This window comes from Amphibalanus amphitrite, unplaced genomic scaffold (assembly GCF_019059575.1).
Source record: "Amphibalanus amphitrite isolate SeventyFive unplaced genomic scaffold, NRLGWU_Aamphi_draft 001002F_arrow, whole genome shotgun sequence".
Lineage (NCBI taxonomy): Eukaryota > Metazoa > Arthropoda > Thecostraca > Balanomorpha > Balanidae > Amphibalanus > Amphibalanus amphitrite.
This window is the reverse complement of record NW_024882496.1, coordinates 166,561-270,492: the sequence shown is the minus strand read 5'-3', so window position 1 is coordinate 270,492 and position 103,932 is coordinate 166,561. Positions and strand designations below refer to the sequence as shown.

At 50.5% G+C, this 103,932-nt stretch overlaps 2 protein-coding genes and 1 long non-coding RNA gene across 5 annotated transcripts; 2 read left to right on the top strand and 1 right to left on the bottom strand.

Moving 5' to 3' along the window:
- Window positions 1-4,927: 4,927 nt before the first annotated feature.
- LOC122369060 lies at window positions 4,928-11,722 on the bottom strand. 3 transcript variants are annotated; one of them, XR_006254345.1, is made up of 6 exons: window positions 11,417-11,434; window positions 11,118-11,304; window positions 8,655-8,717; window positions 6,703-6,759; window positions 5,946-6,028; window positions 4,928-4,970 (listed from the first exon to the last, which is right to left on the bottom strand). It is a non-coding gene; the product is annotated as an uncharacterized LOC122369060 (long non-coding RNA). The 3 variants fall into 3 exon arrangements; XR_006254343.1 differs by having other exon boundaries at window positions 11,118-11,722; XR_006254344.1 differs by lacking the exon at window positions 4,928-4,970 and adding an exon at window positions 5,033-5,135 and having other exon boundaries at window positions 11,118-11,722.
- Window positions 11,723-40,257: 28,535 nt separating this feature from the next.
- On the top strand, window positions 40,258-71,222 carry LOC122369052 (cadherin EGF LAG seven-pass G-type receptor 3-like). The gene is made up of 10 exons (XM_043343430.1): window positions 40,258-40,278; window positions 41,075-41,241; window positions 41,581-42,050; window positions 43,431-43,566; window positions 63,758-63,874; window positions 64,796-64,945; window positions 65,362-65,548; window positions 65,943-66,578; window positions 66,645-66,841; window positions 71,036-71,222. Exons 1-10 carry the CDS (start codon window positions 40,258-40,260, stop codon window positions 71,220-71,222), a joined length of 2,268 nt encoding a protein of 755 aa, XP_043199365.1.
- A 426-nt stretch (window positions 71,223-71,648) lies between these two features.
- LOC122369058 (gametogenetin-like) lies at window positions 71,649-102,170 on the top strand. Its single transcript, XM_043343439.1, has 2 exons — window positions 71,649-72,044; window positions 99,178-102,170. The coding sequence occupies exons 1-2, from the start codon at window positions 72,031-72,033 to the stop codon at window positions 100,775-100,777; spliced, it is 1,614 nt and encodes a 537-aa protein (XP_043199374.1). The 5' UTR covers window positions 71,649-72,030; the 3' UTR covers window positions 100,778-102,170.
- The last annotated feature ends 1,762 nt before the right edge of the window (window positions 102,171-103,932 follow it).

Genomic DNA, 103,932 nt, shown 5'->3' with positions numbered 1-103,932 from the left:
GGCGTTGCATGGAAAGAATGGACCAAAAGTCGGCAGTGCCCTCCCTTAATTGAAGGTGTTCCGCCGCTACTGTCCTGGGTTCACAATAAAAGTGTCGTGTGATACATGTTTTATGTCCATTTTACATGGCAAATGCGATTATGTGTTAGGCGACATTTGGGGCCAGTTTAGGTTACGTTCTGGTGAAGGCCAGGTCAAGGTCAGGTCAATTAGGTGAAAGTTGATATTTTTTTAGTTTTTACATAAAATGGTATCGATTCTTGCACTTGTCACGGGGAGTCTAATGGTGGTCTTGTTTTTGCGAGACCATATCCCACCTTAACATTATATTTGAGAGATAGAAGTTAACCCCACAGGCGGTGGGCCTCCAGGCCACCTTCCACGCGTGGTGGGACTTTATTGCCCCCTTAACGTTTTTCCCAAAAATCTTCTAAATGTCTGTGTATCAAAACAAAACTTTTGCACACAACAGGATGCAAAGTTTGCACACAACAGAAACTTTTGCAAACACCTAGGGTAATGTGTACACAATTTTGGAATATCAAATGTCAGTTAGATCACGGCCATGTCAGAAGTCAGATTTAAGGATCGTGATTTACCATAAGTTGTAATGGGTTGCCAGATAAAGCTTAGATGTTCCTTGGCAAAAAGTAGAGACATTGTACTAACAATACAGTTAGCAAGATATATAGTAATAATACGTGTTGACTTGACCTGACCTGACCTGGCTGCCCTCCTACAGTAACTTTTTAAATAGTCGTCATGGGATCGTTGGAACGAAGGAAAACTGAAGGAATACGATGATGGCTTAGGGATTTTATTCATTCAGCCATCTTATCATATAATGGTTGACTTGACCTGACCTTATCTGGCCTTAAGGATACATTTGGTATTATACTTAAGTATACACCAGTCAAAACTAAAAAACTCTTTGAAAAAAAACATCAACTTAGTAGGTTAGCGTCCTATGTACACAATATTAACCCGCGACCTGGTGGGGGGGGGGCTATTTTTTTGCCCCCTCCAGACTTTTCTGATATATCTCCAGAACCGCTGCGCCGAATCGTCACCAAACTTTCAGTACCCTCCCGACATCAATTTACACATTGTGACCAAAATTTTCCAAAGGCTATGATAGGTTGCCGAATGACGTCAAGTAACATCATGTTTCGCCGTTTTCGAACCCAAAAAGGTTTCGCGGAAGAGCTGTCCGGCCTATAGCTTTGCAAATACAGAAAAATGATAAACATAAAAAAGCTAAAACATAAACACATAAATGACATAAAAGCTGTAGAATTGACAGGGCTACAAAACTGCTATCTCGGATTTTAAAATTCTTGGATTTTGATCCCAAAAATCAAAAAATAGATTTTTTGGATTTAATAGTCGAAAAATCCAAAACGTTTTTTTTGAATTTCGCAAAACCGGAATATATGTGGTAGTCCTTACCGCCTTCTATCCACATACCAAATTTGAGATTGATACCTCTTTTTTTTGGCGAAGTTAAGCGAAAAAACTGTTCAAATTGATGATGTCAAATTTTCAAACTCAATTTTTTAGCAATTCTAGACCCCTAGCGCAAAACAAAGACCACCATTAGACTCCCCCTGACGAGCTGCTCGAATCAATAACCCATTTTATGCAAAACATCAACTTTAAAATTTGACCTTTTTTGGCCTGACCTTGACCTGACCTTCACCAGAAAGTGACCTAAGCCGTACCTGATAGTCTTATAACCACCATTGAGTTTGAAATGAAAAATTGGCCATAAAACATGCATCACACAACCTTAGTAAAGTTGGGTTCATGTGACCTGACCTGTGACCCTTGATGACCTGACCTGTATTGTCAGTGACCTCTAATAGTAACATATCTACACAACTGACGCCCTATCGCTGATTCTCGACAAAATGCGTTTTCCTTGGTGTTATAGCGCATTCCCTAGAAGACCCGTGAACGGTGAAACATTTCATCTTTGACCTGACCTGTGACGTCATCGGTGACCCCGAGGTCAATGAAATTTGATTTCCGTAGACAAATTTGACAGCCTTTCGAACGCCGTTTGAGTTTTTGCGGATCCGTCCAGTAGTTTTCGGAGATACGAGGGGGAATAGTTCCCCCCCCCCCAACCAGGTCGCGTTATAAACAGACCCCACCAGGCGCGGTTAAAGCTGAATGCTCCCAGTGACGTCACTAGGATGCAGTAAGTAGTGGGCGCCATTCCGGCTACGCCCGCTTTAAAATCCAAAGGGTAGGGTGATGGCTCATGCAAATCTTCTGGCACGGGACCCTACAGGAGGGCACTAGCAGGACGCGGGCCCCTGATCCTGACCGGCTGGCCCTACGTAATTGATGGCTGGTCCCCCTCTGTATTCTGATCCCCCGGCAGCTCGGTCCTTAACAGTCCGTGCCCCGGGTATCACAGACCGACGAGCCCCCGAAAGGCCCGTACCCCAGAAGCGCTTGGCACTTGGCTCCGCCTATCGGGCACCTTGATCAGGGCTCCGACAACGCCGGAGCACGGCCTTCGAGGACGGGCCCCAGCAGCACAGGTCGATTCCTTTACTATACCTTTACATTTGACCGATTTACTGTTAACCATTATGCATATAGGAGGCGACACTGGTTATGGAGGTATAGACGATGAATGACTTTTACCGAACTGATACTGTATAGTATCCAAGATCTGTCAAAGGCAAATGCAAACAGGTGTGTAATACATATGTAGACCATCTGGCTGCCCGGGTCCCTGGAAGAACGAGCCACTGCAGGCCTAGTTCCCCGCCAACATGGCCCTTTGAAGGTCAAAGCCCCTCCCCCGAAGACGGGTGGGTCTCTGGTACTTGGGCACTCAACGGCACGGGTCCCCTGATTGGCCGGCTCCCCGAAAGGACCCAGTTCGGGTAACCAGAAGGGTGGGCCCCATGTAGCTAGGACCCCTTTCAGCCCAGGCCTCTAGCAGCACATGGCCCAGAAGCCAGGCGCCCGGTCATCCGGGACCCCTAACCTCGCCTGCAGGTCCTCTTGAGCCACTACTAACTCCTAGAAATACAGGGTCCTTGGTATATCAAGGACCCCCTTCACGTGGTCCCTCACTGTTTGGTCCCAATGGAAAACGGGTCCCTGGCACGAGCACAGGTGACAGGTCCCCTGGACGCCCTGGCCATAGACAAAAACAGATGTCGATCACGTCCCCTGAATTCCGTCCACTGCCCTAACCTGGAGGTCAAGCCCCCCCCCCCCCCCAACCTCTGGAGGTCAAGCCCCCCGGACCTCTGGAGGTCAAGCCCCTCCCCTGAAGGTCAAGCCCCCCCTTGGAAATCGTGTCCTTCCTAAGGAAAATCCTGTATCCGCGCCTAGCTCCTTTAACCAGCGCCCCGCTGGGGATCCTGGATTTCTACGCCCTGCTGGGGGGGGGGGGGGTTGAACACCCCCATTCTAACTCGGCTCCTGGACCACGTAGTGATACGCGGAAGGCGGCGTTCGAAAGCGCGCCAAAAATAATGAGAAAATCACTTCAGTCACTTTTTGGTCAGGTCAAAGGTCAGGTCAAAGGTCAGGTCACCAGAGGTCATTGAAGTCAAAATTTCGCCGATTTTCAGGTCGAATGTCGACAATTTCCAAAATGCCAAAGCATAACTCGGGAAGCAATAGAGCGCCGCGGAAAAGCGCATTCGATAGCCCTATTAGCGCCATTTCTGAGTAATTCTCTCAGATTTGACCTAGCGTCAACGGTTTTGCCTGCAGGGGGCAAAAACTGCCAAAATAGCCTATTTTTTTTTCGGAAACAGTTTTTCTGTAATAACTTTTGACCCAAGCTTTGCACTAGCTTACTTTTACCGGCATCGTGTTCCTCTCGTCAAGCGCATCGAATGAACCATAATTTGACCTTGGAAGGTCAACTTGAAAATTTGACCTCAGGTCAAGGTCATGACCTGACCGGAAAGGGTCATGTTGCATATCAGTCGATCCGTATCGTCGAGCTGAACACATCTAAGGCGTTTTCATCGCCCTATCATGCTTCTATCAAAAGTTATTCGCGAAAAACTGTTAGATACCATTCGTGACCTGAGATGACCTCAAGGGCATAAACAGGGGTCATGGATACCATTTTAATGCTCAGTGTGTCTAAGTTCCTTGTAATTCAGTGTTCGGTAGTGTTTATAATGGCTTTCGTCCAAAAGAGGCGCCTTTCAATTTTCTCCCATTGACTTATGATGGGGAGGTCGCAAAATTGACCTGACCTTAGGTCACCGATATCAAAATTCCGAGATATACATTTTATACATACTACTGATCTTAGGAATCGCTGAAAGTTTCAAAGCGATGGGTCACTCGGTGTAGCTGTGGCAGACATTGAAACTTTTTATGAGGTGAGGTCACTTCAAGTGATTTGGTGACCTGACCTTGAACGACCTTGGTCTGAAATTTTTACATGTGTAGAATTGATGTATGATAAGGTGTGCCAAAAACGGCGGCGATATTCGCGAAAAACCACAGGGGGGAGGGGTGTTCAAACACCCCCCTTGTACATACACAATCACAAGGCACAAATATAGGTACACAGTACACACACGGCAATTAATGATTTTGGTTTTAGGGGCACCCGACTGCCACAATCATTTGGCTCATATGACACGCAATGGGCAGACCAGTCACACGCCCTGGGGAAACCACCCACTGACTTTCGCAGCGTTCAAGAAAACAAAATCGCATCATAAATTGATGTAGAAAGCTCTTATAAAGGATGGAGTCCATCAAAAACCAAACATGGGATAAAGCACAACAAAACAAGCAACGACTGAAAAATTAAACGCTCTTTTAAGTCACAATTGCATGCACCTAAACCCAATAAAAAACACAAGCCGTAGATTTGTTTAGCTAACTGGAATGCATAATGTATGGCTCTTACCGTGGTACTTTGAAGGATCACAGGATTCAGGTTCTGCGCTGGCTCCCACGTAGGCATCCTTTGGAAAAGGAAAGGATGTCAGAAGGCCAGCTTAACAAAAAAAACAAAAAAAAACAATCAAGTAGAAGTGGATTATCTTTGGAAGCTAGATGGCTTCTTTCTCGCGGCGTCGCACCGTAAATGTTCCATGTCACCGGTATCTCGGGATCTTTAGCCCCATTCCCTGCGAGTGGGGAAAGATTCCGTCATCCTCAGGTTTTCAATGGAATCCTCCATGGCAAGACCCCTAGCACAAATGCAAAACACAACCTTCGGCCCGCGACACCCAAACAAGGCGTCGCCCTTAGGTAGTTGAATTATGTCGCGAGTGTGTGCGTGAAATAAAATAATGTGAGTGAATTATTTCAATTCTAAACCCATAAATTTCGACCAGTTAACATGCTAAAGAATGTCTTTTATTCACTACTGGTTAGGCAGAATGCAGTTTCTGTAGTTTTAAAAGGAACCTAATCAATAAAAATAACTGATTTAACGTAAAAGCATATCAATGTCCTTTTCACAATGACGTTTCCAACGGGTTCAGAGGCCTATTCGGTGATTCCCAAACCAAGGAATGAATGACCCTAGCCATCAGACCGATCAATGAATCGTTTTCTTTTTAACCCTAGTGCACACAAAGTGTCGAGGCTACCCGCATCGACACAATATACTGCATATGTTGAAACAGGGGCCAAGAAAGACCATGCTATTACTGCGATAACCACCAGGACATTCCAGCAGGATGACGCAACCAAACGCCCACTTTGAACAACCATGGAAAGAACCAGAAGGCCTGGTCCCTTTATCTCAAGAGCCAGCGGTCCCACCGCATTCCCGGGAATAGATACAAGTACATGATACGATGAAGTCTGCACACCAACGGAATTCATGAGAAAATATGCAAAAACAAAATTGTTTGTCCAATCGGTCACTAAGATATTGAAGGTGTCCCACTTCTCCCGCGTCCCAGTTATCCCCACTCTCCAACGCTTACCTGAAACCTTGCCACTTGATGAGGTACATCATGTTGCCGTCTTTCCACTGGTGGGCTAATATTCTTTCCACAAAATAGAGATCCTGAAAAAATCGATTCCGTCAATTACCTTTTCTTCAATTTAGCTTAACTAATTGGTAAGTTCGCCCCCCCCCCCTCCACGTGTTCCTAATGCACTGTTAGCTTTAGTGTTCAGCCTGCAAAAAGAGGCTGATGATAGGTAATAGTGGCGCGTCGTCTTATCGATATCAGCTATATAAAAGAGAAGTTAAAAACTAATCTTTCAAAATCCGAAATTAAATCGTAATTGTTGATGAAACATTTTGCCTTATTTTGCTCAAGGCAACATTTGGCCATCAATCATAACTTGGCCGTTTTATCTGTAACTTGGCTCATTACTAATTGCTTAGATTATAACCGATTAAGAGCAAGTACGCAGGAGAAATTAAACATTACGTTCAATACAATTTTAGCGTCTCTTTAAATTAATACCACAAGAGATAGTCCCGACCAGACACACAAGTAGGTGCAAGTGAGGCGCCATTGCATATTGTGTAGGCGCTACCTGGCTGCTTCCGCGGGACTTATCCCTTTAATAATGCCCTCAGTAAAAGTTGTATCAGCAAACCAGGTTTGACCCACAGTAAACCTTCATGAAATTGTCTGCTAGCTAAGCATTAACAAAATGAGAAACAATTGTGGTGCTTACGAAATATGAATAATGTCTTTCGCATATGGATACTGAACGAACACTTACCTGAACAGTTTTCGCCACTTTCCTCCTTCGTCCAGAAGTAACAGCTGCTGGTCGCTTCTAAAAAAAAAAGAAATATTACCTCACTTCAATTGACACACCATGATTTAAAAAAAAAATAGAAGGGTTATCATGGTAACACGCAATTCATCATTCATAATTCGGGTAGAAAGGAATGATTAATTCATTTACATGCGCCCCCTTAACCTGCGCCCTGCTGGGGGGGGGGGGGTGTTTGAACACCCCCCTTATGGTTTTTCGCAAATATCTCAAAAACGGCGCTCGTTTTTTGTACGCCTTATCACACATCAATTCTACACATGTTGTGAAAATTTCAGACCAAGGTCATTCAAGGTCAGGTCACCAGGTCACTTGAAGTGACCTCACCTCATAGTTTCAATGTCTGTCATAGCTACACCGAGTGACCGATCGCTTTGAAACTTTCAGAGATTGCTAAGAGCAATAGCATGTACAAAATGCATATTTCAGAATTTTGATATCGATGACCTAAGGTCAGGTCAATTTTGCGACCTCCCCATTATAAGTCAATGGGAGAAAATTGAAATGCGCCTCTTTTGGACGAAAGACATTATAAACACTCCCAAACACTGAATTACAAGTAATTTATACACACTGAACATGAAAATGGTGTCCATGACCCCTGTTTATGCCCTGAGGTCATCTTAGGTCACGAATGGCATCAACAGTTTTTCGCAAATTACTTTTGATAGAGGCATGCTAGAGCGATAAAAACGCCTTAGATGTGTTCAGCTCGACGATACGGATCAACTGATATGCAACATGACACTTTCCGGTCAGGTCATGACCTTGACCTGATGTCAAATTTTCAAGTTGACCTTTCAAGGTCAAGTTATAGTTCATTCGATGCGTCTTGACGAGAGGAACACGATGTCGGTAAAAGTAAGCTCGTACAAGGCTTGGGTAAAAAATCATTGCAGAAAAACTGTTTCCGAAAAAATCGGCTATTTTGCAGTTTTTGCCCCCTGCATGCAAAACCGTTGACGTTAGGTCAAATCTGAGAGAATTATTCAGAAAGGGCGTTAATAGGGCTATCGAATGCGCTTTTCCGCGGCGCTTTACCTCTATTGGTTCCCGAGTTATGCGTTGGCTTCATGGAAATTGTCGACATTCGACCTGGAAATCGGCGAAATTTTGCCTTCAATGACCTCTGGTGACCTGACCTTTGATTTGACCAAAAAATTGACCGTAGTGATTTCGTCATTATTTTTGGCGCTCTTTCGAACGCCGCCTTCCGCGTATCGCTACGTGGCCCAGGAGCCGAGTTAGAAGGGGAGGGGTGTTCAAACACCCCCCCCCCCCCAGCAGGGCGTGGAAATCCAGGACCCCCAGCCGGGCGCGGGTTAATGTAACTCACTCACTCACTCACTCACTCATTCACTCCCACTAATCCGCGCCGAGCCGGGAAGGGGCGTCTGGACCAGTCTGGACGGCCAACCCGTATTTTTTCTGAGCTGAGCGGAAAATTACCGTGCGTAGCGCCGCCAAACTTTGCCTACGTTTTCGGCCGTTCCTCTCAACAAAAGTTAGTTTTACTATCCTGTGTTAGTTAGTTTGTTAGTGTTGGTTACCCTGTGATGATCTACTCGCATCACCTTGAATTTAAAAATCAATTTTCTGTCCTTCACATACGTCTCGAAAGGGAAGGGAAATAATTAACAGCTCAAAGAACAATGGGTCTTTTATACGCGCAACGAAGGAGAATGATGGTTAACCCTACTTCCCCATTCCCACTTTAATTTAAGGACATATTTCTAACTTTTGAGGCAGTGAAACTGCCTCTCACGATTCACAGGCACGGCAGAAGTAACTCAATACAGAATGGTTCTTTCGAAATAAATATTACTTTATTTATTTGGATATGGAGATTGTTAAATGCAGACACATAAAACAGATTGGATGACCCCACATCTTACCTTGCGTACATTAGTACCAGACAGCATCTTGGACTATCAAAGTGGCCTGAACATCCAAGCTACCTGAAAAGAAAGCCTGCATGTAAGATAGCTAACAAGTCACCTGGAAAGAAAGCCTGTATGGTGAGATTTTTCTGTAAGCATTTATCTTTCTTTAGCCGCTTTTAGTAACTAAGGCAGAAAGAAGACAATCTGTATGGCCAACGGGCATGCAGCAGGTGACTCATAATTTTTGTTGCCACTGCAATTTTCCAACAACGAATTGAATTAAAAGGTCAAGAAAAATAGACTTTCAAACAAGGTATTAACGGTTCCTAGTACAATGCACTCTAGAGCTGGCCTTTACTCCTCACTTGAAAACCTTACATTGTTGACCTTCTCAACAACACACTTAGGTATATAGGTACCATTATATTTTATGAGGCAACTGGCATTATGCCTTCAATCGCTACATTTAAATGGCTGAGATGTGTGCAATTTGCAGTGTTATACACAAATGATGCTAAAAGGTCAGTTGTATGGTTGAGTACGGCATGTTGGGCAACTTAAAAAATAAAAAAAACTGGGCAAAGGACACCGCTGTATACAGTATACACCCTTAAACCATATTCCGGGCGGGCTCTGAAAGGTAAGATTCCGGGCAGGCAGGGCAGGCTTATCAGCCCCCCGTTATTTCTCGAAAACCACGCATCGACGCAGCAAACGGCGTTTGATAGGTCGGTCAAAGAGCTACAACTTTTAAATAAAAATGCGTCAGGTCAATATTGAGGTCACCAGAGGTCATAAAAATAAAATGTTATTGAAATAGTAACCTAAGTATAGTAGATAAAACTTTTGAATAAAGACATAAAATTGACACCATTGTGCTTCTCTTGTCGAGGCGATTCGAAACAAATACTTGATGACCTTCATTAAGGCCAATTTAAAACTTGACCTCTGGTGGGGGAGAGGTCATGACCCAATAGGGGCGGGGTTGATACGTCACGTTGTATAGCAAACGACGCGTGACTTGGCAAGGCAAGCAGTTTGGTGCCACTTACATGTCTTTAGCGCCAATTTATCATGGTTTATTGACAAGCAACTATTGATGACCTCGCACGAACTCAGATGACCTTTTCCTGTCTCTGTCAGTAAATGATACCTGGATCGTCATAGATGATTCAATATGTCAAAATCCTGAAAGACTTGAGTGGTTTTGACTCGTTTCCACAAAGCGGTGCGCATTTCAAATTTATCCATAGGCTTGTAATGTAAAGATAATGAATCTGACCTGACCTTACCTCAGGTCATAGATATACAAATTCTGAGATATACAAAATGGACATAACGGTAGGTCATTGGGGGACCCACCCATAAGTTAAGGTCATAAGGCCAAAGTGGGTCTTAATTTCATTAAAGGTGACCCATAAGATAACAAAATGCTAAAACTGAGCTGAAAACCATTTGGGATTGAGAGACTCTTCAAGCTTTGGCCTATTGACAATACACTAAGAGGTCATGACCATAAAATGTCTTTGAATGACCTAGTTAGGCGCGGGAACCGGGGGGGCTAGCGGGGGCTGAGCCCCTCCAACTTTTCGGCTGGGGGGCTCATTATGTATTTGAGCCCCCCCCCCTCCTCACAGCTGGAGGAATCAAAATCGGAAATCTACCAACATAATTTCATAGATTCATACAGAGGCACAGGAACCGGGGGAGGGGGCAGTGAGGGAAGCTTGCCCCCACAACTCTGGGGCCGTGGGAGCAGTGCCCCACAACTTTTCATGAGACCAGGAACTATTAGGGCAGCTTGTCCTCCCCAAATTAGGGGTAAAGTTAGAAGGGCTCAGCCCCCGCTAGCCCCCGGTTCCCGCGCCCGGCGCCACTGCCCAAAACCTACACTTATAAACATGGTGTTTTCCCCTAAACTGGATTCAGATTGGGATCCTGAACACAAGTACATACTTCAAACAGGTTAGTGCACAATGTAGGGCAGCCCTGCATTTTGTTGAATTGATCCGGAGCCAGAGTACCTACATCATTAATTGACCCCGAGGCCTGAGATCTTGTAAAGAAATAGCAAGTAGCGGCTAGCCACATTTCAAGGGTAGTCGTAAAGCAGGCGTAACACTTCTTTTAGCAACCAAGGAGAGGTGCTGTAGGTTAGGTTGTAGGTTGTAGGTTTTAGGTGGTAGGTTTTAGGTTTTAGGTTGTAGGTTTTAGGTTGTAGGTTTTAGGTTGTAGGTTTTAGGTTGTAGGTTGTACTGGTTAGGTCAGGTTTGGTTAGGTTTGGTTAGGTCTATTTTGGTTTGGTTTGATTAGAAAGCATCTCTGGGTATAGTGACCATCCGGCCCCGCTCCTTGGTTGCAAAAAGAAGTTGAAGTGTGACGCCTGCAAGTCCGGCCCAAACAATCGCATGGCAAATCGGTACTCTGCAATACCAGTATCCAACAAATAGATGTCTACAAATAATTTCCACTTACCTCACAGACTTCAAAAAGCTCCCAGCACAAAAAAAAACACAAATTAGTACCACCCAAAGCTTTATCTCTTCCAAATCCCAACACTGACACCGCCACGTGGTGAGCCGTGCCGCGCCGATAACACCGCAACAAAAAACAGTGTTGTTGCAACTACACAAAACTTCATCATACTCTAATTCACGGGTTTCTAAGATACATAATATAATTAATTTATTTTTACACTTTTTTAAAAATAAAACAAACGTCTATTTTGATCGCTTCACATTCCACAGACCACACTATAAATCATATCATGTTACGTTTTTGCTGCATGCCCGCGCTAGCCCGCGCTGATCAAGGCGTGCGTTTCCGAGCTTCAACACAGAGCCAGCCGATGGTGGCGCCGTCTGTGGCAGATATTGGAACTACGAACCATCAAATTTTTTAGTTTAGAGATAGATGGCGCCTAAGGTGGACAATTTTTGAGTCCACCGAAACAGACTTGTTCTTTCGGATACGTTTACGTCCAGCTAAAAGGTGTTCTGTGCGTTTATTTTTACGTGGACTTTTTGGGTCCACCAAAACAGAATGTCCACAGTAAATCAGAAAAAAATCTTGAAAAGTCCACCTAAACCAGAATTTGGAAAGCTACCGCGCTATGTTCTGCGTTGTTTCGCATGTCCCGCTTATGTTCCTTTAATCTAACGTCTAAGCCCCTCCCGGTTTCCCCTATATATGATTTGTCACAAGAACCACAAGGAATCTTATACACTAAACTTTTTTCTTCTCCATTTCTTTTTGTGTGGTTTTTCAGTATATCCCCTACCTTTGTTCCCGAAGAGAAAGCTATTTTAAATCCAGTCCATTTATTTTAAATCCAGGGGCGGAAATTATAGCATTATGTAAAAACAAAGACAATCGGAAGGCGACAGAGGCGGCATTTATAGCAATGAACGAAACGATTAATATTAGGGTGGGTTCGATGAAATGGGCTAAACCAGCGGCGATGTATAGTTTAAAGAAGACGCGTCATTAGTTTGTATAAGTACCTACTTGTTCATGATCGTACTGTATAAATTTGTTGTTATCCATGTGTCATATGTATGTCAGTGATCTATTTTGCTATCATTTTTCGTGGATATTCTCCTACAGGTGGATTAGTAGTGAATATGTCATATGCAAGAAATTTTTAAAATCAAGACGATTGCACTGTGACGAGCTTGAATGTTTGTGTGCTATATCTTGTTTTCTCTGTGATTATGTCATGCTGATGAAGATTTAATAATCGAAACGCGTCCATGCACTATTTGTTCCGTGTTTTTCTACTTGTCTATATCAATATACATTTGTCTGACATGAACACCGGAACAAATAACGCAGAAAAGCATGAATATCTCACAAAAAGAAAGCTCTCAAGCAGTTTCAATCGTCTTAAATTTCTGAATGATTGCATTCTAGAGCAAGTATTGCCGAAATCGGCTCCTCAACAACTTAAGAGTAAAGATCATCCATTTAGCACAACTGCCCGTAGCTTTTTAGAAGAAGCGTGCTCAGAGATAAGGGACAAGATATACATTCTACGAGATGAATTGAAAGGAGTGCCGATATCGACTGAGCTACGAACGAAACTGAAGAACTTCAACGACAAACAGCAGACGAAACTCAAACGAAAACTGAAGACTTTGTGCGACAACAGCCCATGGAAGGAAGCTGGCAATGTAGAAATCGTCACGAACCTATCATCACGAGCACTGAATGACAACGAAAAAGAAGCACTAGCCCTCGGAGTAAAGTTTGATACGGGGAAGGACAAAAATCAATATGTGGATCACGTTCGTCGCAACACTAGATGGAACGATGAAGATGTAGAAAAGGGTTTTATTCAAGGCGTGCTGTTATGCTGTAAAGCTCTAGCTGATAAGGAGGCTGATAAGTTGCCAAGGAGATACATGGAAGCGTTGAGAAGATTAGCCAAGGATTCGTCCGTGATTGTCACCCAGGCAGATAAGGGAGGTGGATTGGTGATTATGGACATCGATGACTACACAAACAAAATGAATGACCTACTCCAAGACACTGAAACATACGAAAAGAAACCTTCGGGATACACGGACAAAATTAGTAAGAAGTTCAATCAAGAAGCAAGACAGGTACTCAAGAAATCCGAAAAAGGGAAAAATCTTCTCCATCTACTAGAAGAGGCGCCTGCTGCACCACGAATGCGCGGTCTCCCGAAGCTACACAAAACGAATGTTCCGATGCGACCGATAACGTCAGGGATCGGCAGTGCTCCACACCGACTCGCGAAGGTCTTGGCCAGGCCTCTTTCAAGCACGTTGGGCACGATCAGTGACGCACATCTCCGCAACACTGAGGATCTCATGGACAAGATCAAGGACATGGACTTATCAGATAAGTTCCTGGCTAGTTTCGATGTGAAGTCTTTGTTTACCAACGTTTCGGTAGACGGTGCGTTAGAGGCAATCAAATCTGTAGTAGCGAATATGGACTCCGAACAGTTACCTGTGCCAAAAGATGACTATTTGAAATTACTTGCAATATGCCTTAACTTTGGGGGATTTCAATTTCAGTCTGATGAGTATAGTCAACATAGGGGACTAGCCATGGGGTCACCACTGAGCCCGGTGGCGGCATGTTTGTACATGGAGTGGCTCGAAAAGCACCATTATCAGGGCATCATGGGCAGTAACGTAATTTGGTTGCGTTATGTTGACGATATTCTCGTAGTAGTGCCAAAAGAAACGAACTTAGAGGACAAACTTGATAGACTTAACTCGGTAGAGGAAAAGATTCAGTTTACACTTGAGAAAGAAAGCAACGGGACGATTGCTTTTCTTGATACTGTGATCATACGTGGGAGTCAGCCAAAATTTAAAGTGTATCGAAAGCCTACAAACAAAGAGTCGTACGTACATTTCTATTCTGGACACAATGATCGGGTTAAAAGTGGGATAGTGTTGGGGTTTTTCCTTAGAGCGTATCGCATTTGTAGTGAAGAGTTTATAGATGAAGAGATTCAGCACATCATGGCATCGTTCACGAAATTAAAGTACCCCAAAGGATTTCTAGTCAACTTGAAAAGAAAAGCTATCAATATTCGAAAGCGAAGCGCGACAACAAAGACGAAGAAAACCGAACGATATATAACACTTCCCAATTCGAAACCAGCCGAGATGATAGCGAAACAGATTGAAATGACTGGATTTAAAATAGCTTTCTCTTCGGGAACAAAGGTAGGGGATATACTGAAAAACCACACAAAAAGAAATGGAGAAGAAAAAAGTTTAGTGTATAAGATTCCTTGTGGTTCTTGTGACAAATCATATATAGGGGAAACCGGGAGGGGCTTAGACGTTAGATTAAAGGAACATAAGCGGGACATGCGAAACAACGCAGAACATAGCGCGGTAGTAATTCATGCTCAGAAAACACATCATTTACCAAGATGGGGCGGGGCGGAAATTATAGCATTATGTAAAAACAAAGACAATCGGAAGGCGACAGAGGCGGCATTTATAGCAATGAACGAAACGATTAATATTAGGGTGGGTTCGATGAAATGGGCTAAACCAGCGGCGATGTATAGTTTAAAGAAGACGCGTCATTAGTTTGTATAAGTACCTACTTGTTCATGATCGTACTGTATAAATTTGTTGTTATCCATGTGTCATATGTATGTCAGTGATCTATTTTGCTATCATTTTTCGTGGATATTCTCCTACAGGTGGATTAGTAGTGAATATGTCATATGCAAGAAATTTTTAAAATCAAGACGATTGCACTGTGACGAGCTTGAATGTTTGTGTGCTATATCTTGTTTTCTCTGTGATTATGTCATGCTGATGAAGATTTAATAATCGAAACGCGTCCATGCACTATTTGTTCCGTGTTTTTCAGACATGTCTTTAGACGCCCAAAGTACACCTACACATCTTACACCAAGAACAGGTGACACATAACCTCACCGTTACCTTCGTTCACGGCACTAACTATGGTCAGGTGACAAAGTGACCAATAGCCGCACAGGCCGACCTTTTACGGCCAGGTCATTGTGTCCGCGCTGCGCGCCGGTTTCATTAGTTTAGGGCCCAACAATGGTCTCATTGTCGGGCTGGGCCGGCGGCCCGTACCGCAGAGCGTCCACTGTGCGGCGCGCGCGCAGAGCGCGATCTTGGAGCAATCGCCGAATTAAATGACGGCGTGCTAATTGTTGTCTGTTATCACGGCTGTTATAACTTTTCATAAGTTTGTGGGCAGGTGCACATCGTGACAGATATATGACAGCGAAACGGCCCAACAAGTTTATATAGCCATTGTGTGCCGCGGACCGATGGTGGAACTGCACCCACAGTTTTACAATACACAACCATATCCCGCGCCCGGCTGGGGGTCCTGGATTTCCACGCCCTGCTGGGGGGGGGGGGGGTGTTTGAACACCCCCCCCCTTCTAACTCGGCTCCTGGGCCACGTAGCGATACGCGGAAGACGGCGTTCGAAAGAGCCTCAAAAATAATGACGAAATCACTTCGGTCAATCTTTTGGTCAAGTCAAAGGTCAGGTCACCAGAGGTCATTGAAGGCAAAATTTCGCCGATTTCCAGGTCGAATGTCGAAAATTTCCAAGAAGCCAACGCATAACTCGGGAACCAATAGAGCTACAGCGCCGCGGAAAAGCGCATTCGATAGCCCTATTAACGCCCTCTCTGAGTAATTCTCTCAGATTTGACCTAACGTCAACGGTTTTGCCTGCAGGGGGCAAAAACTGCAAAAATAGCCGATTTTTTCGGAAACAGTTTTTCTGCAATAACTTTTGACCCAAGCCTTGTACGAGCTTACTTTTACCGGCATCGTGTTCCTCTCGTCAAGACGCATCGAATGAACTATAACTTGACCTTGAAAGGTCAACTTGAAAATTTGACCTCAGGTCAAGGTCATGACCTGACCGGAAAGGGTCATGTTGCATATCAGTCGATCCGTATCGTCGAGCTGAACACAGCTAAGGTGTTTTCATCGCTCTAGCATGCCTCTATCAAAAGTTATTTGCGAAAAACTGTTAGATACCATTCGTGACCTAAGATGACCTCAGGGCATAAACAGGGGTCACGGACATTATTTTCATGTTCAGTGTGTCTAAACCACTTGTAATTCAGTGTTTAGGAGTGTTTATAATGTCTTCCGTCCAAAAGAGACGCATTTCAATTTTCTCCCATTGACTTATAATGGGGAGGTCGCAAAATTGACCTGACCTTAGGTTATCGATATCAAAATTCTGAGATATACATTTTGTACATGCTATTGCTCTTAGCAATCGCTGAAAGTTTCAAAGCGATCGGTCACTCGGTGTAGCTATGACAGACATTGAAACTTTTTATGAGGTGAGGTCACTTCAAGTGACCTGGTGACCTGACCTTGAATGACCTTGGTCTGAAATTTTCACAACATGTGTAGGATTGATGCATGATAAGGTGTATTAAAAACGGAGGCGTTCCGCGCCGCCGTTTTTGAGATATTTGCGAAAAACCACAAGGGGGGGGGGGTGTTCAAACACCCCCCAGCAGGGCGCGGGTTAATACAGTTAAACAGGTAGTTAATGAATTCACTAACTCTATGACGCTTTCACAACTTTGCTTACATTCTGTCATGGGATGTTTTTACTTCGTGCCCGAACCGCGGACGTCAAAGAGCATGGGATAGGCAACCGTTCCTTGATAAAGCCTTCCGGTGAGTTGAATGGTGACGCAGAGCATGTGCTATGCAGGCTAGCTAGTAGCTAGTGATGTCAATAACAGAAAATTGGGATACCGGACCGGTTCCAAACCAATACCAGCCAAAACCATGGGAAAATGCCAAAGCCGAACCGACTATGGAATATTAGCGGAATACCAACTATTTACCAAATTGGCAGCCTGATATACGCACTACAGGGTGCCCCAGATTGACAGCCTGATATAGGCACTACAGGGTGTCCCAGAGTGACGCGAACATTGGTACTTATCGTATAAGATAAGGCAAAAATGATTTCACTTTTCTATTCTTATCGTCCGGTGTAAGCTCTAGGAAATGGCACATGCAATGGACAAGCCAGTTACAAGATTTGCCGAAAATATGGGAAAATGCCAGCCGATGTTAGTTTCAGTTGTTTCTGGCCCCCCTTAACCCGCGCCCTGGTGGGGTCTGTTTATAACGCGACCTGGTGGTGGGGGGGGCTATTTTTTGCCCCCCCCCCCATCATATCTCCAAAACTACTGGAAGTGATCCACAAAATTAAAACGGCGTTCGAAAGGCCTGTCAAATTTGTCGAAGGAAACCAAATTTCATTGACCTCGGGGTCACTGATGACGTCACAGGTCAGGTCAAAGATGAAATGTTTCACCGTTCACGGGTCTTCTAGGGAATGCGCTATAACACCGAGGAAAACGCATTTTGTCGAGAATCGGCGATATGGCGTCAGTTGCCTAGTACATATGTTTCTATTAGAGGTCACTGACAATACCAGGTCAGGTCACCAAGGGTCAGCACATGAACCCAACTTTACTAAGGTTGTGCGATGCATGTTTTATGGCCAATTTTTCATTTCAAACTCAATGGTGTTGGTTATAAGACCATCAGGTACGGCTTAGGTCACTTTCTGGTGAAGGTCAGGTCAAGGTCATGTCAAAAAGGCGACCTTTGGCTTCCAAAAGATTTGGTTTCCAAAACAAACCCGTTCATGGCCATTTGGTTAAAGGCATCTAGCTTTTGCAGTGCTAGAATATTACCGCGGCAGTACTTTGTGCTAACGGTCGTCTTTGTAGCATCATACGAAGCTGAATAAGGGCACTGTGGCTCGAAATTAATTTTCGACGGGTGCCTGGCCGTCTCCGTTATAGGGGCGTTGTCGCCATCTGACGTCCACACACGCCTTTTTCTGGCGGTTCAAAGGACAGCATACCTACGTTAGACGACAAAGTGTGATTCAGTTTACCTTTTGTGTTGTTTAAGTTATGATTTTTGGCTGAATTGTAGTGACTTGCGCTGCTTTTTCGTTATTATTGCCATATTGTTTTTAGGCCAGAGACCCCAAAGTCCAGAAATGTTCTCGAGGATTAGCAGTGAAAAGTAGAATGATGTTTTGTAGCTAGCCCTGCTCTGTCGTTAAGCTAATTTTTTTATAGTTCAGTGACGTTTGTTGACCATGCCATGGCAACCGCCCGCTTGACGACTGGTGCATGCTCCATTTTGCCCGCCCCGAGCTTGTCGATCAGGTTATCTCTTGCTCTCTCTGGCTTCGCTCGCCAATAAAACTGCGCTTTGCACACTCCTACCTGTTTGCAGATGAGCTGCTAGAGCTCTCCAGCAAGAACCATGTCGAAAGTCCGTTTACGAAGTTGAGAACGGCACTTGATTCACCACGATTGCCTTCTGGCGGCTTAGGCAAAAAAAAAAAAAACGGAAAGAAACCACTCTTTGCTGACTCTAAATAAAAATTGACTCGAGTCTAGACCGCTTAAAGGGACCCTCCCACCTTCAAAAAAGTTAATGAATTGGCACGAAAGTGATGTCGCTCGGTTCAGAAAGAGCGAAAACGAATATCTACCAAATTTCATCGAAAAATATTCACCGGTTTTCAAGATATTAGACTTTTACTTTTGTTTACTTTTTGGGATCTCCGCTGTTCCTAGCGACTTTATTTGAAAGTGCGGCATTTGTTGCGCGCAAAGCAGCATACACCACCGCGTGCTACCAAACGTTTTAGTAAAAGATTTAAAAATCGTTAGATCTCCGCTGACGTCACAAATTCTAAGGGGGCATACCAATGCACTAGCCCCTTAGAATCCGAAAACTGCAAGTTTGAAATTCCATATCTCCGAATTAAAGCATTTGTCGATGTTGTGAGTGCCCAAACCGGTATTTGCAGGCCACGGCCACCAATTTGGCTATCTCAACTCAAAACTAATGTTAAGGTGGGAGTGTCCCTTTAACCCGGCAGTTGCTGGGGTATTTCGCCACCCACCGTTTGCTGGGGGGGGGGGGGGCGTTAAACGCCCCCAGCCGATAACTCGAGAACCAATAGGCGCAGCGAAACGCACGAGGCGACAAACGAAAGAACGCGACGAGACGCTTCAGATGAGTACTTTAAAGTTGAATTTTGAGGTCACAGGTCGGGTCAAGGTCAGGTCAAACACCTGAAATCGGGCTTTCAGTAGCATGGACTTCAGGACTTTGCAATGGGCGCCTCTCGTCACAAACTCTGTCAAAACCGTGCACAATCCATCATATAAAGCCTACAAGAGTGTCAGCTCCATGTAGGGGTCAGTCAAGCATAGGTCAGGGTCAAGGTCAGGTCAACCGGGTAGGCACATATCCCCGAAAATCAAAACTGATATTCGCAGCCTGTGACACGTGTCTTATGGGTAATTTGGGGCGTAGAACACGATGGTGACATTCATTTTATCATATGTGTACGTGTTTGGCTCAAAAAGTTCAATTTAAGAAATGCATGTATCATGGTCGTGAAGTAGTCACGAGAAATTGCCAAGATTCAGTTCAAGATTTTGGAAAATGCGGAACGATAATCAATAATCGAAGATAGCCATTTGATTGTTCATGGTATTGGCAGCCTAATGGCGTTTACGGCATGTCTGTATGTCTATTCTGTGATTTTATATGATTTTTTGAACATAAGCCGTTTTTGGTAAAAAACTCAGAAATCATGACGTCACTAAAACCTCGATATTTCAAAAAATTTCCGACCGATTTTTTTGAAACTTTGGCACAATAAACTTCAATCAATTCCCTACAGGTACCCAAAATTTGGCGCGCCTGCGGCGCGCCGTTTTTATGCTATGGCCCGGCGAAAAAAGTGGGGGCGTTTAACGCCCCCCCCCAGCAACTCGCGGGTTAAAAAGCTGAAACTCTGCTTGAGGCTCATGATGAATAAAATTGATATAAGAATAACCAGTAACCTCATAATATCCCTCGCCGGCCGAGGGGGGGGGGGGCGGGTGCCGCCCCCCCATAGGGTTTTTTCGCGATAGCTCCGAACACGCTGGCGATAGAGAGCTAAAACTTGGCATACCTGACCTTTGATCCCAGCTACATCTTTTGACACCAACCGCATTTTTGGGTCAGGTCAGGTCACTGACCTATGACGTCATAAGTGAACCTCTGCACGGTCTTCAGAAGTCGCAAATTCGCAACGCCCTCACTGCCAGAGGAGATGTCACAGGGAAATGAAACTTGCAGGATCTAGTATCCATTATGAGCCCCACAACTTGTATATCTCGGATTTTTCTTTAAGGTCATATGAGGTCAGGTCATTTTCGTGACCTCACCATTATAAGTCAATGGGGAAAAATGAAAACTACTATTCTGGCGCCGGGAACGATCTCCAACTATCTCAAGCACACAGAATCGTGATTTGATGCACTCCTTGCAAGGTTAGATGCGTCACTTTTGCAATGTTGACCTTGCGTGACGTCATTTATGACGTCATCAAGGTCATATTAGTTTTTCGTCAATAGTTCTCTTGATCAAATTGAGCTAGCGAGTCGGGAAAGTCACCAATGGACTCAGGAAGACCTGCCGAATCGAATGATATGCAACATGACCTCTTTCGACCAACTTCGTGACCTGGGGGTGCTGACCTGACCTTGACCTGAGGTCAACACCCCAAGTTGACCTGACCCGGACAAAAAGTATATCATTCGACGCGCCTGAGCGAGACGAACACGATGCTACCAAAATCGGCGCTCTGCGGCCGTTTTTTGCGAAGTTATTCACCAAAATCTGAACCGTACCTTGGGGCACTTGACCTGACCTCAGAGGTCACCGGTTGACATACGACCTTAAAATCGGGTACCAATCTCTGCGTCTCGTAACGGCGCACACGCTCGTTTTTTCCGCGACGCGCTAGCTCCACCAGGGGCGAAACGGCGAGGGGGGGTCGTACCCGCCCCCCCCCCCCCTCCCCTTGGCCGGCGCGTATGTAGAAAACCAATAGGTCCGGCGAGGGATATAAATCAGAAATAGGAGCCAAAAAGTTATGTTTAAAATTATCGAATATTTCGCTCCTGGAGCTTCGTCAGCGATAATTACAGAAAAACATCAATATGTTTTTCTGTAATTATCGCTGACGAAGCTCCAGGAGCGAAATATTCGATAATTTTAAATATAGCTTTTTGGCTCCTATTTCTGATTTATATTATGAGGTTACTGGTTATTCTTATATCAATATTATTCTTATATCAATTTCGAGTCGTGACCGGTCACCTAAAGCAATCAGCCTCCAAGCTCGATAGCTATGGAATGTCTGATAAAATTATGGTGCTTGCATATCGTTAGAATCGAGCGATACCCATACTTCTAGCCAGAAAATAAATGTTCGTGTAATTCTGGGACACCCTGTAGTGAGGAGTCATAATAAAAAAAACGAAATTCATTAGAATCGTCACACCAAATATCAAGTTGGTATCGGTTTGATATCGGTATTCCAAAAAGGTGGTATCCGATTGACATCTGTAATGCAGGCAACAAGCAGCAGAGACGATTTAGGATGGTGAAAACGAGCATGTTGACTTACGGTTGACTTACTTGCAACACATCGCGATGAGAGGCAGTCCCCAGTGGCTCATGTGCGTTCGTGCGCATGCCGAAGTCGACAGCGCACCGGCGCTTATTGACCCAGTGCCCATTTCAAAGGTAAATGGCCCACCACTCTTAGTGCGTTGTCACGTGCACACTCCTACACGGGGAGTCAGCTCAGCGTCCACGCGCTGGGACTCGTGTCTCGAGCAATCTAAACTGAAATGTCACGGCGGCAGGTGGCGATGGACGTGTCGTTGACACGAGAACGGGTCATCAGCGCCATATGACCTGAGCTCTACTGGGTGCGGGACCGTGGCGAGAGAAAGATCCTGCCAGCGTCACTGCTTCTACAGCCGTGCTCTGATCAATAGCGTCACAAAATCGAAGCATTATTGTATTATTATTATTCAGCTACCAATCGTTTTTAGAGGCTCACTACATTTGTCTGAAAGGCATGCTACAGGTCGCTACAAGAAAAAAAAAAAAACGTTCAAAGGCAGAGTTCATATACCGTGCGTCTAGGCTTCCACATGCGCTGTACCAATAAGAAACACTATCAAATACTCACGCTCCCCCAGCTTGCCACCCGTGCGGAACATGTTGCTGCTGGAACTGTATACTCGTATAGGCTATGGAGGCGAATGAAGTGGTGTAAAACCAGACGAATTTTACGCTTGTAAAGCAAAAAAAAAAAACGAAAAATGTACACTCACCACGGTGTTCAGGAAAGTACTGGGAACAATATGGATATAATTTAAAGCTAGTACGATGCGAACTGTTGGTTCCCTAGAGCAGTATTTACATACTTTTCGGAGATAGGACTTTAACATTACTGGAGCTTCTAAACTGCGCTCGCAAAGTACTTGATTGTAAATATTTCCATTTAGAGGCAAAAATCTAAAAATTTACAGTCAGAGCGTTGTTCCCAATACTTCTAGGTAGGGGAGAGTGGGGCAAAGCGGCCACCCTAACGCTTGTCACGATGCCAACGCTTGATTTTTAAACTTGGAAAGATTCTTTCTATACCAATGTGATCCCCATTAAGTTGCCTTTTATTTCAACTGCGTTTTATTTCCAAAAGCGTTCACATATGGAAGATATTAACAAAACTTTAAACCTATGCATATTGGCCACTTTGCCCCATACCCTGGGGCAAAGCGGCCACCAGCGTCTTCTTAAGTCCCGATATGAGAAACAAAATAGTTGCCTCATGTACGGCTAGGGTATTTGATGGTGACAAGGTTTAAGTGAGAATGGATGTTTACTTTTATCATCTTCCACCTGTAGGTAAACAAAGAAAGGATTTTCATGAAAAAACATTTAATTGCATTATTTGGTAACTCATGCAACTGAAAAGTGGCCAAGATGAATGCATGACGACACATTTGAATATAAATAATGTTTTTTATCCAGATGGAAACAACTTATGGCCAATTGGGGGGTGGCCATTTTGCCCCGGCCACTTTGCCCCTCGCGTACCGTCCGAGACAAAAATATTCCAGCTTAGCTATTAGTGGGGTAAAAAACATTAAAACTGGTAGAATATATGTACGATAACCATGCAATGCATGGACAAGAACGGTTATAAAAATTCCAAACGGTTATGGAATAACATAATATTCAAAATTTGTAAACATAGTTGGTAACCTGGCAAGAAATGCTTTTCCGTGTTTCACAGAACAATGGTGATGGGCCTGAAACCCCGGTCTGGCTCATTCGAACGACCGTGAAGAGAAGTATAACTGGAAACCATAAATTGGAACCGACGCCAGCTATGAAGGGCTAAAACGATGGGTGGCCGCTTTGCCCCGGGTGGCCGCTTTGCCCCACTCTCCCCTACATAATGAACATAAATTTAGCTTGAAGTCTCATCACACATTGGTTCCCAGTCCAGTTTAAAACGACACTTTGTGCCGCAGAGCCTATCTCTTCCAATGGATGGCGGCTGGGTGGCGGTTGTAGTGGGGGACAAGACAATGCTTGAGTGAAACGAAATCATTTTCTTTCATAGAAGAATTTTGAAGAACTTGTAATAATTGACAAATGATCGTTAATTACAGCGTATAATTTAAAGTTCATGGCAAATGAAAAGATTTTAAACAATGATTGTGAACCCCAGTACCGCCGCGCGAGTAAGCAAGTACTCGACGCACGGTCTGCCCGCCACTTCTGAAAATGGTCCGCGGCCGGCGGGCCGCGACCCGACACGGCATCTCAAATCTAATTCACAAATCACACATACAGTCAGAATATGGATAGCTACCTTTACAGCGTAAATAGGACTCCCCCCCCCCCGGTCAGGTCGCCGACCCCCTCCCCCTCCGGCCGGCAGCGGAGCAATCAGTGCTATCAGCGCAGCGGTCGGCGACGGAAGCCACCAGTGTGCCCGCAGGCGATCAGACAAGGTCTGCCCGCGGCGGTCTGCAGATTCCGTGCCCACCCTCCGCCGCCCACTGCCGGGTCCCACTGCCCGGCCCGGTTCGGCCCTGATCGGCGGCAGGCTGCAGTGGGTGTCGGGTGTCGGATCCCACCGCCCACTGCCGACACTGTCACTCCCTCTCGGAACTGGCCCCGACGCGATGGCCGCCGGCCGGCGGGTCAAACAGCCCACTGCAGAGCGGTGTCCGGTGGCGGAGCGGCTCCTCCACCGCTCTGTTCTTCGGATTTATGGTAACCCATACCGTGGTGGTGGTGGGGGGGGGGGGCGGGGGAGTTTTTACACCCCTGTTTTTTCGCAAATATCTAAAAAACGACAGCGCGCAGCGCCACCGTTCTTTGGCACATCTGTTCATACGTCTTTTCTGCACATGATGTGAAAATTTCAGACCCGGGTCGTTCAAGGTCAGGTCACCAGATCACGTCAAGTGACCTTGCTTCAGAAAAAAAACTCAACGTTCGCTATAGCTACACCGACTGAATGATCACTTTTAAACATTCAGCGATTGATAAAAGTAATAGTATGTACAAAATGTATGTCTCATAATTTTGATATCTGTGACATAAGGTCACCTCAATTTTGCGACCTCCCCATTAGGAGCCAATGGGAGAAAACTGAAATCCACCTCTTTTGGACAAATGCCTAGTTCTAAACGCTCTCAAACATCGTTTCATACCTCTAAAAATGACATTGAATCGAAAAATTGTACCCGTGACCCCTTTTTGTGGCCCTGAGGTCATCTTAGGTGATAGGAGGTCCTCAGCATTTTTTTTTTTTACAATTTTTTGATATAACTACATGCTAGAGCGGTGAAAACATCTCAGCTGTGTTCAGCTCGACGATACGGATAGACTGATATGCATCATGTCCTTTTCCGGTCAGGTCATGACGTTGACCTGAGATCAAATTTTCAAAATGAACTTTCAAGGTCATCTTATATTTCATTCAACGCGTCTCGACGAGAGGAACACGATGCTGGCAAAAGTAATGTCGTCGCTCTCTGAAGTAAAAAAATTTACGTAAAAAAACATTTCTTTTTCGTAAAAACGGCTTTTCCTAAAGTTTTTGCACTTGGAGGCTATAACGTTAATCTGAGGTCAAATATAATGAGGATATAAATCAGAAAGAGCGTTAGAAGGGCCATTGAATGCGCCTTTCCGCGGTGCTGTAGCTCTATTGCAGTTCCCGATTTATGCGCTGTTAATTGAATTGTTGAAATAGGTAAAATTTGACTTTTGATGACCTCTGGCAGTCTGGCCTCTGGCCTCTCGCAATCAATCTGATTTTTGAGTTGACCTTAAAAATGACAAGATCTATACTCCTCATGATTTTTGACGCTCTTTCTAATGCCCCTTACTGCGTGTCGCTACGTGGTCCAGGAGTTGAGTTAGGTGGCGGGGGGGGGGGTAACTCCCATCCCCCAACACGACACGGAAATCTCCACCAGCACGGCGCGCGCGGGTTAAATGGCAAACCCAAAGGACAAGGTTGCTATATAAAACTACACAACAATTCTCTCAGGTGTATGTGGGGGAGGGGGAGGCGCGTGCGTGTGTCTGCGCGCCCGTTGCTGTCTGCCGCTGTGTCTGCGTCAGTCAACATCCCTCCTCCCCCGGTATCAACAGGGCCTGGGGGCCTGGGACCGGGGGGAACGTTTATTCTGCGGCCAATATTGGCGGCTCGATTTCACAGCCACGCCGGTCACGTGACCTCGGCGGCGGCGCCACCCACTGCTCAGCCGGCTGGGCGATGCACCTGTGGACATAAGTCACGTGACTGCGCTGCGCGCTGGGGCTTAGCGGCTCGTTGGGGTGAGATATGAGGCCGTGGCCAGCCATGTTATCGTCACTGATGGGCCGGCTGATGAAGCGCAGAGCAGGTAGTAGGGAACACAGCGGCATACTGTTGTCTTTGTGACAGACCTACCTACCTGCAATATACACGCATGGCATACGCTTCAGATGCCTATTTGTGCTGCAGCCGCTCCTCAATAAACTTCGTCGATTCAAATGATGCGAGTTTCATTGCGCATGAAAGGTGGATCTGTAAGAACACAAGACGTTCTGTGAAAAGCGATATTTTTTTTCTGCGAAAGTGTTTCGGTGAGGAACGTTCGCTTCAAACCAACAACTCTTTGTCAATGCGACACAAATTAATTACGCGGGCTTCAGCAGCGCTGGGCACATTCGTTAGGTGTCGGTGGAGTCACCACTGCAGAAAATTGGTGAGGTAAATTCGGCCGAGTAATCTACTAAATGAGGCGGGGTGGGTCTCAGTACCTACCGGCCCCGTACAGTAGCATTTGGCGATGCCTTATATAACATTGCGCTTCTTTTACCATATGGCAACACCATTGTCGATTTAGAGCGACGAACATTGACAGTACCGATAGGTGCAAAAAATACGGCAGGGGAAGGGACGGCAAGGGTAGTGCAAAACAGACCGATGGAGCGCTGTTCTTTTTCCAGACGGGCGCCATCACTCCTCTCCTGGATCACCGAGTCTCCAAACAGCATCATGAACAGCTGAACCTGCGAGCTAGCCGAATCACTGGACGCCGGAGCCCCTCAGCAAGGACATCCAATAGGACGGATTGTCACAGCTCCTCCAGCAACACTTCCAGGATCGCCAATTCCAGCAGCCCTCTGGTTTCTCACCTGCCCTCGGCTGTGCTCACTCGCGGGAGTCCCAGCTCGTGTCCCGCTCCCGGCTGAGACACGCCAGCCATGCCGCCGCTGCTGCCGCTCCTGCTGGCGGTCCTGTCCCCGCTGCTGCCGGCCGTCTCCGCCCAGCAGGAGGTGCCGGTGCTGGACTGGGCGCAGGTGAACCGGACCGCCTACCAGTCGGTCTACCTCGGCAGGGGCTGCAGCCGCATGGAGCGCTGCCGCAGCTTCGTCGACCTCCGACAGCTCAACTTCATACAGTGAGTGGACGCGTAGCACTTTCGGCTATAGATAAGGGCTTCAGCGACCAATAGTTTGGATTCGGCCTGAATATTCCCAGACCCACAGCAGTCAGTTGTCAGACCGACAGCTGTCAGCTGTCAGACCGACAGCTGTCAGCTGTCAGACCGACAGCTGTCAGCTGTCAGACCGACTCAGCTGTCCACTGTCAGACCGACCCAGCTGTCAGTTGTCAGACCGACAGCTGTCCACTGTCAGACCGACCCAGCTGTCCATTGTAAGACTGACTCAGCTGTCCACTGTCAGACCGACAGCTGTCCACTGTCAGAGCGACTCAGCTGTCCACTGTCAGACCGACCCAGCTGTCCACTGTCAGACCGACCCAGCTGTTCACTGTCAGACCGACCCAGCTGTTCACTGTCAGACCGACCCAGCTGTCAGTTGTCAGACCGACAGCTGTCCACTGTCAGACTGACTCAGCTGTCAGACCGACTCAGCTGTCCACTGTCAGACCGACCCAACTGTCCACTGTCAGACTGACTCAGTTGTCATACCGACCCAGCTGTCAGCTGTCAGAGCGGCTCTGCGGTCAGCTGTCAGACCGACCCAGCGGTCAGACTTGTACTGAAGGCACCCAACCCCACTCAAATGTGGACAAGAGTTCAGGGTATTAATCACATCCAGACTACTGGTCGCTGGAATCCTTACCCTGAGATCAATAATACCTAAGCGTTGTTGAAGGATTAACATCGTAAATACGCTTCCGTATCAGCAGTGTTGGATCATCCTCTACAGCGCGTTGCGTCATCCTCACACTCCCCCGTGACTCCCTCTCTCCCTTCACGGCCCTCTTGTCAGCACCGCGCAGTCCCTGGCGCCGTACCGGTCTCCCATTCACCGGTCCATTTGCCCTGATTGACGGATAGATCCGGCGGTACCTGCCCCCGGGCGACGCCGTCCTTTGTGGCACAGTGCGCCGCTAACGACCTACATTGACCTGTGGCGGAGCGACCGTGGCGCAGCAACACTCTGTGATGACGTCATCACAGCGGCACCGAACGGGAGTGAATACAATGTATATCGGACTGGGGAGGACGCGTCAGCTGGTCAGCGATTGGCCTCAGTGTCAGTTGATTTGTCTGGAACCCTCACCTGTGTGATGGTATGGGAGCTCAAAGATGTGCATGCTTTGAAGCGCCCGCTGCAGTAAGTCATCGCATTTCTCAGTTACCATTTTCCATTCAATATTTTCAATGACTCCGTCATCGTGTACCTATAAAAGTTTTCTTTCTATACTCATGGTAATTTGCATAGGCATTGCACATGAGACACTTGTGACTTGTGAATAAGGCAGATGACAGCTTTCAAACGAAGGTGTCGGATTTCACAGGGTGCATGTAACTACATTGTTCACACAAAATCACCTCCTCAATATCATCTAGCTACCAATCACGGGAATGCCAAGATGTGTTATATACAGGCCTACAGAGATATTGTAATGACTTTCCCGTGATACGAGAAAGTCGCGATACAGTTCACCAATCTCCATGTCAGTTGTCATAACTCTGCAGAGTTATTGCTCAGAAGCATTGTTATGGCGCACCTGAGCTATTTCAAAGGTCATGGTGGATGAAAATGTCAGATAAATCGAGCGTTGTTTGACGCCAAGCTGCGATAAATTGGTGCTGTTTGTCATTTGGCCCCAGGGAAAGCAAAGAATCGCGATAGAGCGCGATAAGAAATAAACTTCTCTTATTAGCTACACCAACAGTCCTAAAAAGTAAAAACACACGTCCTGTATTGCCTTTAATAAAGAAAGATGTTTAAAGAAAAAAGAAATGGCTTCAATACATCCGAACACACGTGAAGTCATTGAGCGGGCAGCTTCTGAGAGCATACCTATAAAACACCCGTTCTATATCAGTCACAAAGTCACGCTATCACGTCACCCCGCACAGCCGGGCCGGGGCCGGCCACTGCGCAGTCGCCGGCCGCCTTCCGTAAAACTGGGTGGTGCCAGGTCCTCCCGGGAACATGGTCCACCTGGCCTGGCTCCGGCGTCACCCCCCTCCCCGCCCACGTCCTTCCGTCCTCTGAGGTCAACAAAGCGGCCGCCGGCGCCCCCGGGAGAGGCTGTCCGTCAGCACCCGCGGGCTGTTTACCTCGTGACCTGACCCGGGCACCGGGGGGGGGGGGGGGCGGAGGGTGGCAGAGCTGCTGGTGACGGAGAGCGGGACCGGGGAGCAGGCTGCCTCACACAGAGCTGGCCCGACTTCCACCGCAACTGGCCTCTCATTACACTGATGTAAACATATCAACGATGAATAGCTTACTTGATAAATGAGCCAAGATCTTCAATATTCATGCCAGAGCGGCGCGTTATGCTGTCTGACCCTGGTTCCGGCCGGCTGCAGCTGTCTGACCCTGGTCCCGGCCGGCTGTAGCTGTCTGACCCTGGTCCCGGCCGGCTGCAGCTGTCTGACCCTGGTCCCGGCCGGCTGCAGGTTCTTCATGAGCCACTGTTTCTGTGATGACGAGTGTATCAAGTACGGCGACTGCTGCCTGGAGGTGGCCGCAGAGCGCTGGGGATCCGGAGAGGAGGCCGGCAGCGAGAGATGGAGCTGCGAGTCTCTCCAGGAGCCGGTACAGAGGGAGAGGGAGAGGGAGAGGGAGAGGGAGAGGGAGAGGGAGAGGGAGAGGGAGAGGGAGAGGGAGAGGGAGAGGGAGAGGGAGAGGGAGAGGGAGAGGGAGAGGGAGAGGGAGAGGGAGAGGGAGAGGGAGAGGGAGAGGGAGAGGGAGAGGAGAGGAAGGGGAGGGGGAGGTAGGAGGGAGAGGGAGAGGGAGAGAGATAGGAAAGGGTAGGGAAGAACGGCTATGTTTATCACGCCCCGAGGCATGATGCTATATAAGCGTGTTACTCCCGCTGTTATATGTAGTTAACCGCAGGTTGTTTGAAATGGACAAACACTATTCGTTAGAATTGTGTTTTTCTATTGAAGTACCTCAGATACCTGTCTGTCGGTCCGTTCGGCAGGTCAGTGTCTACATGGTGGCCGAGTGCCCGGCCCGCTACCCGGACCCGGGCACCGTCCACCGCTGCCGGAAAACGGTGCCCGACGAGCAGTACAACCACCTGCTGGACCTGCCCGTCTACAGCCGAAACTCCAGCACCATGTACAGGTGGGAACTGCCCGTCTACAGCCGAAACTCCAGCACAATGTACAGGTGAGCAGCTCCAGCACCATGAACAGGTGAACAGCTCCAGCATCATGTACAGGTGACCAACTCCAGCACCATGTACAGGTGAGGAGCTCCGGCACCATGTACTTGTACAGGTGAGCAGCTCCAGCACGATGTACATGTGAGGCCTTATGTCTCCCACCATGTACTACACATATACCCTGTTATACGCTGTATGCCGCCCGGTCAGGGCGTCAGGCCCTGCCGGCTGCCGCTGTCAGTCATTCAGTGACTGACAGTCACCCACCCCGTCCAATGCCGAGACTGTGGAGTCATGGACGCTCACATGCTCTGTAACGCCAAGATCTCTCTCCTCAGTAACGTGCACTGCGCGCTCTGTAACCATTATGATCCACCCTCTCTCCCTCAGAGTCAGTAACGTGCACTGTGCGCTCTGTAACCGTTATGATCCGCCCCCTCTCCCTCAGTAACGTGCACTGCGCGCTCTGTAACCGTTATGATCCGCCCCTCTCCCTCAGTAACGTGCACTGCGCGCTCTGTAAGCGTTATGATCCGCCTCCTCTCCCCTCAGTAACGTACACTGCGCGCTCTGTAACCGTTATGATCCGCCCCCTCTCCCTCAGTAACGTGCACTGCGCGCTCTGTAACCGTTATGATACGCCCCCTCTCCCTCAGTAACATGCACTGCGCGCTCTGTAACCATTATGATCCGCCCTCTCTCCCTCAGTAACGTGCACTGCGCGTTCTGTAACCGTTATGATCCGCCCCCTCTCCCTCAGTAACGTGCACTGCGCGCTCTGTAACCGTTATGATCCGCCCCCTCTCCCTCAGTAACCTGCACTGCGCGCTCTGTAACCATTATTATCCGCCTCCTCTCCCTCAGTAACGTGCACTGCGCGTTCTGTAACCGTTATGATCCGCCCCCTCTCCCTCAGTAACCTGCACTGCGCGCTCTGTAACCGTTATGATCCGCCCCCTCTCCCTCAGTAACCTGCACTGCGCGCTCTGTAACCATTATTATCCGCCTCCTCTCCCTCAGTAACGTGCACTGCGCGTTCTGTAACCGTTATGATCCGCCCCCTCTCCCTCAGTAACCTGCACTGCGCGCTCTGTAACCGTTATGATCCGCCCCCTCTCCCTCAGTAACGTGCACTGCGCGCTCTGTAGCCGTTATGATCCACCCCCTCTCCCTCAGTAACTTGCACTGCGCGCTCTGTAACCGCTATGATCCGTCCCCTCTCCCTCAATAACGTGCAGTGCGCGCTCAGTGTAACCGTTATGATCCGCCCCCTCTCCCTCAGTAACGTGCACTGCGCGCTCTGTAACCGTTATGATCCGCCCCCTCTCCCTCAGTAACGTGCACTGCGCGCTCTGTAACCGTTATGATCCGTCCCCTCTCCCTCAGTAACGTGCACTGCGCGCTCTGTAACCGTTATGATCCGTCCCCTCTCCCTCAGTAACGTGCACTGCGCGCTCTGTAACCGTTATGATCCGCCCCCTCTCCCTCAGTAACGTGCACTGCGCGCTCTGTAACCGTTATGATCCGTCCCCTCTCCCTCAGTAACGTGCACTGCGCGCTCAGTGTAACCGTTATGATCCACCCCCTCTCCCTCAGTAACGTGCACTGCGCGCTCTGTAACCGTTATGATCCGTCCCCTCTCCCTCAGTAACGTGCACTGCGCGCTCAGTGTAACCGTTATGATCCGCCCCCTCTCCCTCAGTAACGTGCACTGCGCGCTCTGTAACCGTTATGATCCGCCCCCTCTCCCTCAGTAACGTGCACTGCGCGCTCTGTAACCGTTATGATCCGCCCCTCTCCCTCAGTAACGTGCACTGCGCGCTCTGTAACCGTTATGATCCGCCCCTCTCCCTCAGTAACGTGCACTGCGCGCTCTGTAACTGTTATGATCCGCCCCCTCTCCCTCAGTAACGTGCACTGCACGCTCTGTAACCGTTATGATCCGCCCCTCTCCCTCAGTAACGTGCACTGCGCGCTCTGTAACCATTATGATCCGCCCCTCTCCCTCAGTAACGTGCACTGCGCGCTCTGTAACCGTTATGATACGCCCCCTCTCCCTCAGTAACGTGCACTGCGCGCTCTGTAACCGTTATGATACGCCCCCTCTCCCTCAGTAACGTGCACTGCGCGCTCTGTGACCGTTATGATCCGCCCCCTCTCCCCCAGTAACGTGCACTGCGCGCTCAGTAGCCGTTATGATCCGCCCGCTCTCCCTCAGTAACGTGCACTGCGCGCTCAGTAGCCGTTATGATCCGCCCGCTCTCCCTCAGTAACGTGCACTGCGCGCTCTGCCACGGCGACCACCGGCAGCTGGTCTCCTGGAACATGACCATCAACTGCTCCACCTCGCTGGAGGGCTACCAGTCGACCAGCGAGTTCCTGAGGACGGCCAGGTGGGACAGAGACGTGGAACCACAGGGGGGTGGGGACCACAGGGGGATATACCAGTCGACCACCGAGTTCCTGAGGACGGCCAGGTGGGACAGAGTCAGAGAGGGGGACCACAGGGGGATGGGGAGTGGGGACCACAGGGGGATGGGGAGTGGGGACCACAGGGGGATGGGGAGTGGGGACCACAGAGGGATATACCAGTCGACCACCGAGTTCCTGAGGACGGCCAGGTGGGATTACAGGGGGGGGGGGGGGGGGTAGGAGAGGTCGGTCTTGTGAGGTCGCTCCTCTGGTCGGGTCGGTCTTGTAGCCTCACCAAAATATGAAAAGTGTAATTCTGGCGCCGATAATGACCTAAAGATATCTCAACCATGTGAAAACGCGATTCCATACGCTCTTTGTGAGTTCCGATGCTTAAGTGCGACATCGTCGACCATGTGCGACGTCATATATGACGTCATGAGGGTCCTAGGAGCCTTTCTGTCAATTACTCTCGCCCCAATCGAGCTAGCGAGTCGGAAAAGCCACGAATGGACTAAGAAACACCTGCCTAAGGAAATAATATACAGCAGCTTCGCATTTCTGTGCGGCTTCAGTGGGCTGAGTTGGATTTTTTCAGTAGGCATAAGCTGTCGCAGCGTTCGGTGCCACGTTTTTGGATCCGCCAATGTAAGGTCCGGCGTCTTGTTTGCCGTTTCCAGCTACATCCGTGGCGAGAGGAGGTGGCACAAGCTGCTGGGCAAAAACGACTCGGTCTGGGACACGCCCGTCAACTGCTACCTGCACGTGCAGGAGTTCAGGTGAGGCCGCCGGCTGTCCTTGCAATCAGTCCGCTTCAGTCGCACTGATTCCGGCACGGCTGGTTGAGCTGCTTCCCGTCTGCCGAGCAGTTCTAGCTAGGCTGCGCCGACCGTCAGACACTCGTCTACAAGTTCAGCTGATGCTAATGCCGCGTGTCAGATGATCACAACTATGCTTCAGTCAATAATGCATTCCTTATCAGAGGATACACCAATGTTCGCGACTTAAATGTTCGCGAAAGTTTCGATAGCATCATGTGTCGTGAATGCTGACAGTCTGATTTAATTTTGAGTCTGACGGGCAGATGAAGCCTAAAGCTGGTGATGCCTATGTTCGATATTATTTTACCAGAATAATGGCACTTAATCCATAAGTTTATGGAGATGAGTGACTGGCGGATGTTTGCATTTCATCAGCCCGTCAAATGTAAATGAAACCCTCTGTCTGTGATCTGGCCATTGATTGCCTGCGGCCTGCGACCTTTGTCTGGCTGAAGATACAGTAAAGTGCTTGTGTAGAGTCGCCAAAGATAATCGATGCATACATACCTAAATACACCGCACCCGCCTATGTCTTCTGACCTGTGACCTGCGACCTGTGACCTCTAGCCTGTGAACTTTGACCTGTGACCTGTGACCTGTGACTTGTAACTGACCAGTAACCAGGGCGGTGGTGGGCTGACCTGTGACCTGTGACCTGTGACCTGTGACCTGTTCCTGTGACCTGTTCTCTGTGACCTGTGCCCTGTTCTCTGTGACCCTGTTACCTGTGATCTCTCACCTGTTGCTTTTGATCTGTAATCTCTGACATGTGTCCTGCGCCTTATGATCTGTGATACGTGACCTCTGCCCTCTGAACTGTGGCCTCTAGCCTGTGACCTGCGCCGGTGACCTCTAACCTGTGACCTGTGACCTCTGAACTGTGGCCTCTAGCCTGTGACCTGCGCCGGTGACCTCTAACCTGTGACCTCTGCCCTGTCAGCACGCTGGGCGGCGGCGAGCTGACACTGTGACCTGACACTGTGACCTCTGACCTGTGACCTCTGCAGCACGCTGGGCGGCGGCGAGCTGAACCTGCGCCGCTGCCGGCCGGACCTGATCCGCCGCTGTGACCCGGACTGGCCGCACCTCTCCGACCACGTCAAATGCTCGGCCTACACCTGGATTGTCAAGGGCTCCGAGTCGGTGAGTCATAGCGTCCGAGTCGGTGAGTCAAAGCGTCCGAGTCCGTGGGTCCAATGCTCGGCGGTCGGTGACTCCAATGCCCGGCAGTCGGTGACTCTGATCGGCGGCGGCCCGACAGCCCGCTCCACCTGAGTATTATCTATATTATCTCTGCCCGGCCTACTGGCCTCCCCTACCCCCCGGGATCGGCACAACACGTCCGGAGTCGGAGGGCGCTAAGACGGCGCCGTGACGCTCATCCCGACAGGTCCTTCCGTCTGAACGTTTCATTTCGGAGGATTGCCGAGATTAGCGCGAGAGAGGAGATAGGGCAAAGACGGACATCACGGCAGATAGCAGAGCTGGGGACTTAGTGAGGATGTGTGAGCGCCGTTATCTGAAATATGGAGATAAGTTTCATCATCGGTTATCTCCTTACACTACCCACGGTGTTTTCGTTTGCCAATTGCCATCTCCAGTGCTTCAATGATATGACTCTGCATAAAGTGTGATCCAGTGGTCTGGGCTTTTCTCCATTCAAAGGAGTTTGCGTTGTTTATGCTAGACTCTGCAGAGCTATACTGCATAGCAGTGGCGGATCTAGGATTTGAGTTTAGGGGGGGGGCAAACATTGCGCCGCCAGGCAAGTCGGCGAGAATTTCAAACGTCCAGTCTTAGGAAAAAAAACGAGCTACCCCTATTTTTCTCCTCGGATTTCGGGATTTTTTTTACATTTTTGTCAGTCCGGCCAAGCCAGGGCAGCGCAAAAAAATTTGCAGCCACCCTGACTCCGGGACATAGGCGTTGCCAGAGATTTTCGGTCGGGGGGGCAAAATCAACTTTTGTGTTAAAACTTGCCTTTCCCCAGTCTTTACTCACTCGTTTTACATATCATTCGACGCGCAGTGGTGCGAGGAATCCGATGGTGTCAAAGGTTTCCTTCTAGCTATGACATATAATTTTTTTTACAAAAAAAAATCGAAATTTTGAAATTCCATGACAAAAACGACTGGCAGAATTATAGTATATAGTGGCTGCATTGCCGACGCACTGCAGAGGGCCCCTGTAGACGCTCGACGCTCATGATCATTACCCAGAAAAAGGTGAAAAACGCTCCATTTAATCGGATCACCCTGCTAAAACCTCCATTCACGCATGCATGCAGAGGTTTTACGTGAAATGCATAGCGCTTATCCCAGCCGCCGATCGTAGCTAAGTTGGGCATTCGGCGAAGAGTGAATGTCGGATGTGTGAATCGGAAGTAATTCATCTTTGCTCCAGTGAGAGGAAGTGTTTTGTTCACTCGAGTGTGAACAAAAGTTTCTCGTTTTTTGTGTGAAGGGAAGCGCTGCAAACGCGAACAAAAACTGTTAAACGGAACCAAAAGTTACGCACGGCATAGCGGCAAGGGATCCCTTGGAGATAGGTTTGGGACTTCCAGGCTATTTCAGGCCACTCAGGGTCAGTGCTGACTCTCAGAAGCATGCTTAGGATCCCGGAGATCGGCGTGGGTCACCTCAAATATTTACGTGTACGTGGTGCTTTAGGGCTTTCCGAGCCCAAGGTGGGGCCCTCAGAAGCCAGTGTGGGCGGCGGGCGCTAAGAGACTAGGCCCAGGGTGAGCCTGGAGCCCTCAGATAACAGTGTGAACCCTCGGGGTCTGTGTCGAATCCCTAAGGACCCTACGTAGGGACATAGGTAATGAACATGTGTTGCGGACCTCAGAGGGACACGTGAGGTGTGACCCCTCAGATGCCGGCTTGGGGTTAGCAAAGTCTGACGCCTCAAAAGTTTTGCTCAACTATCAGAGGCCAGTTAAGGTTCTCAGAAATGTTCGAAGGCTCAAGTATCCCTGTATGGGCCCTCAGAGAACATGGACACCAGTGGGACTTTCAGAGGCCGGTTTGGGCCCTCTGAAGGCTTCTTTAGGGCTCAGTGGAGCTCCTTAGGGGCCTTTGTTTAAAGCAAGCTCATGAGCCCTGCGACGCTTGTACGGTACTTGAGCCTGTCGCAGACATTTGACGAGAGTTGAGAAAGGCCCCGAAGATTTCGTTTCACGCTTTGGACGAAAATTGTGTCACTGCTCCAAAACTTATGAAAATCAGCTGTAAAATGTAATAAAGAACGAACTAGGAACATGGAATGAATCACAGCATTGACATTTCCGAGTCTGGACTCGGAGTCTTGAATATTTTGGCGACTGCCAGTCAGACTCTGGTTTGAACTGCTTGCTGCAACCGAGTCTGACCTCGCAGGCACTCTCAGAAATGTACCCCCATTTTTTTCCCGACTCCAAAATCTCATCGGATCTGTATCGATCTCAGGGGGTGCCTGGTCCGAGGTTGGGGGGGGGGGGCAAGCTGCCCCGCTTGCCCCCCCCCGTGGCGACGCTAATGCTCCGGGAGATAGTTAGAGAATAGCTCACCGGCGCTATGGACGGTCCGTCCTCTACCTCCCGCATCACCTCGGCAAGACCTCGTCCGAAAGGTCCGCCCGCGCCGGTTCTCAAGGGCTCCTGTATCCGGAGACCGATAAGGGTCGCAGCAGCAGGTTCATGTGTAAATGCCCACGACCAAAGGCCACATCAGCGTACCTGCGATACTATACGCAGTCAGGGTTGCCACGTAGTTAAACGTATTAACAGTTGTTTCCGGTAATAGAAAATGAGATCAGTCGATTAAGAATCCCAACAAGAAATAGACGAAGAACAGCGGATTTGTTTTCGGTCCTGCATTTATTGATGCAATTACAATGAACATTCCTTAACTTTGGGACTAAACTTCGCGAGCTAGCAAAATTATACAATAAGTGTTACTTTCGAGAGGAGATAAACGATGCTTCTACTGACTACATAGGACCACAGCGCAACAGCTAACGGAATCACACTGAACAGCTTTAAGTTCCCACAACATACTGAGCTTCTCCAACACTTCGCAAACCTCTGACTGAGCCTTTCTGTGTTTGTCCCCGTTAGATAACGGTAGGTATGGCTCATGAAAAAGCCGCGATTGGTAATCTTCTTTACGTTATTCCTCTCAGAAACCTATCCCACACTTGTTCTCAAAGGCACGCAGTACACCGTTCTTTCTGGCCATCACTGAGTGACACAGCGGCAGTAGCTCAACCATATCGTTCACTCAACGTCTCAACCAGTTCTATCTCGCCTGCCATGTTACAGCTACCACCAGCGCAGCTTTACTTCACATTTCACAGCGTCTGACTGCCACATTGTTTACCCATCACTAATCCCCACCGAACTCATCACTAATCCTGGCTGTATCCGCCTCTGGACATAACTAATGTAGCCACAGTGGAAATGCTAGGTACTAATTGATATTTAGAACCACAAATATTTTTTCAGCTCCTACACCCATGCTATCTAGCAATCAAATATTATGCAACACTTCTTATATACCCATGCAAACCCACTACTGTCCAACCGCTCACCAGTGTGGTGACCCCTGACTCCACTGGCGTCTGGCGGTCTGCTGTTGACGGTTTGTTTACTTGGTTCAAGGTTTCAATAAACCGCGTTATTTTTTTGTAGCAGTAGTAGTAGTAGCACTGCTGATGGATGATGGACTGACATTCATGGGGCGGAGGACTTTTTATCAGCTCACAACTTGATATCACGAATATGACAACCTTCTAGTCCTCCATTTATTTCACATTTTCTTTTCAAACACCATATTTTTAGTATTCAAGTTGTAGTTTTTTTAGGGGGGGGGGGCAAAAAGATATGTTTGCCCAGAGGTTTTCCGTTTAGGGGGGGGGGCAATTGCCCATTTTGCCCCAACGTAGATCCGCCACTGCTGCATAGGACAACGCATCGTACGGAAATCAAATAAAATTGCCAAGTGTAGCAAAATGTTCTCTGCAACTTTGACTTGTGAAGAAAGGCTATGCAAGGCCACAAATGAACGGAACCGAAAAGTGTTTTTTTTTTTTCTTTTTCAAGCAACCGGTGGTTATTTGATTTTCTTACAAATATACATCAATGTATACCTATCGCAGAATCACTTTCCGACCCGTAGATTGTACCTCTGGAAAATGAACATTGCATGACCATGCACAACACTTAGGCATAGTTATGGCAAAATTATAATATTGCGTGTATCAATTATCTCCTTGCATTTCTTTATATTATCATCGCAGCACGAATATTGCCGATGCGCACTTGTACGTCGTTTCGCGATTCGATGTTCATTTTAGAACAGATAATCTCTGATGCTGCGCACGAGAAAAAGTCACTTTTATCTGAGTCGCCGTCCCGGAACTGGAGTGCCTTGAGCTCGTTTAGCGTTCAGTGTCGGAGAGCTGCTGATCTCTGGAGAGCTGGTCGGCTGCTCCCAGCCCTCGGCTGCTGAGCCCGGTGGGAGTCGCGGTGTGAGTCTCGGCCCCCGAACAGCGCGGCTCTGCTCGCCGGGATGTAAGTGACGGCGCGAAAAACGCAGTTCACCGCGGCGGCTGACTCAGCGGTGGCGAACTGTTCCGGGAAGCTGAAACCGGGGCTCAGCCGACTCACACGCTCGCAAACTTTGCAGAGGCATAATGCACCATGGGATAATGCGCCGACCTACGTAGCACCCACCGCTGCCCTTTGGAAGGCAGATCAGGGGAAGGTGCCGTTTTGCCATTTTGCAGCTACACCGACTGAACGTTCACTCTGAAACTTTCAGCGATTGGTTAGAGTAACAGTATGTATAAAATATTTATTTCGGATTTTTGATATCTGTGACCTAAGGTCAGGTCAATTTTCGACATCTCCGTTGTACTATCTAAGTCAATTAGATAGTACAACGCATTTATTATCTAAGCGCATTTCAATTTTCCTCTCCCTTCTGAGGAGAAAATTGAAATGCGCCTGTTTTGGACAAATGTTGTTGTAAACCCTCTCAAGTCTCAAACATCGGTTCATGTGTACACATGACACACTGAATCGGATAATTGCACCTGTGCCCCCTCTGTATGCCCCTCAGGTCATGAGAGGTCACCAGCAGTTTTTACTATAACTTTTGATAGACACATGCTAGAGCGGCGAAAACACGTTAGATGTGTTCAGCTCAACGATACGGATCGACTAATACCTATGCAGCATGATTCTTTCCGGTCAGGTCATGATTTTGACCTGAGGTCAAATTTTAAAATGGCATTTCAAGGTGAATTTCTTGCGACGTGTTTCGACGAGAGGAATACGATGCTGGCAAAATTAATGTCGTGGCCCTCTTGGGTCAAAAGCTGTTGCCGAAAACATGTTTCGTGAAAACGTTTTTTTTTTTAGAGTTTTTGCCCTCTGGAGGCTAAACCGTTGACCTGAGGTCAAATCTGAGAGCAATAATCAGAAAGCCATTTGAGAGAGCTATCGAATGAGCTTTTCTGCGGCGCTCTAGCTCTATTGGTTCCCGAGTTATCCGTCGGTTGTTTCGAAAATTGCTAAAGTAGACAAAATTTGACCTTTGATGACTTCTGGTGACCTGACCTTTGCCCTGACCTGAGAAATGACTGAAGTATTTCCGCCATTATTTTTGACGCCCTTACTATTGCCGCTTACCACGTGTCGTTACGTGGCCGAGGAGCATGACACGGAAAACTCAGGGGGCTAACACATTAGTTAAGCCTCCTTGGATAATGTTTGCAGTTTGCACATTGCAGGTGGGCCAATGATAAAGACGGTCTCTGGTGTAGGATAATTACTATGTAGAGCTGAATTTTAGCCAGTGCTGCCAAAGCCTAGTTGCAGCACTTCACATAATTGGGTTTCCCATGCGTGCATTTCTGCAAATTAATTACTATGGCATTCTTAGTGCACTTAGTGTTGAGTTTTGAAGTTACTATGCTACACGGTTTTGCGCAACTCCTCGAAGGGACTGAGTCGCAGCTTCCACATTGTTCACAGCGTGCTCAATGATCTACCCAACACAATCGAATCCTCTCCTTCACCAGACACGTTGTGCCTTTCTCCGCCCCTCTTGTCGATCAGCAGTCCCCTCTCTCTCACTGTCAAGTGTCACCAGGGCCTGGTTTCATAAAGCGAGTCCGTACCTTACGCTGGTTTTTGGGCGTGTATTGCAAGCGCATGTGAAGCGATAACTTTATTTCACCTTCTCCCTTCTGTTCTTGCTTGCAAGATAAATAAATTCAACGATTCCAATTGTCGTCATCGCTTCACATGCACTTGCAATACAAGACCAAAAACCGGCGTAAGTTACGGACTCGCATTATGAAACGAGGCAGGAGGTGAGTTGGGTCGTTCTCGGCCCCTGTTATCGTTCAGTAGTCAACAGCAGACCAGCTCTCTCTCTCTCTCTCTCTCTCTCTCTCTCTCTCTCTCTCTCTCTCTCTCTCTCTCTCTCTCTCTCTCTCTCTCTCTCTCTCTCTCTCTCTCTCTCTCTCTCTCTCTCTCTCTCTCTCTCTCTCTCTCTCTCTCTCTCTCTCTCTCTCTCTCTCCCTCGTCGTTCACCGTTCGGTCGTTCCCAGGTGCGCTACAAGAACCCGCACTGCGCCGCCTGTAACGGTCACAACGAGACCGAATGTAACGTGCAGCCGTTTATCACGCCCGTGACGCCCGGCGAGCGGTTCGCCGTCTCCGCCGCCGTGCTGTTCGACTTCTACGGCGAGAGTGTGGGCCTGCAGCGCACCTGCAGGTCAGCAGCCGGGCGGCCAGGGCGGGGCAGAGTCAGGTCAGTAGCGGAGCAACTGGTCAGACCAGCTCAGGTCAGGTGGGGAGAAAGGGCGCGCATATGCAAGTCAGGGAGGGGGGCCGAGATGGGTTGCTAATTCAGCAGCAGGGCAGGGCAGGGTCAGGTCTAGCGGAGCAAATGGTCAGGCCAGCTCAGGTCTGGTCGGGGAGAAAGGGCGCGCATATGCAAGTCAGTGTGGTGGGCCGAGATGGGTTGGTAATTCAACAGCATTCTAATGGTAAAATGTCGCCCCTCCCCGGATTCGAACCCCGGCCTCCGATGACCGGGTGTGCCCGGCCGCAGCGTCGGTGAGGTGTGGGACGGCCTGTTCGAGCGCTGCTTCCCGCTGCACTGCGGCGCCAACTTCGTGCTCTCCGGGGACGAGTGTGTGCCGTCGCCGGACGCGGCCAACGCCAGCGACACGCTGCTGTCGGCCTGCGCCAAGATCCGGCTGCAGCCGGCGCAGTTCGCGCGCCGCGCCAACGGCTCCGTGTTCGTGCTGGTCTACGACCGGCTGCTGGCGCCCGGCCAGTACGAGGAGGCCGACGGCGGCGGCCTGCTGGTCTGCGCCGCCGACCCCGCCGGCGACATCAGCTTCAAGTACAACCGCGTCCAGGAGCACATCTCGTTCGTGTGCTTCACGCTGTCCATCGTCTGCCTGGCGGCGCACATACTGGTGCACACCTTCTTCAGCAAGCTGAGGAACCTGCCCGCCAAAAACCTGCTGTCGCTCTCCTGCGCGCTGCTCATGGCCCAGCTGCTCTATCTGACCGGTAAGGACAGCGGCCCAGCTGCTCTATCTAACCGGTAAGGGGAGAGGCAGCTGCTCTATCTGACCGGTAAGAAGGGCAGCTGCTCTGTCTGACCGGTAAGAAGGGCCAGCTGACGGGCTTGTTTGCACACGCCACTCAGCCTGTTGGCCAGTGCCCTATCCAAATAAGCTCGTCAGTTGCCCTGGTAGTGCAATTCTAAGCTTCTTATTCCGTGATTACAGTGAACTGTTTGATGTTTCTTTTCCCTCTAGTCATTTCCGTCGCTGCCGCTCATTAGGTAGGGTAGAGTGGGGCAAAGCGCCCACCCTAACTTTCCAGCCCCAGTATCTCTTTATCTTACAAATTTGAAAGACAACTAGGTAGCTGATCTGGTAGCTCATTACCTTGGCTTTCTTCGAATAACACATCAGAAACAAGTGGCATGCATGGTTTTTGAGATATGCCATCCGAATTGAGAGGACTACAAATCGGGCGTTTTGCCCCACCCATGGGGCATAACGCCCATATGAGTGGGGCATAACGCCCAGTCCTGAACGTTTCATTACACGCTCGGTACTCTGACAAAAGAATGCAGTATTTATCCATTCTCATTTCGTTTGACTTTAAATAGATAGATTACACCACCAAACACATCTTGAACACTGTTGTTACCACCCCACTCCTCATTCAGTCAACGGGCTGTCACCGCCTTAAAGAGTGGAGATTAGTTCGTGCGAATAAATTGTTCCAGGCGATACTAACCAGTATATTGCCTATTTCATAAGAATCCTGAGCATTAGAAACGTATCCCGACACTCACTTTCAGCCAAAAATGTTCGCAAATACCCGTACTGTATAACTCCCATTAGGGGTAAAACGCCCATGATGGGCGTTTTGCCCCACACCAAAATGGGCGTATTACCCCAACAGCACATTCAAAACGAAGTCCACCAAAATTAAGCGTGTGACGATTGTGTTGCAAACCAGTAAATGCTCAAAACGTAGCTTAAATCCGCAGGTTCTGCGTAGCTAAATTTCATTGCCTACTTTAATCTCTGTCAGACAAAGTTTTAGTAGTATGAAAACATGTAATATCTAAAAATTGTCTGAAATAAACTAATCTTTATCTTACGTCCAGAACAACCCACTTGTAGAACCGAAAAAGGGGGCAAACGTAGATTCCTGCTCGTTCTTGAAAATGGCTATCGAGAATTCTTCGAAAAGTCGAGCACTTCATAAAAAAGAGGGGTGGGCGTTTGACCCGCCCTGGGCGCTTTGCCCCACTCTACCCTAGGTACCGGAAACCGGTAGGTCCAGGCCTCCCCATGTCTCCTAGCTAGTTAGCTACCTATCGGACCGTCTCAGGCGGCGTTGCCAGGTCGGTTTTCCCGCGTGTTTCAGGAATCGTGCAGAACAGCATTTTCTCGCTGTGTTTCCTGTTCGGCATCAGCATCCACTACTTCTTCCTGGCCGCCTTCTTCTGGATGAGCGTCATGAGCGTGGACGTCTGTAGGGCCTTCACCAGTGACACCTACCGGTCAGTCAGTGTACTTCTGTTTTGGAACCTGAACGCTCCGTGCACATCGGCGCTGCAGTCGAGTCGAAACGCAATAAAATTATCATAATGCAGGAATAGGTAGGTATGCCTAAGGCTCGATAAGCAATAACTCGATTTGTTTCAACTCAGAGCATCTAAAATTGATTTCTTGGAGGGAAAGCAGCACACTGCTGGTGCGTACTGCGCTGCACGAGTGCATTCCTTTGGTCAGTGACTAGTGAGCGACGGAGACTACAACTGTCGGTGTTAGTGTCCGCGGGGCGGACTGTGCCGCAGGGCACCGCGGCGCTGCGGTACAGACTACGTACAGACCGCAGGGCACTGCAGACTGCAGTAGAGACTACAGACCGATCGGTAGCAGTCGGACTGAGCCGCAGCCCACAGGGCACTGTGACTGGAGTGCTGCGGTACAGACAGGTCGCCATCGGAGACGATGGTGTTAGCGGGCGACGGGAATGTAGCGGCATCCTGAATAATTGGGAAATGTCTCTGGATGCAGAATCACAGATATAGTCTTTAACCCTCGCACGACCAGGCCATTTCTCATAACACGAACGACCAGGGAAGGGGGTTGTTACGACCCCCACCCCCTGGCGTTTCGAAACGGAAGGTCGTAGAGCTTAGCGGAAAAAACCAACGGATTGCTCTCAACGAGATCTCGCGATTGGTGGTATATTTTTTGGTCCTAGGTCAACATTTGACCTACTTTTGACCGGTCAAAGGTCAAATTTTCGGAAAAATAGACTTTTTTCAACTTTCGGCGGCGATTGCGGCAAAACGGTGGGAGATATCGACTTGAAACCTTCACTATCGTGTTCCTTGATCAATTCTCTATCGTTTGGTATGTATTTCGTTTCCCTAGCTCTAAAAATGGCGCGTTGGGAGCGCCGGAAGTCGGCAAGGTCACAGTCGGCGGCAGAAATTCGAAAAATCAAAATTTAAATTTTTGAAATCTGATTGTATTTTTGGATTTGGGAGGTCCATTTGCTCCCTATAGAAGCTAATATTGCTGCATATTCCCATTGAGGTGACAAGAATTAGCAAAATAGTGGTTCGGGCGCTTTTCAAAAATAGTACCGGACGCTGTTCCTCTTGTGACGTCATAGCTCCGTGACCTGACCTGACCCGGTCAAATTTCTTATACCATATGATAGCCAATACTTGCCCCAACATGCATGGGAAGTTTCATCACGATCCATCAACCGATGTCCGTACCACCGGCAGGAAACCTCGGGCGTTGGCACTCAGTTTGTGAAAATCCGGCCGGAGGCTGTACCTCTTATGACGTCATAACTCCGTGACCTGACATGACCCGATCAATTTTTTTTCGGCAAAAAATGCGCAAAGGTTGCCCCAGAGGGTATTGAAAATTTCAGCCCGCTACGACAAGCCGTTTAGCGTGCACTTCGAAAAAACCTCAGGGGGGGGGGGTTGATACAACCCCCCCTAGGCGTTCTAGGGTTAACCCGCGCCGCGTTGAGGTCTGGTAGGTTCCAGGTCCTGTTGTAGGGGGCCCAAAGCTCCTCCCCCGTCGTATCTTCGGAACCAATAGTCGTCGAAAGAGCTCATCGAGATGCACAGGATAGGATATCGATGACCCCGATATTTGATCTGTGACGTCACAGGGAGGTCAAACAAGGTCAAATCTGTCCAATTTGGCATTCACGAGAAGCCGGTCATAAAAAGAAATTTAGGTATCTCAAATGGGTCTGGATATGATGTTTATCATATATCTGACTTGTGGATAGTCAACTGAATGGATGATGAGCTGTGACGTCACAAAAAAGGTCAGCCTCGACCAGTCAGAAGGCACTTGTGTGATTCGTATGGAATGGCATGCCGAGTGGTGAATATTCGAGTCTTAATGAAGGCATGTCACACCTATGCAGCCACAAAATTCTCCTTGACCATTTTTCTTATATCTATGACGCCATAGGAAGGTCAAATACGGTCAAATTGTACCGGTTTACAATGGAAAACATTTTATTAGGCGTAGAAGTGACTTGTATGATGTAAAAGAGAGGACTTCGTTCATCTTTAGTCAGGAAGAGATGGTTAGGTGTCATAAATGTTGCCCTAGGCTGATTTTAAGGACAAATACTGAAAATAATGTGACGTCACACGAATAGTCGCTATATATATTTAGTCTTTGAAATGGCTATATTCTTGGGAGTTTTAAGGATATTTTGTGTTTTTTTTTTCTTGGCACGTGTAAAGGCATTGAGATGTTCTCTGACATTTATTCCGTATCTTTAACTTTCCCAAAATTTCAAAAATATCTCAAGAAATCTACATTTTGAATTAGGTATAAAATCATCAGATCTTTAAATTTTATACTGTGGAAATTTGAAGATGGTGATTTTGCAGAGCCTTTTTTTCTTTACCTACGGTTCAATTTTGGAGTCCCAAGGTTTCTGATTTTCTGAGATTTTTCTCCGTGAACAACTCTTTTGACCAAAAATGGCCGAGCGTGACCTCAGTTTGAGCTCTATAACTCGTCACCTGAGATGACGTAGTACCTTTTTTCGGGAGTTGTGTGAAATTAATGTCCGTAGACGTACTACAAATTTCGAGTCGAAACTCGCAGCCGTGTCTGAGTTATCAGCGAAAAACCATAGAGACGCACGGGCTTTTGAATCTCCAAACGAGTCGCTGGTTAACAACATCATAATTATGTTTCAAGCATGTTTGGTGCCTTCGTAACATGTTACGAAGCTGTCAGAGGCGGTTGACACGTAGGCACTACGAATACCCGTCACGACCCTTACTGGTTGACCTGACCTGACCTGACCCGACCTGGTCTAAATGCTTAAAACCCGCGCCCCGTAGGGGGGGCCGAAACGGCCCCCCCTGTCCTTTTCGGTCGATATCTCCTAAACGGCTGAAGGTATCGCCACCAAACTTTCAGGACCCCTCCGGGCATCAATTTTACACATTGTGACCAAAAATTTTTCCAGAGGCTACGATAGGTTGGCCACAAATGACGTCAGAATGACGTCATGTTCTGTCATTTTCGACCGAAAAAAGACATTCGCGAGAAGAACTGTCAGGCCTACAGCTTTGAAGATACAGAAAAATGATCATATCATAAAAGGTGTAGAATTGACAGGGCTACAAAACTGCTATCTCGGATTTTTGAATTTTTTGAGTTTTGGCCCCCAAAAATCAAAAAAGCATGTTTTTTTTATATATTTGCCAAAAAATCCAAAAAGTTTTTTGAGTTTCGAAAAAAAACCGGAAAATATGTGATAGTACCTACCGTCTTCTATCTACATACCAAATTTCAGATCGATACCTCGTTTTTTGGCCAAGTTATAGTGAAAAAAAAAAACTGTTCAAAAATGATGACGTCAAATGTTCAAACTCAATTTTTGGCAATTCTAGACCTCGTAGAGCAAAACAAAGACCACCATTAGACTCCCCGTGACGAGCTGCATCGAATCGATACCCATGTTATGCAAACATATCAACTTTTAAATTTGACCTAATTTGACCTGACCTTGACCTGAACTTTACCAAAACGTGACCTAGGCTGGCCCCAAAGGCTGCCTAACCCACATAATCGCATTTGTCATGTAAAATGGACCATAAAGCATGTATCACACGACACTTTCATATTGTGACCCCCGGTGACCTGACCTCGCTGTGACCTGACCTGGTATCAGTGACCTCAGATAGCAAGTTATGTGTTTGACGAACAATTTACGATCGATGGTTTTCAATAAATTACCAATTAACTCGATTCCACAACACATTTCTTGAAATGCCTGTGAAGTGAACGGTGAAAATATGACCTTTGACCTGACTTGCGACGTCATCGGTTTGACCTAGGTCGATGAAATTTGGTCACAAGGTAGTTCCCGGGTGGGGCTATCGAACGCTTTGAATTTTGAAAATCGGCCGGTAACTTTCCGAGATCTTAGGGGGGGCCGAAACGCCCCCCCCTACGGTTGGTAGGGTCCGCCGGTAGCCCTACGGGGCGCAGGTTAAAGATATCATCTGTGAGTAAAGTAACACGATATTAGTGATCCAAAATTTTGCCCGAATAGCCCCCATTGTAAAATATGATCCATTTCAACGTTTTTGTGTTCTAACAGCTCACTTCAGATCAATACAAGATGAGTTTGATGTTAACTTGCTAAAACACTTAGGTCGGGTCATCGGAGATCAAATAAGGTCAAACTACGTTTTTGCTAGTAAAGTTTGATTAATTTGCGCTTAATTAATGAATTTGTAGCCTCCAGGCGTCTCCAAAACTCGGCAGTCTGGTGGTGCAAAACTCGTGCAACTTGATAGTTGGCCTCTGTATTGTGACTCCAGCTTCACAAGCATCCAAGCAGGCCAAAGTAAGCAAGTAAGCAAGGTTTCTGAAAGGATACATCAAAATTAATAAAGCAGAAACGAAAGACAAACAGGGCAATGGGGGCCAAACACAGAGCTCAAGACGAATATGGCGCGGCCAAGGTCAAGGTCGTACGAGTGTCGCTCTCCCACTGCAATCAAATAGCCTTAAATGGCCTGAACACTGAGAGAATGTTTCTGGCCTTATAACAGACAAACTTATTCAGTGCTGCACTGCAATCCTGCATAATATTCGCGATTAAACACATACGCAAAAATGGACACAAATCGGCGCATTTCTCAGATCCAGTTTGTAACAATGCAGCGCAATGAATACTAATATTGATAACAATTAAGCGTCTCTTTATTGCTAGAGACGATAACACTCACCAACATTATCCACCTGCAGACATATTCTTCACGCCTGAACGCTATCGCCTTCTTATACTTCAAACGCTTTCCAAGAACCAAAAAGCGGCATGAAATGGGCGGTTACCAAATCTGACGTGTTGGCGTATGAGTACCAGCACTATTTCCAGTACCACACTAAGTACCGTGTCCATTATAATAGGTCTTTCTCTGAATGCAAAAGGCTCCTATGCATCACATGAGATATCACGCGAATCACAAATTTAACGCATTTTAACATGAGTATTTGGCTAACCATTCGACACGACGCAATTCCACATTCACATTCCACATTACACAAGTACCAACTCTTTAGTGCCCTGCAAGTACCAAAGTACCAATCAGCGTCTCAACCCGTGCTCCGTGCTGCCCCCTACCTCTGGCTGCAACCAGACAGCAGAGCCCTCTACTGGCTCTCCGTTTCCTACAGCTCGCTCAACAAGACGGGCCGATGGGCTCACAATGGGACAGGAAAGGACAGGAGAATATAAACCAAAACCAAATGGAGACAATAAACGCTTCCGGCGTTTACACCCTCCTCCTTGAATCATCTCCGATTCAACATTGCACTCTTAAATAAAAATGAACTTCGTCTTCCTCAGCCACGTAGTGCTCAGTCCTCGCCGCTCACGAGCTTCACCAGCTTCGACACTGGTCGACGGAACGTTGAAGTTCCTCTTCTCACCACTACTTGCCTCACGAGACCTTTCTGGTCCTTCGTCACTTCAGCAACTTTTCCAAGTGGCCACTGGCCTCTCGGGAGTGTCTCGTCCATCACCAGGACCACATCTCCTGGTTCCAGGTTTTTTCGGACACTGTTCCACTTCTGCTTCCTTTGGAGGAGCGGCAAGTACTCCCGCCTCCACCTCGTCCAGAAACAGTCCGCGAGATACTGCGTTTTGCGCCATCTCTTACCATGCAGGTCAAATTCGGAGAAGACTCCAGGCGTGACATGACCTCCGCGAAAAAGCAGCAAGTGGTTCGGTGTAAGCGGCTCACAATCTCTCGGGTCTGCTGACACCGTCGTCAGTGGTCTACTGTTCAAGATACTCTCGATCTCACACAGGAGAGTGGTGAGGCCGTCGTCGTCAAGGGTGTGGCTGGTCAGGAGGGAATTGAGTATCTTCCTGATGCTCCGAATGTGCCTCTCCCAAACCCCACCGAAATGGGAGGCTCCTGGGGGGTTAAAAATCCAGTCAATCTTGCTTTCAAGCAATTTCTTGTGTACGCGATCTTGTTCTAGGTGCTCAAGTTCCTTGCGAAGCTCCTTTTCGGCTCCGACAAAATTTGTCCCGTTGTCGCACCTGATCATCCGGACTGGCCCTCGTCTCGCTGTGAATCGTCGTAACGCATTAATAAAAGAATCCGTTGACATTGAGTCCGCCAACTCAATATGGATGGCTCGAGTGGCTAGGCAAGTAAAAATTACCCCGTACCGTTTGACCGAGGCTCTGCCCCTCTTCGTCACAAACGGACCGAACAGATCAACACCGACACTGCTGAAAACCGGCTGATCTGGAGTTACCCTCTCTGGGGGCAGATCTGCCATCTTCTGTTCTTCTGGTCGTGCTTGCCGTCTTATGCAATGCTTGCATTGCCTCAGGACCCGGCGCACTTCCGAGTTGCCGTGAATCAGCCAGAAAGTTTCACGTAGCGCCGCCAATGTATGTTCTCTTCCTTGATGGCCCACCTGTTGGTGAACATGCCGTACAATCAACTCTGAGACAGGGTGGCGTGCGGGCAGTATGACTGGATTTCTTGCTTTGGAATCCAGTGGGGCCATGGCTAAACGGCCACCGACTCTCAATAGTCCGTCCTCTAGCATGGGATCCAACTGCCGCAGAGGACTTCTTCTCTTCACCGCCCGGTCCACTGGATCTTGCCTGGTCTCTCCATCAGAACACTGAGGCTTCAGCGCTTGTAGTTCCGATGCGAACGTACTCTCCTGCACTCGCCGGAGAATGGCTTTTTCCGCTTCTTCAAGTTCGGCCACTGACAACCGACAAGCAGACCTTTCCCTATCCCGAGCCTGGGATCGAGTGACCGGTCCTTCCCTTGCTGCTCCTGCCGTCATTCTCTTCGCCATCAGGTACTTCTTGAAGCGCAGCAACCATGCCACTGCCTTTGTGAGTCTGAGCCAGTCTGAATAGTGGTACAGAAGCCGATCTGTCGGATTAGGCTGTGCGTCCTCAGCAAAGCAGACCGAGCCAACCACAGCAGGCCGAATCACATCAGCATCTCTTGTAGCTTCTTGTGTGTCTTCAAGTCCTTCAGGCGGACGAGGCCACTCAGACTCTTCTTTCCCCAGAAAAGCTGGACCATGGAACCACCTGTTGTTCTCTAGAAGATCACCCGCCATAAGCCCTCTCGAGGCGTCGTCCGCTGGGTTATCTTCCGACTTAACGAATCTCCATTGCGCTGGTGCAGATTCGTCCCTGATAACCGCCAACCGGTTCGTGACATACGTCTGGTATCTTGTCCCCTCGTTGTTGATGTACCGTAACACTGTCGAACTATCCGTCCAAAAGGTAGCATCGTCTATAGGGATCTCAAGTTCCTTTGTGATCATCGCATGTAGTCGCACTGCAACTGTTGCGGCAGCCAGCTCCATTCGAGGTACGGTCATCTTCTTGAGCGGCGCGACCCTCGACTTCGCCATGAGGATCATACAGTGTACCTGCCCTTTGTCATCCGTCTGACGCAGGTATGACACTACACCATAACCCACTGTGCTCGCGTCACTGAAGTGATGTAGCTGCCTTGAGACAATCGATCCTAACCTCGCTGGCTTTAGACACCTTGCCACTTCCAACGCTTCCAGCTTCGGCAGGTCCTTTAGCCACTTGGTCCAGATCAGAGCTTGACTTTCCGGGACATCTTCATCCCAACCAAGTTTCATGGCGCACAGATCCTGTAGGATCTTCTTACCAGTAAGAATGAATGGCCCCACAAAGCCCAAAGGGTCAAACACTCCACTGATGACAGAAAGAATCTCTCTTCTGGTCACTTTCATCTCTCTTGCCCTGACACAGAAGCTGAAGGTATCCTGCTCCAGGTTCCATTTGATACCCAGTGCTTTCTTGACGCTTGTCGCTTCTTCCAAGTGAAGTCCTTTCTTAGAAGAACCTTCGTCTCGATCTTCTTTCGGTATCTTGTCGAGAACTCCTTCCCTGTTGGACACATACTTGTGCAGATGAAAACCTCCTTTGGCGCACAGAGCCTGTACCTCTGACGCCAGCGACTGCGCCGTCTCGATTGACGACACCGACTGGAGACAGTCGTCCACGTAGAACGCCTTCTTGACAGTCTCCAGTGCCTTTTCACTGAAGTCATCCTGGTGGTCTTCGACAGTCCGTCTTAGCGCGAAGTTGGAGCAGCTTGGGGATGAGACAGCTCCAAATATGTGGACGGTCATGCGGTACTCCTTTGGTTCTTCGTTGATCTCGCCCCCAGGCCACCATAGAAACCTCAACAGATCTCTTTCAGACTCTGGGACCTTTACTTGGTAGAACATGGACTTCACATCTGCCATGAAGGCTACTGGTTCTTCGCGGAAGCGTAGTAGGACTCCAACTAAGGAGTTTGCCAGATCTGGGCCTTGCAAAAGCTTGTCGTTCAACGACACACCGTCAGACTTAGCCGCACAATCAAACACAACCCTAATCTTGTCAGGTTTGTGAGGGTGGTAGACTCCATGGTGGGGCATGTACCATACCAGCCCATCCGCTCTTCCTCGGCTCTCCTCGGGCACCTCCTCGGCGTAGCCCTCTTCTAGCACGTTGTTCATGAAAGTAGTGTAGTCCTCTCTGAACTTCGGCTGCTTCTCCATCTTCTTCTGGATGGTGGAGAGTCGCCGCAGCGCCATGTTCCTGTTGTTTGGCATCTGAGTGTCCTTGTCTCGCAGAGGAAGACCTATCTCGTAGTGTCCTTCCGTGAACGTGATGGTTTCCTCTACCTTCTTCTGCCACATCTTGTCTTCAATCGAAGGTCCTTTCGAGCTGTCTGAGAGTTTCTCACTAAACTCTGCGTTGTACATCTGGATCATCATGTCCTCGATGTCTTCAACGTTTTCTACTTTGACTCGGTTTGCCTTCACCAGCCCTCTTCCTTCATGTCGAACAGGACCGTTGATAGCCCATCCCAAGAGTGTCCTGGTGGCAAAAGGCCCTCCTCCCTGGCTATGGATCACCTCCCACGGCTCCATCGCCAGTGGGACATTGTTGCCTATCATCAATTCGACTGGTGCATCCAAGCTCGACAGATTCACACCACTCAGGTACGACCAACGGCTGACATCTTCTTGTCTTGGTATGTCGTTCACATCGACCGGTACCTTCTCTAGGCTGTAGACTGCTGGCAGCTGGAGGGTATGCTGTCCATCGATGTCACCTACTTCGAGCCCAGTGATGATCTGACTCTCAATCTCGACTTGATCCTTGCAAACTGTTGTCAGGGACAGCTTCTTCTTACTCTTGTTCTCGAGTCCCAGCTTCTGCAGCAGAGATTCCTGGCAGAAGGACGCAGTGCTTCCACTGTCTAGAAGAGCATGTGTAGTTACTGACTTCTTTCCTGACTTGACTATCACAGGTACGACTGCCAAGCCTGTGTTCCATTTGGAGTGCTGTACTCGGCACGTCTTCACAGATGGGGCTTCCTGAGGTTTTTCAGGAGTCTGTCGGTGCTGAGGATCTTTCTGGCTTCTTTCCTCGTGCAGCAACGTGACGTGTCTTCCACCACAGACCTTACAGGTACTTCTTTGCTGACATTTCTTCGCGACATGTCCTCTCTTCAGGCATCCGAAGCATAGCCTATTTTCTTTGATGAAGTCTCTTCGGGAATTCAGGTCCTTCTGCTTGAGTGCTTCACAGTCTTCCAAAGAGTGTCCTTCCTTGCAGAAAGCGCAGCCAGCGGGGACTTGTACAGCAGTCGCTAGTCCGTACTTCGGCTTCTGACGCTGAGTATCCTTAGGAGTCATCTTGGTTTCCTTTGGAATCATCTTCGATGTGTTCATCACTTGTCGTCCGAAGAGTGAGTTTGTTGCCACCCTGGTCTCCTTATCAACAAACGCCACCAGGTCTGAGAACGTCACTCGCCGATGCTGGTTTTCCATGACTGAGTCGGCCAGTCTTCTCCAACGGTCGTGCATCGGGAAGGGCAGCTTTTCAACCAGCTTGCGAAGAGTTCGCGGGTGGTCCGTTTCCCGCATGCCGGCGGGCATGTCTGACATCACGCTCTCACATACCATTAGCGCGACAGAGAAGTTCTCAAGGCTTTCCAGATTGTCTTGTTTTATGTTTGGCCACGACAAAAGCTTTTCTACGTGGGCTGCACTGATTTTGTCCTCGTTTCCATACTTCTTGTGCAACAGTCTTCTCGCCTCTTGATAGGCCTTGCTGGGCGGCATGTGAAGACAACCACGGACCAACTCCCTCGGCCGACCTTCAGTAAACTGCTGGAGGTAGAACAGCTTTTCCTCCTCAGATATAGCCTTCTTTCCAATTCGGCTGTCAAATGAGCGGATGAAGGAAAAATACTCGCTTGAATCGCCCTGAAACTTAATGATTTCCGCTGGGGGTAGATGAGCCATCTGCCAGTGCGCTTCAGACTCCATGTACCTTTCCTCCATCACTTGGCCTTTCTGGCTCGCTTCTGCGTGGTTTCCCTGAGGCTGGAAGACGGAGGCCTGTGGATTCAATGCCTGAGGTGAGGGTCGGGTTGGCAGACCCTGGGAACTGTGAAGTGACCCAACCTCACTCCTTCCACACTGCTCGTAAACCTGCTGCTGAGCTTCCTCCTCTGCCAACTGCGCCATCAACATGCCTTGCTGCTTGTTGAACTCCATTTCTTTTATAAGCTCTTGTAGTTTAGCTTCCTGGGTAGCTTGCTCCTTTAGGACTTCCATCTTGGCTAAGATTCCTGCCTTTCTTGCGGCTGACTTCATGTGTTCCTCTTTGGCAGCACTCCGAACTGATCTTACAGTGCTGGACCGGTTTGAACGACGAGATGTCCTGGATCCTTGCTGTGAGGCACTGTCTTCTGGACGGACGTCTGGCAGTGGTAAGGTCACACCATCAGCTTGTCTGGCCAGCTTTTCTGGTGTCTCTGTTACATGTTCAGGTTTTGTAATCACATTCTGTGCTGTGGTTACATCTTCTTGTGCTCTGGTCACATCTTGAAGTTTGGCTGCATTTTCCTGTGACTTGGTCTCATCTTGTGGTTCAGCCCCATCCTCTTTGGTCCTCGTCTCCACAGATAGACCCTTCTTCAGTTGCATAACCTGTTCTGGCTGTACACCTTCCTTCTCCATAGCAACATAAAGACGATCAACCAAAGCAGCTTTGTTTCCCCTGCTGTCTAGGTTACGATTCTCAAGCTCAACCTTCAGTTCCGAGATTCGAAGACCTTGAATAGCTGCTAGCAGTGGTAGGGCCATGGTAATGTACAGGAAAATAGGATAGGCAATTCCAAATATCAGGCAAGGAATATGAAGGAATCTTAAAAAACCACAAACCTTAGCCATATAAACCAAAAATCCTCAATGCAACCAATCAGCTCAGTGCTGCGCAACCTTCAAACCAAGCGTGCACAGTTTGCAGCCTAATCCAAAAACATCAATACGCAATCAAATTCAACCTGCCTATTCCAGGTTAAACTACTGCTTACTTTGGCCTGCTTGGATGCTTGTGAAGCTGGAGTCACAATACAGAGGCCAACTATCAAGTTGCACGAGTTTTGCACCACCAGACTGCCGAGTTTTGGAGACGCCTGGAGGCTACAGTTTCAACATTATCCACCTGCAGACATATTCTTCACGCCTGAACGCTATCGCCTTCTTATACTTCAAACGCTTTCCAAGAACCAAAAAGCGGCATGAAATGGGCGGTTACCAAATCTGACGTGTTGGCGTATGAGTACCAGCACTATTTCCAGTACCACACTAAGTACCGTGTCCATTATAATAGGTCTTTCTCTGAATGCAAAAGGCTCCTATGCATCACATGAGATATCACGCGAATCACAAATTTAACGCATTTTAACATGAGTATTTGGCTAACCATTCGACACGACGCAATTCCACATTCACATTCCACATTACACAAGTACCAACTCTTTAGTGCCCTGCAAGTACCAAAGTACCAATCAGCGTCTCAACCCGTGCTCCGTGCTGCCCCCTACCTCTGGCTGCAACCAGACAGCAGAGCCCTCTACTGGCTCTCCGTTTCCTACAGCTCGCTCAACAAGACGGGCCGATGGGCTCACAATGGGACAGGAAAGGACAGGAGAATATAAACCAAAACCAAATGGAGACAATAAACGCTTCCGGCGTTTACAGAATTTAAATTTAGATGTTGCCGAAGCGTCATTATTCTTTTCCTCAGGTTAATAAACCTCTAAAAAGTTAATTGTTTTCAAAACGGGCTTCGCTGAGGAAGAAAAATGTATTTCAAACCAGTGAACAAGGCTGATCAAAAAAAGCCGAAATATTTGGTTATAATATTTAGTTTTCCTCAGCGAAGCCCGTTTTGAAAACAATTAACTTTTTAGGAATTTAAATTTACTTAATTAGGAAAAAATGTCAGGTCACTTAGACTGGCTAAAAACATACCTAGGGGAAGTTGGGGCAATGCCGGAGTTGGGGCAAAGCCGAAATTCGAGATATTTCGAAAACCGTACGACATGGATGCCACCTGTCAGTGATGCTCTGAAGCTTAAGTGACTACCAATTATCGCATGTTTGTTACCAGTCGTCATTCGGAATACTTCGGCTGTGAGGGCGCCAAGAGCGTTTTCAAGGTACGTTTCCTTTGTACTACATGCGTCTTCGAAGCTGCATTTCCTACTCATTATGCTACCGTTTGTCTGGCCAATTCGGTCAAGTAATCTTCAGCACGTCTTTGCATAAGTGTGCTGCCTATTTGAAATTTATACAGCACGTTGAAAAGTTATGGGCCTGCAAATGAAAGTATGGCTGGCTGGGGTAATGCCGAAAACGTGCAATTACGCGCGTTAAAGCACGCTACGTGAACTTTACCGCTGTAGAATAGCAACGCGTATTTTTAGTCACACAAATTACACTTTTAACCGACACAACGGCCTGTTACCATAAGGAATGATTTACCTGGCCTTTTCTTATTATATCACACAATTATAACTTCCAGTGTGCACCAAGCGTCCTCAAGCTCTAAAAACGCGTGTCAGCTTTGACGAATTCTGGATAAAATTTGAGATAAAATAGCAAAACATCAATTTCGGCATTCCCGTAGATCATTTCTCCCATTTTCGGCTTTCCCCGCAGTCCGGGGCAACGCCGAAAAAGTCACTTCTTTGATATTTTTAGTTTGTGCGCTTAACGGTATGCAAATGCATCAAATGCGCCTGGTATGTTTGAAAGGCAAAAGACTGGCCTCTCGAATGACGCCAACAAGAATAGCTTATGTTGTCTACCTTGCGTGCTACGGGCGTCAGAAAAAAAGTTTTCGGCGTTCCCCCAACTTCCCCTACCATTCGATGCGCAAGAACGCGCGAAGTTCACTGGTGCTTTTGTTTTTGCTCTATCCTTACCAGATAAAAAATTATAGGCCAAAACTTTTGACCTGTTTTAGCGAATTTTTTACATTTAAGTCCCCACCCCCACCCCACCCCAGCCCCCACCCCCTAAATATTGACTAGAGCAACCAAATCTGCACAGGGGCGGGATGTCCTATGGGCCCACCTACCCTGTACAATTTGGTGTTTCTAAGTGTCATAGGAGCCAATCGCCAGGGGGGTCGTACCCCCCCCCCCCCCCTGGCCGTCCACGTTATGAAAAAGGTCCTGGCCTGGCGAGGGTTAAAACACGGCTACCTACCTAGCCATTGATGTCTAACAGCAACAGCAATCGTGGCGGGGGATGACCCATCTATTCTGCTGACACCAGGCGCTGTGCACCCTGGCAGCATGCCCGCTATCCTACCTATATCAGTTTCCGGACCGTTAATGCTTCTGGAATGCTATCCCACTTCTTCAAATTCATCCTGGCATCGCGAACTTTGGCCCCCAAACGTGCCAGCACGACACACATCCACACATACAGCATGACGATGCCGCTTGGACAGGCCGACTCGGACTGAATGGCACCTGATTCACCACCACACGAGTCTGTCAGCGCCAGTCGACTCCTGTTGAAGGTGAACAATACGCCCGGCGGCAGTCAGCGGGCGGTCCGCGGGACCATCTGCCGCGGTCCCGGTCCGGGTCCCGGTCCCGGTCTCGGCGCCGCCGTGGGACGGCAGTTGGCACGTAGTTGTGGTGTGTAACACCTGCTGAGCCGCCCACTGGAGACACCGCCCGCCGGCCGCCGGACTGAGAGACGCGGCCGGCCAGAGTCGGTATCGGAGACAGACCCACCGGCCGGAGTCGGTACCGGAGACAGACCCGCCGCGGCCGGCCGGAGTCGGTACCGGAGACACCGCCCGCCGGCCGGAGTCGGTACCGGAGACAGACCCGCGGCCGCCGGCCAGAGTCGGTACCGGAGACAGACCCGCCGCGGCCGGCTGGGCTGGAGTCGGTACCGGAGACACCGCCCGCCTGCCGCCGGACTGAGTCGGTACCGGAGACAGACCCGCCGGCCGCCGGACTGAGTCGGTACCGGAGACAGACCCGCCGGCCGCCGGACTGAGTCGGTACTGGAGACAGACCCGCCGGCCGCCGGACTGAGTCGGTACCGGAGACAGACCCGCCGGCCGCCGGACTGAGTCGGTACCGGAGACAGACCCGCCGGCTGCCGGACTGAGTCGGTACCGGAGACAGACCCGCCGGCCGCCGGACTGAGTCGGTACCGGAGACAGACCCGCCGGCCGCCGGACTGAGTCGGTACCGGAGACAGACCCGCCGGCCGCCGGACTGAGTCGGTACCGGAGACAGACCCGCCGGCCGCCGGACTGAGTCGGTACCGGAGACAGACCCGCCGGCCGCCGGACTGAGTCGGTACCGGAGACAGACCCGCCGGCCGCCGGACTGAGTCGGTACCGGAGACAGACCCGCCGGCCGCCGGACTGAGTCGGTACCGGAGACAGACCCGCCGGCCGCCGGACTGAGTCGGTACCGGAGACAGACCCGCCGGCCGCCAGACTGAGTCGGTACCGGAGACAGACCCGCCGGCCGCCGGACTGAGTCGGTACCGGAGACAGACCCGCCGGCCGCCGGACTGAGTCGGTACCGGAGACAGACCCGCCGGCCGCCGGACTGAGAGACGCACGGAGTCGTTAGCTACGTCTGCAGAGTCCGAGGCGGGAGAAGTCACTTCTGACAGTCGACACCAACCGACGGGAACAGAGAATGGCGCTGTTCTGGCTTGCGCTCATGATCTTCATAACATTACGATATGCTAATCCTGAAATCAGCATTCTTATTCTTCATGTGGAACAAAATTGCAGAAAAGTTTCATGAGTGCACGGCAGTTAACCCGCGCCCCACTGGGGGGGGGGCTATTCATAGCCCCCCTCCCGTTTTTCTGCAATAACTTCCAAACTGCTTGACGTATCAACGCCAAACTTTCAGTACCTTCGGCTGCATCAATTTGACACCTTGTGTCAAAATTTGAACTTCGTAGCTACCATAGGTCAGCTGGAAATGACGTCAGAGTGACGTCATGTTCGGCCGATTTCGACGCAAAACATTGAACCACGGCAATCGCTCCCAAGAGCTTAGTTTTTAAGCTAGATCCAATTTCTTTGCATGAAAGGACTCAGAATTGACTGCGCTATCAAACTGCGATCTCAGATTTTCAAAATTCCGAAAATGTCGAAAATTCTATCTAATAAAATTCAAAATTTATATTTTTATATTTTTTATTAAAAAAAAAAACGGAATATATGTGACAGAACGCATACCTACTTATGACTAACTCTAGCAAGTTTTAGCTAAATATCTTTAAAAATGGCCAAGTTATACGCATTATTGCAAAAAATCACAATTATTAATTCATCAAATCAATTTTTCAGTACGTATTTGACATCGTACACCAATATAAATAGCACCACCGTGTTCCTGAGCTCAAACTGCATCCATTAGACACCTTTTTTGTTCAACATTTTCAACTTCAAAATTTTTCCTTTTTTGACCTGAAAGTGACCTGACCTAAGCTAAATTCGACTCAAAAGGACCTCGAAAGACACAGACATCAAATTCGAAATATATGGCCTAAATGGACCATAAAACATGTGTCACGTGACCGACGCATGATATAATATTTCCGTGACCTGTGATGACCTGCCCCTGACCTGAAAATCAAAGTACAAGTTTGATAACCTCAGGCCGCATGGGTATCTAGCCCGGCAGTTGCTGGGGTATTTCGCCACCCACCGTTTGCTGGGGGGGGGGGGGCGTTAAACGCCCCCAGCCGATAACTCGAGAACCAATAGGCGCAGCGAAACGCACGAGGCGGCAAACGAAAGAGCGCGACGAGACGCTTCAGATGAGTACTTGAAAGTTGAATTTTGAGGTCACAGGTCAGGTCAAGATCAGGTCAAACACCGGAAATCGGACTTTCAGTAGCATGGACTTCAGGACTTCGCAATTGACGTCTCTCGTCATAAACTCTGTCAAAACGGTGCACAATCCATCATATAAGGCTTACAAGAGTGTCAGCTCCTTGTAGGGGTCAGTCAAGCATAGTTCAGGGTCAAGGTCCGGTCAACCGGGTAGGCACATATCCCCGAAAATCAAAACTGATATTCGCAGCCTGTGACACATGTTATATGGGTAATTTGGAGCGTAGAACACGATGGTGACATTCTTTTTCTCATATGTGTACGAGTTTGGCTCAAAAAGTTCAGTTTAAGAAATTCATGTATCATGGTCGTGAAGTAGTTACGAGAAATTGCCAAGATTTAGTTCAAGATTTTGGAAAATGCGGAACAATAATCAATAATCGAAGATAGCCATTAGATTGCTCATGGTATTGGCAGTCTAATGGCGTTTACGGCATGTCTGTATATCTATTTTGTGATTTTATGTGATTTTTTGAACATATGCCGTTTTTGGTCGAAAACTCAGAAATCATGACGTCACTAAAACCTCGATATCTCAAAAATTTTCCGACCGATTTTTTAAAAACTTTGTCACAATAAACTTCAATCAATTCCCTACAGGTAGGTACCCAAAATTTGGCGGCTATGGCCCGGCGAAAAAAGTGGGGGCGTTTAACGCCCCCCCCCCCCCCAGCAACTCGCGGGCTAGAGGATCTGTTCACAGTGTGTAAACCAAAAATGAGCCTGTTCTGACTTGTAAGACGGCGGCCAGAGCCCAAAATGTGAACAAGCCAAAATGCTAATAATTTTTACTTTGACCTGACCTGTGACGTCATCGGTAACCTCGAGGTCAATGAAATTAGAGTTCGTTCGACAGTTTTTCCGGGGCTATCAGACCCCGTTTGAATTTTGACGATTGGCCCAGTAGTTTCGGAGTTAGGCCCACTGACGATGCAGTGGGACAATGGGACATAACACGCCCTACTGACGATGCAGTAGGGCGTGTTATACGCTGACCCCAGTGGGGCGCGGGTTAAAGGGACTATCCCACCTTCTAAAATGTTGTTAAAACCAGTTAAATTGTGCCCGACTTTATAGATTGGATGACCAGGAACACGGTAGTCTGGCATTTATTTTTCATTAAACATCTTAGGCTTCCCATATTCCAAACACAAACTTTCAAATATGTGACGTCACAGCCCAAAATTACCTCCTTCCCCAGGCCACATTACTGTCATAAAGCTGATTCTTTTTACTCTGTAGGCACCACAACAAAGTTCAGACCAAGTTTTAAGCGATTTTTCAACGAACAAACCCATTTAAATCAGAATGACTAAACGAGGTGACGTCACACTAACGGTCGCTCCATGTTGAAGATAGGGCCTTGTACAAGGCCCATTTTCAAATGAAGGGAACGAATTTCTTCAACACCAAGAGGCCGCGGGGGTTGCAATCTAGATAGATAGTGGTTTCTGAACCTCGCCGCAAACTTGGCTATCTCAACTCAAACCCCATGTTAAAGGTGGGATAGTCCCTTTAACACAGCACAGCACAGTCTTATTTGAACAGCACCAGGGTGCATTGGAGACTATATAGTAACCAATCAGAGACTAGCCGACGACCAATCAAGAGTAGCCGATAACCGATCAAAAAGTAGCCGATAACCAATCAGGGGCAGCTAATAACTCTGGCGACAGCTGGGATGGATCCAACCTCGCCAAGGAGAGAAGAGTCGATAGAGTTGACTCCAAGTGAACAGTTTGTGCTCTATTGGGTTACAAACATTACATCAATCGAGCCATTCTAACATAGGCGCGGGAGCGGGGGGCAGTGGGGGCAGCTTGCCCCCCCAACTCTGGGGCCGTGGGGGTGGTGCCCCCACAGCTTTGAGACGGAATACCACACTTTTTTTGCAAATGTTTTCTTTTTTTGTTGAAAAAGCTGAGGGGTGAAAAGTAAGTGGCCTAAAACCGGTGAGAAAACTAGATTTGGGGGTACCCTAGGTTAATCTCTATTATGGTGTGCCCCCCCCCCCCCAGTCGGAAAGTAGTTCCCGCGCCCCTGCATTCTAATTTCTAGTGTTTGTTCCTCTGTGCGTCTGTTGTGGCCTTGTTTTACTTTGCCCTCTGTATGCCTATGTTCCCACAGCCCGGACGCCCGCCGCAAGTCGTTCCGACTGTAGGTACTCGCTGTACGCCTGTTGTGACCCCTCTGTTCTCTGTATGCTGTGTGATGTGTGATGTGTGATGTGTGCTGTGTGATGTGTGATGTGTGCTGTGTTCCCACAGCCCGGACGCCCGCCGCAAGTCGTTCCGACTGTAGGTACTCGCTGTACGCCTGTTGTGACCCCTCTGTTCTCTGTATGCTGTGTGATGTGTGATGTGTGATGTGTGTTGTGTGATGTGTGATGTGTGATGTGTGATGTGTCCCACAGCCCGGACGCCCGCCGCAAGTCGTTCCGGCTGTACTCGCTGTACTCGCGGTGTGACCACTCTGTTCTCTGTGTGCTGTGTACTGTGTGATGTGTGATGTGTGATGTGTGATGTGTGATGTGTCCCACAGCCCGGACGCCCGCCGCAAGTCGTTCCGGCTGTACTCGCTGTACTCGCGGTGTGACCACTCTGTTCTCTGTGTGCTGTGTACTGTGTGATGTGTGATGTGTGATGTGTGATGTGTGATGTGTCCCACAGCCCGGACGCCCGCCGCAAGTCGTTCCGGCTGTACTCGCTGTACTCGCGGTGTGACCACTCTGTTCTCTGTGTGCTGTGTACTGTGTGATGTGTGATGTGTGATGTGTGATGTGTGCTGTGCTCCCACAGCCCGGACGCCCGCCGCAAGTCGTTCCGGCTGTACTCGCTGTACGCCTGTTGTGACCCCTCTGTTCTCTGTATGCTGTGTGATGTGTGATGTGTGATGTGTGCTGTGTTCCCACAGCCCGGATGCCCGCCGCAAGTCGTTCCGACTGTACTCGCTGTATGTACGCCTGTTGTGACCCCTCTGTTCTCTGTGTGCTGTGTGCTGTGTGATGTGTGATGTGCGCTGTGTTCCCACAGTCCGGACGCCCGCCGTAAGTCGTTCCGGCTGTACTCGCTGTATGCCTGTTGTGACCCCTCTGTTCTCTGTGTGCTGTGCGCTGTGTGATGTGTGATGTGTGATGTGTGATGTGTGCTGTGTTCCCACAGCCCGGACGCCCGCCGCAAGTCGTTCCGGCTGTACTCGCGGTGTGACCACTCTGTTCTCTGTTTTCTGTGTGATGTGTGATGTGTGATGTGTCCCACAGCCCGGACGCCCGCCGCAAGTCGTTCCGGCTGTACTCGCTGTACTCGCAGTGTGACCACTCTGTGTCCTGTGTACTGTGTAATGTGTGCTGTGTGATGTGTGATGTGTGCTGTGCGCTGTGTTCCCACAGCCCGGACGCCCGCCGCAAGTCGTTCCGGCTGTACTCGCTGTACTCGCAGTGTGACCACTCTGTGTCCTGTGTACTGTGTGATGTGTGCTGTGTGATGTGTGATGTGTGCTGTGCGCTGTGTTCCCACAGCCCGGACGCCCGCCGCAAGTCGTTCCGGCTGTACTCGCTGTACTCGCAGTGTGACCACTCTGTGTCCTGTGTACTGTGTGATGTGTGCTGTGTGATGTGTGATGTGTGCTGTGCGCTGTGTTCCCACAGCCCGGACGCCCGCCGCAAGTCGTTCCGACTGTACTCGCTGTACGCCTGTTGTGACCCCTCTGTTCTATGTGTGCTGTGTGCTGTGCGATGTGTGATGTGTGATGTGTTCCCACAGCCCGGACGCCCGCCGTAAGTCGTTCCGACTGTACTCGCTGTACGCCTGTTGTGACCCCTCTGTTCTCTGTATGCTGTGTGATGTGTGCTGTGTGATGTGTGATGTGTGATGTGTGCTGTGTTCCCACAGCCCGGACGCCCGCCGCAAGTCGTTCCGACTGTACTCGCTGTACGCCTGGGGTCTGCCGGCGCTCATTGTCGGCATCGCCATCTTCATCGACCAGTCGGGCGTGCTCGCCTTCTACCGGTGAGTTCCAGTATACCTACTATGTGAGTATACAGTGTCCGAGTATACAGTCCGAGCGACAGCGATAGTGCCATAGGGTGTGGGACTTCCAATGAGCTCACACTGGCCAGCCTGAACTACCGATGGACCTCTCATCCCACTCATCTGGCCTCTGACTGATAGCTCATCTGAGCCCTGAATTACTTCATTTTACCTCTGACTGACATTTTGGTTGGCCTTTCAGCTGACTTTTCATCTGATCCCTGATCATCTCTCAACTGACCTCCAGCTAGCCTCCGACCTTTGACCCCTTCCTGTGCCCCAGGACGGCTCTCTCAGTTGAACTGCGGCTGACCTCTAGCTGTCCTCTGACACTGACCTCTGACACTGACCTCTGACACTGACTTCTGACACTGACCTCTCGCACTGACCTCTGACACTGACCTTGACACTGAACGTTGACCTCTGACCCCTGACACTGACCTCCGACACTGAATGTTGACCTCTGACCTTTGACACTGACCTCTGATCTCTGACACTAACCTGACACTGAAGTCTGACACTGACCTCTGACACTGACCTTTGACACTGACCTCTGACACTGAACGTTGACCTCTGACCTTTGACACTGAACGTTGACCTCTGACCCCTGACACTGACCTCCGACACTGAATGTTGACCTCTGGGCTCTGACCTTTGACACTGACCTCTGACACTGACCTCTGATCTCTGACACTAACCTGACACTGACCTCTGACACTGACCTCTGACACTGACCTCTGACACTGACCTCTGACACTGAACGTTGACCTCTGACCTCTGACATTGACCTCTGACACTGACCTCTGATACTAACTTCTGACACTGACATCTGACCCCTGTCCAGTGACCTTGACCTGACCCCTGACATCTGACCTGTGACCTGTGACCTCTGTGCCACAGGCCACGGTACGCCACTCACCTGTGTTGGTTCAACAACCCGTCGGCACTGGGCCTGTTCTTCGCGCTGCCCGTCGGCGCCGTCATCCTGGAGAACGCCGTCCTGTTCGCCATCACCGTGCACGGCATCTACGTGCAGACGCGCGCCAGCAGGTGAGCGTCGTCAGCAGGAAATTGAACACGAGCCGAGCACTGTCTTCTGTTCGGTGTTCGAGGGATTACAATACAATTACATAGATGTGACGGGAAAGGGCTGTATCTGGCTCTCCGTTTAAAATAAGGGTCACGACGGTGGCCAATGGAGAGAATCACGTGACCTTTCAGCGATTGAGCCAGGTTAGGGCCAGCGGCCATTGACCACAGTCCATTAGGCGGTGGGTTGTTTGGTAGCTCAGCGCGCTGCGCTGGTTGCGGTTCCTAGTAACCGGGTGATTTGACGGTCAGTTGAATCCGTCTGAGATACGGGTAATGGAAGTTCCTGACAAAGTCTCACTGGCTGAGCCACGCTATCACTCAACAAAGGCACCCAGTCACACGGTAAACGACCGCCTCTCCTCTCCCACTACCAGGTACGCCATGACTCGTTCCGAGAGCGTGGTGCGGTCCAAGGCCGGCAAACAGCGCGAGGCGCCGCCGTCCGCCGGCGCCCAGCAGGCGGCCAAAAGCACGCCCGCGCTGTCCAACCGACAGGCGCGCACCGAGAAGATCCGCTTCGCGCTGTACCTCAAACTGGCCCTGCTGATGGGACTTGGATGGGTGAGCGCGAGTGACGCCCTCGGATATGTCGTCAATAGATAACTGCTTTCGTCAACTCTTATTTCAGTCACTTATTCCTAGAAGAACCTGGATGTAAAATGTTTGAAACTTCTGAGCTATCTGCTATCTGCATGTGCAACAATTTCCTTCTTCCTGTAAAAAGATATATGAAAAAATGTGCGATACAAAATGAAGAGTAAGGCATACCCTTAATTATTCAATAATTATTCAACTGTATGTAAAGAAGACGTTCATTCAAACCATACGTGTGCTTACATGGATTGTTACTCAGTTGCCGATTTTCAATGACCATAAGGCCTCTAAAAGTGATTAACACAATGAACGACACGCCTTCTAATATCTCGTGCGCTGTATGTTCCGCTGTGTCCGGCAGATTTTTGGCTTCGTGGCGCGGTTCGGCGGCCCCGACTGGCTCTGGTACCCGTTCCTCATCTTCAACGGCCTGCAGGGCACCTTCATATTCGCCGCGTTCGACCTGAAGCGCAAGGTGCTGGCGGCGGTGGTGGAGCGCGTCACCGGTCGCCGGCCCGGCTGGGCGGCCGTTAGCAAGGACAGCGGCCCCAGCTCGGGCTCCTCGGGCCGCACGGCCGTCTCCAAGCTGTCCCAGAGCAGCCAGGACGGCGCGCGCGACTCGCGGCTGCGCAGGCTACCGGCCGCGCTGCGCGACAAACTGTCGGCCGGCTCCGGCCGCAGCCGGCGCGCAGCGCCACAGCAGGACTCGCCCAACAAGAAACGGTCCGGAGAGCAGAGCTCACCCAACAAGAGGAGGTCTGGGGAACAGGATTCACCGACCAAGAGGAGGTCTGGAGAGCAAAGCTCGCCAACCAAGAGGCGCTCAGGGGAGCAGCCATCTCCGCAGAAGTCCCAGGACCCCTCGCCGACCCGGCGCCGGCCGCAGGAGTCGCCACTGAAGCCCAAGCGGACCACGAAGCCGGACTCGCCGCACCAGCGGCGCGGCCAGCTGGTGCGCGCCCCGTCCGAGCTGTCGGAGCCGCTGCTGCTGCAGCTGGTGACCCACGGCGGTGCAGCTGGTGCAGCTGGCGCCGGCCGGGAGCCGCCGCCGCCGCGCCGCCAGCCGCCCTCGGAGCGGCGCTCCAGCCGCCGGCGGACCCGGGACGACTCGCAGCTGGCGGAGCCACGCGCCGCGCCCGAGCCGGGCCGCCGCGCCGGCAGCTTCGAGTCGCTGCCCAGCAGCGAGCGGCTCGAGCACAAGATCGCGGAGGCCAAGCGGCTGCTCCGGGAGCTGGCTGAGGAAGAGCCGGCGGGGAAGCGGCGCGCGCGCGACAGACGCCACGGCGCGGCGCGCTCCCCGCCGGGCCAGCACGGCGGCCGGCGGCAGGAGGAGAGGCGGGACAGGGACCGGGGCTCGGCCAGGGCCGCCGGCACCAGCCGCTTCCGGTAAGGGGGACAGTGGAGCCGAAGGTAGCCAGGGGCGTACGGAGCCGAATGGTGGTTGTAGAAACAGGATCAGATAAGATTGTATCAGATCAGATTGTAGCAAACAGGATTTGTTCACGCGCATGTACATGTACATACATACTCGTATTGTATGACAGCCTAAATTTAGTACTGGAGCGTAGCTACTCAATATTTGCGGACAACTGCTGCCTGCTCCCTAGGTGTACATGTCCCTCCCTGTACTTACTTTACTCTTTCCCTAACTGTGGAGAGGATGTTGCAATGATACGTGATTAGTCAGATAAGAGGAGGCATATTTCAGAGGTCTACCTATCTGTCGTTTTGTACTACTGTTTCGGTAAGCGTTCGGTGTGCCGTGCAGGCGCTACTGCCAGTACCTAGTCCAAATGGGTGGATTTCGGAGCCTAGAACACGGTTATGCCGCGTCAGTAAGCGTTTAATTTCTTGTTCAAAAATAACGTGACATACCTACCTATTTTGTCTATGAAGGGATTTGCTTAGCAGGTCTTACTGACCTAGGAGTCAGGATTACATTTGATCCTCGCCCCGCCAAGAAAATTTCCTTTTGGGGATGACCAGACAGAGGCGAGTGCCTATATTGTACTACCCCGAACTGAGAACTTACTCTTTCCTGGAGCGTGAATCCGCTGGGAGAGAGTACCTATGACCAATTTCTTTGATGAGATTTGCAAGTTACACGATGGGATTTCTAGATATGTATTTATATAGCGACCCCGATCAGTTCTAGCATAGGCTAGTACGTAGTGGGTTAGGGACTCATAACCCGCAGGACTATGGACGCAATATACGCGTATGACCGATTGTGCTGCTGCAAGCTCAGCCACTCTGCAGTGAACTATATACCTGCTGCCTGACACCATTGAGGGCACCCCCAGGGCGGCAAGAAACTGATACCTATGTGTGATGTGTGTCCTATAGTGTATTTTTGGCCAGTATATAGGTAGGTATATGATTGTTGGCTGTTGCCCATGTCTTGCGCCGAAATAGGAGATGCTGGTTGTAGATGCTATAAGTGGAAGATGTTGCTCTTGTGATGTTGTTACCGAGGCCCTTACCCCTTCCGACACTGCTCGATAAGCCGCACAGGCTGTACCTATTGGTCCGCCGCCGCACACCGAATGCCCGGCCGCGCCGAGCACGGCCGGCCAGCCGTCCGGCTCCGCCAATGCCCCGCGGCCGCGGCCGGGTCGCACGGGCGAGCCCAGCGCGGACAAACTAGAGGCGCGCCACAACGCAGGGTCGGTTCTACTTAGTCCGGGCTTATTCAGGGCTCGCCTCAGCGAAGTGGCGCGACGCAGTGTTTAAAGGGACCCTCCCACCTTAACATTAGATTTGAGTTGAGATAGCCAAAATGGGGTCCCTGGCTCACAATTACCGGTTTCGGCACTCACAACATCGAGAAATGCCTTAAATCAGAAATATTGAATTTCAAAATTGCAGCATTTTGATTCAGGGGGGCTAATGCTTAGGAATACCCCTCTGAATGTGTGACGTCAGCGCAGATATCTAACGATTTTTAAATGTTTGACTAAAACGTTTTGTAGCAAGCGGTGGTATATGCTATTTGCGCGCAACATCTGCCGCAAACGCCGCACTTCTAAAATAAAGTCGCTAGAAACAGCGGAGATCCCAAAAAGTAAACAAAAGTAAAAGTCTAATATCTTGAAAACCGGTGAATATTTTTCGGTGAAATTTGGTAGATATTCGTTTTCGCTCTTTCTAAACCGAGCGACATCACTTTCATGCCAATTCATAAACTTTTTTGAAGGTGGGAGGGTCCCTTTAATTACGCTCCACAACAATGTTCGCGTAATGCGTAATGCTCGCCTGAACGCATAGTTGTAGCAATAGGCATAATTCTAGTCAATTTGGTGGTTGGTGTAGTAGGCTGTTGTGATTGTTCTTTCACCACTTCTCCGCACACAGCTTCTGAAATGTTCAGTCCCGTGTTGAATTTAGGCAGGTAGATCTGAGCTCTGTTAAAAGCATAGCCCGGGCTTGGATGCTGTCTGACCCGAGACATCGTCTCGGAGTGTCAGTGTGTTCTACGAAGCCCGGCTCTCATTGTTGTGTGGTCAATAAATAACGAACGGAGAAGCGAGGGTGAAATAAGCATTTTTATGTTTCCGTACCTAATATTGGATTCTGCTTTTTCCGGGACTCGAGGTTAATTTTAGAGTAGGAGGGAAAACGACGACTCAGGTAGGTAAGATCGGAAAAAAGGGATTTTCACTGGGTCGGCAATAAAGATTAGGGGCGGCATTTCGCATCTGATGGGATGGGGGCGGCACTTAGCATCTGATAGGGGCGGCATATCGAACTTTGATGACTAAAAAAGGCGCATTCGACATCTCTTTTATAACTCTTTCTGAGTAATTACGCAGCTAGCACTTTTTATTTTTTAGAATGACATTAAAAAACATAAAATCGGCTCCCACCTCGAGACGCGTCCACCCAGCCACACGACAGAACAGGGAAAGATGGCGCCCGGAAAACCTCGTCGGCTGGTCGTGTCACGAGCGCCATCTATTGGATAAGTTTGGCACAATTCGCCCTGATACAACTTGGACATGATACAACTCTCCCCGCTCTCCCCTACCTCTTTTTTTGGCCAAGTTATAGCGAAAAACTGTTCAAAATTGATGACGTCAATTTTTAAGTCAATTGTTAGCGATTCTAGACCACGTAGCGCAAAACAAAGACCACCATTGAACTCCCCGTGACGAGCTGCATCGAATCGATAGGGGAAAGTGGGGCTATTTGTTACAGGGTTAAGTTGTTACAAAGCAAATATCTTTGAAAATGCTCTTGATATCGCGCCAATAGGGGAGAGTGGGGCTATGCGTTACACTTTTTGGTTTTCTGCACTTAGCGGCCAACCTATTCAATAAACTAACTTCAATATTTGCTTTGTAACAACTTACGCCTGTAACAAATAGCCACTCTCCCCTAGCCATTTTATGAAAAAAAAAGAAAAAATATCAACTTTTAAATTTGACATTATTTGACCTGACCTTGACCTGACCTTCACCAGAACATAATATAAACTGACCCCAAAGGCTGCCTGACCCACATAATCGCATTTGACATATAAAATGGACCATAAAACATGCATCGGCATGATGTGTTCATATTGTGACCCTCAGTGACCTGTCACCTGACCTCTGTGACCTGACCTGGTATCAGTGACCTCAACTAGCAAAATATTTGTTTGACGAACATTTCCCTATCGATGCTTTTCAATGAAATGCATTTTACTCGATTTAACAACGCATTTCTTGAAATGCCTGTGAACGGTAAAAATCCGACCTTTGACCTGACCTGTGACGTCATCGGTTTGACCTAGGTCAATGAAATTGGGTCACAAGGTGGCCCTGTTGGATAGCCCTGTTGGGTCTATCCAACACCGTTTGCTGCTTGTCGCTATGTTGCGTGGTTCTCGAGATCTTAGGGGGAGGGCTAAAATGCCCCCCCCCCCCCCCATTAGACCGCGTTGCTCGGCAGACCCCATCAGGGCGCGGGGTCTGCCAACGTGACGTGCCAGAGCGATGAAAATACCTTAGTTCAATGACCTTGACCTGAGGTCAAATTTTCAGAATGACCTTTGAAAGACAAAGTATAGTTCATTCGACGCATCCCGGCGACAGGGGCACGGTGTTGCCAAAACAAAGTCGTGGCTTTCTTGAGCCAAAACACATTTTTTTAGAGAGAAAAACATTATTCATCAAAACGACTCAGTGGCGGTGGGTATTTAAACACCTCCCGTCCCGGCGCCAGTTAAGAGTTTTGACCCGCTAGTTTTGCTAACACCAGTTATACTACGAGTATAGGTGAGCTTCCGTCTCGCTGCTTGGCAGCCCCATCGTGCTCTGTGGCGGTGACCCCTTTAGCAATGTCTGAGCGCGTGCACTGCCGACTGGGAGTAGCACGCCGACATATTTTCACCAACCATCGAGTGCCGTCGACTCACTACGCAAACAGCCACACTCAGTCACCGTGTGACCCGCACCTGCACATTTCCGCCAGCGGCCTCCATTGGACAGCGTCAGCCGCCGTCATCCCACGGCTCAATAAGAGCGCGACTGGAGTCTATGACAGCGATCGGCCCCATCTATCCGGGTCACCCGCCGAGGCCACCGTCAAACTGCGGCTGACAGGTCACTCTCGGACGGGCATTCCGATGGCATTGATGGGCGCGCTGGCGGCTCGATAGACCGGGAGAAGTGGGGCGGCTCCTGCTCCAGTGTCCGCCGCGGGACCATCCTATCGCTGCGATGACAGTGCTGAAGCTCGGGCTGCAGCGGCGGAGAGCGGCCGGGCGCCGCCGCGCCGCTCTCCGATTCCGGGTCGGCTGGTGACCTGCTGACCGTGACCAGGCCGGGCCGGGCCGGGCCGCTCCGACTGCCCACAGCTCGCCGGCGCGGCCCAGCGCCGAATGTGGGCCAGCTGGCCGGCCCGGCGCGTGTCATGGGTCGACTCGGAGCCGTCCTCAGAGCCGGCCAGGAGCCGAGCAGGCCGACGGTGGCGCCGCGCGGCGGCCGCCGCCGCAAACCGGGCCGGCCCGTGTCGAACTGTGTCAGCACCGCCCGCGGTCCGACGGTGGCCGAGCGAGCTTCTCACTTCAGTCGGGCCGGGCAGACGACGCGGAGACGGCCGTGCGGCGCGTGCCCTGGTGTGGTCGCCGAGTGGTGCTCGCTGAGACAGCGACAGCCAGAGGTTCCGGACCTTTGGAGCCGTGTCCTGTGGGAACGCCGAGTGAGGAACCCGTGGATACCGCTATTCAGAGGGGACTGTGCGAACTGGACCGAGCGCCGGTGCTGGTTTTCACGCTTTATCGGTGAGCCGAGCCTCTTGCCTCGCTCTGAGGCAGGCCGAGCCCTTGAGACACAGAGTCCGAGGCACTGAGACACAGAGTCCGAGGCACTCGGCGTCCCTGGAGTGTCAGTCGAGTGCTAGCCCTTCCCGACGGAAGGGGACAGTTTCCCGTGAGCCGCCGGAAGCTCGGACACCAGCTCGGCGAGATGCCGTCTTACAGGTAAGACCAGCGGCGGCCCGCCGGGAAATGTATTTGGACCCCGACCCACCCGCCGGACGCCTCTCCTTTTCTACAGGAACCGGACAGACCTGCACTACTGGCGGTGACAAACGGGTTCTGCACGGCGCCCTGTGATGATCCCCGGCCGGCATAGCTGGGACGTGGGACGATGGGTTTTCTCCCGTGCCGCCTTGGAAATTTTCCGCAGCAGGTAGTGGTTTGTCTGTTTTCATCTGCGATGCTTACAAGGCCAAACACATGCAGCGAACTTCTCATTCCATGCGTCCTTTTTTATCGTGACGATTAGTGTATCTTCATTATTGATCACACTTGATCACAGCCGGCACCCCAAACTAAAGGGTCCTTGTTGTGCTCAGTTAGGACTACGTGCTCAGCTAGCCCTCCGAGAGCACCACCTAAGCGCCTGGGTGATCTGTTTCACCGAGGCACGCCTGTCCAGAGAGGGCTGGTCTCAGCTGCCGCGCTGCACCATTCGGTGGTCGAATCAGCTCAGCGTCCCATCTTATCCTTTCAAGATGTAAACAAAGCAAAGAAAAAATGAACGTCTTCCTGAATGTTTGCTCTAATTATTCACTCGATTCACTTCGATGGGGAAAGTATGACATTTGCCAACACTGCTCTGGGTGCTCCGTTTCGAAGTGTTTGCCGTCGCCGTCCACTGTTTGACCGCTGGGACGGACGGGATATGCAATATACAGTGACAGTGTACAGTAGGTCTACTAAAAAAGTCCCCCGCTCCAGAGGCGGCCGGCCGGCCGAACCCCCGGATTCCAGCCCCGACTCTATTGCGCAGGCCGCGGCAGTGACACGGGTCAGGTCGCGGCGCCCGGCGAGTGGGTCAGTTGGCGGCGGACGGCCGTGGAGTAAGGGCGCTGCGTGTGGGGCGCAGAGATGCCGCAGTGCAGAGGAGGGGAAGAAAATGACTCTGCACGATGCCGGAAATGATGCCTTTGTGACCTAAATTAAACACCTGCAGTGCATATCCTACATTGCCCCATTCCTATTTTATCATAATCCTTCAATAATCCGTAATGAGGACCATTCAACGCAAGTAAGCAAACAAAACAACCCGTTTAGCGGCGACATCATCTCTGATAAAAAAGCGACAGTGATGATTAGAATAGAATTTGCGCGAGGGCAAATCGAGGGGTATATATGTATCACATACCGAGTATTTTGTTCCCATCTAGCGAATTAAGATTGGAGATCTTGTCCAACAAGTCAGCGGCCGTTCTAGACACAGATAAATGCTTTGTTTTCGGTCGCATCATTATCTGCAATAATTCAAAGCGAGGTTTTACCCTCGCCGGCCGAGAAGAAGGGGTGGGGATGCCACCACCATGTAGGTATTTTTTTTTGCGGTAGCTCAAAGCACACTGATGATAGAAGGCTGACATTTCATATGCCTTACATTTGATTCAAGCTGGATCGTTTGACATCAACCACGTTTTCAGGTCAGGTCACTCAACTATGACGTCTTAAGTAAACCTCTGCACGGTTGTCGGTTATAAAATGATGCAAATCCGCAATGCACTTAGTGTCATATAAGCATAATGGGGAAATATGGAAACTGTTAATTTGGCGTCGGAAATGATCCGAAACTATACCTCAATCACATGAAATTGTAACTTCATACCTTCTTGGCAAGGTCTAATGCTTCACTTTTGCATTGTTTACCTTGCGTGACGTCATTTATGACGTCACTAGGGTCATAGGAGCGCTTCATCAATAACTCCCGATCAAAATGAGCTAGCCAGTCGGGACAACCATCAATGGACTTTGCAAGACTTCCCGAATCAAATGTTATGCAACACGTCCTCCTTTCAACAGCTTCGTGACCTGTGTCGCCCTAACATGACATTGACCTGAGGTAAACATCCTAAATTGCTTCACCTAAACAAAAAAGCATGTAAATCGACGCGTCTGAGAACAGAAAACACGATGGTATCAAAATGACGATAATGCGACCATTTTTGCGAAGTTATTTACCAAAAACCGATCCAATGCCTTGGGGCCCTTGACCTGCCCTAAGAGGTCACTGATATTTTAAAATGGGGTAACAGTCGCTGCGTCACGTAACGACGCAAGCGCTCGTTTTTTTCCGCGAGGCTCTAGCAGCTAGCTCAATTATAGGAGCTAAACATGGGGTTGTGGAATCGCTCCCTTCTCACTCACTATTTGGCCGGGATAGTGTTTGCAATTATTGTTAAAATCTAGCATTTTAAGATTTCAAATGACCCATTTTTCCCGCCCCAGTCTTTCAATTCATGGTCATAACACCAGGTCACGTCAAGTGACCTTACCTCAAGGAAAGTTCCTGTGCTCATCATATCTAAATACACCGACTATCGATCGCTTTAGAACTTTCAGCGATTTCAATGGGCAACAGTAGATGTATTTGAAACGTTTACTTTGCTTGACAAGTTTGACATTGTTGACAGAAAGGCCGGATCAATTTTAAGATCACTCAAGTTAATGGGAGAAAATTGAACTGCGCTTTTTTGGACGGAACGCATAATAAACACTCTGAAAACATGTGGTGCTCCTTGTAGAGCTACGACATAACTATGCTCTGGTGTAGTAATTGGGTTGTGCGAGCCAGCGACAGTGATCTGCGGAAGCGAGACTGTTCCCGTGGGACGATTGCCCTGTCGGGACGGTCCAGCGGTCTCCCAAACGGTCACCCGAAGAGGATTATGTGTCCCGGAATGGACCCGACATCAACTACAGGCTGGCTGGTGGGGTGACCTCCAGTCCAGAGAGGGAAGCATGAAGACTAGGGGCGATGCGGATTGGTTTTTCCTGAGGATAGCGAGGACGGAAGGAATCTAGCACCCTTAACCCTTCATTATACTGAATATATCTCAGGCTGTTAAATCTCCTAAGCGTTTTTTTTTTTCTCGAGATCGTCAAGGTGTCATTAATAGAAATATGAAATCCGGGAGGGTAAATTAAATATAGAAATTGTGGCCAACAGAACATCATCAGTTGCGTTCAACATACTCGTAAGCATGATCACATACCCAGCTTGCATACGAGCCATGTAATAATTATTTTTGATAGACATACGAAATCATCTTAAGTGTTTGTAAAGTTCAACGATACGGATCTAATATCCTGCTATGCATTATGACCATTTCTGGTCAGGTCATGTCTTTGAACATAGGTCAAATTTTTCAAACGACCTTTAAAGATCAACTTTTGATTCATTCGAAGCGTTTTGATAAGAGGAACACGAGGCTGGTAAAATTAATTTCATGCAAGTTTTAAGCTAAAATCTTTTAAGTGTTTGTGGAAAAGCAATTGGTTTTATCATAGTACCGATGGTGGCAGTTGTTCTTATTTACATGCTAAGCTGTTGACCTTAAAAATCTGACAATATTATTCAGACATAGCGGTAAACGAGCTGATTGCTGTGTTAGGTTAGGCTCTTTCGGTCGATTTCAGAGTGGGAAGGATGACAGGAATTAGGGGGAGACAGGGGGCCTGGGCGGGAGTCCTGGACCTCATGCTCCGCTGGGGCCGAGCCCATCACGTGGGTTGGATTGCCCCGACACATGGATAGCCCTGGGCGGTGTTTCACGGCCCCGCGCTGCAGCACGCTGCGCTGCGGCGCGGCGGTTGATATGAATTCGGCTCCACGCTAGCATTGCGAGCTTCCGAGTCCGTTGATGTTTCCATGGAAATTGGAAACCCTGGAAATTGCACCGGTGCGCGCAACGCACCCTGTCCAAGCAAAATTTTACCATCGATGACTCTGCCCTCTGGTGACTTGACCTCTGGCTCTGACCCGATCTAAAATTGGCTGAATTATTTTTGTCTTCTTTTTGCTACTTTTGACGCTACTTCGAATACCACTTAAATGCCCAAAGCTGAGTTATAAGAATGATGCTCAATCTCCATTTCCCCTCCAACAGGGAGTGAGATCTAGGCATTCCTGTGGGGCACGGGCTAACAATGACTATCTCATAATCATTGTGGCCATGAACATCTACTGCCATTCTTTAACACCGGTTTCGCTGCGCTGATCGGTGGCCGTCCCGCTTGTTGGATTCTACAGCTGGCTGGCGGAAAGCGTTACCGGCCGCCCATCCACCGCCCGCGGGCCGGACCGAGCGGTCCCGCTGACCCTACCTGACCTGAGCCCTGCGCGATATGGGACAGGCAGACGGGGGTTCGGCTCAGCGAAGGCAGCGCCCACTGGTGCTGGGGACTTTTTTAATAGACCTACTGTACACAGTGATTGCAGCTGCGAGCCTCTGCACAGTGCACAGACTCGCCCAGGACGACAGGCTCCGGAGTAGCGGTGCTAACGGAGGAAGCCGCGCTCACCGATAAAACCCCGACCGGCCACGAGCGCGATAGCCGGTCGGCCTACTTTTCCTTTCGGTTATCCGTGGTCCTCGATAGGTCGTCAAGGGACACGGGAAGGCCTTTTCTTACCAGAGAACCTCCATGCAGAGCACTGCACCAATGTCCACCAAGCTGCCTCTGATACTCGGAGCGATAACTCCTCCGACAGAAGCTGATCTCTGGCGTGTCGGCAGTCGCTGCTCTCGCAGACAGGTGGTCGGGCGGACACTGACCTCCGGTGACCTTGCGGGCCGTCCTCAGCGCTGACCCAGTGCGGGGTTGGCAGCGTGCCAGGACCGCGGCCCACTGCCGCACCGCTCAGAGCTGCGACACAGACCCAGTGGAAAGCAGGCTGCGCTACACTGTAATAATGCCGAAACGGCGCTGATTTTGAGCTAGCGTCGTTTCGTGGAAGAGTAGCTTTGTACCCGGGAGTGTGAGAAAAGCCAGCGCGGAATATGGGAACGCTGGTCGCAGTTCAGTGGTCATGTCTGAAATAAGCAGGGACATCTTCCCGATTCTCGGTATGTTGCTGTAGAACACACCGGACTTCGGGTGAAATGTACGGCTCAACTTACCTACTTCCACCATCCTCCGCCCACCACCAACCGTCCACCGTCCACCGTCCACCGTCCACCGTCCACCGTCCACCGTCCATAGTCCACTGTCCACCGCCCACCGCTCACCGTCCACCGCCCACCGCGGCTGCAGCCGTGTTCATATCCGCGGGCCTCGCCTGGTTTCAATACGGACCACGTGCAAGATCCGGCTCAGTGGGTCCGACGGGAGAGAGAGAGAGAGAGAGAGAGAGAGAGAGAGAGAGAGAGAGAGAGAGAGAGAGAGAGAGAGAGAGAGAGAGAGAGAGAGAGAGAGAGAGAGAGAGAGAGAGAGAGAGGAGGGAGAGCAAGATACGCAATAATGCAAGCATTTACCGCACGGAAGGATATCAAACATGCCAACTGATTACCGGCCCAGCACCAATCCTTTCCATGTGCTGCGTATTTTTACCTGGCAGTGCGGCTGCCTTCACAGAAGAGTGCTACGATAACACTGATCAACAGCCAAAAATGTACAGAGAGGTGAGCATTTGTTTTTACCTAATTCGAGGCCGCTGATTCCAAATCTGGTCACCGTTTTGCCCCATCGGGCTCAGTTTTTTGTCTGGCACATAGGTACTGATGCCTTAAATTCTCACTTTTTGTTGGCCTATTGTAGATATCCTTAGATCTATATTATATATCTTTTTAGTCCATATTTACCACAGCCAGGCAACACAGGTGAGCACAACACTATTGAATTTGTTGGAACAGAAATGTATATGACACATCACATCGCAATGTAGGTAATCACATATTGTACAATCACGGCAAAGTGCAATCAACCAACGGTATGGTCATCCATCTGTGCTACCTCTCGACCACACAGGCAAGATTTTTGGTCATTTCAAACACTTTGGCATCTTCCTTTCGCTCAGCAAGTCTTCTTGTTAGAGTCGCTTCTGATTCTTGCTTTGTCTCCTCCCCTGCTGACGTTCCTCTCTCTGCTGTGTCCAGCAGTAATCACCCATCATATTGGGACCAGACTTGCCCTGATATCTACTCTCCATCACGGCGATGTCCTGATGGAACCTCTCCCCATGCTCGTCACTGACATCTCCAAGATTTTCCGAAAGTAAATTGGATCACTAGCCATGTAATATAAAGACAGAATAACAAGCTGAGTACATGCACCTAAGAAAAGGACACAAACATACTGTAATGCCAAAACCTAACACGATACCCCTTTTCTAGTGCCAGATTCGTATTTTGCACCCTAAATTACCCCAGACACAGTGCTTTTTCTTTCGGAGTCACCGGCAATGTCATATAAAGGAAGAGTGAAATGTTGAAAATAGCCATTCAGAGCAGATACACAGACATACTGGATCTCAAAAACCTAGCCTGATACGCCATTTCTGATGCCAGATTCGTGTTCAGCGTCACAAATTACCACAGAAATTGGTATTCTGCTTTCTGTACTATGACAAAAGTCAAATTTTGTTGTTCAGTGTAATCAATATCTCGAATCTGTCAGAGGTCACTGCGGAGATACAGCGGTGACGCCCGGCGCAGGATGACGAAATGTGGCGCACGGCGGCGAGCAGTGACGCACGGGGGCATCGCACGGCGCGTCGGCCGCCGCCTGCGCTGCACATAAGCTCGATACTGGGTCAGGCAGTCACCGGCGGCGGCGGCGTCCCGGTTGGTAGGGAAGGACCGTCACGGGGCACTGGACAGGGGGACTGCTGGCGACAGGACAGACGGGCTGACTGAGTGACAGACGAGCTCGGAATGAGAGGGGAGCACAGGGATGTTTGAGTGACAGAGGATTTGCTCTCTGTGACAGAGGGATATTAAATGGACAGATGGGGAACAGTTCTTGTTCAGAGGTGACTGTCGCCTCTGCCGTCTCTCAGAAATAACTCAGGCCTGTCCTCGCTACCCCACTGTCCGTTCTAGCCCGGTCCCCTGACCCCTATACCGCCTCCGTCCCCGCTGCCGAGGTCGGTAGGGTCGCGGGGTCAGGGGAGGGGGTCAGGGTCACACTGCACGCCGCCCGGGGTCACCGGCCGCCGGGGAGGGAGGGGTCAGGGTCACACTGCGCGCCGCCCGGGGTCAGCCAGCTGACCCTGACCTTCCGGCGGTATATCGCAGACACGAACACCGCCAAACAATGCCGCGCAGCCGGCTGAGCCGCCGCCATTGTCGCGGCCCAGCCCGCATTGTTTCGCTGCCGTTAGCGAAGATTGATAAATGGTCCCCCGGTGCAGGTCTTAGAGACGCTCCAATAAGCACGTACTTTGTCCTGGCCAAGAGCCCCCAATTACCATCACGCGAATGTCTCTATGTGAGCGCTCCGCGTGGTTGTATCAAGTAGCCAGCGTCTCAACTTTTTGCATAGCACCTGAAGCAGGCGGCGGACGTCGCGTCTGATGTAGAGATCATCAGATGGCGTTACGGAGGGGAAGCGTTACGATACAGATCACAGACAGTGTCCGACTGTCCAACTACACACCTACTACAGGGCAGTGACGCAGCTGCCCGGGATGATTCATTCCGGTTCCCACCGGTGGTATATTTGAACAGGTAGGTACAAAGAAAGCGAGTGAGAGCAGCCCATGGAACAGAAAACGAAAACAGATGGCGTACATGGCAGTTCTAATAGATAGATGGCGCTGCTCGTGGAAGGGGGTTGGATTTAGGATATGCACATGCTAGTATTGTTAGAGTGGTCAGTCAGTGTTAGTACATAGTTAAGTAGGTTGTAAGAGCAGCGCCATCGCCATTAGATTCACACAGTGCATACAGTGAATGCATCTGAGGAGAAATCACGCATCCCCCTCACGCCACCACCATGATACACAGATAGCTGTCCAGCTACACATCTACTACAGGGCAGTGACGCAGCTGCCCGGGATGATACACAGATAGCTGTCCAGCTACACATCTACTACAGGGCAGTGACGCCAGCTGCCCTGGATGATACACAGATAGCTGTCCAACTACACATCTACTACAGGGCAGTGACGCCAGCTGCCCTGGATGATACACAGATAGCTGTCCAGCTACACATCTACTACAGGGCAGTGACGCCAGGTGTCCGGGATGATACACAGATAGCTGTCCAGCTACACATCTACTACAGGGCAGTGACGCCAGCTGCCCTGGATGATACACAGATAGTGTCCGACTGTCACACCTACTACAGGGCAATGACGCAGCTGCCCGGGATGATACACAGATAGCTGTCCAGCTACACACCTACTACAGGGCAGTGACGCCAGGTGTCCGGGATGATACACAGATAGCTGTCCAGCTACACATCTACTACAGGGCAGTGACGCCAGCTGCCCTGGATGATACACAGATAGTGTCCGACTGTCACACCTACTACAGGGTAGTGACGCCAGGTGCCCGGGATGATACACAGATAGCTGTCCAGCTACACACCTACTACAGGGCAGTGACGCAGCTACCCGGGATGATACACAGATAGCTGTCCAGCTACACATCTACTACAGGGCAGTGACTCCAGCTGCCCTGGATGATACACAGATAGTGTCCGACTGTCACACCTACTACAGGGCAGTGACGCAGCTGCCCTGGATGATACACAGATAGCTGTACAGCTACACACCTACTACAGGGGAGTGACGCAGCTGTCCGGGATGATACACAGATAGCTGTCCAACTCATACACACCTACTACAGGGCAGTGACGCAGCTGCCCGGGATGATACACAGTTCGACTGTCCAGCTACACACCTATACGTACAGGGCAGTGACGCCAGCTGCCCGGGATGATACACAGATAGTGTCCAACTACACACCTACTACAGGGCAGTGACGCCAGCTGCCCTGGATGATACACAGATAGCTGTCCAGCTACACATCTACTACAGGGCAGTGACGCCAGCTGCCCTGGATGATACACAGATAGTGTCCGACTGTCACACCTACTACAGGGTAGTGACGCCAGGTGTCCTGGATGATACACAGATAGCTGTCCAACTACACACCTACTACAGGGTAGTGACGCCAGGTGTCCGGGATGATACACAGATAGCTGTCCAACTACACACCTACTACAGGGCAGTGACGCAGCTGCCCGGGATGATACACAGATAGCTGTCCAGCTACACATCTACTACAGGGCAGTGACGTAGCTGCCCGGGATGATACACAGATAGCTGTTCAAATACACACCTACTACAGGGTAGTGACGTGCCCGGGATGATACACAGATAGTGTTCGACTGTCCAGCTTCACACCTACTACATACAGGACAGTGACGCCAGGTGCCCGGGACGATAGGTACACAGACGGTGTCCGACTGTCCAACTACACACCTACTACAGGGCAGTGACGCCCTGAATGCGGCCCGATAAGACACTACTCAGCTCTGCAGTGTGGGAATGCATAAGATCTCGGCAGTCAACTGCAGGAAAAACACATCTGGGATTTTCTGTGTGCCCGTTTATGACACGTGTCGCACAGAAAACACGAGAAAAGCGGGTACAAAGTGAGAATAAAAACCTCAGAGAATACGTTAAAAAACATATAAAGGGAAGCGGGGGTGTGAGAAGAGGCAGGCAGACAGGCAGACAGGCAGACAAGCAGACATAAACAGGCAGATAAACAGACAGGTGGGTAGGCACTAGGCAGGCAGATGATGTGCCTCGCCATAGGCAGCCGTCGGAGTCATCTCCAAAACTGCTGTACTTATGTGTGGGCACCAGACAGCGAACAACTCTCCCGCCACACGCTCAGGCCCGGGAGACTGCGATAGAACAGTAGCACGTAACACCAAAGACTGCATCGCGTCCCTACAACATAACACTCGCCACCCAATCCGGCTCAGGCATTTTCTTCTTACAAAGACTTGCAGCTGTAACGCTCACGTCATTGTAACAATACAGTAGGTACACAGTTACCCAGTGTAAGTGCACAGTTGCGCCGCACACTAACAATACAGTAGGTACACAGTTACCCAGTGTAAGTGCACAGTTGCGCCGCACACTAACAATACAGTTGGTACACAGTTACACAGTTGTAGAAAACAGTTGCGCCGCACGCTAACAATACAGACGGCTGTGGGTGTGGGTGGACCGTCACTTCCTCATTTGTGTTAGGCGTTGGGTAACATAATAAGCAGCACCTAGCAGAGAACAAGCGCCGCTAACACACAACAACAGCGTCTGATTTCGGGAACATTTCATAACCCGTGGTCCCCCTCCAATTTCAAACAATTAATGGTAAATAGCATCCAAGTGCCACATCCCCTTCACCCACCAAACAAAGCAGGTGGACAATAGCCCGTTACAAAGCACACCATCTTTCCGAGAAGAGTCCTGGGAATGGGTAGCGCAGCCTGATGCCGTCCAGAGCCGCCCATAGAGCGCGCGCTTTCGCTGTGCGCCTGCGCCGGGCGGCGGCGAGCCCAGGCGCGCGCGACCGGCTATTATTGGACGGGTCACGAAAAGAAACGCGCCGCCCGTCCCCGGAGTCACGGCAGTGGCGTTTTCGGCGTCACGGGGCGTCACAAGCAGGACCGGCCTGTAGGTACAGACTCGGCTGCAGAGAGGTACAGAACAGGACCAGCGTGTACAGAACCGGCTGCGGAGAGGGAGAGTGACGGCCGGGGAGGGGGCGGGGCGAGGGTGAGGGGAGAATAGGCCTGATTGAATGCGATTGTGATCATTGTGGTAACAGAAGCGACGCGTTGAAGCGCAATTTGTGTATTCATACATAATTGTATCCATCTTACTACGCCAACGGACCAAATTCGAATAGGGAAGACCAAATAGTGTATTTGAATGCAGAAAGGTCTAAAAGAGGAGGAAGGGGATCAATATTAGGACTGAGAGTAGGAGAAAAGGTATGAAGAAGAAGAAAAGTTACCCGAAAAAAAAAATCAGAATGTTCTATGGACTAAATATGTGTAAGTGGCTTCCGCAATCAAAGACCTAAATATTTAAATAACTGAAAGTTTAGATGTCAGCATTAAGGGCCAATGTCCCTCAGCTCGGCTCGGCTGCTCTCAGCTCAGCCATACAGCCCTCAGCTCGGCTGATGTCGGCTCAGCTCGGCTGCAGCTCTCGGTGCGTCGAGTTCCGTCCATTCTCCACGGGCGGCGAGCACGGCGCAGCGAGACGAGCAGAGACGCGGGATGGAACGCCGAAATGGGGAGAGACTCGCCACCCTGCAGCGCCGCGGGTTCCAGCCCAGTGAACTATGCGGAGCGCTTGTCCCTAGTCATGTCATTTTCACCTCCAGTCAGCATTTTACAAGAGGCGTGTCGTTTTGTTTTCACTTTGATTCAGGTAATTAGTTCATAGTTCTGTCAAATAATTAAAGCGAAACGCAGCACATCGATATCCCACTCAGACGATTAGCAGCCAATAAGCCGCGATAGCTGGACAACGCATCAGGCGGCTCTGCGCACAAGGGCTTCGGCGCATGTGTTTATTGATAGCAATGCGCATGCACACACACGCAAACACACGCTCAAAACAGTAGCGGGATGTTACGGCGCCGGTTTGTGCTCCACTCACTGTTCCGCATGAAGACGTCGTTTTTTACTTGTTAGCTCAGTCGCAAACATTGCATTTGTGTCGGCAGTTAACTGAAAACGAAACTAACACCACCCTTTACGGGCAGCGGCAGCCGCCGTTGCGTGGCCCATTGCCGGCTCTTTGGTGGCACACGGTGCGCGCCCCAGTGCGTTAGAAACCGACCGGTGCCCTGTGTGTGCCACGGCCCGGCACGGCCGGGTGAGAGGAGCACCATTAGAGCACGCTCCGGCGACCACCCGGGGGGCGAGCGGCCCGGGCCGGACTGAGAGAGGTGCTCAGCAGCGCTCAGCCGGGCCGTGCTGAGAAATGTGCCCCTGCCACCCGCTCAGACCGCCCGGGGCGAGTGCAGCCGCACCACACTGAGGTGCCCTCACCCGGTCAGACGGAGCGCGCTGTACTGAGAGGTGCCCTCACCCAGTCAGATTCCTAGGCCCGGGAGCAGCCACACCGTGCTGACAGGTGTCCTCACCAGTCACCAGCTCAAACCGGGCCGGTAGCAGCCTGCGCGCTGTGCTGAGAGGTGCCCTCACCCACCCAGACGGAACGCTGCGTGCAGAGACGAGCACCAGCCTCCGTGTGTGAAATGGCCCACTGCACGTGTGAAAGCAGCGCGTCTCGGTCCAAAAATATGTTGGCTGGCACTGTTTTGCTCAGATGAATAAGCTAACTGTGCCAATTATTGGTTACCCAGACGTGAGTGAAAGACGAATTCTGATTGCTCGTTAGTGGTTTGTTTCACTTGCCCCATGCATACAGGAAATGGAACACAAAAGTGTGATACTTTTACAAATAGTTATACCTACTTCTCCAGTTGTTCAGTGCATCCAGAATGAGAAATAATTGGAGGCAATCAATAACTGTTTGACTTTTCAAGAAGTGAAGAAAAAAAGTCAGCGTTATTGATAAACTTTGTCGTCAGGCTCATTTCCAAAGCTTTTATCCAGCCCTGCGTTCGTATGTGAATTTTCCTATGGGCCGCCAATCTGCCGCCCCCGCTCCGTGCGATACACCGGATCTGTCCATTTCTCACGTCCAGTGCAATGTGGGCTCGCTCTGTCGCCTTTGGGCTACTGGGCTTCCGCAGCCAGATCACATCCGGTACATGGCGACTGCGGTGCGCTGTTCCGCTGGAACCCGGTGAGATTCCTGCCGAGAAATTTCCGCCGCCCAGAGAACCCAATTCCTCCTAACCGGGTAAGAAAGTGACATAGTCACTCAGCAGCCAATTCCGCGGCGGCAGCTCACCATGTTCAGAATGTAGCATCAGCTGAGTTGTGGTCGGCACGGGTTAATTCCGGGTTTGGACCGGCAAAAATGGCTTAGCGCTGATGAGCGCCCCAAGCTCTCTGACCAGTTGTCCCGGCTGGGACCTACGGATCCGGCCCAGGCCAGGTTTTGATGATCTAATTACGACCGTCCAGTTCTTACACAGACGCTGTTTATGGTCTCTGATAGCCTTACGTATCTAGAGCAAAGCTTTTCTTATACTTGGACTCATTCCAGGCCGCAAGTCAACCATCCCGTAATGTACCACCATCCCTATCAAGGCCAGCTTTCCGTGATGTGTATTTACAGCAAAATATAGGTGTTTGTGTTTATTGTCCATTTCTTCATCCTCAGGAACTATTCAGGTGATGCTCCCCTAACTCCTTTGATAACCATCCATGTTCTGGTCAGACAACCAAGCAAGGATTTATCAGACTGAAATGGGTAACCAACCTTACATTCGACATCTGGAAAATGAGGGATAATTATCCGGGATCACCGGTACTTATTTGGTATTGCAGGGACCATTTATGCAATAAGTCGCCTTTTTATATTGCTTATGCTTCAAAAATGGCTCTTTTATTCGTTGTCATGTCCGTTGTACACACTACACAGTGTCCGCCTGAAACAGAGATTGATCATGAGGTGATCCCGGAAAATTATCCCTGACCCTGATTATCCGGATTTCGAATGCACGCGCCAAGTAAAACAGACCAATGTTAACCCGCGCCCGGCTGGGGGTCCTGGATTTCCACGCCCTGCTGGGGGGGGTGTTTGAACACCCCCCCCCCTTCTAACTCGGCTCCTGGGCCACGTAGCGATACGCGGAAGGCGGCGTTCGAAAGAGCGTCAAAAATAATGACGAAATCACTTCGGTCAATTTTTTGGTCAGGTCAAAGGTCAGGTCACCAGAGGTCATTGAAGGCAAAATTTCGCCGATTTCCAGGTCGAATGTCGACAATTTCCAAGAAGCCAACGCATAACTCGGGAACCAATAGAGCTACGGCGCCGCGGAAAAGCGCATTCGATAGCCCTATTAACGCCCTTTCTGAGTAATTCTCTCAGATTTGACCTAACGTCAACGGTTTTGCCTGCAGGGGGCAAAAACTGCAAAAATAGCCGATTTTTTCGGAAACAGTTTTTCTGCAATAACTTTTGACCCAAGCCTTGTACGAGCTTACTTTTACCGGCATCGTGTTCCTGTCGTCAAGACGCATCGAATGAACTATAACTTGACCTTGAAAGGTCAACTTGAAAATTTGACCTCAGGTCAAGGTCATGACCTGACCGGAAAGGGTCATGTTGCATATCAGTCGATCCGTACCGTCGAGCTGAACACATCTAAGGTGTTTTCATCGCTCTAGCATGCCTCTATCAAAAGTTATTTGCGAAAAACTGTTAGATACCATTCGTGACCTAAGATGACCTCAGGGCATAAACAGGGGTCACGGACACCATTTTCATGTTCAGTGTGTCTAAACCACTTGTAATTCAGTGTTTGGGAGTGTTTATAATGTCTTTCGTCCAAAAGAGGCGCATTTCAATTTTCTCCCATTGACTTATAATGGGGAGGTCGCAAAATTGACCTGACCTTAGGTCATCGATATCAAAATTCTGAGATATACATTTTGTACACGCTATTGCTCTTAGTAATCGCTGAAAGTTTCAAAGCGATCGGTCACTCTGTGTAGCTATGAGAGACATTGAAACTTTTTATGAGGTGAGGTCACTTCAAGTGACCTGGTGACCTGACCTTGAATGACCTTGGTCTGAAATTTTCACAACATGTGTAGAATTGATGTGTGATAAGGTGTACCAAAAAACCAAAAAACGGTGGCGCGGAGCGCCGCCGTTTTTGAGATATTCGCGAAAAACCACAAGGGGAGGTGTTCAAACACCCCCCCCCCCCCCCAGCAGGGCGCGGGTTAATTACCCGCCGCTGGCCTCAGCAGCCCTCACTGCCTCCTCTGGCTCTGTTGGTCTCTGGATGGACACGGCCGCGGCCTCTACTCAGTCTCGCCCAGTCCGCTCACGTGCCGCGCGGCGCCCTGACCGCGGTGTTTCCGGTATTCCGAGACTCGGCTCCGGCTCGGCCGTCAGCCAGATGACGCCTTTTTCGGCGCCGAAAAACGCGCCGCGCCGCCGAGAATAACGTGTTGATTTGACACGCTCCGTGTCAGCTGCGTGCGCCGACAGGACGCTGCGATATTCCGGGCGCATTACCAAAGCGGTCCGGTGTTTTACGTGTTTTAGCAGAACATCCCGATATTTAACGCCCGGCAGAACATTTTGTGGTGGTGTGCGTTCTTGTAAAACATGCCGTCGTTTCATTCGAACTGTTGGAGCCACCCGGGCGTTTCGGCGCCGCCGTGACCCACCGGGATCGGTCTCGGCGCCGCTGCCTGTGGCCCGCCGGAATCGGTCTCTGCGCAGCGCCGGCCGGCACCAGTGCGGCCGTGTCGGCAGAACGGCACAGGTGGCGGCCGGCCGCGGTTAGTACCGTTCGCTGACCGCCCGGCACACAGATCGGTGTCAGATGGGTGTGGGAGCACACACAGCTCGGTGTCGGCTGGGTGTGGGAGTACACACAGCCAGGGCTGCGGAGTCGATGGATTTACGGCGACTCCGACTCCGACTCCGACTCCGGCTTTCAAAAACCAACTCCGACTCCGACTCCGACTCCGGGCAGAAATGTCGACTCCGATCGACTCCAACTCCGGACTCCGACTCCGCACACCTGGCAGGGCTGCGGAGTCGACAGATTTTCGGTGACTCCGACTCCGACTCCGGCTGGGGTTTCCAATATCGACTCCGACTCCGACTCCGACTCCGGTCACAACTGTCGACTCCGACCGACTCCGACTCCGACTCCGACTCCGACTCCGCAGCCCTGCACACAGCTATAGGTGTCAGCTGGGTAACCGTCCGTACACACCCATTTACGAGGTGTCAGCTGATAGCTCGCGCCGCGCCGGGGTGAACTTTTCCCGGTGCTGGTCAGGGTGTCCTTTATAGGAGGGACTTGGGTGCACGATTTTCGTCGATGCTCGCGCCATAATTACCACGCGCCTAATATTCTGTCCATATGTGATATTGGATAACCCGGGAACGGACGTGGCCGATATGACGCTCACAGGCGTATGATGCTTCCTGGACAAGCCTCGGCACGTCTAAAAAGTGTAAAATAAAAAAGATGATGTTCCTAACCCCACAATACCTTACATGCAACGCTGGACTCCTAGAAATGAATTCCAAACTCCAAACTTCAGACTGCGTGCCTGTCTACGCTGTTCCACCTCGGACTGTGAGCTCGGCCCGGTGGTAGCGTTACGTTAGCGCCATGTGGTTGTGTTGCGGGTGACAAATCACCGGTTGATCTGTCGCCGTCGGTGTGAACCCGGCCTTAGTGTGCACAGTGCGAACCCGGTCTAGTGTTCACAGTGTGAACCCGGCCTCAGTGTGGCATTGTTGACAGAGCTAGCTCGGTGTGAGCTCGGTTTTATCACGCGCCAGGCTGCCGACAGCTGCTAACGACACACGGAACTGTTGGCGCGGCGAAGGGCTGCCGACAGCTGCCGTAAATGGTCAATAAAAGGTAGCGGGAGCAGCGCGTAACGGATACCTCCTATCGTACAGACTTCTGTACTGAGCTTGTTCATAAACGGCGCAGGAGAATCGGTGATTCGCCTGATGACGTGTTACGTGATACCGCTATTAACTACGCCATTAATTCTGGGATTAGCGACGTCAGAAGTGGCAGGATTCTGTGGCTAATGACGTCATCGAGTGACGGCAGCGGATGACTGGAGCCGAACCATTAGTTTCGTTTCGTTCGTAGTGACAGCGACACCAGCTATAGGTGGGCGCGACGCATCAAAACCGTGTGAGAGACGACGGGCTAATGAATATCCTCGTAAGTAACTTCCCACCGCTCAATCTAACTACTTATGGAATAGTTAGATAGCATGTGACCAGTACCATTGGCCTAGCTGCCCTCCATTCCCGTGCAGCACTACAGGCAACTAGAACTGATAGGTCTATGAGTGACGGACGCCGTGTGAAGTTCAGTGCCGTCCAAATGTCAATACTCCAACTGCCGAGGGCTGCCAGGGATGACTGCCAGCTCCCTCCTCCGGCCTTCTCCGCTCTGCTTTGGCCTCCTCTATCTTCCACCGGCCTCCAGCGGTCTCCTGTGGCTTCCGCTGGTCTCCTCCGGCCTCTACTGGCCTCCTCTGGCCTCCTCTGGCCTCCTCTGGCCTCTGCCGGCCTCCTCTGACCACGCTGGCCTCCTCCGGCCACTCGTCGGCCTCTGCTGGCCTGTTCCTCCGGCCACACGCCGGCCTCTGCTGGCTGCCAATGGGAGAAAGCCAGGCCGGCGACCCAGCCCGCGGCGGCGCCGGCGTTCAAGAGCAAATTAAACACCGCCACTGGACTGATATAATAGCCGGAAACGTGTGACCCACATACGGAAAAATATCAAACGGAGGCCCTGCGTCGGTGGCCACTTGACGGGCTGATGACACGGTGGGCAGGGGCGCGGTGAAACTAACTGATAGAGCGATGGAGTGTGTATCCGTCAGCCACCCCCAGTAACACTCGGCATCTCAATTTAAACATTTTCCAAACATTAGCACTGCTGCATGAAATATAAGTGTACTCGTTTTTCTCACAGTCAATGACAATCCAAAAACAATGTAATTGGTCTGGTCTTATTACATTGTTTTTGGATTGTCATTGACTGTGAGAAAAACGAAATGTCTGACTCTTCTAATAAGTGTACTCGTCGCGACTCTCAGCCGGTCATTCCATCAGAACTGACGGTTCTCGCGTCCAGTGTGACCTCGTTATAGATCTGTCAATGGACTACCAGCTATCGTATAGGCTCCGATAATAAACCATTTGGTACATGGTATTTCAAGGGTTATGTTTTAGGGTTTTGGTAGTCAATGGTTTTTTCTAGCAATTTCCCAAGTTCGATGCGTTTTGGCGTGCATGTCCGACGCCCGCTATACGAGTACATGTCCGCTATATTGTCCGCTATACCAATACATGTCCGCTATATTGTCCGCTATACGAGTACATGTCCGCTATATTGTCCGCTGTATGTCCGCTGCTGCCATTTTCGTTGTGCAGTGTGGAAGGAAAGCCTCCGAATGGTTCAGGTTATAACTGCCTCTTGTAGGCTCACTGGTTCTCTCTGAGCTCCTTTTGGGGCTCGGCCGAAATGCAACATTTACCGCTGACAATGTTGTCATAGAAACAACGGAGCATCTAGCCAGCGAACTATTCGTGTGCTCGTGACAGTTTCCGTGAGAAGTCTCGCCTCGGACTGCTTTCCACCTCATGGGAGAAGCAACAGAGGCTGGATTCCTGTATGGGAGAGTGATTCTGTTATTAGCTGAGTTTCCGATAAAATCATTGGTGGACGGTGGACGGTGGACTGTAGATGGTGGACGGTGGACGGTGGGCTATGGACGGTGGACGAAGGACGGTGGACGGTGGACAGTGGACGGTGGACCGTGGACGATGGACGGTGGACGGTGGACGTCAGAGATAGCCGCTGTATGCATTGAAGCGCGAATTCTCAGTGCTCAGATCCATCAGATAATTGGCAGATGCCAATTCACGAAGGTCGATAGAAATTCTGGAAGTGGAGAGGGGAAATCTGGTCCCATTCTGATAAAACTAGGTTAGGTGGATGATTGAAAAGTTCAAAGGTGTGACCACAATGCCTCGAACGGCCACGTCACATATTGGACGATGACAAGAAAATCATCATATACGCCTTGTAAACACAAATCAGGATCATAGTAAAGAAGAGGAAAACGCCTATGATTTGGTAAAAAGGAGGCAATCGGCTGTATTTTGGCGACAGACCATTCTCAGCAGCGGTCGACACTGACGGTGCAACGGCCGGGGCAGGTGTCCGACCTCGACTGACCTTGACTGACCTCGGCCGACCTCAGTGATCCTCAGCTGACCTCTTCTGACCTCTGGTACTCACCTGACCTCGACTGACCTCAGTGGTCATCTGACCTCAGCGACCTTCATCTGACCTCGGCTGACCTCTTCTGACCTCTGGTCCTCACCTGACCTCAGCGACCTTTATCTGACCTCGGCTGACCTCAGTGGTCCTCATCTGACCTCGACTGACCTCAGTGGTCCTCATCTGACCTCAGCGACCTTCATCTGACCTCGGCTGACCTTGGACCTCGGTCACTCAGTGCTATCGGTGACTAACTACCGAGTCACCCAGTGTCGGCTCACATTGGGTGAATCTATTCACCCAATGTGAGCTCTACATATAGAGCAGCCAAGTGATGTCAGGTGGTAGGGTCGCACACGCCGTCAGCTGTGTGGTCGGCCCCCGCCGGGCCGTCCACACAGCTGACCATTTCACTTACGCAGCCATCAGCCCAGAATGAGCCAATTACGCGAGATCGGGGACGTTTATAGCGTGCCCATGTAGAAACACGTTGTGGATACAGGCTAGCCTTGTAGATTGTTAGCGATGATAAATGGATGCTATCTAGGTAGTCGTTTCAACGTAGATTCCATTCTAACCACAATTCTGAATCGTCAACGGAACAGAAACCGGCCCACGGAAGTGCTATGGACGGTAACAGGTTTCAGTTTCGCTCTGCAAAGACGACTGGCACGCGGTGCACCTACAACTCGCGTGGTCTCTCTCTCGCCGGAGAAAATGGAGAGTTGAGAGCGCGGCTGGTCTGACGAGCATCATCCTCCGGTGGGGACCGGTTACCAGTGAACCAGTTACCGGTAACCAGCCGGTAAACCGACCGGGCCACAACAGGCTACAGCTGACGAACCGGGCGGGACCGGACGGGCGAGCCGCGGACCGCTCCAGAAATACACCCGCTCTCCGCCAACGGCACACACGGCGTTATGCAACAACGGCCGGGGGATTTCGGCAGCGTCAGTCTGAGTCCTGGAAGAGCTGAGATACATCGAAAAAATGTATTTAAAACGACAAGAAAATTGTCACGCTCTTCTAGAATGTGCGGGCGAGGGCTAAGCTTGTAGTTTCTGGAAAGCATAATTAAACCGCTTCAACTTTCACTATTGCTGCCAAACAGGCCATGTCCCTTACCTAGCCCTAGCTCCCTAGATAATTGTCCCTTTTTACCTTCCTATTTATAGGAAGAAGTGACAAAATTTACAAATCAACAGAAAAAACTACTTATTTCGGCCTGGCCGCACCTGTCTCCATCTATTCTCCGAACAGCGCAGCAGATGCCTTCCTGAGCACCTCTGTTCAACCGTCACCCACCCGGAAAGACCGCCCTGGAGGAGGCGCTGCGGGTCTTCCGCTCCACTGCCCTCCCCATTGTCTGATACGCTACTGGTTTTAATATTCTTATCATGGTAAATTAACTGAATAAATGGACCGCGCCAGTGCTGCAGTGCCACAGAGCAAATTAACCCTGTAAGCAGACCGTGTCATATGCCTACTTTGCAATTTGCAGCACAACGGCATGTTGATGCCAGAACTGCATCCGATCTCACCTATGTACCCTATGTGCATCCGATCTCACAAATACCTATGTGACACGCGCCACCCTTTGATCGGTCGCCAGGCATTGCCGCATGATATAGGACGTCATAGAAGTATTTTAGGCATTTTTTATTATTTCACTATTCAGCAAGCATTGTTGCCCTCGTCTCGTGACCGAATCAACCCAATTGACCATTGATCATTCAGCAGCGCCAAAAGCACCAACCGCGAGCCCGACCGCTCAGCCCTGCGACCACGCTGATGGGCAGTAGCGCCGTGTCCCTGCTCCTACCCAGCCTCTGATGGGAGCGCCGTGCTCCCGCTCCCTTCCCCGGCCCTGATCAGCCCGCCCCGTCAATGGCCGCCGCCGGCACCTGCCGTCGTGACCGTCCGACCGTCACGAGTGCCACCGGTGGCGAGCTCGGGGCGGGCACTCGTTAATCGCGGTCACGACGGGCGCTGGCCGGAGCTGGCGGCGAGAGCCGGCGACCCAGTGGACGCCAGTCGCCACTGCCAGCACTCCCCGGGGGCAGCCGCGGCCGGCGACCCAGTGGACGCCAGTCGCCACTGCCAGTACTCCCCGGGGGCAGCCGCGGCCGGCGACCCAGTGGACTGGACACCGCGCCTCCCCCGGGACAGCCGCGGCCGGCGACCCAGTGGACTGGACACCGCGCCTCCCCCGGGGCAGCCGCGGCGCCGCCGGCAGCGCGGTGCGTGCCGGCTCGTCAGGAACGCCGCCGGTGCGGCCCGGAGCTCCGTTTTTACTGCCCAGCTGAGTGGATAAACGGCGCAGGGCGCCGGAATAATGCCAGCGCTGCGGCTCACTCGGCTCCGATGGCTTAATGCTACCACTTTGTCAGTGAATCACCTTATCATTGTATCACGCAAACGTTATCACGGCGTGATCGTCCTTGATTTGGTCGTCCTGGTTTGATGTATGTTCCCGGCGGCTCTGTGAGTGCACTGAGCAGCTCCTGAATTAGCGTAACGCCACGAGCGTTTTCCCCATGAATGCAGCGTCACGGGCGCCCATCGGCTTCCGGTGCATCCTAGGTCGCAGTATAACGGGTCATTTCCCACGTGCGTCACATGGCGGGTGACCTTTGGCCGCAGCTCGACCCCTGCATACCGCGGCCGGTTACGAGGTTCAGCATAGCGCCGCTGAGGTGTTGGCGGTCCCGCGATCACGAGCACCCAGCTCGAGCCGGGAGATGCAGCGACGCAGCCATTCTGAGCCAACTGACCAGTCCTCAGGTAGCTTCCCTGTTACACGTTATTTTACTGACCAGTGACAAAGGGACTCGGGATATTTGCTGGCACATCATAGGAGGCTTGAATGAACAGCGATCGAAACAACAGGGGGCCAAATAGACGAAAGGGCAGCATGGTCCCAATTATCAGAAACTTATTTTTTCATCCGGCCCAACAGGGCACAAGTGTTTGGAAAAGCTTAGCAATGTGAATTTGACATGAATGAAAGGCTGCAACAAAATCTGCTCTACAAAATCCCGACAAGCAGCAAATTTAGGTAGGTATTTATTTACCTGAAGGGTGTAACTTTTCCTTAAACATTTTCTGTAGCTTCTGTCGCTTCCCGTCTAACCCCCTTCCTGGCGCTGTATGTATTTATTGCACCCTGTGCAGTGTGCACCTCTCGTCACCGACGCCGTTCGCACTCGTATTGCAACTCACTGGTAGCGGCACTGCTGACCCCGGCTGGCAGCCTGGGAGCCGCGCGGCGGACGGATAGCGGGCTGCGGCGAGCGGCGGCGCACGTCCAGTGACGTCACCGCTGACCGGTCGGGGCTGCCAACCGCAGAACTGTGAGAGCTGCTGCAGCCGGCCGCCGGAGCTGGGCTGATGGAGGGAGGCAGAGGCGCGGGACCGGACACCGAGGCGGCGGAACAGCGGAACTGGGCGGTCTTATCGACTTATCGAACTGTGGGGCTGAGGAGAGCGACGTGAGGGCAGATAGAAGACAGCAGTAGACGGGTAAAAAAATAGGCATATCTACGCCCGTTGCTTTATATATTTTCCGTTATTTACATTTGACATTGTCGTGCACTAGCTCGTTAAAAGTAATTTCTAGGCATGGGTGGAGAATGTTTGAAAAAGTTACCCCGGCCGGCGACCGATAGTCGGAAAGACGATATGCTCACGTTGTTGTCAACGATCGTCATAAGCAGCCAGGGCTAGGTATTCTGACCAGGGCTGCGGAGTGCGGAGTCGATAGATTTTAAGGTGACTCCGACTCCGACCCCGACTCCGGGCTCAAAAATCGACTCCAACTCCATCTCCGACGCCAGCTCCGCGACTCCAGGCATTGCTCATTAAGTCCATAGGTATAATGAAATCATATTTTAGGCTGGATGTTTTTTACCTTGCCTGAAACGAAATTTTGCGCGCTCCAAGGCCTTGTACTGCAAATAAGTACTTTTGAAATGGCATGCAAAATAAAAACAGGTTTTGACGCAGCAGCCTTCTTCAGCTTTTTCAATAAAAACGCTGGTCCAAAACAGGGGTACGTCCTTCCATTCAACCAAACCTGATTTTGAAAGGTTAATGAAAGAAAAATCGTCAAGCAACCAGGTGCAAGGCATGACTTTGAGCCATGCAGTTTTAACTCCAACTCCGGAGTCGGAGTCGGTAAGATTTTAGCGACTCCAGCTCCGACTTAGACTCCGGGCAAAACTGCCGACTCCGACCGACTCCGAATCCGACTCCGCAGCCCTGATTCTGACCCATGGAAATGGAACAATGGATGTTATGTTTGTTAATTGTTCAAGGATGAGCGTTGTATCCGACATCCAGTAGCGGCGGAACACCCTCAAGCAACGGGGGGGGGGGGGCACTGCCGACTTTTGGTCCCATTATTTCCATTCAACGCCCATAGGGCTAATGTTAAAATACCAAAATCAAAGGGGGCACGGTGCCCCGGTGACGGTGAACAGTTCCGCCGCCTATGCCGACATCGTATTATTCATAACATTTTTGGAATGATTGAAAGGCAAGTTCCTTTTAAGTGATTTTTCTTTACTTAAACCTGCAATTTCACACCATACCCCATTATAATATGCCATTTTGAGTAAATGTTGCGTTTTCGGCTTTTTATTGTGTCTCAAAATAGGAACAAAAAGACGACAACTCACCTCGTAGAAACTTTACAAAGAAAATTGAAAGATCAAACCAAAGCACTAAAATGGGTCACTGACATCCACGGACGCAGCCTTTTTCAATGTTGGGCGGCTCTTATAAGACAAACAGGGAGTCGATCCAGGAATATCGACCGGTCCCGGTCTCGCAGCTCAGTCGCTAGAGCATTGGACTCCGCGTGGCGAGAACACGCGTCCCGGTTACAACAGTCCGAGTTCGGAGCATGACGGACGCTCGGTGTTCATGAGCACCCTGACGGGTACGCTCATAAACGGGCATGGTTGCGGTTGGTGGCAGGTCAGTCGAAGGCAGTGAGGTCAAGCAGTGGTTTTGAAAAAGTGCGCCAAAGGCGCGCAAATTTTCGAAACTGAACAGGATTTGAGAGCAATCTTGGCATTGGCGACCACACGCTGGTCCTAGCGTTGGAGATTATGGCAAGTTAAGTAAATGATAAATACCTACCTGATTTGCAATATTACGCCCATGGAAGTTAAGATTCGAAGAGCGAGAGTTTTCTTTTCTCGTATGGAGACAGCTTTTTAGGATTTACAAGAGTGGAAAAGTTACCCCGGCCGCGCCGGGGTATGCTAAAAGTTACCCCGGCCACGGCCGGGGTGGCCGGGGCATGTTCTCCACCCATGTTTCTAGGCATAGTTCAAAAATATTTCAGGGACAGATCCAGGCGGAAGGGGCTTCGGGGGCTAAGGCCTCAACCCGAAAAAGATATGCCGCCCTGCAGAGCCACGAATCGAGGCGCCGCAACCCCATAAACATTCCCATATCCGTAAGCATCAGAGGAAGGGAGAGGGATGAAGTTATATTTAATTTTCACTGCCCATAGACGCTTTAGAGTGTCACTGCCGACAGTAACCGACTCGCACGAGTGTTGGAGAAAGAAACACACAGGCTATGTAACAATGCAATCCATAACAATGGTCTTGTAAAGCTGACCTCCGTTACACCATTGACGCTAGTAAGAGTGAGCGGATGACCAAACATCGTTGCCCCTGCACCGGAAGGAAGGTGCACACTTTTCATCAGATAGTCGCTATATACTTGAGGATATCAGTACACAAGTTCACCTGAAACTCACTGCCCACTGAGAGCTGTAAACTCAACCACTCAGGCTGTTAGACTGGACGGCAGACAGTGGACGGTCAGCGGTGGACGGTATACAGTGGAAGGTGGACGGTGGACTGTGGACGGTGGACTGTGGACCGTGAAGAAACTGTGGAGTGTGGAGTGGAGTGTGGACGTTGGACGTTGGACGTTGGACGTTGGACGTTGGACGGTGGACGGTGGACTGCGAACTGTGGACGTTGGACGTTGGACGGTGGACGGTGGACGGTGGACGGTGGAGTCAAACAGGCAGGATTAGAGTCCAGCAGAGCGTTGGCAGCTTTTTCGTCCCAATGTAACCAGGTCAGTGGGCTTCAGCCATCACGTATGTATGTCCGGCAGTCGTCTCCGATTTCTGCGCATTTATGCATGCCGCTCAGCCGTGCATTCAGAGAGCTGTAGCCGGACCCAGGCGCATATCTGCGCGTTCCGTTACACCGACGGACTGAGTACGAACTGGGACGGCGGACTCCAGCTCAGCTCTCAGGGATTTGTGCAGAGGAGGCGGAGATGGGTCTGTGTGCGGCCCACACCGGCCGAGTTTAGGCGGGTTGCCGGCGGGCCACTCACGCCACACGACAGTTGGTTGGAACAAATTTGCTAATCGGGTGCAGTTGCTGTCGGAATGTCACTGATTAGAACGCGGGGCCAGTAACTTCCAGGAGCATTCCGGTCCTCACTCAAACTCCTAAATTCCACTATCCTGCAGCCCACCACCAGCCCTCGCGTCGAGAACATCTCTTTAACACTGCGTTGTATTGTATTGTATTGTAGGTATTGTATTGTATTGTATACTAAAACTCATCCATACAATACTACCTATGGCTATTTTTGGGTTCGAGTCGAACAATGGATAGCAAAAATGAAAAGACGGAGACGCGATCACATACACGCGACGCTCGTTCAGGCATCGCTAAACCTGCACAAGCGCTTGCACGCTATACAAATGGCTCAGACCAGGCGTCGCCTCAAAGAACTCCTATAGGCGCCCGGCGCGCGGTGGCTGCTCCGTGACATTGATTGGCAAATGGCAGCGCGGCCCATACATGAACCCTCTCCTTCCGGACTCGGATCTTATCCGGGTTAGAGCTAGGTCCGCTCTACTCGAAGTACAGTCAATTGGCGTACTTTTGGTGAACTAGACAAGCCGTATCCCGGCGGTGCTCTGATAGCCACTGATGTCTGACAGCCACTGACGTCACTGGGTGGCGATTTCTGGCGGTGCGGCCGGCGCCGTGAGAGCCGGGTCGGCCCGAGCACCGACCGGACGCGTCACCGGCGGCGGCGACGGCGGCGGCGCGTCCGCCTCTCTCCCAGCTGGCTGACCCGAATTCGGCCCTGCGCCACCGCCGCCCGGATGGGAAAAACGCCGCCGCCGACGTGCGCCGCGATTCGTCGCCGCCGCGCCACCAGTGTCTCCCCGGGATCCGGGCCGGGGCGTGACGCGCAGCTCGGCGTGACCCGGTCTCTGCCGAATCACGCCGATAGATCCGTCTCCACTGTTGTGTTCCGGGCTGGTCGGTCATCAGCCGGCCGGGGGCCACACCGAGCACCCCGGAACACAAACACCCCTGAACACGGCGGTTTCAGAGACTCCTTTCCAGATCCGTTTCAGACTATGAAGTTATACCCTAACCTACTCGGACGCGCTGCGCCGACTGGCTGGAATTCTCCTAGCCACCAGAGCCGAGTCGCCGGCCGCCGTGGTTTGACGTCCGTCCACCCCAGCTCGTCGGTATTAGCCGTGGGGCGGTCAAAATCGATCAATGGCTCGGCGACGATCAGATCCGCCTCGACAGCGCACAATCGGATACCTAGGTATAGTTGCCCAATCTGGTCACAGGCTGCCTTTCAGCCGCCGTCTCCGGGAGTTCACGGTCTGTAGGAGCAGCAGCTCATTGTGTCGGCTGTTTCCCATTCCTCTGTGTTACCGTGGTGTGACTCGTGTTACGCTCGGTCCTTTCCTTTCATACCGCGTCATGTGTGTCCGCTGTCCAGTGTCGGTGCCGTACTCTTGCTGTCCTCCGCGCCACATTAGGTAGGTATCTCATCTGTGCGCTACTCTGCTGCACTGTACCTTACTGTCGTCTCTGGTCCTGAAACTGTTCTCCGGTAGTTATTCAGTTATTGTTGTCTTATCATTTTATATGTCATGGATTCGTTACAAAGACACCATAGTTATTAGTTCTCATGTATAACATCCGATACGTACTAGCTTAGCGATTCCTGTCTCAGTCCGTCTGCATCCCAAGTGGCGCTACTGATGTCGGGTAGGAGCGCCGGCAGTGTCGCTGTCGGTTTAGGGCCACTCTGGATGCCGTTACTGTTGCTGCCAGTTTGGGACGCGCTGCGGCGCTCCGCTCGGCCGGAGCCGCGCCGCCCGTGCCCGGCCCCCGCTCTGGCCCAGTTCACCCGAGCGGAATGGCGCCGCTGGGAACTGGGCGACCGATGCAAATCCGTGAGCGGCGTGTCCCGCTGACCAGATTCGCGCACTGCCGGCACCCCTGTGCTCTCGGGTGCGGCGAACCGTACCCCGCCGGCCGCGATGGGCCTGGGCGCGCTCACGCTAACACGAGCTCTCTTTTTTCTAGGTTACCGGTGTGGGCGGCGGCCGCGGCGGTACTGCTGGTTCTGCTGCCGGCCGCCAGGTGTCAGCACCCGGAGGTGGCTGCGGGCGGAGCGCCACCTGTCTCAGGAGCGGAGGGCCGGTCCCGGGAGGGCGCTGCGGCCGGGCGGCGGGAGATGGCCGGAGCAGCCGACTACGAGTCGCTGCTGTCGGAGGCCGCCGCCGCCTGGCTGCAGCAGCAGCACGAAGAGCAGGAGGAGCCTGAGGTTCCCGGCCTGCCGTCCTCACTGCGCTCACCGGCCAGTGGAGGCGGCGGCGGCGGCGGGGGTCTGCTGCAGCAGCTGCTGCGGCCGTCGGCCGGCGGCAAACAGGGCGACTTGGGCTCCCTGCTCGGCAGCCTGCTCTCCTCCCAGACGGGCGGCGGCGGCGGCGGAGGCGGCGGGCTGGCCGCCCTCCTCACCACCACCACCGCGCGGCCCACGCGCATCTTCGACAAGTACGTCATCCGCGACGGCAACCCGTTCGCCACGCAGCGGCCCAAGACGCCGGCCGACGGCGTGACGCCCAACCCGCTCTCCTCTGTCACCTCGAAGACCACCGAGGCCGACGAGGCTGACAAGTTTGACGCCGGCTTCCAGATCTTCAGCCAGATCTTCTCGGGCAATAACGCCGTGGACGGCGGCGCGGCGGACAGTTTCGCGGACGCGCCGGCGCTGCAGCTGACCACGACCAGCACGACGCGCGCCACGCCGCCGCCACCGACGGCCCGGCCCGCGCCGGCGGCGCCGGCCGGCTGGCCGTTCTACACCACGCCGCGACCGGAGCCGGCCGTGACCTCCCACCAGCCGCCGCCACCGCCTCCTCCACAGCAGCCGCCGCAGCAGCCGCCGCACAACCAACCGCAGCCGCCGCCGCACCACCAGCCGCCACAGCACAACTTCAACGGCTTCAACAACGGGCTGGACAAACAGGACTTTTTCCGTCCGTCTCCGCCGACGCGGGCCCCGCGGCCGCCGGGCGTGCCGTTCTACTATAACCCGGACGCGCCGCCGGGCGGTCCTCCGCCGGCGTCCGCCGAGCCCGAGCCGCAGATCCAGCTGGGCGTGCTGCTCTCCTCGGTCACGCAGCTGGTGCGCAGCGACGGGCCCTCCATGATCGCCGCGCTGGGTGACGCCTACACGTACATCCAGGAGGGCAACGTGCTGGGCCTGCTGCAGGGCGTGGTGCCCGTGTTCAGCCGCGCCACGCCCGTCATCATGAACATGCTGAGCTCGGTGGCGCCTGTGGTGGAGAAGTCGGACCTGTACGGACCGCCGATCCCCGGCTCTCCGGGCCTGGGCGGCCTGTTCGGCTCCTTCTCGGGCCTGTTCGGCGGCGGCCGGCGGCGGCCGCAGCGCCGCCAGCCGCTGGTGCGCAATACACCGCCCGGCTACTCGCAGCCCTTCTACATGGGCCAGGTGATCGGCTCCGGGCTCAAACTGATCACCTACCTCATCAACCACGGCACGACGGTGGTGCGCGCCCGCGAGCCCAGCGACTTCACCTGGCTGCGCGACGCGCTGCGGCCGGAGAACGTGGCCTTTGTGAGGGACTGGCTGCTGCGCGCCACCTCCGGACAGTCGTGAGGGCGCCGCAGTCACAGCTGCCACGGGTCGGGACGCTCACAGCGAGCTCACGGGATCGGTGAGCTGCCCGCTGTGGTGAGATCTCTGTGAGACGGTGACCGCTCTACTCACAGCGGTGAGAGTCTGGGCAGGGCGAGCGGACCGGGTGAGGAGAGCCCGCCAAAGTGAACACGCGCGCCCTCTAGCTCTCCCCGGGGTCCTGCCGACCGCGGGAGCTTTCTGCCTGATCAGTGAGCGCTGTCCGTGCTGTCAGGACAGTGGCATCAGAAACCGACTGAGAGAGCCGGCCTCAACCACAGCTGGTCCGCTCATCCGAGGTGAACTCGACTATATAGACTGACGAACTGGGCTCGTGTGTCGATGCCACTGGTGAAGCGGAGCGCGCTTTGCCCACGGACTCTGAACGAGCAGACCCGTGCTCCGGCGTGACCGGCGCCGCCCAGGAGGCCCCGGGTGTTGTTTGAGACATTGACCTGACCGTGCACTGCGCAAAGACATGGCCAGTGGCTCATGTTGAGGAACGTATCGGACGACGAATCGTTTTTATCTCCGACTGTCTCTGGAAGTTTTGTACTCAGCTCAGAGACAATGCATGGGATTACGTGTGCGTATAGTTATTTATGAAGGGATGATTCTTGGTGTATATTTATTCATGTATGTAGGCATGACGCCTACATACAGATGGAACTGCAGGCGCAACCAATGAAAGTAGCTGAATGGGTGCCATTTACTCGGTAAAATGGCAGTGCTGGTAAGGTGAATGCATGCTGCGCTCACATGTAAGACACAGCTCTGCCTGTGTCGACATTTGTCGCTTCAGAGACGCCGTCTCGCGCCGCACAGCACGACTTCGTATCGACGTTGTTATTTGTTATGGAATTGTTGTCTGTTATCGTTGTTGTTGGATATTTGTTACGTGGTTTGTTACGGTACTCAGATATACAGCAAAGCCGGGCACACGCTGTAGGTAAGCTGCAAGTGTAAAGCATTAATGTATACCCAGCAATGATCTGAGCGAATGAATGAATGAATGAATGAATGAATGAATGAATGAATGAATGAATGAATGAATGAATGGATTGATGGATGGTTGAAAGAGTTTAGGAACAGATTCACGATTAGCGAAGTTCTGAGTGGGAGCTTGTGGCGTCCACTCAGTTGTCGTTTTAGGGAGGAGCCTATATAGTTAGGCATGCCGTATTTATAACGCCGAGCTATTTATTTATGCCAGTGTGTGGAGATGTTACGTGCAACCGATGACTGTGGTAGCGACAGACCTGTCACCGACTGAGACGGACAGACTGGTGATACGGTGACGACACGTGACATTCTGATCACTGATGACTGTATATGTATCATGGGTGAACTGGCAATAAATGGACCAACCTGGTGAGAGGGTGGCTCTGATCCGTGCTCCAATAACGGAAAACGGCGTTTGGACCCATCGCAGGACATTTCAGCAATGTATCAATTTACATGGTGGCGTGCCCCAGTCAAAGGTAGCCTGGGTCCTAGTGCGGTCGGGTCAGTCGCGCTCATAAATAACATTAGCCTTACAGGCGGGAGGGGGGGGGGGCATTTTTAGCTCCCCTTAGTTTTGTATATATCTCCAGAACCTCTGCGCCGATCGTCACCAAACTTTCAGTACCCTCCCGGGCATAACTTTTACACAGTGTGACAAACAAAAACAAAAATCCAAAGGTTACGATAGGTTGGCCGCAAATGACATCAGAGTGATGTCATTTCTGCCATTTTCGACCCAAAAAAGGTTTCGCGGGAAGAGCTGTCAGGCTTTGATGATACAGAAAAATGTTCAAGGCATAAAATGTGTAGAATTACCAGGGCTACTATATTGCTATCCCTAAATTTTTTAGAATTTTGGAATTTGACCCCCAAATATCAAAAAACATTTTTTATATAATACCCAAAAATCCCAAAGGTTTTTCGATTTGCGAAAACACGGAATACATGTAATATTCTCTCTCGACTTCTATTCACATACCAAATTTTAGATCGATACATCTTTTTTTGGCCAAATTATAGCAAAAAACTGTTCAAAATTGCTGACGTCAAATTTTTTAACTCACTTTAGCAATTCTAGACCACGTAGCGCAAAAAAGGCGGCCACCACTAGACTCGCCGTGACGAGCTGCATCGAATCAATATCCATTTTATGTAAAAATATATACTTTGAAATTTGACGTTTTTCACCTGATCTCCACCAGAAAGTGACCTAAGCCGTACCCGATGGTCTTTTAAAGGGACCCTCCCACCTTCAAAAAAGTTAATGAATTGGCATGAAAGTGATGTCGCTCGGTTCAGAAAGAGCAAAAACCAATATCTACCAAATTTCATCGAAAAATATTCACCGGTTTTCAAGATATTAGACTTTTACTTTTGTTTACTTTTTGGGATCTCCGCTGTTCCTAGCGACTTTATTTGAAAGTGCGGCATTTGTTGCGCGCAAAGCAGCATATACCACCGCGTGCTACAAAACGTTTTAGTCAAACATTTGACGGACGTTCGAAAGCCTGATGACGTCATCAGATTCCCGTAATGGTTAACCCATTTATGCCCAGGAATTTTGACCATCATGAAAATCGACGAAATCAAAATATGTTATGCTCCTACCAGGGCCTTGTATGGAATCGAAAATAATTTTTGCCTGCAGCAAAAGTTTCTCGAGAAAAACGTAAAAAACATGCGTTGCGAAATCGCAACGAAGGGCACACCGGGCGCCATCAGCGTTGCGAAAACGCAACGACGGGCACATCAGACGGACATAAAGTACACTGAACTGCCGCATATGCTAATATATTTTGACAAAACATCAATCAACTGTTGACAACTATTGCTTGAAAATGCGGAACCCACATCCGTCATGCTCTATAACCCGCCTAAGAGCCTCAGTGAGGAAGCATAACTTCATGATTCGCGAACGGGGAGATGGCAACACGGTCATTATCAACCATTTACGTTGTCCATTGCTGTTCATTTAAAGTTGTGGTCGACACGTATCCAGGGTGATGCTTCCTTTTTGGAAGCTAGACAGATCCATTACCTCCACCTATCAGACCCTGCACAGTGCACACTGAATACAATTAAACGGAGGATTGGGAGTAAACCAGTGCCTCTCGTATGCGCGCATATCCGCA

Bases quoted from the DNA above. Each gene is read 5' to 3' on its own strand.
- LOC122369052 (XM_043343430.1), top strand. From the start codon at position 40,258: ATGATAAAGACGGTCTCTGGT. The intron at 64,946-65,361 runs GTGAGCGTCGTC...TCCCACTACCAG, and splicing joins GTGCAGACGCGCGCCAGCAG to GTACGCCATGACTCGTTCCG. The intron at 66,579-66,644 runs GTGACCCACGGC...CCGCGCCGCCAG, and splicing joins AGCCGCTGCTGCTGCAGCTG to CCGCCCTCGGAGCGGCGCTC.